General features: G+C 39.7%; 3 protein-coding genes and 1 long non-coding RNA gene across 6 annotated transcripts in view; 3 read left to right on the forward strand and 1 right to left on the reverse strand.

Annotated features, from left to right (window-relative positions):
* Positions 1-1,005: 1,005 nt before the first annotated feature.
* On the forward strand, positions 1,006-4,608 carry LOC139156368 (uncharacterized). The gene is made up of 2 exons (XR_011557305.1): positions 1,006-1,589; positions 3,855-4,608. It is a non-coding gene; the product is annotated as an uncharacterized lncRNA (long non-coding RNA).
* A 7,469-nt stretch (positions 4,609-12,077) lies between these two features.
* ITGAV (integrin subunit alpha V) lies at positions 12,078-91,544 on the forward strand. 2 transcript variants are annotated; one of them, XM_070731901.1, is made up of 30 exons: positions 12,078-12,633; positions 28,164-28,291; positions 50,128-50,219; positions 51,318-51,432; positions 53,929-53,990; positions 55,453-55,498; positions 57,080-57,205; positions 62,588-62,632; positions 64,649-64,692; positions 64,799-64,855; positions 68,847-68,899; positions 70,207-70,415; positions 72,087-72,278; positions 72,657-72,702; positions 73,386-73,487; positions 74,445-74,503; positions 76,312-76,466; positions 77,275-77,412; positions 77,817-77,884; positions 80,331-80,478; positions 81,378-81,470; positions 81,659-81,738; positions 82,149-82,229; positions 82,327-82,432; positions 84,918-85,076; positions 85,887-86,000; positions 87,134-87,247; positions 87,338-87,448; positions 88,355-88,477; positions 90,671-91,544. In XM_070731901.1, the coding sequence occupies exons 1-30, from the start codon at positions 12,482-12,484 to the stop codon at positions 90,764-90,766; spliced, it is 3,114 nt and encodes a 1,037-aa protein (XP_070588002.1). In that variant the 5' UTR covers positions 12,078-12,481; the 3' UTR covers positions 90,767-91,544. The 2 variants fall into 2 exon arrangements, with proteins under 2 accessions (XP_070588002.1, XP_070588001.1); XM_070731900.1 differs by having other exon boundaries at positions 12,099-12,633; positions 81,351-81,470.
* A 9,917-nt stretch (positions 91,545-101,461) lies between these two features.
* FAM171B (family with sequence similarity 171 member B) lies at positions 101,462-132,676 on the forward strand. The gene is made up of 8 exons (XM_070731902.1): positions 101,462-101,821; positions 117,221-117,454; positions 119,224-119,316; positions 120,802-120,960; positions 123,083-123,253; positions 127,318-127,434; positions 128,901-129,006; positions 129,443-132,676. Exons 1-8 carry the CDS (start codon positions 101,629-101,631, stop codon positions 130,764-130,766), a joined length of 2,397 nt encoding a protein of 798 aa, XP_070588003.1. The 5' UTR covers positions 101,462-101,628; the 3' UTR covers positions 130,767-132,676.
* Positions 132,677-142,053: 9,377 nt separating this feature from the next.
* ZSWIM2 (zinc finger SWIM-type containing 2) overlaps positions 142,054-144,179 on the reverse strand; it is a 17,181-nt gene continuing 15,055 nt past the window's right edge. For both annotated transcript variants that reach the window (XM_070731904.1, XM_070731903.1), the window contains exon 9: positions 142,054-143,412. In XM_070731904.1, the coding sequence (XP_070588005.1) occupies positions 142,933-143,412 (480 nt within the window). In that variant the 3' untranslated portion in view covers positions 142,054-142,932. The remainder of the gene's footprint in view (positions 143,413-144,179) is intronic.

A 144,179-nucleotide genomic window follows, 5' to 3' on the forward strand; every position in this document is an offset into this window, starting at 1 on the left:
AGAGTACTATTCAGAGTCATACAGCCTGAAACAGAATATAACTGAAAGAAGCTATAGTTTTAGAAGGCTCCAAGTGATTCATCCAAATCATTTTTGAATCGTGCACAGCCCTCCAAATACTTCTGGTGCACTCAGAGAATCTTGATTTGCATGTAGTTTGTTGACTTGTTTCTAATTAATTTTTGTGGCATTTCCATGTGATTTCAAAAGAGATTTCCAAGTACCTTTTAAGGTCAACACAGAATTGGAATTCTATTCACAAAACTTTGTAAAGCAACCTTCAGTTTCTATAAAATTATGTGGATTTGATGTTTCACCAGGATTGGATTATGGAAATATAGGAAACAGATGGAGAGGGGTTAAATTGAAAAAAAATATTGAAAAGTTCTTCAAAAGTCAATTTTTTTTGGTAAAGATTAGTGCATAGACCCTTTATACATTTTGTATGATGTCAGGATTGTAAATAATGTATTGCCTAATATAGAATGCTAGAAGAAATACTAATAAGTTCATGGTTATTATTCATGATAACTGAAAATGTGTCCCTATTGTTATGAACCTTACATTCTTAGACATATACATTTTTAAAAAATATAGTAAGACTTATTTATGACCAAAGAAGTATAGGTTTATGGTGTAGGCATCAGAAACAAATACAATTATGAAGAACCAGTAAACATAGTAAATATATAGAATTTTTATGTCAGGAAACAATGTACATTTTTGTTCTGAAACAAAAAACAAACATTCCATTGAAATATTTACCTTTTATGTTATTTTTTCATGTCTGATTTACATCCATTCTCTGATTCTTTGTCTTTGCTATTGGCAATTGTTGACACATGTGTATAGTTGTGTACACTCATGTATTTACTTTGGTGACAGTAATATTAATATAAAATATTACGTAACTATAATATTGAAAAGTAACTTTTAGTAGAAAATGAAATGTTATTTTCTAATATAAAATATTAATATTAGTAAATAACATTTCCTTTTATACATTTTAATACTTCTAAAAGTTACTTTAAAAACATGTAATCTATCCTAATACAAATTTAAATGCGTAATTAATCAACATTCCTATGTACTCAAGGATTCAGTCCTCACTGCAACACTAGCATGGAGAGTATCAACTTTAATTGATTGAAATCTCAATCCTGATTAGTCTCTTCACATTTAAAATGTACATTTTGGTCATAAATTGGCACAAATTGTTTTCTTTTTTGGGGGGGGGGTATAAATTAGTTATTATTTTTCACACCTTACAGAGATTCCAATTTACATACCTGAAATTAAAATATAATACAATACAATAGCAAATGCCAAATTCTTAGTCAAATTAATCAATTTTTTCTAATTATTTATCCAATTATTTCTGGTATATATCATTCATCCTGTACTACCTCCTTTCCAAATGCTATCAAATGCACAGATTGTTTTCAATGTAATATGTTTACTTTAAATTACAGTATTAACATATGTTTGTAGTTTCAGGAGACGTATACAGTACATATGTGTGCGTATGGTATTGACTAAGTGGATTTTGTGGCACTAGTGAAAACAATCATGAGAAATTATTGTGAAAAGTTAGCTAAAACTCATCTCATTTTTACCTGAACAGCTTTCCCTATGTTAATATTGACTTATAGAGCATTTCTTTTCAAAGCCATGGTGTATATGTAAACTAGTTCAGATACTTTACCATGTAAAGTATCATACAGGATAAGGCAAATAGAGTTTTCTGACTCTAGTATGATGTTCATAACATTGGCTCGTGTCTCCCAGAAATTTCTATCCCCTAAGGTAGCGCAGTCTCTGGATCTGTCTATAATGCATACTGTATTTGCAACAAAGAAAAATGCTTTTAATAAAATATAGTAAACAATGCTACATTTTTCATATTTTCTAAAAGCTTTTTCTGTAACCAGTACAGAATCTGTGCAGAAAAATAAGAACATGATCCATTACTTTTCTCTTGCTGATTTTACCCCAATTGCCATTTTAATAGCATGCACACTGTTGTACAAAACATCTCCTTCACTTTAATTATTGCTTATTAGTCATTACACTGGCATCTAAGAAATCTAAGTCTGAGGATTAATCCCATAGACATTTTTAATTGTTGTAACAAAGGTAAATAATTAATGAGATACTGGAGAATGTGGCTTTGGATGTTGAATACCTCCATGTTGTTTAAAAAATTTAGAAGGAGGAAATTTAGTGTTGCTGTTTTGCAGGGTTTTTCATTCCCAATTACTAGCTTGCAAAATCTGCACATGCTAATTGGTATCTTAAAAAAAGAAAGCAAGCAATAAGATTCATGCTCAATGAAAGATCTTAATATATGCCTGTACGCCTATTACTGTCTACAAGGAAGCAATGTTTTGCTTCCTTGCCCCCCAAATACTACTTGGTGATCGGTAGGTCTTTTGTTAAAACAATTCAGAACAGCTGCAAATATTTCACGAGGGACCTCTAATTATTATGGGCATTCCATTATGTAAATCTAACAGTATTTCAGATATGTTTGTGGTTTTTTATGTATAAAGATGTATAAAATTCAGGTCAATTGTAGCTTTCAGATTATTAGCTTCACTTTCACAGAGAACTACTGTATATTCTTCGGGATTGGGCAACATAGAAGTCAAATAAATAAATATTGAACAAAATTTTGCTATAAAAATAATGTTTCAGAGGGGAGTTCTGAATTCATAGGAACCTGACTTATATCAAATCAGACCATAATTCAATTTTGTTTAATATAGGCTACCTAATTACCAGCAACCCTCCGGGTATATTTCTTATCAGTGTCATGGAAGGCATTATTTAAAGCTGTTTTAATTATTATTATTTTTTAGAAAATGGATTCACAATAGGTGCCAATAAATTCATCATAATACATTATTTGAATATAGCAAACAGGGATTGAACCAAGGATTCTAACATACAATCCATCATCTGCTTAAAAAGGGCTTTATTTTATACACTACTGTATTACCAAACTTGTATGCTTTAATTGTGGGAGGGAGAATAAAGAAGAAACAAAATAGTGAAGTTCATATATGCTACTATGTATGCAAATTAAATTTAAAACATGTCACATTCGATAATTTCTAAAGTATTGATTCCACTGATGTAGCTTGTTCAGTGTCTAGATGGTTTATTGATCATTTTGGATGTAAACATAGAATTGATTTTAACAGGGATATTATAGTTTGAATAAGTATTTTCTGCTGTGCTTTATGCAATATATTTATTTTGATGCCTTTTTGTATGAGAACATATAGAAAAAGAAGTCTTAATCTATTAAAATGACTGGTAATTGAGTATTTGCAAATCTGAATATGCATTATATCTGCTGCTATAAATGTCTCACTATATTCTTCCGGTATCAAAAAGCCAAAAACTTGTTTTCTCTGTTAGATAAACTATTATGTAGGAATACAATAAGCCACACTTATTGTATTGATAATTCTCTTAATAAAACAGTATTAATGATGCAAATACTGCCTATGGGATATTGTTAGGCATATTAGGCAGCTTTGTGACAGAAAATTAGAAATCTATTTCAGGTTAAAAGTGACACCAACCCACATATTTTCCATTCATGTGAAAGTCCACATTTGGACTTGATCTCAGAGTTATCTATACTTTTCATATTGATTATATTAAATGCTTGGTTCAGTAAACGGGAGAGACTTTTAATCTAGGTTCATTACTGAATCATAACATAGAAATTAATTTTTTCTGTATATAATCCAATGTTCTGTATAGCAAATATGTCAAGCATCTGTCAGTGTTTTCCCCTCCTAACATGTTGACTTAATTTATATTTTACATACTATTTTTAGACAATTACAGGAAAACACCTATATATATCTTGTGGACATTTGGACATTTCCTGAGGGAAAATAAGCTTAAGGGTCATGAGTTCTGATACCGATTTAACAGCAGAGTCACTGTTCCATTTAGAAGACGATGGAATTGCATGTGAGTCTGATTTCTGATTCCTGTTTTCGGTGAAGTTTTGATGAATCATTTATTCCTGGAATTAGAACAAGGAAAGAAAGCAGGCAATACACAATTGTTTCTTCTCAGTCCCGTGAATGAATGGGTATCACAATGCAAGATAGCACAGAAATGTCTGGCACTTACATTTATGGTTACGGAGGGAGCTATATTTGAATGATTTGGCAGAAAATACTATCCTCTTTTCCTGTACTGTTCAGAAATGCCACAATTCATCTATACTATATGGGACTTTTCATTCTTGTGCCTAATCATAGCACGAACACTCCCAGATGACCTGTTTTTTTCTGCCACATCTTCATTCTTTTGCCTTTACCTTGTTTGTTCTCAATATATATCTGAAATAGCAGACTGAGAAAGTAAGTATAGGAAATCTGGACAAACAACAGATGGCAGAGTTTGTTAGGTGCTTTTCCAATAAGTAGAAGCTGAATTCAGGTTGCTGGAAATTTAAGACAAATTCTAAACTTTCAAATAGAGTCTAAATGAACTTGATAATAAAATAGATAAACTACTGTACATTTTCCAAAATTTGATATGTTTCCAATTCTTACATTAAACATTTTAAAATCAAAATCTCTGTGGTTTTTGCTTCTTTGGGTCCTTAAGAGATTCCTGGAGAAGAGATAATTGGGAACAGTTTGATCTGTTGGACCATAGAAAGTAGACGGGATCCTCAAGAGTATAAGCATGTTCAACTATGATTTAGATCCATGACCCTCCTGGTTAGTCAAGACCAGTTGGTTAGGTCTTAATGATTAATTCAACCTTCAGGTGGGATATTCCCAACACCATTTAAAGAGATTGTGGTGCACCCTCTCAAGCCATTTCTAGACCTTTCCATCCTGTCTACCATTTTTAAGGAAGGTGATTGAAAAGGTGGCTGCACTGCAGCTTTGAAGGATACTTCATAAGGTTTATCTGGACCCTTTCCAGATAGGTTTAAGGCCCAGATAAGGGACAGAAAACGCATCATCATGCTTTTGGATATTACCTCTGGTGGCCTTTGTTAATTGGGAAACAAAACAAATATAAATATCTAAGCACATTTTATTTATTGTCAGGAAGTTGGAACCTTTAGTTCCAACCCTATTGCTGCCTTATTTTGTAGCCATGCTCAGCCACAGGGCAAATTACACTAGAAATGTGATTTTTATAACTACTTTTCTGCAATATAAAATTGACTGCTCACAAGAGCTGTCCTTAACCACAAATTGTTTTTGTCTGTCCAGACTGAACCAGGTATTATTAATATTTTGTTAGTCACTTATCTGTCAGATTTAGATAATCACTTCCCAAATCCACGCAACATGACAAACATTAATTTAGACACAGGAGCAAAGGACTAGTAAATTGTTACCCTGTTTGTCTAGACAGGCATGTGCAATTTCCTTCAATTTGAGGGATGCACTAGTTTGCATGATATGGCAGGGGCTTCTGTTCCACTACCAAAACTCAGTAAAGGCAATAATATACTGAAGTCAAAAATCACTGAGGGTTCTTTTGGAATAGAAAGAGAGGTTGGTGAGCTGCATAAACTGCAACAAATCCCGAATTTTTCCACTCCAGGCTTGGGATCATTCTTGGTTAGACACCAAGTCTCAGCAGTGGCAAAAATAAAGGAATTTCTAGCCCCAATAAGGTAGTTCAGGTAGCTACCAATTTCTTTGCCCCAAAACCAATTCAACATTTACTTTTTTAGAAACATAACTTCAGTTAGATTTTGTCCTTTAGGACAGTGCTTCTCAATTTGTTTCTGTTACCGCCCCCTCCAAGAAGTAAACATTTTGCACGCCCTCCCCAATCTGGGCCTCAATGGAATTTTAATGTTAATATTTCTTATTTTACTTATTATAAGCTGCAAGCATACTATTGGCTGGGGAAGGCTGCTCTACCCACTTACCTGGGAGTAAGTCTCACTGAACTCGGTGGAGTCTCTTTTCGGTTAGGCAGGCATAGGCTACTATGGTTAGGGCCCTCTTCTGACATAGGGCCAGGCCAGCTTAATCAAACCAATGTTTTGGGGTTGCTGGCCTGGCCTAGAAGCGCCGCCTCTGCCGGGCAGTCACAGCGAATGGTGTAGTAGGAGGCTTTAGGATGCTGTTTGAAACTTTCACCCAGCTGCAGTGGATGCTTCTTGTCCAATAGCAGGTTCGCCATTTCGTTCATGGTTACTGGGGCACCTGCCAAGGACAACAACAACCCATGCAGCCTCCCTGCCCTGCCTGGCTTCTCTTCCGGGCTCAGAGCAGTGTACAACTGGGAAAACACTCCCCGTCTGGAGAAATCGATCGAGAGGGACCAAGCATATTCTCAAATAGTGAAGTGCACCCCGCGGCATCACTCTGCACCACCCCAGGGGGTGCACCCAACTATTTGAGAAGGACTCCTTTAGGATATACTGGCAGGGTTTGCCATATTTAAATGTTGTAACTTTTAAGACTGATTCAAACAATTGACTAAGCTATTATGGCTAGAAGTCATTTTTGGTAGTTTCAAATGCAGAAAAAATACCTGATAAAATATTAGGAAAAAATAAACTCTTCTGAGATTTTCAACAGATTTCTTATTACTATGATTTTTTTCACATGATTGTGTTAAGTCAAAATATCTTTACCTGGGTTTTATTTAAAGTATAAACACAACCAAATGTAATTTGTTCAATAAAAACATGATTTAAGCAAGTCATTGCTTAACATGATCAGGGAATATAGACTAACAATTTTAAAATATTAGGTTGGGCAGACATACCCACACAGGAATGGCTGGCTCAAACCCAAACAGACTGCTAGAATATTTTAAATAAGTGTACGGAGTCCATACAGTAAATTCTAATTTTTTTCCAGGACAATGGTGACTAAATTGGGTGGGAAATGAGTGGGAAGTGGCTTCTCTGACTCAGCAAACAACTGCCCTAATGAAATCAGCTGCTTGTGACAAGTGTCAGAAGATAAGTAACACAGGAAAAATAATGTTTAGAAAGAAAACCCAGTAAGAAAATATAATAGTAAACTTCTCTGGGAGAGTTGAAGACTAATCTTCAGTACTTAAAATGTTTTCTAATCTAGCATGTTCAGAAGAGATATGGTGCTGAACAAATTGTACAAATAAGCAGCTGCTTGACAAAGAACTACAGTTCAAACTGAAAGTAAATTCCTCAAAACAGCCTACTCACAAAGTTTGATGCAGATTTAAACAGATGCAATACCATTCAACAACACTGGGCCACAGACTTTTCTTTTGGGCTTAATGGGAACAAATATATGGAAATATTATATGGAACTTTGCCTTTTATGTATAATAAAAGTGAGACTTTTGTGTGTACAAAGATGAAAGGACCTACAAATACCTAAAGAATGGATAATGAAGTTGACAGTGTTAATAAAGAAAAAAGTCTTGAATAATTTTTGATCCAAAATTTATCCATTTTTGGATTTATGAGTATATGGGAAATAATATAAATAAATGTTAATCTTAGGATATGTCTAATGTATATTTTTATTCATATCTATAGCTAAGAAGAGTCATTTTTTTTCTTTCCTTTTTTCTTTCTGTATCTCTATTTTATTTCTTTGTTGATCTTTTTTCTTTCATAAACATTTTCTTTCTTGTCAGTTTACATTTTACACTTTACATTTTAACCTTCTGTTTTTGAAGATAAAAAAGTTTAAAGATCACTGTGGCGCAGTTCTCAACTCACGTTTATAAATATTTTATTTTTCATTCTGTTGCAAGCAACGTAATTCATCCTTTTCTAGATTTACTGTAATCTGGGACTCATTTTCCTGAAGCCACTGAACATGCTCCGCTGTGCATATATATAACCTAATTTCCTTAAATAAAAGAACTCCTAACATTCAATGCTTCAGAGATTGCCTAGCATTGAATCTGCTGCAAGGATAACAACATTTGCTTTTTACTCAAATTCCTAATACTGTATCACCACTAGAGTTGCAAAACTTTGTTCAACTGCCATTGTTTTGCACAGAAAAACCTACTCTTCATTTAAGGTTTTCTAAGTATACAGTGATCCCCCAGGTATCGCGATCCCGATCATTTCGAACGGCTATATGGCGATTTTTCAACCCGGAAGTCAAAACACCATCTGCGCATGCGCGGCCTTTTTTTCTATGGCCACCCATGCGTAGATGGTGCCGGGCAGATCAGCTGCTGGGCGGCTTCCCTGGGTCTTCCCCCTCTTGCTGGCGGGAGAGCGAGCGGCGGGCATCAGCGAGGAGTTTCCCCACCGCCCACGCAAACTCCTCGCTGCTGCCGCACCCGCCGCTTGTCTTGTCCGCCCGCCGCTTGTCCGCCGCCTGCCTGCCCACGCGCCCGCCCGCCCTTCGCCCGCCCACGCCGTTTGCTCGCGCCGCTTCCCAGCTGAGTCCTGAAGCCAGAAGGCAAAGGCGAACTTCCGCGTTTGGCTTCGGGACTCAGCTGGGAAGCGGCGCGAGCGAACGGCATGGGCGGGCAAAGGGCGGGCGAGCGGCAGCGAGGAGTTTGCGTGGGCGGTGGGGAAACCCCAGCGCCGCTTCCCAGCTGAGTCCCGAAGCCAAACGCGGAAGTTCGCCTTTGCCTTCTGGCTTCAGGACTCAGCTGGGAAGCGGTGCGAGCGAACGGCGTGGGCGGGCGAAGGGCGGGCGAGCGGGCAGGCAGGCGGCGGACAAGCGGCGGGCGGACAAGACAAGCGGCGGGCGCGGCAGCAGCGAGGAGTTTGCGTGGGCGGCGGGGAAACCCCAATCTTCGGCTCCTCGCTGCTGCGGCGGAAGTAAAAACACCATCTGCGCATGCGCAGATGGTGTTTTTACTTCCGCACCGCTACTTCGCGAAAAACCGATCATTGCGAGGGGTCCTGGAACGGAACCCTCGCATTAATCAGGGGACCACTGTATAACTTTTTCTTATATATATTAACACAAACAATATACATACACACCTCAGTAGTCCAGTGATTTGGTCTCCTACCTCCTATTTTTCCCAAAACAACCTCTCCGTAAGGTGAATTAGGATGAGGGATAGTGACTGACCCAAAATCACTCAGCTGGCTTTCATGATGCTAGGCATAGGGCTATCTAGCCATTGTTGGTAGAGATCTAGCAAAAGAAGCCTACCACTTCTCTTAGTAATTGGGTTCCAACAATAAATTGCACTGATTTCTAGGAAATAGGAATCAACACCTGGAATTCAAATTCATTATTCTTTATTCTGAACTCTGAAATGAGAGACAGAATGAATTTGATCATTTTCGCTGTGACAATTACACTAAGTGATTTGAAGAATGCTGTTTTATGTCGCCAACCTCGATCCATGGACTGGCATTGGTCCACGACATGCCAGTAGTAACCAGTCTGCGCAAACAAGCGAAGTCCCATTCGCAGGATTCAGGTAGCATGCAAAACCACGTCTCCTCCGATCTGTAGAAAAACCTCTTTCCGTGGAATCGGGCCCTGATGCCCAAAAGGTTGGGGGCAAGTGCCCTAAGTCATATTTTTCCAGGCTAAACATGCTCATCTTCTGTCTTTCTTCACATGATTTACTGTCTAGTTTTCTAATCACTCTTGTTGCCCACATGAACCTTTCCAATTTCTCTGAATCTTCTTTTAGTGCACAATACTTCAGATGGAGTGTATCCAAAGGATGAAATGATTTGTAAAACATACTTCTGTTGATACTCAAGTGCTGAAAAGCACCAATAATTTCATTTGCTTTGCTATTCTCTTGTTCCGCTGAGCTCACACCTCTTCCCCTTACTTTTATCTTTACCACTGTCCTATAAAACACTGATAGTTGTCATGGTGCTAAAGCAGTTTAATTATAGTTAAGCCAATCAAACCACATTATAATTAGCATGATGTATGAATTAGCCAGTGTCCAATTCAAGGTAAGGTTTCATACTTCAAACCAGTATTGATTCATTTGGAGCAGGGGTGTCAAAGTCACGTCATCACAGCAGTGTCACGTGACATATTGGGACTCCCCCCCATTGCTAATTTGGGGGTGGGCGTGGCCAGTGTGTGATGCATCTGGCCCGCAGGCTGAGAAGTTGATAACCTTGATATAGAGCAGTGTTTCCCAACCTTGGCAACTTGAAGATATTGGGACTTCAACTCCCAGAATTCCCCAGCCAGCGAATGCTGGCTGGGGAATTCTGGGAGTTGAAGTCCAGATATCTTCAAGTTGCCAAGGTTGGGAAACACTGATATAGAGGATGCCAAGTTGGAAAACTGTTTATTTAAATTTAAGGGGTCCTCATTTAAATGACACTTATGGCCCAGTACTAAATAAGTTATTTGGGAGGTGTACAGACCCAGAGGTCAAGGAAAGCACATTCTCAGCAAGTACAAATTCCCTGGAATTTCCAGTTAAAAGAATTTTAGATAATTGATATAAAAAAAGACCTTTGCCTGTTTAATTCAAAGTTGCAGTGTCGAAATAAGCAATACAGTATTGAAAAGGAATGACTGACCTGCGCTAGAAGAGTTTCCCATGTTGAGTGAGAAGTAAATTCTACAGAACTCCATTGCCTTTATTTAGATTAACTCTCAGGAAAGTATGAATAAGAGAATTCCTATGTTCTCACTTATCCCAAAGATAGGGGTAGTTGGGTGGCCTTGGATTGGAGATAGTAGGATGGCCTTTTTGACCCTTGGTACATATTATCACATTTCCTAGCAAACAATGTGTGAAAGGGTGCTTTGGTAATAATTGTATTTTCAGTTTCAACTTTGATTTAAGCAAGTATAAAGAGAACCTCATCAAACTACAAGAGTAATTTTAAGTTGGGTTTTAAATTGTTTTAATTTTTTTTAGATGTCCTAATATAATGTGTCCTAATATGATACTATGTTTCTTTTCTTTTTTTCCCTTTGGTTGTAAGCCACCTAAAGTCCCTAGGAAGTTGGGCGGCATACAAATTCAATAATTAATTACAAAAGGACAACAAGGAGCTCACCAGAATAAAACTAATTAGAAAAAAAGCTCTAAACACCTTGAAAAAGCACCCTTGGAACTCCACAGACATCTAAACAATTTTCTTCTTTTAAAAAAATGATAGCACTTTTGGCCACCCTTTCTGGCTTCTTTAAATATTTAAGCCACCGATGAAGAGTCGTCACTCTTATGACTCACCCTTTCATGTAGACGTTGTGTGTGTGTGGGGGGGGGGGAAGAAGAATCACAGCCCTGAATAATTTACCAAAAGATCTCGATTTAAACCCCACTTGTCGGGTCGCGAAAAGGGACTGACCACAGCGAACAAAAGAAAGGCCGAGGCGACCTTTCTATTACCTTGCGAATTTCGCAATTCGCCTTCCTGCTTTTAATGCCTTTGAGCACGCAAGAGGTCGCCTGAAAGGACGGGGTTGGAGAAATAAGCAACCCCCCCAGTGAGACTCATTGTTTTCCCCACGCGCTTCCAAGGACGGGGAGATGTCCGGGAAACTCTCCTGGTCGGTGAGCGAAGGTGAGGAACAAGGGCTCCCCCTCCACACAAATACACCTCCCATTCCAACAATCCTGGGACTCATTAACAGCCGAACCTATTCAGCATACCCGTTTACCAGACGGGCAAAAGCCGTCCATCTAGTCGCCCCGCGCATGCCTAGATGGCGCTCAGAATCTTGCCTCTTCCAATTCCAGTGTCCGTCCACAAGCACGCCGAATTATTATGTATTCTATTAATAGCATTGTTTTAAAAAGCGCGCAGCTCCCGGCCCAGCCATCCTAGAGACTTCCCCGCATCCTCCTAACGTCAAAGCCCAGCCCAGGATTGCCTATTCCCAGAGTGTATAATAGTTTATTATTATTATTATTATTATTATTATTATTATTATTATTATTATTATTATTATTATTATTATTAATTTTTTTAAAGCACTTCAGAGTGACCCCCAGCAGGCTCTCCCCTCCCCCCCACCTCCAGCCCTCAGGCACCAGCGTCCGCCCGTCCCCTTTCGGCGGCCGCAGAGCCCGCGACGCGACGCCTTTCATTCCTTCGCTTTCTTTTCGGCCTCCTCCTCTTTGGAGGAGGGGAAAAAAAACCGAAAGGGGCGGATCGACCTCGCTAAGGGCTGGCGGCGGCGGCGGCGGCGGTTGCTGATTTCTCCGCCCACGGCCTCCTACCCGTCCGGGAGGGGGGAAAAAAACAGGGAAGAAAACAAAAAAGGAAGTGCTTGAGCCCGGCTGGCTGGCAGTATTTTGCAGTCCATCAGAGGACGTCGGGTGGTTGGTTTAGGATTTATTTTTTATTCCCCCCCCCCCTCCCACCGCCGCCTCTGACTCGGCGTTGCCACGGCCGCTTTCTCCTCCGCTGCTGGGCATCGGATAGACGGAGGGGGCGGCGGGCATTCAGAAATCCGGGAAGATCCGCCTCTCTCTCTCTCTCATTCTGTCACACACAGAGACACACACACACTCCCAGGGGCATCAGCTGGGCATTTCTGGGCTCGCTATGATCGCGCTCTATCTGTTATTCTTTGCCGGTCGCCTGATAGCGCCGGGGTACGCCTTCAATCTGGACGCGGAGAGCCCAAGTATATACGCGGGCTCCGACGGCAGTTACTTCGGCTTCGCGGTGGATTTCTTCGCCCCCGACCGTTCTTCGTAAGTCTCTTTCTTGTCAGGCGCGTCCTTCCAAAGCCCTTCCCTTTTTTAAAAAATAAAATAAAATATTATAATAGAGTGGTTGGGCGCCAGAAAAGTTTTGGGCGAAATCCCAGAAAAGTTCTTTTTAAGGGAATAGAACTGGGTTCGCTTCGGTCCCACTTTTGAGCGCGGCTGCGCTTGGATACGATCCACCTTGGAAAGGAATTTTGACTGGCGACTTCGGTTGGTTAGCAAGGGTCTAACCGGCAAGTGGGATTTAGCTTTTTTTTTTTTTTTTTTTACCATTTGCCCTTACAGTTCTCAACTTAGGAAACCCACCCCCTTCCAAATTTATGTCGTTAGGTGGGAAATTGGTTAAAGTGGATTTGCTCCATGTTGCCACTTTTCTCGCCACCTTTGCTAAGTGAATCACTGCAGTTCTTAACATTAATCGCCAAGGTCGTTAAGTGAATCGGGCTTTCCCGTGGACTTTTCTTTTCAGAAGGGTGCAGAAGAGGATAACATGACTCTGGGACGCTGCAAATGGTCATAAATGGGAGTTAGTTGTCAAGCATCTGAATGTAAAATCACAAGACCATGGGGATGCTGTGATGGTCCTCGGAGAAGGGCGGTCCTTGGAGAAGGGCAGCATACAAGTCTAATAAATGATGATGATGATGATGATGATGATGATGATGATGATGATGATAATAATAATAATAATAATAATAATAATAATAATAATAATAATAATAATGGTCATAAGTGTAAAAAGTGCTCACAAGTCACTTTTTTCCCCAGTGCTATTGCAACTTGGAATGTTTGTAAGTCAAGGACGACCTGTATTCCCCTGAGACCAAGCACCCTACTTTTCCAACCAGATTAACCTTTAGTTACATTTCATTAAGATCCTTGCCTACATTTTGAGCAGAACTTATTTCAGCCTTTAATGATAAGCACTGCTCTGTTTGGAGGGGAAGGTAAAGTACTGTAATACTACTGATTTCAATGGAGTTTGCTCCCAGGTATGGGGATACAGGCTTCCCTTCCCCTTACCAAAGAAGCACAAATAAGAGGATTTGATAAAATCCATTCTTTGTAAATTGAAGTCTTCTTATCCAGTCCGTAGAACAAATAGTCTTTGTAGTTGGAAAAGATAGTTGTGTTTAGGTGAAGAGTGATTGGATGCTGTAAAACATGTAGAGGAAACGTAGAGTAGCTGATGTTTTGTTCCACCACCTTTTGGACTTACATTCAAAAGCACCTTTTCTTCCTAATAATTTGCAATTTACTGTATGCTCTGAGATGTGACAATGAACACTAAAAGTACCAGATACAGTACTTAGTTTTGAAAAAGAAAACAAGAATGTGTGTATCTGAGGCTAGGTCAGTATTGCAATTACTGTGGATTGAATGATTCATCTACTTTACATTGATTTGATGAAATAATAATACATCTTGTGCTTCTATGTAAGGGGGGGGGGCATAAGTTCCTAAACAAGGAAAAATAAAGGCCTTTGAAAATAAAAATACTACTCTATGTGTAGAACTGTTTCTCAGCAATGCTTCTTTGAACATCTGAACCTTAGACAGGAATCTTGTAAACTCTGTACAGATATATAAAAAACCTCTTTCAGTTTATAAAGCTGGGGTGTCACTGATCATTGTTTTCACTAAAAGCACTCTCATCTAGTGAATTCTAATTTATTTGACAGTGCTCCACTTTGAGCACTGTTCTAAGCCCCTATTCCCAATGTGGGGCCCACAGGGGGGCAATTTGATTTTTAATAGGGGCAATTGGAACCTTGTTTAAACCAAGTTAATGTCCTTTTTAGGCTTCCTCCACATGAGTAGGGGTTCACTTTTTGAACAGTAAGACTTATATGTCACGGGTGTGTGTGTGTGTGTGAGGATTTTAGAGATGCTTAGGTGGGGCATGGGCAAATAAAGGTTGGGAACCACTGTTCTAAGTGATGGGGAAGTGGGGAAGAAGATGAGATATTTACTTTAGGCTTCTGTTTCCATAATTACTGCTAACTTCTTATGCCCATTGGGGTGTTCTTTTAATTTGAATAGAACTACCTTTCTAGTTCAGTGTTTGAAGAGGATACTTTAATATTTTGATTATGTTTTTGTGTGCAGTGACTGCATTTGCTGATGTGGTCATATAATACAATTTGCTGTCCAATATCCCCCTGTCAAAGTATTATAAGAGTAACTTTTAGCCTAGAACTGCATTTCTAAGAGTTTTTCCTAGTTGCTGAGTCCAAGTACAGTCTGTACACCAGCAGCAACCCAAAAATGATTGTTTCCATTGCTGAGTCCTATCCTGCCTCTGCTTCAAATCATGCAGTCATCTAACGTCTTTCCAAGGCAATAAGTGACAAAGCCTATACCAGTGATAGCAAACCTTTACTCCCTTCGGGTGCCGAAAGCACGTGTGCACACACTATTGTGCCTGTGCGAGTGCCCACACCCATAATTCAATGCCTGGGGAGGGCAAAAATGGTCTCCTCTTCCCTCCCAGAGGCCCTAGGGAGGCCAGAAACAGCCCATTGCCTGACTTCTGGTGGGCCTGGTATGCGCGTTTTGTACACTCCCCAGGCTCCAGAGGCCTTCCCTATCTCCCCAGAAGCCCCCCGGAATCTGCAAATGCCCTCCCAGAGCCTTCACGTTAGCTGAAATTCAGCTGGCCGGTGCGCACATGTGAGCTGGAGCTAAGCTAGGGTAACGGCTCACGTGCTGGCAGATATGGCTCCGTGTGCTACCTGTGGTACCCATGCCATAGTTTTGCTATCACTGGCCTTTACCTTAAAGTTTCCCTAGAACCTTGACAGAATACCAAGAAGCTACTATTTATACAGCTGAAGAGCTTACTCATGGGTTGGGAATGGGATGTAGGCATCCTCATAGAGATAGGGCATAAAAAATATTACCAGTCGTGTTTCTGGCATTACTAGATGAAAGTGAAGAAAAGTCCTAAGTGAAAGATTATATTTAAATCCTGATCCTTTGGGATTTATGTTTGTTTTATATATTTTTTGAAAAATGAAAACACTGAGATACATGAACCGTAAATGTAATCCCTGTCTAGGGAGACCCTCAATCATCAAAGCCATCGTTGTCCCAAAGTTGTTTTTTCCCAAAAGGCAATTGGACTTTCTTGGAGTATTCTTTAATACTAGATAAAATCAAAATTTTATCAACTCCCAATAACTGGGCTCTGTCCAAACATACATTGATACCAGAAATAAGTACTAAATTCACACATATTAAGTTGTGATTCACAGTATCAAGCAAAATTAGTCTGGCTTATCTAGCACTAAGCCATAAACAGTTGGTTGATAAATCAAAATTCTAGATTCAGGCAACCCACTGAACTACTATGTAGCTGGTCTTTTATTAAGTGTTGAATTTATGTTTTACTGACAAAGAAATAAAAGGAGACTAGTGTAGATCTATTTGAAGCTATTTAACTGTCATCATTTAGCCCAGTACTTCTCAATCATTTTCTATGCTCCCCCCCTCCCCCGCTTTAGGAAGAAGTAAACATTTTGCTTGGCCCCAACTCTCCGCCGGGATGATTGTTTGCAATTTTTGACACACTTTCATTGAAAAAAACTCAAGTGGCTTATTAGCGTGATTGGGGTGTAATGTGTTTAAGTGACACCTTAATTTATTTGGCTTCATGTTGTCTGCTGCCAACATTTTTAGACAAAGTAACCATACTGGTCATTCCTCGTCTCCCACCATAGTAATAGTGAAGCCAAGAGCTACATAGGTTTTGTCATATTTCCTTGTCTTAGCTTTTGGGAGACTTACGTTTGTCTCATTGTCTCTCTCCTCCTTTCTTTTCATCCCTGTTAAATATTTTTCCATGGTGTCTCTTAAGGATTTGTTATCTGCACTTAATATCTCCTGCTCTGTGCTGTGTGCTATTGTTTGGTGCAAAAAAACCCTACTCCCTGCGGCAAAAAAAGCAGGTACCCCTAAGCATTACTCTAGCCCCACACCCAGGGGGCCCACCCCACTTTTTTGAGAAGCACTGAGTTAGCCCTACACTTCTGGGATTCAAACCCGCGCTACTTACATACTAGGTAGATGTATTAACCTCTAAGCCATGAGCTCTCCTCCCTTTGTCAGCTATACCAGATGAAGTGGTTTTTTTGGATAGGGCAACTTGGTCTACCCAATTATGGGATGGAACATACTGCTTCCATTTTATTTTTATCTTTTATTAAGTATTATTATATCTTTATTCTGGTAACATACCAACAGTAGTAAATGTATCAAGGAATTAAGCTCAATCCACCAAAAAACCCTTTCCCCAGGTTGTTTTAAATTAGCCTATCACCACCTGTCATATTGCCAATCTTTAATGTTCATCTCATAAACAGAGCAGAACACTGAGCCAAAATATTCTGCTGCCTAAGATATAGGAAAGCATGGTTCCCATTTAGATAATCTAAAAGATCTGGAGGGTAACTCTTGGGTGGTGATCAAACCCCCCCCCCCAACCTTTATGCCTGGATAAATAGTAAGTACACTAATAGTAACCCACCCCACACCCACCCCGATTGAGAAATAGTAGCTAGCTACATTTATGTGGCAATCTTACTGAGTCTACTGATGAGATGATTTGTCACAGATCCAGTTGGTTTATTTATGTGAAGTGGCGTCAAAGGAAGGGATCAGCTTTTTCCTCCAGAAGCAGAAAATGTCTGGCCCTGCTCTTGTTTCTGGTAGAAATATAATTATAAAATAAGTAATTAACCAGTGGCTTCACTGGTAGTTCAGAGGTGCTCTGAGATGAGCTGTCCAATCAATTTCACTGGTCATGTTGGAATGTCTTTGCTTCTTTCTCAATCCCAATGCAAGTTGAAAAGCTTGCATGCTCTTTGGGACCTTTTGGCTTGTTCTAACAAAGGCATGCCTAAGTTTTTTGTTTTTGTTTTTTTTTAAAGAATTCGGTAGGTTTTGTTGTTTCATTACAGGATAACATTTTTGCTTTTTCATTTTTATTTTGTTTAATATTGGCAGCCAGATTAACTGAGGTAATATGATCAACATTTTCTTCCTAACTTTTGACATGATACCTTTAAACATAGGGACCCCATAGTGATTATTGTAAAAACACTGTATTATGAAAAGGTTTAAAACAAGCCAAAAAGCACCAACCCTTTGGTAAATGCTATAAAAACCAGCATTCCCATTATGAGGATATGGGGCCACATCTATATATTGTATATCGCCCAGACTCACATTTATATGAGATGGGCAGCATATAAACTAGCAAAATATGAATGTACTTTGTTTGGCATCAGAAATTGTGTTTCCAAATCAAAATAGCAGAATTCCTTACTATAGCGGTAGCTAAACTTTTTGGCACCGAGTGCTGAAACAGGAGCGAGCACTGGAGCACTGAAACATGGAAGAAAGCAGCTGGACACGGGCGCACGTGTGCTGTCACCAACTGCACTTCCGGGTTCCATCACGTGCATGCGCAAAGACCATTTTGTGCACATGCCCACACAGAGGGCTCTGCGTGCCACCTGTGGCACGCTTGCCATAGGTTCGTCATCATGGCCTTATTATTTGCATCAGGAAAATGGAAAAAGAGAAGTGTGTAAATGGCCACATAAGTTAGCCAAACCTTCAAAGACCTTTAAAAAAATCATTGAAATCCATAGAACTATAGAAAACAATAGCTGGAAATTTCTGCCTCCATCCAGTAGTGAGGTGAGATCATGTTGGTTGCTATAGCATTTGGCCTCCTAAACATTGAGTACAGTACTGTAGTTTGTCTCCTGTCTATTAAATAGCTAACTGCTTCTGCTCTATTCTGATTGTTTCTTGTTATATTTATCAAACTAGTTTTACTGCTGACTAACAAGAACTTCTGGCAGCATGACTACAATATATGTAAAAAAATTAGAAATATGAGTATCTGATGATCTCAAATGTTATATAATTAAATAAGTGTTTATTTATAGTTATATGAAAATCCTTGTTTCATTTTACTGAAACATTTATTTGAAATGGCTTACAAAGCATCACAGTGCATTATTGAATTATTTAAAATACAACTGTATAATAAACCTATGGAGAGCATTATTGCGGTATAATATATCACTGTAAAATCAATTAAGGCTTTATTCCTCTTTGGGGTGAATCTCAATTACTATATTCAAGATTATAAATCAGTAATGGATTCTACCCTATTCTGAACAGTATTAAATACAATGGGTTTCTGTTTTCAGTAGATTTTCATTGGTTTACATTGTAAAATTATGTATACAGGTAGTTCTCTACATGTAACACTTTGTATCGCGACAGTTCGAAGTTACAACGGCATTGAAAAAAATGACTTATGACCATTTTTTACATGAGCGTTGCAACATCCCCATGATCATTTGTTCAAAATTGAGATCTTTGGCAACTCTTTCATGTTTATGATGACTGCAGTGTCCCAAGATCATATAACCAACTTTCTGATAAGCAAAGTCAATGAAAAAGTCAATAAAGTCAATAAAAAATTAATGTAACAACTCCTTTTATCTTTAAATACGAAAATGTAAGTAGTAACTGTTAAAAGAAAGAAATAGAGCTGGCCCAATAAAGTTTTTTAGTAAAATTTTAAAAAATGATATATTTGGTAACTAATTTAAATACAATTGACATTAATAGTCTTCCTTTAATAATGGAGGCAACCTGCTAGCATAAAACTGAAGATCTCAATAGTGTATATTTTAAAATATACCATAAAACTTTTTCTTTCTTTCCTTCTTCCTTCCTTCCTTCCTTCCTTCCTTCCTTCCTTCCTTCCTTCCTTCTTTCTTTTCTTTTCTTTGTTTAATTTCTTTTCTTTTTATTCTTGGTGACTGCTCATGGTCATAACCCTGCAATTTTGGGGGGAAGATTCCAGAAGCGGTTTGCCCTTTCCTCTTTCTAGGGCTAAAAGAGAGCAACTGGCCCAAAGAAACCCAGTTGGCTGATGTTTAAGACAGGACTAGAACTTACAGCTTTCTGGTTTCTAGCCTGAAGCCTTAACCACTACACCATACTTAATCAAGCTATAAAGTATACATGAACATATTGTAAAATGATCCAACAAATGTAAAATAATTTGTACCATAACAGCTCTGAGCAAATCCCATGAAACAATTTTCCAGGGCCTAATAGTAAAAGGAATCTAATAGAATTCCACAAAATCTTAGTTGTTTCGATATTAACTTCTCCTGGAACCCTCATCCTGTATTAGCATAGACCTGAGGTACATAAAAGCCATTTGCAAACACAAAGAATCTTTTTCTGGAAATTTCATGTGTGGGAAGTGCTTATTTGGAGCTATCTCGTGATGTGCACTTGTGATTTAATGTTGTTCAAACAGTATTTCATTTACATTAGAATTCCTTTTGGGTTTTAGTCCTGTAAAGTGTCCGAGTTCTGTGTAATAAATTTAATCCTACTTGCAGCTTGTTTATATAGTTATAGGACTGCTAACACTGCAATTTTACATGTTATCTAATAATTTTGATTTGAACTGAGCTTTAGTTGCATGAAATAGAATATACTAGGAACTTATGGTATGTAAATAATTGCTAAAGCATTCTCACTTTGTTTACTATCTTTGAAAAATCCTGGGAAATATGTGAAATCTTCACAACCACAAAAGAAGGGGAGGAAATGCAGGAAAATTAAGTCTTAAAATGTACTGATGAATAAATGCTAGCATAAATTTATCAAAAATAAATAGTGCTATATTAAAATATTTTTAAAATGTATTTATGGATTATGGTAATTCTGTAACGTAATTTATTTAGTGAAAGGTGAAACCTGTGTTACATTTTGGACAACAAATTTATGATTAATGGCTGGATCAGCTTTTATGTGAGTTTTTATGGTTAACAATAGCTTTTCTGCTATATTAAGAAAGAGTTGCCTGATGGACTAATTTTAGAGTTAAAATTTCTTTAGGATTTTGTGTAAAGCCACTTCCTCAAAATCAGATTGATTATTTATTTATTTATTTATTTATTTATTTATTCAATTTTTAGGTCACATTTCTCTTGAGACTTAGGGCAGCTTACAATATATTAATACATAGCAATGGAAGAAATAAAAATTGAGTAAAACAATACTATAAAACATCACTATTAAAAAACCCTTAACTTAAAACATGTCACAGACAGGCCACCTCATACAACTCTGTCATATCTCCAACAGTTAGACAATAATAAAATTCAGCAGCCCTATGCCTGCCGGCATAGATGTGTTTTTAAGTCTTCTGGAAGGCCGGGAGAGGGGGCATTGTACGGATCTCCGGGGGGGGGAGTTAATTCCAGAGGGCAGGTGCAACCAAAGAGAAGGCCCTTCCCCTAGGACCCGCCAGCTAGCATTGTTTGGCTCATGGAACCTGGAGAAAGCTGACCCTGTGGGCCCTAACCGGTTGATGGGATACATGAGGCAAGAGACGTTCATATGTTCAATGAAGGTTTTTTACCCCCTGAAAATACAAGTCCACTGGAAAGGAGCAGTACCGGTTTCTACATCTTGCAGTGGAGTTTTAAAATTTGATATAATGGTGCTTGATAGCATGTCGAAAAGCTTTTCATTTTCTTGATTTTGACTCACTTCTGCATAGATGTTGGGAGAGAGCTTCAGTTTAGCAGACCTTATGTTGGTGGACATATGACAAACCATTGTTTACTAAGCCTCAGTAGGCTGGGTTGCATATATAATGCTATGCCTTAAATAATGGGTTATAAAATAACAGCAACCAGATTGAGATATAAACCAATGAAATCTCCTTATATAACAGTACATGATTTATTTGTATGGTCCTAGTTTCACCAGGGTTTGGATAAAAGTTCTTCTTTTTCTGATCTCATGGTGTTGTTTTATCTTTTATCCTGAACATGTATAAGATGAACTTGGCTCATCAGCATGGTTTAATAATATATAAACAAGGGCTTGTGAGAATTTTTGTTGTTTTCATTTTGCACTTGAGACAGCAAAGCCAGGGGAGTGGCCAATACCTGGCAGACTATTGTGGAATATTTTTGGCTTGCCAGATTGCAAATTATGTTGGCTTAGTTCGAATCAATATACATAACCATATTTTTAGTAATTCTGTCCTGTACCTTTGCTATATTAGTGACCCATTTTTATTGAAATTTGATGAACCATTCACAGTTTTTTGGAAGACCACTTCCAAATTTTGCATAATTGTTTCAGTCTGCTTTCTGGATTGTATTGCTCCCCTGTATCATTAGAAGATCTCATTTTAACTATATTGCTTAGATTAATTGTGTTCCAGGCATATTGAATACATATTTTTAGAATGATTTTTTCTATAATTACTTTCACAGTAAAAATATCCTTTTAGATATATTCTTCCCAGATCCTGAGGCCAGGAAGGAAAGACTTGTTCAAACAACTGAAAGCCATTTGTAAAGGCTAGGATCTATTAAAACATAGGACAGTTTTAACATGCCCACGTCAAGCAACTTATACTGGCAAAAAGAGTTTTTGAAAGATGGCCAGAGAGTAATACTGGATAAGTTGAGAATTCAGTAGGTGAACCATTTATTCATGTTTAACATCTGGAGTTGAAATTTCAAAGAGCAGGGTAGGCATTGGATCGTGCAGAACGCGGCCGTGAGAGTCATCGTGGGGCTTCCCAGATTCGCCCACATATCTACAACACTCCGTGGGCTGCATTGGCTGCCAATCAGTTTCCGGTCACAATTCAAAGTATTGGTTATGACCTTTAAAGCCCTACATGGCATTGGACCGAGTACCTCTGGAACCGCCTGCTACCGCACGAATCCCAGTGATCGATAAGGTCCCACAGAGTTGGCCTTCTCCAGGTCCTGTCAACTAAACAATGTCGTCTGGCGGGCCCCAGGGGAAGAGCCTTCTCTGTGGCGGCCCCGGCCCTCTGGAATCAACTCCCCCAGGAGATTAGAACTCCTCCCACCCTCCTTATCTTCCGTAAACTACTCAAGACCCACCTATACCACCAGGCATGGGGGATTTGAGACATCTTTCCTCCAGGCTCCTTATAATTTATGTTTGGTATGTATGTGTTGTCTGGTTTTAATATGATAGGGTTTTAGTTATTTCTTTTAATATTAGATTTGTGCCACTATAATATTGTTTTTTATCATTGTTGTGAGCCGCTCCGAGTCTTTATTATTATTATTATTATTATTATTATTATTATTATTATTATTACTGAGAGTAGTTATACTGTTATATTTTTACATATTTTTTTCGTTCTCTTCAACACAGCGGAATTGACTGGTGATTCAATCAAGACATTTTAAAAAATGCAATAATCTAGATTTAAGATAAGGCAGCAATCCAAAGAAGCAAGATGCACATATGGCTGAAATTCTTTTGGTGTTAGCACACATAGAAGCCAAATTTTCAGTTTTTTATATTCAGCATTTTTTAGGACACTGATTCTTAAAGTATGGTCCTATGACTTTAGAGATCTCCCAAGACTCTCTCGGTATTCCTCAAAATCAAAATTATTTTGCAATCAATGTTGAGAAACAATGCAATATTAAAAGCTTATCAAGCAATAGTGAGAAATGGTAGCAGCATTAGTTTTAACTTACAATATGAAAAATATAATGCATAAGCTCTTTGGATTTCTCCCTAATTTTTAACAATAGACAGTAGTCTTGAGAGAAAAACATTTAAGAAACACTAATTTAGATATCATTATTCCACGTTCACAGAAGAAGCACCTTAGATTTTCAAAAACTCTTTAAAAATTATTGTAAGATATTGAGAAATAAAAATATATTTAAAACATGCTCTGTGTTTTTAAGGGATGGATAAACAAGTCTTAAAGTAAAATATAGTAAAAGGAAAAAATAATAGTAATGAGCATTTGGTAGCAGCACAGATGTGGATACCATTTTCAAAAACAGCAGCAGAAATGATATCAGTGAAATATCATTCTTCCTCAGATTCTCAAGAAAAGGAAAGGAAAAAGAACCTTATTCTTGTTGGATATATGGCCCTCTTATATTAATGTATGCCATAGTCTCTCTTAATTTATCTTGGAGCATCATCATGCAGCTGTCACAAGATTGATGGTATTTTATTTTGTATATGTGATTGGAGTGAAAAATAATTTTAAAAAACCCGTTGCCAGCATGCAGCTGTCCAATCTATACATCAAGAGTCCTTTAGTCTGGCAAGATTCCTGTTTGTGGGCAAGCCGCAATAAAGAAACTCATTTGAGAAAATGACCCTGTCATTCTTGGTTCCTTAAGCCTGACGGACACTATGGATTTTGGTCTTACCTTAGACCAGTGGTTCCCAACACGGGGGCCATGCTCCACAGGGGGGCAATTTGATTTTTAATGGGGGAATTGGAACCTTGCTTAAGCCAAATTAATGGCCTTTTAGACTTCCTCCGCATGAGTAGGAATTCACTTTTTGAATAGTAAGAATTATAATGGGTGTGCGTGTGTGTGTCAGGATTTTAGACATGCTTAGGTTGGGTAGGGTCAAAAAAGTTTGGGAACCACTGCCTTAGACGCTGTGTAACTTTGGGCCAGTTATTCTCTCTCACCCTTAATAAGAAGGAATGTGTCCAGGCAGTCGCCAGGCGTCATAATTGATTTGAAGACACACATTTCCTTTTTTTCTCTTCTATTATAATCTGGTCCCAAACAAAATATTAGAAACAAAATATTAAAATTATATACGAATTAATGGCTGGAATATTTATGTGGAATATTGTGGACAATAGCATTGTGAATTAAAGAAATATACTTAATATTTTACAATATTTGAGAGGGGAAACACTAAATAAGCTTTACTTCATCATAAAGAGCATGATTTAAGCTAATAGTTGCCAGTATTTTATTTTTGTTTGAGTTTAAATGTAATTTTCTGGGTGAAGAGGCTAGACAACTTTAATATGCCAAATTCAATAAAATTTAGTTCTCATGAGACTACAAAACTGCTTAAGATAATACCAGTTGCTTACTCAGATATGACTCATGGAAATACTTTGTTTTTCCAAATGACCTAACAATCAGGTAAAATTCTCCTTGATGTCTCTTTTCTTTTCTTGTAGTTCAATTTTATTAAATTGCTGTCTTCAGGAACATGGAGCCAATTTCAACTGCTAATATTTTCTAGCTAGCCTGGCTGGTACTAGGACTTCTGGGAATTAATTTCTTTGGAAGGCATAAAAGGACTGAATAAGTCACAACTGAGCCAAATGTTACATTAGAAAGATAAATCACTGAGAGATTTTAAGATGTCATGTAAGAGGAAGAGGGGCTTTATACTTTTCCTGTTTATTCAATTCAATTCAATTTATTAGATTTGTATATCGCCCCTCTCTGAAGACTCGACGGGCCCCGGAGAAGGCCAACTCTGTGGGACCTTATCGGCTGCTGGGATTCGTGCGGTAGAAGGTGGTTCCGGAGGTATTCAGTGTTCCCTCAATTTTTGCAGGGGATGCATTCCGAGACCACCCATGAAGTCAAATTTCCGCGAAGTAGAGATGCGGAAGTAAATACACTATTTTTGGCTATGAACAGTATCATAAGCCTTCCCTTAACTTTAAACCCCTAAATTACAATTTCCCATTCCCTTAGCAACCATTTAGATTATTACTCACCATGTTTATTAAAGTTTATTTATTTAAAGGCGGATGAAAGTTTGGCGATGACATATGACGTCATCGGGCGGGAAAAACCATGGTATAGGGGAAAAACTGCGAAGTATTTTTTAATTAATATTTTTGAAAAATAGACTTTTCGCGAAGTTCGAACCTGCGAAAATCGAGGGAATACTGTACTTACATCTCAACATTTAGCATGAGGTCAATACACAAAGCAGTTAGTTACACAAACCTCCTAGATCCTTACTTACTATGTGTTGTGGTTGGCTCTGGCCCAGCTTCTGCCCCAGGGAATGTGGAGGTGGATGCAGGGGAAACTTCAACAGGTCACAGGCCTGTGTTATTGCCGACAGAGTTAGTTCAGAGTTTAGTTTCCTCGGACGAAGAAGAAGGTGGGAGTGACTCGGCAGAGGGGGGCTTGACACACAGCCCAGACAGTCATTCCATTGATTCAGATGAAGACATTTTGGACCCACGCAAGCGCAGAATTATGCATAGAAGAGACCAAGTAAGGACATATTACAGGAGATAAGAGCGGCCACCTGTGTTTGGGTGGGGCTCCAGTCATTAGGGCTGCTGCTATAAATAGCAGCGTGTGGGTTTGGCCGTTGTGGAAGAATATCTGTTGCAGTTCCTCAGGAATCCTTTGTTGCTGGTTTCTGGACTTTGTTCATTTTTCACGCCTTTGAACGTGTGTGTGTGTGTCTCTCGCTTCGTTGGAAGAAGAAGGGGTGTGAAGTTTCTTCACAGCTGCTAGCTAAGTACTTAATGACTGCTTAAGGTTAATTGTACAGACAACCTGGTTGTTTTGGGACGAGTGCCCTTTGCAATACAAAAAGAGTGCTTAGTTTATTTTGAATTTTGGGATAAAGAACATTGTTTTGAATTTTCAAACGTGTGTGTGTCTGAAATTTGTACCCTTGAATTTTCGGGAGGCTCCTACTAGAGAGCCCGGCAGAACACTATGGTATCAAGGTCAGCTGCACTCATTAGGTATTCTAGCATTCCAGTTTAAAGGGTGTAAACTACATGTTTGTTTTTGTCTTTTGTTTTTTTAATTTGCATGTTGCATCAGAAATGCTTGACAAGTATTCTTTGTCATATGCATTGGGGATTTAAAACCATACAGTTCTTTTCTGGTTTTCTTTTAGGGGAGGGGGCGATGTATTTCACAGTTTGGGGAAGGCAAAGTATAAATGGTGAGCTTATGTTTTCCAACAACTACTAATTCCTGCTTCTTGATATCATATTTATGGTGGCATAGAAAGTCTTTTGGGATAAAAATGCTGTTCTGGTATTCCAAAATTCTCAGGAAAGAATTGAAGTATAAAAAGAAAAGCAGAAGGCTAAAAAGTGATTGGAGCCTCCTTTTCTGGCCCTGAAGGTCACAATCAAATAAGTATCACAAGTCTTTCCACAAGAAAATCAAGGAAAATAGTGGTATGTAATTTATTTGGGCATCTAGTTCAAGGGCCTTCAAAGTTGGCAACTTTAAGGCTTGTGGACTTCAATTCCCAGAATTCTCCAGCCAGCTATAGAGTTGAAGTCCACAAGTCTTAAAGTTGCCAACTTTGAAAACCTCTGATCTAATTTAATAGTGGTCATGCAGCAAAACAAGATACAGTGATCCCTCGAGTTTCGCGATCTCGATCTTCGCGAAACGCTATATCGCGATTTTTCCACCGATGACGTCACTCTCTTCCTTTCTCATCTTTCTTTCTCTCTCTCTTTCTCTATCTTGCTTCTTCCTCTCTCACACTCTCTTCCTCCCTCTCTCATCTCTTTCTTTCCTTCTCTCTCTTTCTCTATCTCTCCCCCTCTTGCTGGCGGGCGGCGGGCGGGCGAGCGGGGGCATCAGCAAGGAGCCGGGGTTTCCCCTTTGCGTGGGCGGCTGGGAAACTCCGATCTTCGTCTGCTCGCTGCTGCTGCGCCGAGCAGATCAGCTGCTGGGCGGCCAAAGGAACCTTCCCTGGGTCTTCCCCCTCTTGCTGGCAGGCGGGCGAGCGGCGGGCATCAGCGAGGAGCCGGGGTTTCCCCTTTGCGTGGGCGGCCAGGAAGACCCAGGGAAGGTTCCTTCGGCCGCCCAGCAGCTGATCTGCTCGGTAGCGCAGCAGCAGCGAGGAGCCGAATCGGGGTTTCCCCGCACGCAAAGGGGAAACCCCGATTGGGCTCCTCGCTGCTGCTGCGCTACCGAGCAGATCAGCTGCTGGGCGGCCGAAGGAACCTTCCCTGGGTCTTCCCGGCCGCCCACGCAAAGGGGAAACCCCGGCTCCTCGCTGATGCCCGCCGCTCGCCCGCCCGCCAGCAAGAGGGGGAGGACCCAGGGAAGGTTCCTTCGGCCGCCCAGCAGCTGATCTGCTCGGTAGCGCAGCAGCAGCGAGGAGCCCAATCGGGTTTCCCCTTTGCGTGGGCGGCGGGGAACGCAAACTCCACCATCTACGCATGCGTGGCCATAGAAAAAAAGGGCGCACATGTGCAGATGGTGTTTTTACTTCCGCAACCCTACATCACGAAAAATCGATTATCGCGAGGGGTCTTGGAACGGAACCCTCGCGATAATAGAGGGATCACTGTACTTAATAAATCTCTATTGGGCTGGGTTTTCAGATGCAGCTGGTGAATTACAATGACGTACTAGAACTAGATCAACTGGAGGCGAAGTCATGCAGGCAGCAGATCTGCTTGAATGGAGGAAAATAGGCAGTCAGAAATGCTAAGTCGTTCTTTATTTCCTCTTATAAAATAGCCTTTAGTATTTTCATCACGTTTGCTTTCTTCCTCTTTTTATTGTTAATATTGCATTTACACGAGGTAGCTACCAGGTCATACGTCAGATTAGCCTTCTTCAAGTTAGTTCAGATTTCTCACTCACTATTTCTCCCTGCAGGATGTTTCTCCTTGTGGGTGCTCCAAAGGCCAACACTACTCAGCCTGGGATTGTAGAAGGAGGCCAGGTGCTCAAGTGTAACTGGAATTCCAATCAAAACTGTCAGCCAATCATATTTGATGCTAGAGGTACTTTTTAATCTTTTAAGATATGTTTTTATCCATTCAGATCTAACTAAATTGCAAAGATGAAAGCAATGTACCACTCGTTAAACACTTTAAACAAGATTCCTTGTTATTACCATTTTATGATATTGACATCAAATAATGGCACTTTCACTGGCTAGAGGCTTTTACAGTATGAGTCATTTTGAAACTGACGAACCTTATGGCATATTTTGTTTAAAAACAAACACATTAGATTTATTTATTTATTGGATTTGTATGCCACCCCTCTTCAAGGACTCTGTTGGGCGGCATCTTGACCAGGTCTGACCATTTGTGCATTCCTCTGATCTAGGGTGTTTTATGGCAGTCATTAAAGTATCCTGTAATCCCAGGAGAAATAAAGGGAATTTGTGTTATGTAAAGAAACAAGTTTAGGCCTGTGATAAAAAATTATACTGTATTTAAGCCAAGTTAAAAGAGATCTCCAAGCCCAACTACTTATTATAACCCATATGAATTGATGTTGCCTGTCTGCTTGGACTGAAGTTTCTGACAATAAATACATAACATGTATAAGCAATGTTCACTAATTGTGCCTTTAATATTTAAAGACATGTATAAGATGTTCACATTCCTTCTGCCTATATGGGAAATACCAATATAACCTAGTGCATTTAATTGCCACTATCTTATTTATGATAGATTATCCTTTGGTTTGCATTACAGTAATTTTCATGTGGTTTACAAAAATTAAATATGGATATTCAGAATAAAAAGAAAGAGTAATAAACAGAAACAGAGCTAAGACGAAATAACTGTGCTTACAATGTCCAAGAGGAGGAGGAAAGGGATTTAGCCTAATTTAAAAACGAAGGATACTAGTACTAGGTGTTCCCCCTGACTGTTCAAACTCAGTAATTGGAAGGACCGGTCAGATCACCACATCCAACACTTTGCTCAAGGCAGCAATCAGAAAAAAGATCCTTAAAAGAGGGCTGTGTAGGTTTTATTTGGATACAGCCAATTTATGGTGATGATCCCTCTGAATTATTGGTTCCACTTTTCTTGCTAATAAGATTTTCCTATCCGTCAATCAGAATCTGAGTTCTTGAAATTATTCCATAATACATATATAATGAAATCTCCAAATTCTCTCAATCTTTCCTCCTTACCTTATGTTAGGGAGTTTTCAGAGTCCCCTACAACATAGGAATGGATATGGATAGAGAAAGACTCATGTAGAGTTCAGGAAAAGGTACACACATATTTCTGCTTCTCCTTAAAGAATCTAAGCCAGACTTCCGCCACCCACCCCCTAAAAATAAAAATCTGTTTTTACTTGTTTTTGTTCAAAGGATTGCTCTGTTTTGGATACAGTATTTTCCAAGCCTTCCAACCAAAATATTTGCAACTGGAAAAGGAAGAATTCCTCACCCCCCTAGTTACTGAGTCAGAGAGATTAATGTTTGTAATGCTCAAATCCTTCATGAGTAGAAAAGGGGAGGGTGAGAATGTACTTTTCCTCCATTTCTAGTGCTGATGTTGCTTGTTTGAAAATTAGCAGCAGAAATTTGGAGCAAAATGACCTATTGGAAATGGTTACCAATCAATATCATGTTTCCCTGACTATAAGACATGTCCCAATAATAAGTCCAACAGAGCTTTTCAGAGCATGCGCTGAAATAAGCCCCCTCCCCAAAATAAGCCCCCCCCACTACTTAAAAGCATGTGTAGCTGGTCCCCTCCGTTTCCATTGGTGTATGCCACACGCACCCCACATGCCCTTACAATATCTACCGGTAGGGCTTATGGCCGCAGAAAAAGAGCAGCAGGCGAACAATGCGCTTCGCGACCTTCTCCTTGCAGTGACAAAATAAGTCCAGCAACCCGCCTCACAGGATCACGAGGTATGTCGCTGTGCTGCCGCTCATTTTGCCATGGCTGAGTTAATTGTAGGCTAATTGAATTGCAGCGGCCAACTTTCACACTGGATCTTTCAAGAGCCAGGCTGCTGTTGCCATTGGGTCAGGGTGGGACATGTTGGTCCACAAGACGTATGTCCCGCGGCCTAACCCACCCCATCGCCTGCCTGACTTTCCACCCCCAAATTGCGTCCCACTGCGAGACTCCCGTCTTACTGGAGTCTGGCAACTTTGCCATGGCTGAGTTAATTGTAGGCTAATTGAATTGCAGCGGTCAACTTTGTCGCATTGGCCGGTCTGTTTGGGGTAACACCTTGCACAATATGAAAACTCTTTTCCCTGCAAGAAGTTGTTAATTGCTTGTCCTTGTGAGAAGAGTTTCTATACTGTGCAAGGTATTTCCCTAAACAAACCAGCTGAGAGACGCCATGGAGCTGCCAGACTCTAGTAAAATGTGTGTCTCGTGGCCTGGCCTGCCTCCTGCACCCTGAAAATAATAAGACCTCCTTGATAATAAGGCCAAGGCCATATTTTGAGGGTCAAAAAATATAAGACAGGGTCTTATTTTCAGGAAAACCTGGTAGCATTTTTGGGAAGGGATCAACAAAAAGGTGGGCGTGATATCACAATCAAGCCCAGTCTTCTTCTTTTTTTTTGTATACTTCAACAACACTACCACACTGTTGCAGATTTTGACACACACATACGCACACACACAAAACTTGTGAGACCCATGTTATAAAGATATATAACATTACATTTCATTCCTGGTTGGAAATGAGTATAGGTGTAGCATGATTATAGGATGCTGTAGAAATTGGATTTTAGAAAGCAAATGATTAGAATCCTTGTGATTTTAAAATAGTTTTTTCTCTGCTTATTGGTTGTATTAAGCTGGTTTTATAATCTATTCAGTTTAGTCTGATGCTGCACACATTGTATTTATTTATCAAATTTATATAACACACCATCTCACAAGCACAATTCCAAGCACATACTCTAAAACTGGCTTCAATGGGCTAATATAGCTCAGGATTTAGGAAGCACAACTTAACTTTGAGAGCATTCTGTAGTTTACACTAAACCAAACAGCAAGGTCAGAGCAAAAAACTAACTATGCTTAGCATTAATTTTAAAATAAATAAATACAAGAAATAACAAAAGTATGACTGCTCCCCGTGTATAGAATAAAGCTCTCTTCCTTCATAAAACAGAACAATTCTAGGTGGCCTGCACCCTGGGGATCTTTGGTTCTGAAGCTCTTCTTTTATGGATTCCTACATTCAGTCCATCCTCATATTTTCTTCCACCTTTTCCAAATCTGTATCTGTCCACATATTTTGGGATTGACTATGAGGATGGTACCTGGTTGAACAAGGCTGCATTAGTTCAGGATCAGGAAACATTTGAGGGGCCATGTCCCTCAATTCAACTTTCAGGTAAAGCAGCGATAATAGTAGAAGGATGGTAATAATGTTTTTGGGCTTTGGGGGTAGGTTAATATTCTTGGGCGGTAAGCTGCCTTCCATATAAATCCTCCCAAATTCGGCATCATGTTCTTGAATTACTCTGCTGCAGTTCTGGACCTGGATGTGATTGAAATAATTTTATCCCATTTCCATTCTTGTTCACCCCACCCCCCCACCCCCCCAAAAAACCCCAGGTTGCTGAAAGTTGATCATTTTGCCACTGAATTTCAATATCATAATATTTGATGCTGTGTAGCCATAAATAGAGTGTTAGAAGTACAGGACAGTACTTGCTACCTGTATTGTAGCCTACAGGAAAGCTTCTCCTACTGTGTTTATTCTATGTGGTATTATTCTGTTGAATACAATTTCTGCCCTTCACACTTGTAATGATGGACTTGTTTGTGCTGCTTGAAGCCCAACTCTGGCAGCTCATTTTAAGCCAGCATGTGGACTGGCCTTTACAGATCATGTGGTGATGATTAGTAAGATTGTTTATGAGGACAGCCCTTTGTTTTATTTCATTTTGCTTTAAGCTGTTGTGACGTGATGCAGGTATTTTTAATTGTTGACTGGATTTCCTATGGCTTGTTTAGCTAATATGTCTAATCTGAGGACTTAGGCTATTTTTAAATGGACTTTCTGGTTAGAGCACAGTTGTATGATGCAGTTGTATTGTTGTTCTCATATACCAGCACCTGATATAAGGATAAGGATAATATGCTGTTAAAAGGAATAAAATCTCTCCTTATTTTAATATCCCTTCCTTAGGTTTTTGGATTATCCATCTTCTACTTCATGCCTATGGCTGGGTCTTTGGCTGAAGCAATTAATGCCAGCCTCCTCCCACACTCTGAAAAATGTGCATTTATTTTTGAACCCAGGCTCTCCTCTCATCTCATGGCATAAAAACAGGTCCAGCAGGCATTTCATCCAGTCTCACAGAGTTGTCAGACAGTGAGTAATATCCTGACTAGTCAAGCTGTAGCTTGCTTTATAGGTGAATGGGAAGAAATTGGTTAAGGCTAGGAATGATATGATAGCAGTGTTCCAATACCTCAGGAGTTGCCACACAGAAGAGGGGGCTCAGGTGAACCTATTTTCCAAAGCACCTGAAGGCTGGACAAGAAACAATGGATGGAAACTAATCAAAGAAAGAAACAATTTAGAACTAAGGAGAACTTTCCTTACAGTTGGAACAATTAATCAGTGGAGCAACTTTCTTCCAGAACTTGTGGATGCTCTAACACTGGAGGTTTTTAAGAAGAGATTGAACAACCATTTGTTTAAAATGGTATAGGGTTTCTGGTTGAACAGGGATTTGGACTAAAAGACCTCCAAGGTACATTCTAATTCTGTTATTCTGTTCTGTTTTATTACACTACCGTGGAGATCAGTAAAAGGAGTGGCTTTCATGTTTCTTGAGCAGTCTTAGGTGGCTAACACTTTCTTGCCTCCGGAAGACAGAAATGCTTAAGCACGCATTCAGATTTCATATGGGCCTCCAACTTGTACTAATGCATATATATTTTATCAAATCTTGCTTACCTTCCTAACAGTGCATCTCTAAATGGTGCCAGCACCACATTTTGTAAACCAGATGGCTATTTTGGGAAGTATTTTTGTTTTTTCCACTTTTACAAAAAATGTGGCCAGTACGGGATACTTTAAGCTTTTTCAAGGTGAAGTATCTATTTTACCCATTAACATCTATCTTCTCCTAACCTGGATGAATCCCAGATGCTGTTGATAATGACTCAGCGATGTCATCACATCATCAGACATATTCTCAGAGCAGGGGAAGGGCGGGGAATTAAAGTAACTCTTCTTCATTTTGTAAAAGTCAGTAAATAAATATCCCCAATTTAGAATATTTGTAGTGTTTCCATAGTCATTTTTTCTAATAAATGTTGCAGTTGAAAATTTGTCCTTTATATTCATAGTTATTTATTATGTGGGTTAAGCAAAGAAACAACAACCTTTTATTGTCTTCCAAATGAATATGCAGAAATGCCGAATACATTCCACCTTACCTTCCTCTTTTAACTGCATAACATAAAGCCATGTCACCTGGCAGGAAAATGTATTTTTCCAAAACAATTGGTTAAGTTCACATGTTGTTATAAACTAGTTTAACATAGTTGGCTGGTTTGGGGATTATATGTCACATGAACCCGGGCCAGTTTAAGGAAATTGCAGTGTCCAGTGCTGTACCATGTTTCAAGGACTATCTGATATACTAATACAGTGGTACATCTACCTACAGACGCCTCTATTTACGAACTTTTCTAGATAAGGACCGGGCGTTCAAGATTTTTTTGCCTCTTCTCAAGAACCAATTTCCACTTACAAACCCAAGCCTCCGAAACTGTAACCAGAAAAGGCATGGAGAAGCCTCCGTGGGGCTTCTCTAGGAATCTCCTGGGAGGAAATGGGGCCAGAAAAGGCGAGGGGAAGCCTTTGTGGGGCCTCTCTAGGAATCTGCGGAGAGGGGCGGCATACAAATCTAATAAATAAATAAATCTCCTGGGAGGAAACAGGGTCGGAAAAAGCGGAGAGAAACCTCCATGGGGCCTCTCTAGGAATCTCCACCTTCCCTGTGGTTTCCCCAATTGCACGCATTATTTGCTTTTACATTGATTCCTATGGGGAAAATTGCTTCTTCTTACAAACTTTTCTACTTAAAAACCTGGTCACGGAACGAATTAAGTTCGTAAGTAGAGGTACCACTGTACATAGTCCTAGATTAACACTACAGGATATACTAATGCTATGATAGCAGTACCAACAATAATAGCACTTAGACTTTACTGCTTCATAGTGCTTTACAAACCTCTCTAAGTGGTTTGCACAGTATAGAATATTGCCCCCAACAATCTGGCTCCTCATTTTACAGACCTTGGAAGGATGGAAGGCAGAGTCAGTCTTGAGCCCATCAGGATCAAAGTCCTTTCAGTGAGCAGAGTTTGCCTGCATTCTAATCAATATGCCACCATGGTATTATATATATTTATACATGAAATAGAATATTTATATAGCTTAGCTAAAAGGTACCTAGAGAAGGAATCAAAATCTAAATATGGATTACTTTTTTATTTTTTTAAAGAAATGAAATTATTCTTTTTTAAAAAAAGGGAGACAGACATTCCCTTGGCAGAAAGCGAGTGAGAGGAACTACTATTGTTTTAAATAAATACTATGTTTGTTCCTTTCTGTCCTCCACACTTCTACAAAACAGCTGTAACTGTTCCTGTATCTCAGTCATAGAGTCCACTCTGCCTATGTAGCCCCACTGCAGCCTAAGGCTGGGGGTGGTGACCAAATGTCTAGAATTATGTCACATAATATCTGAAGCTTTTATGCTTTTCCACCATCAGCATCAATGCCCTGCTCTTCCTTTCTTGCCCGCTTGTTTTTGCTCATTCAGCCAGGAAAGCAGTCAGAAGCATTTCCAGGAACAGTAAATGTCATAGGCACAGAAAGTTGGTGGGAGCAACAGAGAGACCACAAGGAAAAAGATATGCAGGGAATGATGAGACAGCCTGTTTTTAGAAGGCCCCATATTTCTGGGGCCCAATGAAGATGCATCCTATAATTCCCATACATTAATTCTAACACGAACCCAATTTTTATAATTTGTACAATTGTTTATTTTCCCATTTATTTCTTAGAACCCTGTTTATTTCTTAAAATCATAGTATCAGAAGAGCTGTTTAAACTATTGTGTAAAACTCCTTAATGCTGTGCCCAGCCCCCTAAAACTATACCTAACTACACTAAGGCTGAGTGTATTATTTGAATCATGTCATTAAGTCAGTGCTTCTCAATTATTTTCTGTTCCCCCCCCCCCCCCAGGAAGTAGTAAACATTTCATGTCCCCCGCCAACTCTCCGATCTGGGCCCCAATGGGATTTTAGTGTTAATATTTATTATTTTACTTATTATAAGCTACAAGTAAACTATAGGCTGGGGAAGGCTGCACTACCCACTTACCTGGGAGTAAGTCTCGCAGAACTCAATGGAGTCTGTTTTTGGTTAGGGGAATCAATTGAGAGGGACCAGGCATATCCTGACACCACTCCACACACACACACACCCTGGGGGGCCCACCCCACTATTTGAGAAGCACTGCATTAAGCGGACAGAGTTTGAGTAGAACAAACAACCCTACTGCTCAGATTCCTATTTAACATGTGTGTAATAAGCTTTTAAAATAAGAATTTCTTTTATGGGGCAACACAGCTCAGTTTTCACTGAACTGTGGAGAGCACTGTTGATCACAGTGACACAATGCTGACAATAGACAGCTTTGTCGGAGAGATGACACCATCAGACAAGCTTAGATATTTATGTGACCCATTTAGTGGGCGGTAAATTTTAAAGGGATACCATTTTTTCAACTGTCTCCCTCTCAAGAATTGTGCTGATGCTTTTAAGAAATCATGCAGAAAATGTGAGCCAGAGGTCTGGGGAAGGGGAAATTGGTGAAGAGTTACTTCTCCCTTCCTCCATCATGGTAGTAGATTAAGTTGACAGAAATGTGGTTGAACTAATGTGGAGTGAGTGGTTTGGTCTGGTTTAATACTGTTTTGGGAGCAGAGGGAAAAGGCAGTCACAGGAACAATTTTTTCAAGTTCATCCTAAAAAATATTTTCCTACCAACATGATCCTCATATCATTCTTGTGGGGATAATCAGCAAATTAAAATGGAAAATATAACGACTCAGCAAAGACATTTATAACATCAAAACCACAAAAGGATTCAATCTTTTATTTATTTTTAAATATGACTGTGTCTGTCATGTGTATTGTTTTTAAACTTTTTTTGGGGTGCTGTACCTTGCCCAAGGCCACTTCTTGTGAGATGGATAACCATATAAATTAAAAGATTACACTGGTTTAGACAGTTTTGCTAAACTATTATTAGGAATAGCTGATTCAACTGAAAATCTTCCTCTATAGATCTATCTATTTATTTCTGGCCTTCCCCAAAGCTCCCACTGAACTAGACAAACTTCTCCAGATTGTATATTCACTCTGGAGAAGAGAAGGCTTAAACTATCCAGAATTCTCAATTTTGCTCTCTTCAACTTGAAAGTTGATACTACTCAAAATAGAATAGAATAGTGTGTGAAAGCCTAGAGCAGTGGTTTTCAACCTGGGGGTCAGGACCCCTTTGGGGTGGAACAACCGTTTCACAGGGATTACCTAAGACCTTGGGAAAAGACAAATTTCCCATTGTGTTAGGAACTAAAGTTTGTATTCTGGCCTTGGAACATGTTTTTACAATCCAACCAATCAGTGGGAGTGTCTCTCTAACCTTTCTGCTAATCAGCTTAAAACTCTGTTGGGAGAATTGGTGCTAGACTTATAGTTGGGGGTCACCACAACATGAGGAACTGTATTAAGGAATCACGGCATTAGAAAGGTTGAGAACCACTGGCTTAGATGGATCAGAATTCAACTAATAGAAAGAGGACAGCATGGCACACTTCAGAAACAGCTTAGCCCCCTCACCTTTTAAATTAAAAGAAGAACTGGGGCAATCAGAAAATTTTCAATTCTCCCTGGATTAAATTTTTGTTAATTTATGTGTTCATTAAAAAAAACACAATTTGTATAGCCTGCTCATTCAAGAAGGGGTTCCTAAAATTTTAATGCCCTGACACTTTCAAATGATAAGTTAACTTCTGTCAATCTCTCCTCAAATAAAATTTTGTTATTGAGCAAGAAATGATTGCAACACATTTAAAAATCACTTTAATTTCAATTGTCCAACACGACAATGGTAGAACCTTGCATGTTTATAAAATAAAACTTTTTCATTGGAAATAACTTAATAAAATCATACAATTTTAAGCCATGGCTTTTAACAGTAAGATGAACTTGCTTCATTATCTGTAATTCCTGAGTTTCCCCTTTGAAACAGCTGCTCAGAAATCCAGCCAGCGTGGGTGGGAAGTCCAGTTAACAATGCAGCTTGCCAGGTGTAAGCCCTGAGACTTGCAAGGGCAAAACTGGAGCCCTGTCATACATACTATGCTTGGAAGTTTTGTCTCTTCTTTGCTTAGACAAGCTGACAGCCGGCTTGTCCAGGCAGAGTAGGAACAAGTTCTGAGAACCATCCTGGTGTTTATGTGCAAACCCCTCAAATTTGCAACCCTTTCATGTTTGCTGATGCCTCCTAGGAGGTCACAATATATCTGTGAACTCCTCATGCAATCATAAGAACCAAGGTGGCACAGTGGTTAGAGTGTAGCACTGCAGGCTACTTCAGCTGACTGATACCTGCAGTTTGGCAGTTCAGATCTCACCAGCTGAAGATTGATTCAGCCTTCCATCCTTCCGAGATGGGTAAAATGAACACCCAGATTGTTGGGGGCAATATGCTGACTGTGTAAACCGCTTAGAGAGGGCTGTAAAAGCACTATGAAGCAGTATATAAGTCTAAGTGTTATATGCATGGGTTTTCAGAAACTATTTGTTCTTCATTCTCATGATGTCTTCACTTCTAAACTACTTTCTTGACTTGTGTTTGATGTTGTCAGCTTATTTATTTTATTTATTATTTATTATTTAGATTTGTATGCCGCCCCTCTCCGCAGACTCGGGGCGGCTCACAGCAGGATACAACAATTCATGACAAATTTAAATATAATTTAAAATATTTTTTAAAAAACCATTTACTAAGCAAACATACACAGCTTGAAGGATGCCCAGGTATTTGTAGCTACAGTCTTCATCCAAACGCTTGTTATTTCTAAGGATATCTTGATTCCTTCAGTTTTCACTATTTGTCCCCTATTGATAGTGTGGGTGCCACATTTGTATAATCCAATAACCATTGCATTATCTTGCATGTATATACAGTGTTGTGTATTAAGTTTATTTCATATGGAGTTTTTCCATACAGCTTCAGAATATCCATGTAAAGGAGGCAGAAAAGTATGGCAAATGTTTGATAGCCATAGCCTGATTGTTTAGTATTGTTGATACAGTAATCTATGATGATGGTGGTAGTGGTGATGGTGACAATGATTATTGTTATTGTTGTTATTTACTTCATTAAACATGAAACTCAGTCAACTGAACATTCAAAAATGCAACACGAATAATATTAACTGATACTAATGGTTGATACAGGTTGCTGCCTGCATCCTAGGTATCAAATACCATCATCATCACCATCACCATCATCATGATCATTTACAGTGGTACCTCTACCTAAGAACACCTCTACTTAAGAACTTTTCTAGATAAGAACCAGGTGTTCAAGATTTTTTGCCTCTTATAAAGAACCATTTTCTACTTAAGAACCCAACCCCAGGAAAATTTCCCAGGAAATTTGAGAGCGGCACGAAGGCTCGGCCAGTTTCCTGCCATTCCCCCTTAATCTCGGCCATCTCAGGCTTTTCTGGGCTGCCAAAGGAGCCTTTCGGGGGCGGTTAAGGAGGCTTTCGCAGTCCAGAGCGAACAAAGCATTTTCCTTTCTCCAGGCGCTTGGAGAAGGAATAAACCTCTGCCGGCGGCCAGAAAAAAGAAATGCTCCCTTTACTCTGGGCAGCCCCTTTTTTTTTTTTAAGTTTTTTTTAAGTTTTGGATTTTTTTTGATTCCCCCCACCTCACCTTCTTCCTTTGGCAGCAACTGTCCTCCTCTTCTTCCTCCTCTTCCTCCCACCCAAATTTGAAGCTTTTATTTCTTTCCTAATGGGTTTGCACACATTATTTGCTTTTACATTGATTCCTATGGGAAAAATTGCTTCTACTTACAAACTTTTCTACTTAAGAACCTGGTCACAGAACGAATTAAGTTCGTAAGTAGAGGTACCACTGTACTTCATTAAACATGAAACTCAGTCAATTGAGCATTCAAAAATGCATCACAAATGCCATTGATTGTGTTCTGTCTGGGTGCCCCCAGACTTCAACACCAACTGGAAAAAACATCCAGACACACTGGTAAAAGCAAAGGCACTTTATAGTTTGAAAAATAAACACAGAGAAAAACCTGTTCTTCCCAACAGGCAGGCTATGAGGCTTCACAGCAGAGTCCTGACGGCCAGACAATACAGCAGACTTCTTGCTGGCACCCACACCACTGTAGAGAATAAGACCCACGCCTTTCCCCTCAGCCTTCAAGGCCACAAGCCAGAATCAGAGACGCCAAAGATCACAGCCAGGTCCCAGGACTCCCAAAGATAATACTCCACAATACAGGAAGGGTGGGTCTGCCTTTTCAGCCTTTCCGGGGGGGAACCACACCCAAACCCAGCTGTTGCCTATTTAGGGCTGGAAATACCTGGCTAATTGTCCCCTTCTTTGGGCTGCTCTTCTCTGCCTGAGATCGGTGATGGCTTGTGCATTTTCATCTAAGGACTCCAGGCTGCTTGCTGGGGAGAGCTCCACCCCGGGGGACTCCGGCTGTTCTCCCTCTCCCTCGGCCTGATATTCCTCCTCCCCGTCTGCCTGGGCCTCCTCCTCCTCCTCCTGTTCCTCATCCTCCCCCTCTGAGCATGGAGCCGGCAGAGGTTCAGCCGTTCCCTGAGGAGCCTCAGACGGAATCACAACAGATTGGTGCTAATGGTTGATACGGATTGCTGCCAGCATCTTAGGTATCAACCAAGTACCATTATCTTTATCATCATCATTATCATTATATTAATTAATTAATTAATTAAAATTAAATAGCAACCCATCTCACCAAAGAGGATTCTGAAAACTGACAAGAGCAGGATATCCAGCTCACTAGCAAGACCAGGCCCAAGGCAATCACAGATACAAACTAGGCCACTGTCTGATCTATTGATTTTTCCAGACCATTCTGACAGATAACCACTACCTTAATTTTTGAGGACAGAAACAAAGAATCTGCAACTGGTTGGCCAGGATTCCAATGGACATTCTTAAAAGCCATTTATTTTTCCATTTACTTATTTAAACCTTGACATGATCATTAAGGGGGGGAAATAAAATAAAAGGGTTAATTTATTGTTTGAAATATATCTCTCCTTCCCTTCCACTCTTCCAATAAGATTTATGAATTAGTCTAAAATTGGATAAAACAAGAGTTCCTCATAGTAAAAACAAGCAGGAAACATAAGCAAAATAAAATGAATAGGCATAACTACATGCCAGGAAGTACATCAAGGTGTAATCTTCCAGATGTGACTAAACTACAGTTTCTAGCATTCTATCATTATTTGCCATGTTACTTGTAGTTTCTGGGAATTGTAAGTTAGCAACCCATTGAGAGACAAGGTTGCCTATTTCAAATGTTGCAAAGCCAAATAACAACTAAATACTGTGGTAAAAAGGCAAAATAAACATTCTTATGTAGGGTATTTCACAGTTTGGCAAATACTGTATTCTTATAGTGTTTGTTTGTCTATCTACCCATTCTCTCTTTTTGGACTAGAGATAGCTATATTGAAATGGTTGCTAAATTTTTGCTGGCTCTTCCACCTAAAGTATGTTTTTATCCTAATTGTACTTCTATTATTAAATCCTACCTAGGAAAATTAAGTTCTTAGTATTGTATAAAAATCAGTGTTTTTAATTTTTTCATGAAGCTCTTTTTGCTTTCAGGTGCATTCAGTTCTTTTTTTATATTTGATTAGACTTGTCTCATATTTAAAAATGCAGGACTACTGTACCAAATGTCATTTGATCCTAAGTGGTCAAGCTAACTTATTTTGTATACCTTATAATAATGCTGTTGCTAAACAATGTCCTCTGGAAATGTTCATGCTGGAAGCATTTTAAATACGGTGCTTCTGTTCATTCCCTTTTACAGAAGTGTAGATTTCTGCAAATAAACAGTCTGCATTTGCGATAGGACTTCTTTTTGATTATTCAGTATTCCTCTTTGATTTTCTATTCAAGTTGAACGTTCGATTTTTATTGTTCCAGTCTCATGCTTCTCAGTAGTAGTGTCAAAACACTATGGCTTTGTAAACACAAGTTGTTTTTCTCATATGCATATTCATTAGCTATTGCTTTGAACTGCATTTAATATATACTGCTCAAAAAATAATAATAAAGGGAACACTTAAACAACAGAATGTAACTCCAAGTAAATCAAACTTCTGTGAAATCAAACTGTCCACTTAGGAAGCAACACTGATTGATAATCAATTTCATATGTTTGATTGATAATCAATTTCACATGTTGTCAACACATTCAACTTTGTACAGAACAAAGTATTCAATGAGAATATTTCATTCATTCAGATCTAGGATGTGTTCTTTGAGTGTTTCCTTTATTTTTTTGAGCAGTGTATTTGGAAATGGATGAGACCTTAAACATATTCATAAATAAGTTCTATTTATAATTTACCATAACTGATTTACATTAATCTTTTCCTCTATGTATATTTCCTTGATTATGCCTTGTGTAACAGTTGGCAAATGTGGTAGCATATAAATTGTGAAATGACAAGAAAGAATAGAATTTTACTCTGCTAAAATACAAATAGAAATGTTTTGCATGTGAATCTCCAACTTCAAAGCATATTTATTTTAGATATGTTGGATTGTCTTATTTTAAGTAATATTTCAACAACTCTGAGGAAGTTGCTGTGGCAATATAACATTCATGCATGTTATTCTTTGTCACTGCAACAGATGAAATGTATAGGTCCGTGATAGTGAACCTATGGCACATCTGCCACATCTGGCATACAGAGCCCTCTCTGCGGGCATGCGAGCCATCAGCCAGGTCAGCTCTACCATGCATCTCCTGCCGGCCATCTGATTTTCAGGATGCATGGGGCACACGTGGGAGACATGCATGCATGGGGGTCATGTACGCATACACGATGTGCAGGTCATGTGCGCATGCATGGGGGGAGTGCAAGGGGTGTGTAGCAGCCCCCAAGTGGTCCATTTTTGGTCCCAGGAGGCTTCAGGGAGGCCTGCTAGGCCCAAAACATGGCGATGGAGATGTGGCACGGTCTTCTCACAGCCTATTTTTGGTCCTGGGAGGCCTGCTAGGCCCAAAACAGGACGTGGTGGGGTGCACCCCCCCCCCATGGCCTGTTTTCGTTCCAGGAGGCTTCAGGGAGGCCTGCTAGGCCAAAAACGGGTTATAGTGGGTGCAGCAACCCCTCCACGGCCCATTTTTGGTCCCATCAGGCTGCAGAGAGCAGTGCTAGGCCCAAAACGGGGGGTGGGGGGGAATCAGGGAGGTCTCATGCAAAATCTAAATTTTGTTCATATGGCCATGGAATGCTTCAAGGGTTGTGCAAAATGATTATAAGTCACTTTTTTCCAGTGCCATTTTCCAGTGCAATAGTCACTAAGTCATATTGTAAGTCGAGGATATCTGTATTGCAATAACTGATTTCTAAACCTGATGCATGCAGACTACTTCCATCTACTTGAAATATAGTTATTGCTGTTGATTATCTTTTTGAGAGGGCTTCCCATAGACATCCAGTTACCCACTCTCTTACCCACTGAGGTGCTGGAATATAGTAGCTCACAGGTGTCAAACTCGTACCGTCACATTGCCATCATGTGAATTTCGCGACAGTTTTTCCCTTCATTAAACTGGAGTGGGCGTAGCTTGTGCATGATGCATCTGGCCATAGGCCACCAGTTTGACAACCTTGCTGTAAATAAACATCTGGTCTGAAATAGTAGGACTGTTCTTACAGTATCCTTAACATTTGTCCTAGTACAGGATTAGGCAAACTTTGCTGCCTTAAATATTTCTGAGTTGCAATTCCCAGAGTCCCTTGAAAACTTAACTGATGGTGAGGAAGACTGGGTATTTTAATTCAGCAGCAACATTGGGAATATAGTACAACCCTTGCCCTAAATTTTGAAAAGCACTTCCTGAAGCTATACATTTTAAATATTACTATAATAGACAGTTTCCTTCAACTTTAGTTTATTGTAAGGTATTCAGCTGTGACCCTGATCAACTGCAGCCTTTCTGTATTAAGAAATCTTAGGGCAGCGATGGCAAACCTTTTTTGGTTCGTGTACCAAAAGGGGGAAGCGCGCCCACACCCATAATTCCATGAGGGGGAGCTCTGCGCATATGTGTGTGATCACCCCCTCCCAGCACACAATAGCATGCCCGGTTTTTGCTCTCTCCAGGCTTCAGAGCCCTTCTAGGAGCCTGGGGGTATGGTCAAATGGCCTTCCCCACTCCCCTAGAGGCTGGAAACGTTCCAGTTTATTTATTGGATTTGTATGCGTAAACTTGGGGTGGTTGAAGTGGAAATTCTGGTTTCTCTCTCTCTTCAAGATTCAGAGCCTTTCTAGGAGCCTGAGGGAGGGCAAAAAACAGCCTCCCCACCCCGGAAGACTCTGGAGGTCAGAAATGGCCCGTTTCCCAATTTGAAGAGAGCAAAAAACGGGCCTTCCCCATCCTCTCCAGCGGCTGAAAACAACCTGTTTTCCAACTCCTAATGGACCCAGAAGGCCCGAAAATCAGCTGGCTGGCACATGAATGTGCCTGCGCGCCAGACCTGAGCTTTTTTGCCCACCGATATGGTTCCACCTGCCACTTGTGGCACACTTGCCATCGATTCTTAGGTTGTATATTTATGTTTGGGTTTCAAAACCAGACTTTTATGGTAACCCATAATAAGAATGCAATTGTGTTTCTTCCCAGGAATTTTTCACAATTGACAGTGTAATAAGATAAGTGGTAGAATTTCAACTGTCCTATACTACATGAATATAAAATACTTTTAAAACAGCTGTTACTTGTTTTGGCTCCTGGCAGAAACAGCCTTTTCTTTGGGTTTTCCCCAACAGGAAGCAATAATACGCCTAAAGAGGCAGAGATTTCCTTACAAGGTGGATAGCATACAAAGAAGTTTAGATTCATTGCCAGCAGTCTACCAAGTTAACAGAGGAGCTGCTGACTCACAGGAGAGAGGACCTTTAATCATTACCATCTATGCTTAATGTGAGCATTGTTTAGCTGTGCTGGTATAATCTTTGGAGGTTATCTGAGTTGCTTTCCAATGGAAGTTAATGGATAGATAATGTAAAACTTGGGGATATTTCAGTGAACTCATTGGACCATAGAGATGAGTGAGCAAAGCTTGAATCATGCACTATTAAGAAAATTTACCATTTTTAGTAACGATTGGGTGGTGATGTCTCTGAGCAACCTTGAATGACGTTGACTATTTTAATCAGTTTCCTGATGCGTAACTTTCAGACAGAGGCTTTAGTGATTGCCCTGGTGATCTCCTTCTGACTTGTTTCTGATTGGATGATTATGAAATGGCTAAAGGTTCCATCTTGGGCTTTCTTGCCTTTTTGCATCAATATGAATCCATAGAAGACACTCTTACAATTGGGGCTACATAGTTTGATATATATTTTTCATTATCACAGAGAGCGAATGGAAATGCTTAGTAGATTCTTGAAGCAGTTTGGAAATGGATGAGTGGACGCAAATTGAAGATTGATTAATCCTTACCATATAGAAATATGGGTTGAACACATGCCTTAATCAGCAGCAATGCATGTATATGATAATGGGAAATATGAGTGCCTTTCACCAGCATAATTAAAGAATAAACCAGTTTATGTATAAGAAGCAGTCACTAGCTCAATTATATAAGTTCTGGTTATATCAAAACAAGATATTCAAAATGTATAGTGCTGAAAGGACATCCATTTTACTAGCTTTCAGATTGTTTCCAGTAATTTAAAGTGGCCTTTTTACTCTTTAGAAAAGTATAAAGAATTTCTCTATAGAAGTGGATTTCTGTAGTGCCTAAGTTTTGCTTCCCCTCTTGCTATCAGGCTTCATTAGACTGGTAGACAAAGAGTTTCTGTCGTGTAGACTTCATGCATTATGGCATCTGTATAGCTTTATATGGATTTCTTGTTCCAGTCTGCATTTTTGAAGTGTTATAAATATATAATTATTTGAAGGGTTTTAAAAATAGTTTGGCCTGCATAAGCTTGCACAGACTTCAGGAATGACTGATAAATTCACTGTCTAAAAGTAACAAGGGTTCAGTTTGAGAAATCTTGTTTATTCTAGATCAGTTGCTGAATTATTCCAAGTCACTATTTGCCGCGATGTGTACTAACATCTAGCTTTTTGCCTCTTCTTTGTTTACTATTACTCCCAAACTAATTCAATTTGGACCAGGAACCTTTTCACATTTTTGACCTTACTAATATTTGTCATATAAACTCCATTTTCACCTTTCATACTTTCTGTCTTCATCTTTTGTATGATTATGTCATTCATGCAGCATCATTGTGGCTTGCACTGAGCACTTATGCTGAAGAAATTAGTTGAATTATCGGGAAAATAGCTTGTGCTACCTCAGAGAACATTTGTCTACAATTATTTACAGATTATATCCAGTGGGCGCTGGTGCACATAATAGAACCTACCTGATGATCTATAAGGACAAAGGTGATCTGATACTATCCTGCTCTTAAATAGTTTACAGCTTTATATGTCTTAACCAAAACCTTGAGCTGGGCTCAGTAGCTAATTGGCAACAAGAATTGACTTCAGGGTTACCAGCACCTGAGGAACAGTAGTTAGGAAAGACTGTGTGTAATGTTATACCATCTGAAAATTGCAATAGGAGCTCCTAATCACACTAGTGATTTGGGTTTCCAAGGGCAATGAGAAATCAAGAATTAACCCCAAACTATGCTGCCTCCCCCATTGCTTCATTTACAATGAAATCACAGTGAAAATATTATTGATAGGAAACTCAAGGGCTTGGACAATTAAACTCTCTTTTTGCTGATATGTTTCTAACAGTTAACAATTGGGTTCCTATTCTTGCTCTGCTGTCATTTTAAACTTAGAAATAAATGTTTCAAGTTCTTAATTGTAGTTTTGGCTTTAGGGTCATGAATAAATACTTCATTATTGTCATTGTATGTATATACTTAGTATACACATACAACTAAATTCACATAATGCCTAAAGAGAAGACTCAACACACATAACTACGTCTGCAGAGTCTACGGAGAGGGGCGGCATACAAATCTAATAAATAAAATAAATAACAATCTCCCCAAAATGTCCCATCCGCCACAAATTCCCCATCCTGAAACACCTTACTAGTAGTAAGGACCAGTATGTATCTTCTTGTATGTTAGATATGCAGTTCTTTGGTTATCTTTATTATTATTTTTAATTATATTCCCCCTCAGGGTTTTATCACATGGTTTCACTCTCATTGTATTGGTTGTTACCAGCACCGAGTTACTTATTTAAGTGGGTTTAACTACCTAAATTTTCTGAACCTTTATTTTTAAAAATTCAGAATTGGTGATACATATCTCCAAGGTCCTTAATGATAACCCCAGTGATTCTATGTGGTTATTAAATAACACTGAAGGCAGAACATTGCCTTGTGGCACCCTTCAGTATACCTTCCAAGATATGGAAACAAGGTTCAAGATAGAAAGTCAGCTGGCATCAGGGAAATCAATACAGCAATCCCTTCTACTTCCTAGACATCGATTTTAGAGTATCATATCTGGTGATTTGCAGAACATCACCTCAGAAAACCACAATTGTCCTACCACTGGGGCCACAGGATACCATATATAATTGGATACCATATACAGTATAATATATTAAAAATATATTAAAAACTGTCCAATATTTGGTATGAATACCAGCTATTCATACTATTGTTGCATAGATTTTCTAAGGTATCTTTTTTCTAAGTCAAGTGACAATAAACAAGAGCCTGTAGGCCTTCCCAGTTTAATGATTAATATTAAATTATAGCTTCGGGCATGTTTTTTACGTGCAATTGATAAATAGGCTGCCAAATTATGAGTTCAACAAAGATTTTGTTTGTTATTATTTTATTCTAGACATTTTAATTAGATACCCTTTGAGTAGCTTTAATTGTACTGATCTTTGAAAGTAAAAATAAATAAATATTTGAAATAAACAAAAGCCCTTACATGACAATTGCAGAATTGATTCCTTTATTCATTTGTGAAATTTACACCTTACTTAGCAATCCTCAATGGTTGAAAGCAGTGGTGAAATGTAATTTTTTGGTCACTTGTTCTATGGGTGTGGCTTGGTGGGCATGGCTTGGTGAGTCATGTGACTGAATGGGCGTTGTCAATTAAAAAAATAAGCATTTTTAACTAATTTTGTTTTTAAAGTTACGATGATCAGCTGTTGTTTCCCTAGGTTAGGGGCTAGCAGCCTCACAGGAAGGTAAACCCCCACAAGCCTTGCAGATGGGTGCAGCCCCGCAGAGGAACCCACTGGGCCTCTCCGGTTCTTCAGTTGGCAGTCTCCCAGGCTCCACCCTGTTCTTTTTCTCTCATCCACTGTGTCCTGTAAAGAAACGTCCGACGTAAAAGCAGCATTGGCAAGTCCAATGTGCATCTGATCTGCAGAAAAGAGTCTCTCGAGCACAAGGACTTAGCCATGGGGTCTCAGAGCAAGGTGCCACTGTCGCCAACATTGCTGCTTCCTCCGAGCCCACCATGGGTGGGTGAGCAGCTTGAATTATATCACCAGACCCTTTCATCGCATCTGAGGAGGGAGAAGCAGGTTTCATTTTCAGGATGGTCCTTCAGCCCGGACGCGCATTGAACTTGCCCAAAAGGCAATAGAGGTTCATCATGCCTCTGCAAAGTGGCTCCTTGGATGAGTGCAGTGGGTCTTCCTCCCCCCTCCAACACCAGCATCAGTCTTACGTTCTGCTGCTGCTGCTATGGGGCTGAGAGAGGCAGCGGTCACATTGGACCACTGCCGTTCCAGCATAACATCAGGCTGGCCGGGATATGGCCAGAGTGCAGGCGCCACAGACTGGGGATAGAGGTGAGCAGGTGACAGGCAGCATCTGGGAGCAGCAATAGCAACAGGCGGCAGAGCGCAATACACTCGCTCCAGCATCTTCCGCTGCCCACTTCCGGTGGGACTCACATTTTGCCTGTCAAGCGCAGTGATTCTAATGTAGAATGTCAGAGCCTCCCTTTGGCGAGGGCAAGGGAGCACTAGGGTCGCCAAGACAGCGTGCCAAGGAAAAATAGGGATATAATGAAGTCTGCATACCACATGTGCAGCCTCAGGACATCTTCTTGCAGGGCGAGCAAGCGGCAACTGGAGGACTAGTTCGGGAGCATGGCCAACCAGCCATCACTACTGGTTCAGTGAACCATCAATGCCCACAACTACCGGTACACCTGAAATGGTCCGAACTGGTAGGATTTCGCTCCTGGTTGAGAATGCACTGAAATGTAGATTACCCATTCACAGTTAAATATCTTAAATTTTATGTCATACTGGCCTATTTTTTTAAATTAAATATGTGGATTCTCTGTAGTTGGAAGGCCTGGTTTTTCTATCCTGGCATTCCTTTACTAATACACTGCTCAAAAAATGGATGCCAAGCATATAGATGGTTATTGAAACCGCTGTCCAAGTGCTGCCTCTATGTTGATTGAGGCAGGCAGGATTCCCTTGAGTACCACTTGTTGGGGGTCAAGGGAAAGGGAGGGTCTTGCCTTCTCTTTCTGCTCAAAATCCCCATGGACAATTGGTGGGCCACTGTGTGACACAGAATGCTGGACTCGATGGGCTTTGGCCTGATTCAGCATGGCTCTTCTTATATTCTTATGTTCTAAAATAAACAGAACACTAAAAGAACACATCCTAGATCTGAATGAATGAAATATTCTCATTGAATACTTTGTTCTGTACAAAGTTGAATGTGCTGGCAACATGTGAAATTGATTGTCAATCAGTGTTGCTTCCTAAGTGGACAGTTTGATTTCACAGAAGTCTAATTTATTTGGAGTTATATTGTGCTGTTTAAATGTTCCCTTTATTTTTTTGAGCAGTATATTTTGTTGTATTGTCTTAAAAAAACAGTTATGTTTTTATGTACCAGACCTTTCCTTGTAATTTAAATATTAGTCGTCTGTTTGCACAATTTTTCCATTAGAAGGGAGGGAGGGAGGGAAAGAAGGAATGGAGGGAGGGAGGGAGAGAGGAAGAAATTCCATTTCAGATTCTTGACATAGTGAACATATTACATAGGTCACATTCTTTTAAATTTATGAGAATATTTGTACTTCAGACATTTTCTAATGGACCTCGGCCCTTATCAACTCTCAGAGAAATGTATCTCAGAGTCTGTGATAAAACAGTGTTCAGGCTTTTGCAGGCTGGCAGAATGATAATGGTTAATATTGCTTTTGAAGAATATGTGTTCTTTGCGCAGTAATAATTTCAGATTGGTCTCTTCAGATACAACCTTTGCAACGTCACATTAACTCAGTTGCAGGATCTTTCCGTGGCATCAGTTCATAAGCTCAGCTTTGAAGTTATAAACTTGTTAAGTGATGAAAACACTAGTGACATTTTGGTGTACTTTTGTTATCACTTCGAAGAATTTGATATTCATTAAAAAGTTAGGATGTTGCTATATTCCAAGCTCATGTTCACAGAATTGTGTCTAAATATTTTGTCTTCTAGGCAACAGAGAATTTGCTGTAGATGATCTTTTGGAATTCAAATCACATCAATGGTTTGGGGCGTCTGTAAGATCTAAAGAAAATAAAATTTTGGTAAGTCTTCATTTTAAGGCTTTTCACATACCACTATCATGACTGCATAACACGAGGCATAAAATACAAGCAATAAAAAGCTTTTTGGAACAGGAATATATGTTTTAAAGGCTAAAACATATGATGAAATAAATGCAAATCTAGCAGCAAAAAACCCCACAGCCCATTACATAAAAAAGAACCACAACAAAATAAACCAGTGTCTAATCTAAAAGTACTACTTAAGGGACTAAATAAATATTCAGAATCACTTTACAATATCCCAAATATAATTTTTGAAAAGGATATGAAAAGTTCTTTCTTACAGGTCACTTATTTGATCAGAGCATAGATGGCTTTAACATGCAGTAGATAAATATAGCTTTGTCAATTAATTAACCAGCATTTTAAATTGGATTCAGGGAAGGATTGGCAGTCATTGGAGGTAGAAAAACTCTTAGTTCACTGAAACCGTAGCAATCATATTTAGGACTTTGAAAACAGAAAATGAAATTTCTGAATCAGTGTTTCTCAGCTTCAGCAGTTTTAAGATTTGGGACTTCAACTCCCAGAATTTTTCAGTCAGTGTGCGTAAAGGGTTGGCTTGGTTTGTGTTGAAATCTTAATTCTGTCAACTGTAATTCAATTATGTGGGCTCAAGAGAAAGTGACACCTCATGGAGATTCTCTCAGGTTCATTGCACATCAGCATAAAATTGATATACAAACTCTTCCCCCTGAATTTTCTTGACTCATTCGAAAACATGCATAAAGCCTCTACTTAACTGAATTGTAAAATAGATCACATTGACTTCTCCTACTTAATAGTTTAGCAATATCAACAAACTCATAGTAGAGCTCGTTGAAAATTTAATGTGGGGGGTTTTTTGGGTGGGGGGGAATCTTCAGCCCAGTTCTTTTGTCATACTTGAAAAGTTCATCCAGCAGGTAAACAATATTCAGTTTTGAATAGACTTATCATCAGTACATTGGTGTTTTTCTTTGTTTTCCTTAGCTGTTTGTTCAGAGACTGCTTAATGCTCATAACCATTCTTTTCCCTTTGTTTTCTCCCATGGCCATTGCCCTTTTTAAAGAGCTTTCTAAATACTTCATCTGCAGGCATGTGCTCCTTTATATCACTGGAGAACTGAACAGAAAGCTCAGAGGGAACCTGTGGGAACTTGTTATCTTCACGATGGGTCTAAAGCTGTTGAATATGCTCCTTGCAGGTCAAGTATGTAGAGAATGTCTTGTTACAATTACTGCGTAAATTCTGTACCATCTTATTGTACCGTCATATTGCATATTGCATATTGCATGAATTGTATGAAGGAATGTTAAAAAACCCATATTTCCCATATTCTTCCTTCATCTCTCTACAGTCATTTGGGGGGATCCTTAACAGGGGAAACAATTGAAAGAAGGCAAATCTATCTTTTAGTCTAGAGTTGGCTTTCATAGAAAACACTATGAAGATTTGAATCTGGAAATGAATGGAAGAGGGTAATTGGAGTATGATGACTTGGATTTGCTTGTTCTGCTCCCTCCCCTTCCCCGCCACAATCTTTATGATTTCACAGACCCGTATCTAACCAGGATGATACCAAAAATGATAAAAACACAGATTGTGGCCTCAAAATGTGAGCTTTATCCTTTCTTTTTTGGGGGTGATTTTTTTTTCCTTCTCCAATCACGCGTACAGAAAAAAATATACCATTAATTTCAAATTATATTTCATACTTGCTCCTAAATTGATCCATTTTTCCAACTGAGCAGGAATAAGCTAATCTGTTAGGAGATTTGGGGAAAAAAATGCGCAAATCCAAATTATATATGAACTGGAGCATTTATGGCACGTTCTGACTAGAATTCAAAAGAACAATTTTGAAGTTGGCTTAACCTCTTTTCCAGCCATTTATCTATTTAAAGCACAATACTAAAAAGAAAGGCCAAGATCAGAAGAGCATACAAATGAAAAAATTGTTAGCATTTATTTTCTGAAGCTCTATAGTCAGAGGATTAACCATATCATACAAAGCTTCTTGGACTCTCTCTTAGCCTTCAAGGGATCTGCAGAGGAATGCCTTTTCCTGTTTTAATGCAATCTGCTTACGTCTGGCCATAACTGCATTGTAAATATAGAAGTAAAGAGTGACATGTCATTTTAGAGCATGCTTATCTTTTATATTTATATTTTGAAACAGACAATATTTTAATCCAATGTTGTTTGTAATAATTCAGAACATACCCTCTCTCAGCAGTAGGTAGTTCAGTATGTCGGTAGATCATATCTGCACAATGTAGGATTGACAAAGCCCTATGAAGTCCTGTCAACTAATGTCCAAAGGATAGTTGTTAACAATTTTGCTTCCAATGCCTGAGTTCAGCCTCAGAAATGTGTCTTTCAAGCAGAACAGAATACATGGTTGACTGTGCTTCTAACAGGTTGCCAACTATGTAGTTTTGTCTGAGCTGTAGGAAGTGCAAGGTAACTTGTCACTGAAAAAATCCATTCTCAAAAGCAGCTGGTGAGGTGATCACCTTGTAACTGGCCTCCCATCAGAGCAAATACTGACTCTCATCATTTTTTTCTCCCCCCCTTAAGAAGTACTTGTGGATTAAAAAAAAATAGGGAGGAGGTAAGAATGAATGAATTATGAGCTATTCACAGTGATGTGGGGAAATAAAATGGAAAAACAAAGAGGTTCCTAGGAAGGTAAGAGTAAGAAGACTTAACACCATTTAATATGAGGCTATCCAGAAAAGCCACAGCCTCTCAGAGATATTTCCTATAAGAACTAAGAAGCACAATGTTATTTTGAAAGAAAGGAAAAGATTAGAGTTAGGTCATTCCCTCTGTTCATCTCCTCTTCTGAAGATGGCATTGGACTAGATTACCTCCAGAACCGCCTGCTACCGTACGAATCCCAGCGACCGATAAGGTCCCACAGAGTTGGCCTTCTCCAGGTCCCGTCGACCAAACAATGTTGTTTGGCGGGCCCCAGGGGAAGAGCCTTCTCTGTGGCGGCCCCAGCCCTCTGGAACCAACTCCCACCGGAGATTAGAACTGCCCCCACCCTCCCTGTCTTTCGTAAACTACTCAAGACTCACTTATACCGCCAGGCATGGGGGAGTTGAGATATTCCTTCCCCCTAGGCCATTACAATTTATGCATGGTATGTTTGTGTGTATGTTTGGTTTTATAATAAGGGTTTTTAGTTGTTTTAGTATTGGATTGTTACATGCTGTTTTTATCATTGTTGTTAGCCGCCCCGAGTCTATGGAGAGGGGCGGCATACAAATCCAGTAAGTAAGTAAGTAAGTAAGTAAGTAAGTAAGTAAGTAAGTAAGTAAGTAATAAATAAATAAAATTTTGAGATTCCATAAGGCAGGGGTATCAAATTGATAGCCCACAGGCTAAATGTGTCATACGCCAGCCACACCCACCTCAGCTCCGTGAAGAGGAGAAATATATCATGTGATGGCAATGTGATATGGCGAATTTGACACCCGGGCCATAAGGGATCCAGATTGCAGAATACTGATTACTTCCTTCATGTTTCCCCCCTTCAAGCTATCCTTCCCAGATGTAAAACCCTTTTTGCCTTATCCTTGCCCTCAAAACAATTCTCATAGACTCTTCAGATTGCACACCAGCTTTCCTTATGTTGCGTAGAAATTTTGTATTACACAACTTTACAATCATTTCCATTGTTCCTTATTGCCATAGCAAGCACTGACGCTGAAGGACAGGGCTTTTGTCAAGGTGGATTCAGCATTGATTTTACCCAGGTATGAAAGTTATTTCTGTGTGTTTCCTTCTATCTCAAACCTCCACAGCTGAGGGCAAAGTATCTGTAAAACCCAAATCTGGGCAGGGAAATTGGCCAGAGGAACTTTATAAGCAACATCTTATTGTTTCAGTCCTTTGACATTTTTTGTACCTGTATTGATATTGCACACATGTGTAAAAGGTGGGGCTTTAATGGCACAGCCATACCTCCATCTTGCCTTTTTAAATGAAATTGTCCTAGCTGAAATTGTTCAACTTGCCGTATGTATGCAGATTCATTATTGTCTCGAATGAGTCCAATCACTGTTGTATCATCTGCAAACTTCAGTAGTTTAACAGATGGATCTATTGAGATGCAGTCATTAGTGTATAGAGAGAAAAGAAGTGGTGAGATGTGATTTTTCCTAGCTTCACCTGCTGCTTCCTGTCTGTTGGGAAGCTTGTGATCCACTTATAAGTGTGTTCAGGTACCGCTAGCTGATTCAGTTTGGTTAAGAGAATGTCTGGTATGTTGGTATTGAATGCTGAACTGAAGTCTACAAAAATGTAGGTTATTGGAGATTCAAGATATTGAAGGATGAAGTGTAGACCATATTAACAGCATCATCTGTTGATCTATTTTCTCGGTATGCAAATTGTAGGGGGTCTAACAGTGGATTCGTGGTGTTTTTCAAGTGGAACATCACTAGCCTTTCAAAGGTTTTCATAACTACATATGTTAGAGCAACTGGTCTGTAGTCATTCAGTTCCTTGATGGAGGGCTTCTTCGGCACTGGGATGATAGTCGAGTGTTTGAAGCAGGAAGGAGCATAGCACAACTCTAGTGATTTGTTGAAGATTTGGGTGAAGATGGGGGCCAATTGGTCAGCACAGACTTTTAAGCAAGAGGGAGTTATCTTGTCTGAGCCTGGTGCTTTTCTAGGCTTCTGTCTGTGAAATAGATCTTTCACTTCCTTTTCTGTGGTCACTAGGAGTTGTAAACCCAATGGCATGAGTTCAGTTGTAGAAGATTTAGCTGTTGTTGGTGTGTCTGGGATGGAGGTTGTGCAGATAAGTGGTTGTGGGTTTTTTTCAAACCTGCAGAAGAACACATTCAGGTCATCTGCCAATTGCTGATCTCCTTCAGCTTGGGAAGGTGGTTTGCTATAACCGGTGATGTTTTTGAGAGTTTTCCACATGCTGGTTCATTTGTTGAGAATTGATTGATATGAATGCACTTAAAAATATGGTGGGAAATAATAAACAAAAATACTAGTATTACACTGGCCAGGGAAGGGACTGTGAAGGGAATTATATGCCGTTAGATACATGTCTAAAAAAGCAAAAAAAACAAAATAAAACCAGACACAGTGGAGCAATGTTTAGTCACTAAATGTTGTAACAAGTTCAGCTCAGTCTGAGTATTTATTTTTATATATTGCAATAAAGAAATCTCTTTTTCTCTCTGTCTTTCCTGTCTAGAGAGACAGAGTTCTACTCGGAGGACCTGGAAGTTTTTATTGGCAAGGTAAAACAAATGATTTGGTGGAATAAATGATAGTTACATAATTTACTCTTGGCCTTATGTAAAACAAAAATGGTTTTGGGTTTTTTTTATTCTGTGAGTTGGAAGTAGCTGGAATAGACATGTTACATGGGAATGCTTAGTCTTTTTCCTATTGACCTTTCTTAGCTGTTTTTCTCCTATGAGTTGTCTGATTCTCATAAGGCTATAAACAGCTTTAGGAAGGAAAAATGCATTAACTTTAGTGGATTCCCTGTTGTAAAGCAGAAATATTTTTTAGGGCACCTGAATATTACAGAAATCCCAATATTAAATTGCCCTGCCAGGTGACAGGCAGAGGCCTAACCATAGAATATGTAAACAGTGATTATATTGTTTACACATTCCTGAAATAGCTCAATTTTCAAATAATAATGACCACTTACATTTAATAAAATTATATTTTTATATATGAAATTATTTACTTCCATTAAATTTATTTATTTATTTATTTATTATTTGGATTTGTATGCCGCCCCTCTCCGAAGACTCGGGGCGGCTAGTCATCTGGTTTTTTGCAATCCAGAGGTTTTTTGGGGTTGGTTTTTTTTTTTTGTCCATAGTTAACTATTTGCGATGCTGCGATTTCGTTGAGGCTTCCCTCGCTGGGAAACCCCACCTCCGGACTTCCATTGCCAGCTGAAGCGCCCGTTTTTGCGCTGGTGGGATTCCCCTGCTGGGGAATTGCAAAATTCGGAGATGGGGTTTCCCATGGAGGGGAGCCTCAGGGGAATCCCACCAGCGTGAAAACACGCACTTCGGCTGGCAAAAGGGGTAAATTTTGGGCTTGCACGCATTAACCACTTTTACATTGATTCCTATGGGAAACATTGTTTCGTCTTACGAACTTTTCACCTTACGAACCTCGTCCTGGAACCAATTAAGTTCGTAAGACAAGGTATCACTGTATAGTTATTCTCTGCTATTTAAAAGAAGATACAATAGCATTGGGCCTCTTCAGACCAAGCATTTATTTTAAAAAGCTTCTTCATTTTGTTAAGTGGTCTAGAACAATAATAAAGTAGTCTTTAAAAATAAGTCTAATAATTTGAACCTTCTATAGACATTTATAGTTACTGACTTACCTCCTTGCAGTTTCAGTGGTACAACATTGCCAGCAGCCCACTTCACAGCAGTTTGACTCCTTGCAGCTAGTTTCACTTTCAGTTCTAGCAGGCTGCATGTCAGGAGGCTGATACTCAATTTCTTTTGCTAATCAGGCTCTGTGCTGCTTGCTGCAAGGAGGTAAATTGCTTGGAGGCAGAGTCCAAAGGGTGGGCATGGCTGGGTGTGACTACATTTGGTGTATAAGATGCTCCCATGTTTTCACCTTGTATTTTGGGATAATACTCCCAAAAATACGGTATATACCACTTCACGGGGTATTACAGCTTATCTAAGCTTTTTACAAACTCAGCATATTGCCGCCGACAATAGGATTAGTTTCCAAGCTGACATTATATAGAATTGCATTTTACGACAAGACAACAAATATCTGCTCAGAACTGTATTATTTCAAGGTATTTCCCTTTTGTTTTTTTCCAGGCCAGCTAATCTCTGACCAAGTGGCTGAGATTGTCTCAAAATACAGCGCTAAAGTCTACACAACCAAATACAATCACCAGTTAGCAACGCGGCCAGCTAGTGCTTCTTTCGATGACAGTTATTTGGGTGGGTACTTGACTCTGAAACAGGAAATATTGTAAATTTGTGATAAAACCAATCTTGATATTCTTATCCTAATACTCAACTGGGATGAAGTTTCCCAATAAGATCAATGAAAAAATAAAATAGAATAGAACAAAACAGAACATAATTTTTTTTTATTGGCCAAGTGTGATTAGACATGCAAGGAATTTGTCTTTGGTGCATATGCTGTCAGTGTACGTAAAAAAAGAGATACATTTGTCAAGAATCACGAGGTACAACACTTAATGATAGTCTGGGTGTTTGTTTTTGATGTTTCCAAAAGAACTGTCCTATATATAGCCGATTCTTTTTTAAAAATGTGACTGGCACATATTTACTGGAGAGTTTTCAGTTTCCCTCTCCAAATAATTACAGTGATCCCTCGATTATCGCGAGGGTTCCGTTCCAAGACCCCTCGCGATAATCGATTTCTCGCGATGTAGCGGTGCGGAAGTAAAAACACCATCTGCGCATGCGCGTCCTGTTTTCCATGGCCGCGCATGCACAGATGGTGGGGCGACGGCAGTTCGGAGGCTGGCAATGGGTTTTTTTCAAGCCGGCCACCCCCCCCCCAGCGTCTCCGGGCTCCTCGCCGCTACCCCCCGCCCGCCCGATTCGCCCCTCCCATCCCTCCCTCCTTAGAACGTGGATTTTTTGCCCTCTCAAGTTGCTAGTTCTGAGTGAGAACACTTCTGTCACTTCTGATTTTCAAGTCCAATTTGAACCTGGATGGTTTGCCCTCTCAAGTTGCTAGTTCTTAGTGAGAACACCTCCCCCACTTCTGATTTTCATGTCCAATTTGAACCTGGATGTTTTGCCCTCTCAAGTTGCTAGTTCTTAGTGAAAACACTTCTGTCACTTCTGATTTTCAAGTCCAATGTGAACCTGGATGTTTTGCCCTCTCAAGTTGCTAGTTCTTAGTGAGAACACTTCTGTCACTTCTGATTTTCATGTCCAATTTGAACCTGGATGGTTTGCCCTCTCAAGTTGCTAGTTCTTAGTGATAACACCTCCCCCACTTCTGATTTTCAAGTCCAATTTGAACCTGGATGGTTTGCCCTCTCAAGTTGCTAGTTCTTAGTGAGAACACCTCCCCCACTTCTGATTTTCAAGTCCAATTTGAACCTGGATGTTTTGCCCTCTCAAGTTGCTAGTTCTTAGTGAGAACACTTCTGATTTTCATGTCCAATTTGAACCTGGATGGTTTGCCCTCTCAAGTTGCTAGTTCTTAGTGAGAACACCTCCCCCACTTCTGATTTTCAAGTCCAATTTGAACCTGGATGTTTTGCCCTCTCAAGTTGCTAGTTCTTAGTGAGAACACCTCCCCCACTTCTGATTTTTATGTCCAATTTGAACCTGGATGGTTTGCCCTCTCAAGTTGCTAGTTCTTAGTGAGAACACCTCCCCCACTTCTGATTTTCATGTCCAATTTGAACCTGGATGTTTTGCCCTCATGTCCTCCTTCCATCCCTCCCTCCTTCCATCCCTTCTCTCCCTCCCTCCTTCTCTCCCTCCCTCCTTCCACCCCTCCTTCCTTCCTTTCGTAAAAAGCACTTAAACAATGACAGAATAAAAACCCCCAGCCCTCACCTGTGTTTGAATTTCATTCACTCAGTCATTCATTCATTCTTCTGTATGCCACTCAGTCCCAACACTTTCAACCCACAAATTACCATTTCCCATTCCCTTAATGTACTGTACTGTACCTCTACCTGTACCTGTACTGTACACATTGAATAACACACTTAGTCATCCTGATAGAAACATTAACAATATTTATTTACATTTTTACATTTTTTTGGGGGGGGTTAGCATAACTAGGATAAATCGGGATCTTCTTCTATCACCATGTCTACAATGGACGCTGCAGGTGATGGTGTGACAGACCTCGTGGTTTTTGTGACAAACATAGTTATGGGCAGTTGTTGGCGATTTTTCTTTTTCTTGGCTAACATGGCTCTGTATGGTGCAATGGTGTTGTCAAGGGAGGCCTTAAAGTGTATAGAGCGAGTCATGTTGGGATCCCAAAGTTCCACCATGCGTTGGAGATGTGCAGCAGTTCTGTTCAGTTCTGCAAGCCGCTCAAGCGTTAGGCCAACATCTTCTTCTTCCTCAGCTTGTTCAGCTTCCGCTTCCTCCTCCTCTTCTTCACTCGCTGACTTGGTCAGCTCCTCCAGATCTTTGTCTGTCAGCGGTAGGCCATGCTCATCAAGCAAACCATTGACTTCCTCTGGTGTCATGTCAACGAAGCCTTCTCCACCCAGTGCCTGTGCCAGCTTCACAGAGTTCTGGACTGCAGCATCTTGAATTTCTTCGGGAGCAAATCCCCTGTAATCATGCACCACTTCTGGCCACAATTTCCTCCAGCAGGCATTCATTGTCTGTGACTTCATATCCATTAAGGCATTCTGAATGTTCTTCAGACAAGATGCAATTGTGTACTGATGCCAGTAGGCCCTCAATGTGAAGTTTTCATCAGCATCCATTGCTTCCACGATGCTTCCAAGAGAATTGCGCGTGTACAGTGCCTTAAATGCGTGGATAACACCTTGATCCATCGGCTGGATAAGCGATGTGGTGTTTGGTGGCAAGAATTCGACTTGTACCCCATCATGTTCATGTGCCAGGTGATCATGGCCGCCAGCATTGTCCATTAGGAGAAGCACTTTGAAATCCAGTCCTTTGCGAGCCAAATACACCTCCACCTGTGGGATGAAGCAGTGATGAAACCAGTCCCGCGTGAGGGGTTTTGTAATCCATGCTTTAGCATTATGCATCCAGTACACTGGCAATGCATTCTTATTTCTGTTCTTGAGGGCTCTTGGATTTTGTGACTTATAAATTAGCCCTGGCTTCAGCAAAAAGCCTGCTGCATTCCCACACATGATCAAAGTCACTCTATCTTTCATGGCCTTAAAGCCAGGGGCTTTGGCTTCATCTTGCATCAAGAAAGTCCGTGAAGGCATCCTCTTCCAGAACAGGCCTGTTTCGTCCATGTTGAACACCTGTTCTGGAAGGTAGCCCCCTTCTGCAATTAGATCTTTAAACGTGCGCTGGACAAAGTTTTCAGTTGCACCTGTATCTGCTGAGGCAGCTTCTCCATGCAATGACACACTCTTCAGGCCATAGCGCCGTTGAAATTTGTCAAACCACCCTTTGCTTGCTGTGAATGTGGCTGGGGCTGAAGAAGCAGAAGATGTTGATGGCTGGGGGTCTTCAGAGTCACCAGCATCTTCATCTACAGAGAATGACAGGAAAGGGAGAGAGAAGTGACTTGAATGAAAGCATACAGTCCTTCCATCCCTCCCTCCTTCCATCCCTCCCTCCTTTCATCCCTCCCTCCTCTCCCTCCCTCCTTCCATCCATCCCTCCCTCCTTCCATCCCTCCTTCCATCCCTCCCTCCTTCCATCCCTCCTTCCTTCCCTCCCTCCTTCCATCCCTCCCTCCTTCCTTCCTTCCTTCCATCCCTCCCTCCCTCCTTCCTTCCCTCCTTCCATCCCTCCCTCCTTCCATCCCTCCCTCCCTCCTCTCCCTCCCTCCTTCCATCCCTCCTTCCCTCCCTCCTTCCATCCCTCCTTCCCTCCCTCCTTCCTTCCTTCCTTCCTTCCATCCCTCCCTCCCTCCTTCCATCCCTCCCTCCCTCCTTCCTTCCTTCCTTCCATCCCTCCCTCCATCCCTCCCTCCCTCCCTCCCTCCCTCCTTAAAAAACACTTAAATGTACAGTAATGACAGAATAAAAAACCCCAGCCCTCACCTGCGTTTCCCTCATCTGCATCACCTCCTTCTGTGTCTTCAAGATGGTTGTACAATTGCTGCGCCTTGGTTCGTATAGTGTTCGTATCCAAAGCAATGCTCTTTTTGCGGCAGTCTTGTACCCACACAGACAAAGCAGCTTCCATCTTCATAAGGCGTTTGTTTCTAGGCGTCACCATTCTTTTTGCAGCCTTGTTGAATGTTATCTGAGAAGTTTGCCTTATCTTCTTTTCGTCTTTCCGAATGTATCGCACAGTCGATTCGTTGATCCCATAATGCCGACCAACATCTACATTAGAACGTCCCGCTTTCAGCATGTCCAAAAGTTCAATTTTCTCCTTGATTGTCAGCATCTTCCTGCTCTTTTTAGCGTCGCCGCCTCCACCCCGCATGCAACGTTTAGGTGCCATCTTCCAAGAAGTCTTCACAAACAGCTCCAAGAAAGAGATCGAAGAAACAGATCCAAGAAAGAGATCGAAGAAACAGATCCAAGTAACAGATCCAAGTAACAGATCCAAGAAACAGATCCAAGTAACAGCTCCGACCAACAGCTCCGACCAACAGCTACGACCAACAGCTCAAAAAGTTCCAAAAGTTTCAAAGCAAAGCACGCTGAGCAAACAACACTGATTGGCCGAGATTTCTGTCCATCAGCATTGACAACGCTGATTGGCTGAAATTTTGCTGTATCACCATTGCCGGGCAAACTTATTACAATGGCAAAGCTGATTGGCCGAGATTTCGGCCAACCAGCAATGGTAGACGTCAGTTTGGTGATGACGCGTGACATCATCGGGCGGGGAAAACCGCGCACGTATTTTTAATTTATTTATTTTTTAAAATTCGCGATATAGCGTTTCGCGAAGATTGAGATGGTATCATTTGCTGAAAAATCGCGATATAGCGTTTCGCGAAGATTGAGATCACGAAACTCGGGGGATCACTGTATTTTTAAAAATGCAGTCTGTACTTAAACTGTATTGGATAGTGAATTCTAATTCTGCGGTTGTGTACAGGTAGTCCTCGATTTACAACAGTTCGTTTAATGACTGTTCCAAGTTGCAACGGCACTGAAAAAAGTGACTTGCGAGTGTCTTCCACAGTTACGACCTTTGCAGTTCCCCCATGGCTATGTGATCAAAATTCAGACACTTGGCAACTGACTCATATTTATGACAGTCGCCATCTCCCGTGGTCATGTGATCCCTTTTCTGTCCTTATGACAAACTAATCAGTGGTGAGGCCATATTCACTTAACAACTGTGTTGCCAACTTAACAACTGCAATGATTCATTTAACAACTGAGAAAAAGAAGATTGTAAAATGGAGCAAATGTCTCTTAATAAATTTCTCACTTAACAACAGAAATTTTAGGCTCAGTTATGGTTGTAAGTCAAGGATTACCTATATTCAGTTTTTTTCCAATTTTGAAAGAGAAATAGCACCCCCTATCAGTAAGAATGATTTCAGCAGCTCCACGAACAGGTTTATTTTAAAATAGATGTCTAAAAATGTTTTTGGGTGCATCTCAGAATAGAGTATTACCATGAATTATTGAATTATTAATATTAATTCTTGAGATCTCATTTTCTCGTTTTCATGCTTGACAGGTTATTCAGTTGCTGTAGGGGATTTCAATGGTGATGGCATAGAAGGTATGTCTTGTTCATATTTGCATAAACTGTCTAGAAACTAATGAATTTTGAATACCAGGCGATTGTGGGGGGGGGATTGAAGAAGTGCAGGAAATAAATAATCCAGATGACCTGTTGAAATCTGTATTAAATTTTGCATGTCTGAGTCTATTTATTTCAGCCACTATATTTTCCCTTGGGGCTGTAAAAGAATAAAGAGCAGAGAAAATTCTTTCTGCTTTCATTGCAGATGTACTAAGAGGAAAATAGAAGATTGCTGTTGACTGTTAGTGTCATTTCAATCTATTGTGCCTCTCAGAAGTATCCTCAGTGGTGAAAAAAATGTAACCTCACAATGTAATCCCCTTTTCTGTGTTTTCATTCCAATCCATGCAAGTACCTGAAGGACAGAATTTGTATTGCAGTGAAAACACATTTTATCACTTTTATCATTCCCCTCCGTCCTTTCCCCATGGATGCACATAATTTTAAGAGCCGTGGTAATGGAGGGGTTAGAATGTAGTACTGTAGGCTAACTCTGCCGACTGTGTGCAGCTTGATTGTAACCAGGTCAAAGACTGACTTAACCTTACATCCTTCCGAGATCAGTAAAATGAAGACCCAGATTGTTGGGGGCAATACGCTGACTCTGTAAACCACTCAGAGAGTGTGATAAAGCACTGTGAAACGATATATAAGTTTAAATGTTATTCTATTACTATTAAGGAAGCACCATTGGTGCTTACCTTTGAAAGCTTCCTGGAGCCCTGCAGGAGAATGATGCCAAAATAAGATAATTTCCCCCATGATGTAATAGCAATAGCACTTAGACTTACAGTACTGTATATACTATTTCATAGTTCTTTACAGTTCCCTTTAAGTGGTTTACAGAGTCAGTATATTGCCCCCGATAATATGTGTCTTCATTTTACCGACCTCGGAAGGATGGAAGGCTGAGTCAACCTTGAGCACTTCGGAATCAAACTCCTGGAATGAGCAGTGACTTACCCTCCAATACTACATTCTGACCACTGTGGCACCACAGCTCTACAATTCTACAGTTCAACTTGGTTTGAGCAAAATGGAACTGAGTCACTCCAAAAAGGTAGTTGTATCCCTGAATGAATTTGAGTGAATTGGACCTGCGGAAATACGCATCCGACCCTCCATCTGTTCCTCCATCTGTGAAATGGGTATCATGGATGAAGTTGACTTGCAGCCTTTTCCCCACTCTTCATACCTCTCTAAAAGACTTCAAACTCCTCTTGCAGACGGGGAACTTTCCAGAAGAAAAAAGAGTAGATCTCAGGAGTGAAAAAGAAATAGGGTACCTATCCAGAAATTACCTATGCTATGCCATTGGCTCAAAACCTCTGAGGAAAAAAAATAAAAGGAAAAAGAAACATTTTAAAAAGGAATCTCTGTGTAAGGAGAATTGGTTATATATCTTGTTCCCACAGTCTTATATGATTCTCCTACTCTTATTACCAATACCTATTGCCAGTATATCATATATTTTGTCTTTATTGTTTTCTATGTTTGCCATTCTATAAGTACTTAGGGGATTTGTTTATTCTAGTTAAAATAGTTCTTTTATACTGTAGCTAATGGATAGAGACTTAGTTTGGTGTAGTGGTTAAAATACCAGCCTAAAAACCAGGAGACCGTGAGTTCTAGCACCATCTTAGGCACAAAGCCAGCTACGTGGTCTTGAGCCGGTCACACTCTCTCAGCCCTAGGAAGGAGACAAACCACTTCCAAAACCTCTGCCAAGAATACTCTAAATTTTGGTCAAACATATTCTGAGAATCAGATATAATTGAACAGATGGAAAAAGCTAATGAATAAACTGAGATAAGTCTTTGTGAAAATAAGATTAATATTATGAACCAGATGGGAAAACTTTTTGAAGTTTTCCCATCTGAGAGAAGGTCCTTTTTCTAGTTATTTTGACTAAGCTGATGGAAGATGCCTTCCCAGTTCAATGTTCTGATTTTACCTAAACAGTTGATGGAAAATTCTTTTTTATGTTTTCAGATTTTGTGTCGGGTGTCCCAAGAGCAGCAAAAACATTGGGCATGGTAAGCAATTTAAATAAGGCACTATTAAATAATTGATTCATTCTTTTTAGCAGCCATTCAAATATGCAATGGTACAGACCTTTATTTATTTATATATATATTTCAGGTATCCATTTACAATGGGGAAACCATGGCATCCATGTATAACTTCACTGGAGAACAGGTAGGGCCTGGTTTCTGTAAGAAAAAAAATATTTTTATATTTATGTTTATCTTTTACCAGGATAGGAATATCAGTGTTATAACACACAAATTTAGTGAGGAAAAAATAAGAAAGAAAAATATTTTAGAAAGAAAATGTGGTCATAAGCCAGCTGTAATAATCAAATTCATACATCATGACTTCTGTGTATTACAATTCTGAGAGAACTTTTTCTAGTTATTTTGGCTAAGCTGATGGAAGATGCCTTCCCAGTTAAATGTTCCCTCTGATTCTAGCAAGTGAAATACCTGATGGAAGAAGAACCGATTCGTAATTAGTCTGAATAGGCCAATAGCAAAAGTAGTTTTTAAAACCTCTTACAGATTTCAAAGTAAATGCCATCTGAGGTAATCTGATTAGATCAGGGGCCCCCAACCTGTGGGCCGTGAGGGATTTGCAACTGGGCCAGAGAAATAGCTGGTGAGCATGTGCCTACACATCCTCACTTGTGCAAGTAGCAGGTTAGTGTGTGCATGCTCAATTTAAGTGAGCAGTAGACGTACATGTGCACTATGCATGTAACTGGATGCATGCTTTATAGCCCCTCAACTGGAACCACCTCCTCTTCCCCCCCACCCCCGGACGGTCGGCAAAGCTGGAAATTTTGTGGAACTCTGGATTAAATTGTTCTTCCTGCAAAAGAGAACCCATTGTCTTCTAAAACTGTCTGTTCCATGGTTGGCAATTTCTTACATCTGAATTTTACCCTAAAGCTTAGCCAAAATCTGCAGATTTCCAATTTTAAGCCATTTGTTCTGATCCTTCTCTTCAGTCTTTTGCTCTTTTAAGAAAGCCATTATGTCTCACAGTCTATTCATCTCCAGGCTTTGGGGTTTTTGAATTCTGGATTATGATGCCCTGGGCAGCTGAGAACAAATGATGCAGGAGGGAGAGAACAGTATATAAATTCAAAGGTGGATCTTTGTCAGTACTTATTCCTATTCTATCTAATCAAAATGATAATAAAGTCAAGATTTTCCGTAGTTGCTACTATAAAGAAAATGACCCATCTAAGTTAAACGTGGAACAAGTAATAAGAATAGTGTCTCAGAAATAAAACTCAGACTTTGAGAATTACATTAAAAGGTCATCCTTTCCATTAGAAATATGATTTTAAATTTTATTTAACTTTTATTTGTAATTCCCAATAAAAATGTTTTATTTTTTAAAAAGCTGCAAAGTTGTTTGTTTTTATTAAAAATTAATTATTGAAACAATACCCTATTTCCTATCTACCTCTAGCCTCTGTTAAATTGTTATCCAAGGAGAGGATGGAATCACAACCATTCATATATCATTTTAGGAGGTCACAACCACCGTTCCCTGTAGGCTGCGCGCATGAGCGCGCGCGCACCCCAAAATACCGCCCCGCGCACCCTTTTCCATGGGCGCGCAGTCCCCATCCACCTGCCAGCCCGTGGGGAGGCAGGGGCGGGGAGGTGCCGGCAGTAGAAGGCGCTGCCCCCGCCCGCCCGATCCGCTCCCTCTCCTCCTCTTCCGCCGAAAGAAATGCGCGGAAGCTGCCTACTTGAGCCTCGTGTTGCTCCACCCCGCTTCGTCCTGCTTGTCATCCTCCGTTGTGTTTTCGGGGGAGAGCGGCAGGAAAGCCCTATGCCGGCAGGAAAGCCGGGTTTGCTTTCCGTGAAAGCAGCGCACCTTTTAAACACGCTGCTTTCCTGTACCTCTTTCCTGGGGAGAGTGGCCTCCTTCCCCCCCCCCCACCCAGGAAAGAGTTGCAAGAAAGCAGCGTGTTTAAAAGGCGTGCTGCTTTCACGGAAAGCAAACCCGGCTTTCCTGCCGGCACAGGGCTTTCCTGCCGCTCTCCTCCGAAAACACAATGGAGGTCCAGGATGATAGGCGAAGCGGGGTGGAGCAACGCGAGGCTCATGCTGGTGGCAGAAGACCTCCGTTGTGTTTTCGGCTGGGGGGGGGACAGGAAGACCTTCCTGGCTTTCCCGGGCAGCTGGCTTGAGCCTTGTGCCAGTCAGCAAAGCCGGAGACGTGGAGAGAAAGGAAAGAGAGGGAGGGAAAGAGGAGAGGACAGAAGGAGGGAGGGAAGGAAGGGAGAGAAAAGTGAATGAGAGGGAGAGAGAAAGGGAGGAAGAGAGGAAGGAAGGGAGAGAGGGAGAAATATAAATATAAAGGGAGAGAGGGAGAAAGAGAGGGAGGGGAAGAGGGGAATATAAATATAAAGGGAGAGAGGGAGAAAGAGAGGGAGGGGAAGAGGGGAAGGAAGGAAAAGAGAGAGACAAAGAGAAAAAAGTGGAAGGAAGAGAGAAGAAAAGAAAGGAAGGGAGAGAGAGAAGATAGGAAGGAAGAAAGAAAGAGTGAGAGAGCAAGAAAGAAAGAGGGAAAGAGGGAGAAACGCAGTGTGTGTGGTGTGCGCGTGTGTGTGTGCCGCCGATGGTCCGGGAGCTGCAGCGTGTGCGTGGAGAGATGAAGGGAAAGAGGGAGAAACTCGGGGAGAAACGCAGCGTGTGTGGGGTGTGTGCGCGTGTGTGTGTGCCGCCAATGGTCCGGGAGCTGCAGCGTGTGCGTGGAGAGATGAAGGGAAAGAGGGAGAAACGCGGGGAGAAACGCAGCATGTGTGGTGTGTGTGTGTGTGTGTGTGTGCCGCCGATGGTCCGGGAGCTGCAGCGTGTGTGTGTGTGTATGGGGGGGGGGGGCGCCGATGCTAAGGCAGTCCGTCCGTGGTGGGGCTGCAGGGCAGGCACAGCAGCACAGGGAGAAAGAGGGAATTGAGATAAAGAGAGAGGGAGAGATGAAGGGAAAGAGGGAGAAAGGAAGGGACAGAAAGATAGAAAGGAAAGAGGGAGAAAGGAAAGAGGGAGGATGAGATAGACAGGAGGGAGAGGGGGGAAATAGGATAGAGAGAGGGAAAAGGAAGGGAGAGAAAGAGGGAGAAAGGCAGGGAGAGAAAGATAGAAAGTCTGGATGTACCAATAGGTATGGTTAATTTATTATATTTGATTTGTTCTAGCACCCACTTAAGCACTGCAAACTACCTAAGATTAGCCTCTTACAACAGCTATTGCAAATTATAAATCTTTCCCTCTAGAAATACCAAGATGTATTTGAGAATGGACAAAGACAAAGATGGAATGGTCATCATCAATGTGAGAGACAGATGTGAGAAACTGTAAAGCGAGCCAGACTTTTTTGACTTATTAAATACATTTATGAATATATTGGATATTGATAATGTTTTTAATCTGAGACTGACAGACTAAACCTAAAGTTCTCAAATACATCTTGGTATTTCTAGAGGGAAAGATTTATAATTTGCAATGGCTGTTGTGAGAGGCTAATCTTAGTTTGGAGTGTTGAATGATTACTGTGTATTTGAAAATAAACTATTAAAAATATAGAATTATGGCTGCAAGAACTCGCTCATGTGTGATAGCGCACACCCACACTTACTTTATTTGTTTATTTATTTATTTATTTATACTTTTATGCCGCCCAGTCCCAAAGGGACTGCCGCTCAGACACTATACTTTTCCGCCCACCCCGAAAAAAAATTAGAGGGAACACTGGTCACAACCCCACAGAGTTGAGAAACCCTGCTTGAAGGCATCCATGTTCACCTTCAGTTCCACTGGAGCAACCTTGCCATTTATAAATGTTCCTTATTCCTATTAAAATTGAAATTCTATGAGTAGTTATATGGGTGGAGAATATCCAGTGAAGTGCTTCCTTTCATATTACTATTAATAAAATAAAAAGGGTAAAATGTGATCCATATGCTTTCTATAACAAGGGAAAACATTCTATTTTCTGTTATGACGGTAAAGTAATAAAAATGCAGAAATAACAAGGAGGGAAAAAAGTTACACTTCTTGCCTTTGAAATATCCATGGCAAGAAAGTTTTTAGCAGGTGTAAAATACCTCTCTAACTCCTAGTTATTTCTGTTTAATGCAGCATTTCTTTTGTTCAACTTTGTTACCCAGATAGCTGCTTATTTTGGATATTCTGTAGCTGCCACAGATATCAATGGAGATCAGTAAGTTAAGCTTTTGTTTCATATTTCTTGAAAAGGAAAAAAAACCTATTTCTGTAAAATCTTGCCTAAGTTAAAAATAAAGTGTTTGAAAGAACAATGGAAATCTGTTAACATGTATATTTAACTCTCTTCCCCTCCCCCTTTTGAGAGTTTCTTCTGTTAAGATTGATTGATGTAGTTCTCTAAACATTTCACAAATAACATATTTAATCACAAATAAGCTTGTCCACAACCCTCAAAATTTCCGCCAGAAATACCATGAAAAAAATGCATCTCTTGCAAATAAGCTGACACTTGAATTTTTAACTGCAGCAATAAGTGAAAAACTGCAAATTGTTACGTTGTCATTTGTAAAAATCACATGATTTTAAGCCCACGATAAATAGATCCTAATTTTTCGGGTTTATTTTGAATCTAACATTTTCAGCTTAGTTACAAGTACATACAGTATATTGTCTTTTTGAATCCTCCCTGGTAGAGCTTCAAATCCATTTAGCAACTGGTGATTGGTGACCATTCATAGTTATGATGCTCTAGTGAGTTCTAAAACTCTTTACTAACATTCCATGTGCACCACACTTCTGTGCATACGCAGAAGGGACCCAGGGGAATGGGCAGAGTCTCCCACTGCTTGCGCTACCGGTTCTTAGAACTGGACCGAACTGGGAGCAACCCACCACTATTATGATGGTGATGAAAAAGAGTAACTTTATAATCAACCCTTGCATTAATGACTTTTGCAGCTTTGTAAAGCAAAGGAAAACTGAAGAAAGATCATAAGCGTAGCCACAGTTTCACTTAGCAACCGCTTAATAACCAAGTTGTTGATCCCAGTTGTGGTAGTTAAATGACACAACTTGTATTCTATCCGGCACTACTCCTTTCTTTAGTTCTCCTAGTCCTCAACTTCCTTTTCTTTCCCCACTCACTCCTGGCTGCTGCATTTTATGACTAAACCATATCTATGGAAGTTTTATTTTTTATCCTAATGAATTATACTCCTAATGCAATCCTAAATATATTAAGCCTTAGGCATAAATGTCAACTGATGGGACTGATTACCTAATCAGCCTGTTACGGTTGTGACCTTGTCTGTTTTATAATTATTTTGGCCATAAGAGATACGACCTGGGATTCAATTCTAGTCACACGCAGCTCCTTGCATTCCTGGGCTCTCCATCCTCTCTTCTTTCCCCCAATTGTTGTGTACTCCATGAAGCATAATGGGCTACAATTGATGCCTATAACAGAGACAATGTTTGTACTGAATGAACTCCGTCTCTCTCTGCCTCTGCCCTCAACTTTAGATATACAGATTTGCTTGTAGGTGCCCCACTGTTTATGGATCGTGGTTCAGATGGCAAGCTTCTGGAAGTGGGCCAGGTGTCGCTATACCTTCAACAAGCTTCTGGGGGGTTTCAGAGTTCCGCCATGAAGTTGAATGGCTTTGAAGTCTTTGCAAGATTCAGCAGTTCAATTGCCCCTCTAGGAGACCTTGATCAGGATGGCTTCAATGGTAATGCATTCAGTCACAATTAATGTTGTTGCTATTGAGTTGATTAATAATAATAATAATAATAATAATAATAATAATAGTAGTAGTAGTAGTAGTAGTAGTAGTAATAGTAATAATTTATTAGATTGGTATGCCGCCCCTCTCCGAGGACTCGGAACGGCTCACAACAATACACAGTATACAAATCCAATGTTTAAAAAACAATTTAAAAACCCTTATTATAAAAACAATCACACAACCCTAACAAACCATACATAAATTCATAGTAGCTAAGGGGTATATCAGTTTCCTCATGCCTGGCGACATAGGTGGGTTTTCAAGAGCTTGCGAAAGGCGAGGAGAGTGGGGGCAGTTGATTCCAGAGTGCCGGGGCCGCCACAGAGAAGGCTCTTCCCCTGGGTCCTGCCAGGCGGCATTGTTTAGTCAACAGGACCCGGAGAAGGCCAACTCTGGGACCTAATTGGTCGCTGGGATTCGTGCGGCAGAAGGCGGTCCTGAAGATATTCTGGTCCGATGCCATGTAGGGCTTTATAGGTCATAACCAACACTTTGAATTGTGACCAGAAACCGATCGGCAGCCAGTGCAAGCCGATTAAATTGTGGGGCGAAAATTAAACATTTTCGCCCCACAAGTATTTTAAATTTTGTAATTATAACTTGATTAAACCTTATGGTTTGGTTCAAAATGGTTTTGTTTGGATTATTTTATCTATATTTTTAATGCTTTGATAGGCCTTGCTCTAATCTAGCAATCAAATGTTGTTTGAGTTAATGCATTTTTTAAAAATATGAAACTTTGAAAAAAATACTGCACAAATAAAGAGACACATTTTAACTGTGGAATGGCCTGCACTTCTGTATCAAGTACCACGTTACATAAAATTATCTCTAATTAATAGGATTAGTGCTAAATTATTTACACTTTTAATTGGAAAATACTGTATATCTTTAAACTAGGTAGTTCTTAACTTACAATTGGAACTAGAAATTCTGTTGCTAAGTAATGTGGTTGTAAAGCATGACAATAGTGCTTAGTGACATCAATCTCTACAGTCCCAGTTGCTGCAGGTAACTAAATCCTACTGTTGTTAGGCAAGGCACCTTCCTGCTGCTTTCCCATAAATAAAGCCATTGGGAAGCCAGCTGGAAGTTTCAAGAACTAGGCTGATAGGCAGATAAGTGTCTGCCACCAGCTGAGAAAGGGAGTGAGAGGATGTGCAGATTGAGGAGATGCAAGGTGTGTATGAGAAGTGTAGGTCAGGAAGAGTGTGATGGAGTGTGTGAGGGGTGCTTGAGGATGCACAAGTGGGATATGCAGATCGAGGAGATTTACTCCAGCAACTTTTCCTGCCAGCTTCCCCATTGATTTTCTGGAGAAGCCAGTAGAAAATGTCACAAATGCAGTCAACATTTTTTCAGTGCTGCCATAACTTCAAGCAGTGACTGAACAAATGAGCACCCCTTTACACTATTATTTTGAAAATATATCTATCAGATTGAATTGGCTGTAATCCATGTTTAAGAGGAAGTCCACTCTTGATTTAAATGGGTTATGGCAGAACCCCTTGAAATGTATATTGGCTTAGTCCAACTTAATCCATGGCCCTTTATTTCATAACCCTGTGCTTGTTCCTATTTAGAGATGCTAAACATTTTTCACTTTGCTTGCAGACATAGCAGTTGCAGCACCTTATGGTGGAGAAAACAAGAAAGGACTAGTTTATATCTACAATGGGAGAGCCACAGGATTGAATGGAATGCCATCTCAAGTCCTTGAAGGACAATGGGCCTCTGAAACAATGCCACCAAGTTTTGGATATGCCCTGAAAGGAGCTATTGATGTGGACAAAAATGGCTACCCAGGTGACGTTTCTATAGTGATAAAGGCTTATGTTCAGTGGATTGCAAATATATTAGCATTTATGTGGTGTATCTTTCTCTACTTTCTATTCCCAACTCACCCTCTTGTATACACACACACACCAATCTTCTCTAGAATGTTCTCTGCTGTGTAGAACAAAGTTGAGGAATATATAGACTCTATTTTGCATTCCATTGTAGCTAGTGGACACAACTGAATATAATACAATGCAAGATTGTATGGATTAAAGAAGCATTTAACTTAGGGAAAGCCCTATTTTAATTTATTTAGTTTTAAAATATTACTTATCATGGTGATAAGTTTTCAACGGTAGGCAAATATCCAATCTAAAAATCTGCATATCTTTTTTCTACTTTCAGACTTGATTGTAGGAGCTTTTGGTGTTGACCGAGTTGCATTATACAGGTATGTTTTTAGTAGAATATTAGTAGAAAAATCCAATTCATGTCAGCAGCTAGAAAAAAAAAAAGATAACTCTTATTAAACAGGCCTTAGTCACAAGTGCTTGTCTCTGGAGAGTTCACAAGTAGAGTGTGAGGGTATTAATATCTTCTGATATGAAATTATTTAGCAATCTTTATTGAAAAACATGCTGTCTCTGATTTAGAAGCTATTGTGAGTTGAAAAATTATCTGTCATGATTTTGATTCTTTCTCTTTAAAACCATCCAAGTTGCTAGCTATTCCTGTATCTTATTGGAATGAATTCACCAATTCTGACTATGTGCTGGGAAGAAAATACTAATTTCCCTAGAATCTCTCCCCTTTCAACTTCATTAGCTGATTTTAAGTTCGTGTACTATGAAATTTCTCTTCATTCTCTTTTGTATGTCCATGCTTAATTTTCTACAGCTTTGTGGATACCTAAACAAAAAAATCCCACCCAATTCTCAAAAGCAGTATTGTCCAGGTCCATTGATTAGGTTGGTTGCTATTTCTGTTTAGAATTGTCCAAAATATTTTCCCTCCTGCTATTTTCTACTGTCTTCATCAAATTCTTTGAATATACAACTTCACCTTTCATTATCTAATGATTCATTTTCTAGTGAAAGGTGCCCCTTTCAAATTTTTCTTCCTTTCTTTTTAAAGGGCCCGGCCAGTCATTACTGTAAATGCTGGATTAGAAGTTACCCCAACAATTTTAAATCCAGAGAACAAAATCTGTGAAGAAAATGGTCAAAAGGTTTCTTGGTAAGTTCAATTGATTCCCCATTAACAGTTTGTAGCTAACATTGTCAGCCAAATTAAGGAACCAGGAACATCTGTAGCTGATGAAAGTAAATAATGCAAGGGCAAGCGTCTTTCCTTTCACCATGCCTCATTAGTTGTATCTATCTATCTATCTATCTATCTATCTATCTATCTATCTATCTATCTATCTATCTATCATCTATCTATCTATCTATCTATCTATCTATCTATCTATCTATCTATCTATCTATCTATTGTTAGAGTTGAAAGGGACCATGAAAAGGATTCAAATGCATTATGCTAATTACAGAAGGTTGCTTCCTTATATCTGATTCTGTGTTTCCCTTCCTCAAAAGCAGTGAACTATGCTGAAATCCTCCTTCATGTTTATAATGCTATAAAAGATTGCTCCAAATGGGAAAGAAATTTGATTCATTGTATAGGATGTAAAGCCTCATTTAAATTCCATGAGTCTGAATTCTAAGCTTTTTCTTTAATGATTAACAACAGAACTGAGGGCTAACACAACCCACAAAAGTAGTACTCTTGTTGAATGGTGTAAAGTTGCCCATGCCTTTATTTAATAATTCCCAACCATTTTGATTAGACTTACAACTATGTGAAAAGCTTCTTGAGCTTCCTCTTTCTAGCTCAGATATATAACACATCTTGCACTTATCAAAGTTGATTGAAATTAAATATCTAAAATTGCTTGGTACATGCTGAACTAATTAGTTAATCTAGTACTAATATATATTTAATAATTACAAATTGAAAAAGTGATAAAGAATTATTTTAAAACTAAATTTAATAATTCTTGGGACCAAGAGTCTTGCACTGGAGTTGAATCCTAGTCCCAATTCTGAAATTCTGATCTGAGAGCACATGAGAATCTACACCCTTTCAATAACATAAAAAGTGTTGTTGTTTTTAATTTTTCTTTAATTCTCTCACTAGCTTTAAAGTAAAGTTCTGTTTAAAAGCTGACGGCAAAGGCAATCTCCCCGCGGAACTCAGTAAGTTCTATACATTTGTTTTATTGCACTTGTAAAACTAATAGTTTAACATATTGTATTGTGTGTTCATACTATAAACAGACAAGTCTTTAAACTTTGGGAGATGGTCCAACCTCCACCAGTATTAAGACATAAATAAATCTACTCAGTACTACCTAGAATGTGGGTGATGGATTTGTGCTGATTGCTGACCAGAATCAGATTTAATTTAGAAGCAGTTTGAGCTTTCTGGCAGGCAACATCCATATACCCTCAACATCCATTGAAAGCTCAGAATTAATTATTTACAGACCATGAACATAGGGATTGAGGGCACACAAAATAGCTCAGTGGTTTGGTCATTCACAATTGCTGCAAATATCTGCCAAGAGTGATTGCATTTGTATATAAATCGTGAATGTTCCAACATTGGAAGTTTTAAAGGAACGATTAGCCAACCATTTGCCAAAAGGTATATGGTTTCCTACCTGAGCAGGGGGTTGGACTAGAAGACTTCCAAGCAGGGGTGGGCTACTGCCCGGATGGGGGGACGACAACACAGTGGGGTAGCAAAAATGGAATTCCACCCCAGAACACCCAATTTGCACTGAAAGGTGCAGAAGCCACGCCCACAGTGTGGTAGTAAAGACTTTGGTAGCCCTTCACTGCTCCAAGGTACCTTCCAACTATGTTATTCTGTTACAGCATGTGTTTGTTTGCTTACTCTGAGAGGCTCATTCTTAGCCCTTTCATCCAAGGTCTTTCTATGGGAGGAGTTAAGCACATGGGTAAGATCACAAATCTGAAGGCAAGCAAGTACTGCCCACTTCTTCTTCAGTCAAATTTTACCAGCCCAGCTAGGAAATGACACAAGGGCATAATAGGTGAGGAAGTATCTGGAAGGTCAAGCAAGATGCACAGCATCAACAGCTGCCAATTCAAATAGTCTATTTAAGGCTACCATAATGTTGCTTAACTGCTATACCTCATCTTTAGCTAGAACTGCTATGGATGGTGGAAATAGTGATTCAGCATCTTCCAACAGGCTATATATAATAGAGAAAACTGGAGTGATTGAAAATACAGTGTTCCCTTGCTTTTCGCGGGGGTTGCGTTCCGAGATCGCCAACGAAAGTTGAATTTCCGCGAAGTAGAGATGCGGAAGTAAATACACTATTTTTGGCTATGAACAGTATCACAAGCCATCCCTTAACACTTTAAACCCCTAAATTGCAATTTTCCATTCCCTTAGCAACCATTCAGATTATTACTCACCATGTTTATTTATTAAAGTTTATTTTAAAAAATATTTATTAAAGGCAGACGAAAGTTTGGTGATGACATATGATGTCATCGGGTGGAAAAAACCGTGGTATAGGGAAAAAACCCGCAAAGTATTTTTTAATTAATATTTTTGAAAAACCGTGGTATAGACTTTCCGCGAAGTTTGAACCCGCGAAAATCGAGGGAACACTGTAATAGCTTTTGTATAAATGAATGAAAAATCGGTTGCAGCCTTTAGGCTAATGAACCAGTCCTCATAATAATTTGAGATCTCTGCACTAGAGCGCACACCTCCTATTTCATTTTGAGAACAAGGTGTCAAAGTAGACAACTAAAAAAAGTCCTCTAAGATACCTAGTATAAAGGGCAAGAATCATTGCCAACATATTTGTTTTCTGCAACCCCTATTAAATGGTGCTGGATCTCCCTTGAATGCTTCCTCAGCCTTTCCAACTGCTGAGAAAAACACCTTACCAATGGTTGCTGCAGAGAACACGCAAATCTAAAGGCTGTATTACTAAAATGTTTTTTGTCTTTGGTGATAGCTTTCCATGTGGAGCTTCTATTGGACAAACTTAAACAAAAAGGTGCCATAAGGCGAGCTCTGTTTCTCCACAACAGACAACCGGGTCACTCAAAGAACATGACAGTCTCCAAAGGAGGTCGAAAGAGTTGTGAAGAACTTGATGCTTTTTTAAGGGTAAAAATACTTTGCCCTGATTTGCTTTTTATTTTGTATGGTATGGTTTATCTTAGCAGCTTCCAGTATCAATGGCCAACATAATGATTTGTACATTATCTAGTTTTATCATAGATATTTTTTCCATATATATTTTAATGAAATGACTATGTCCATGCAACATGTCCAAGTGTGTCCAGCTGTAAATAAAATGGAACATGAACCATGTGGATGGTTCTATTTCTTGATCCGGGATTTGGAGTCAAACAGTTTCTTTGGAATTGCCTCATTCCCACACAAAGATGGAGAAAAGTAAACATAAAGAAACAAAAGACATTTTACCCATTGCTCTCACTGGTGATTTGGCTCATTAATCTCTCTGGAACTTGCCAGAGTTTTATAGCTGATGATTTTTCTCTTTACCCCTAGGCTAGTGCAGTACTTATAGATGATTGTAAATATTTGTATGAGACTCTTGTAGAGAACAATAGAAATGACTGTGGAGAAACTAGACAGAAACAACATCTGCAAAAACATGCTTTCAGCATGGGAAACAGAAAGTGTGACAAGGAAATAGATGTCCTCTCTAATTTGCTAGAGTATAAGAGGGAGATAGGGAGGAGGAGGAAGAAAAATCAATCAGGCTTCAGGATTCTATGACTGGATTTTATATCCATAAAGTAGAGTTCAGTCAGACTTGTGACATCTGTTTCCTGACTGGTTCTCTCTCAAAGGGCAGACAACATTTGATAGAAGTCATATTCACCTAATTCTGCAGTTCTGATTTTTGTTTTATTTTAAAACATAACCCTCATTTTGTCCTTTCTAGGATGAATCTGAATTTCGAGATAAACTTACTCCAATTACTATATTCATGGAATATCAGCTGGATTACAAAACTGCTTTGGATTCTACTGGTTTACAACCCATCCTCAACCAATTCACTCCTGCAAATATTAGCAGACAGGTATAAAGCTGGGGAGTGTAATATACATTTTTTGCAATAGAAAGGGTTTTTTTTAATGCTAAAGATATTTTTAAGGAATTGTATTAGAGAAAGAAAGGATATTAACCCCCCCCCAATTGGTTTTTCTGATCAATTGTAAAGTTTTCTCTTTTTTAAAAAAAAGTTCTTTAATGTAATTTGTCTGAGTTGAACAAAAACACTGTTTCTTGAAACAAGCGAGTATTTTGCTATTCCTCACTATTATAAATTATAAAATTTATTCCCACAAGAAACGTTTTCATATTATTACTTGGCTTAGCACCAAAGTAAGATGAAGGTGAGTTACATCAGTCTTTAGTAATCTGACAAAACAAGATTAAAGAGTCAAATATTTGGGATTTAATTTTATTTTTCTTCAAATCTAGGCTCATATTCTTTTGGATTGTGGGGAAGATAATATCTGCCGTCCAGATTTAAAAGTGACTGTTGACAGGTAAGTTCTGATTGATTTTTTATTCTAAAGGTACATAAATATAATTAACAAAGGAGTAAATAAGCACAAATGTGAAGGTGATAGCATAAAAAATGAAATTGGCAAGGCAGAGTATCTATTAATTTGGAAGCATGAAAGGAGGAAACTCAGATAATAGATTCTAAGGTCCCAGACTTGAGTAGTGGGCAGTCAGTTACACTGAAATGCTTCATTCTTGTCTGCAATATTTATTTTGATCTAGCTAAATCATGTCTGCCAAGCTAGCTGAATGCTGAATGAATAGTGAAATGTTTGGAGTTCTGTGATTTTATGCCGATCTTGATTTGCTAATGTTCACTCACTTAAACATATTATATCTTACTTTTTAAAGTAAGAAATACTCTTTTTAGCCCATGCACACATCCCTTTCACTTTTGTTGGAAGATAGGAAACATTTATTTCAATCTGATTGTTTTGTTCACGCTGAGAAACTCTGCTGACTGCCTTGCTCATTGCCTTGTTAACAAACAAGACATTTATATCATTTTCAGAACAATTATGATGTTAAATCAAAGATTACTTGTTAACTATGGTTTTGTGCTTTAGCTATCCTGGAAACAGGACACTGTGGCTCAGTGGCTAAGACACTGAGCTTGTTGATTGAAAGTTTGGCAGTTCAATGGTTCGAATCCCTAGTGCCGCATAATGGGTTGAGCTCCCATTACTTGTCCCAGCTTCTGCCAACCTAGCAGTTTGAAAGCACGTAAATGCAAGTAGGAAAATAGGGACCACCTTTGGTGGGAAGGTAACAGCGTTCGGCGCGCCTTTGGTGTTTAGTCATGCCAGCCACATAACCACAGAGATGTCTTCGGCTTTGAAATGGAGATGAGCACTGCCCCCTAGAGTCGTAAAAAATTAGCACATACTGAATGTGTAAGGGGAACGTTTACCTTTACCTATCCTGGAAACTGTGATTAGAGTGGTTTAAATTATACTAAAAGAAATCATATTAAAAGAAATTAAAAGAATTTAAATGTATTTGTGTATTAGTCTTTTTTAAAACAGAGTTCCGTGCTCCAAATGTGCAACTGATGTTTTTAAACTATACCTGTTGGGACAAAAAGATCAAATCACTTTCAGTTAGAGACTGAACAAGCAACAAAATACATTCTCCCATTCTAAGGAAAAATCAATTTGCCAGAGGAGGGGAAATGAGCAACCGAGAGACGTTCTATTGGAACTTTCTTTTTTTTACTTTATGTGACCTGTCATGTAGCTTTTACTGTGCCTATATAAAATTATAAGTTTATCACCACAGACAGAAATCTTGAATCCACAGGAAGAAGATACAAAGAAGAGGCTATATTTTAAATATGATAAGCACTTTTAATCTCTATCTTCCTCCTGTCTAATTTATATTCATTTATCCCAGATTGAAGGGCAAAATGTATTGGGACTCAAGCATATATGATATGTGTGATATAAAAGCAGTTCTCATAACTCCATTAATTGCTCCTAAGCATAAAGATAAAGCCCAGGATAGTATTGGAAGACCTTGGATAAGATATTCAGATGCTGTCAAGATTGTACACCTAAAACAATTAAAATAGTGCAAGCAATAGTAGTCCCCGTGAGACTGGATGGAAGTGAAGAATTTGGACCTGAAGAAGTCAGACAGAAAAAAACAAAACATGGACAACTTGAAGTTTGGTGTTTGAGAAGATTCCTGGGAATACTGTGGGCAGCTAAGAAAACAAACAAATAGATCATTGAACAAACCAATGCATACTTCTCACTCAAGGCCCACATGGCCAGGTACCAATTATCCTACTTCAGATACATTGTGCAAAGAACTAGCTTTCTAAAGACAGCTCTAAAGCTGGGAAAGGTGGAAAGAAAGCGAAGAGGGCAACCTGAAAAGATGGACGGACTTAATTACCATGGTGATGGAAGCACCATTGAAGTATTCAAAAGACCGGTTAGGTACAGATCTTCATGGAGAATCTATGTTTTTCACTAAGAGTTGAAACTGGACAATCAATCAATCATGCCTAGGATCATAAACATTATTAAAACTTAGGATGACTAAAGGCAGCAGAATTCAGGGGGTTCAGATTCCTTCTTTTATAGCAAAAAATAGTTGTACTTTTACTTCTTTGGGAACTTTCAGAAAATCATAATTGCCATAATGGTAATAGAAATATATATAGAGAGAAAAAAAATAAAAACATCTTTATCTTCTCTCATTGCTACTGTTACCCAAAGTATGGGAATCTACTATATACTGCCCATAATTTTTGCATTTGTATTTGATGACAATCTAATCTGCTTCTGGGCTTCAGTATGCTTCTGAAAAGAACTCTATGGAGGTAGAAATAGCAGTTTCCCAACATTGGATTACAGGTCTTACTTGGAAAAATATTTTGATCAAGAGGGATCACTTTCATTTTGTCTTGGTCTTTTGCAGTGATCAGAAACAAATCTACATTGGAGATGACAACCCATTAACCCTAATTGTCAACACCCAGAACTTAGGCGAGGGAGCCTATGAAGCTGAACTCTTTGTAACCATCCCACCACAAGCAGACTTCATTGGTATAGTTCGCAACAATGAGGTAAGTCTTGTGAATCTGCATGAATGATCTTATTATTGCTACACATTGGAGTAATAGCTCAAAGCTTCAGTTTATGCTCTCACTGCAGAAAGTCTCTGGATCAATTTCCGATCCAGCTATTCTTCTGTATCTTGTATGAGAGCTGGTAACAGATCAGTCCATCACTCAAATACAAATGGAAACCAGGCCTGCTTTCCCAAAGAGGGGATCGTGCAGCCTGTCACATTGTGACATGGAGAAGAAAGATACGTCTTTTAATCTTTATTTCCACTAAACATTAGTCTCACGATTGATATACCACTGTTGCTAGAATTGTTGTGTAATGGCTTCTTAACAAAAACATATTTATTTCAGCTTTTCTGCCTCTGAAAAGCTGTTATTGGGTTTTGGTTAGTTTGATTTACTATAGTTTTATATTGTCAATGAAGTAAAGTATAACTTATTGGAATTTTTGTGATCTTTTAATATTAGAAGTCTGAATACCCTCAAAAAGAATGTAATGCAGCAAAACCTAAATATATTGTGGGATGTTTAGGGGACGAGGTACCTGTTACTTCTGAATGTCTGTTAAATCCAAATTTATGACATGGCATATATTTACAGAATTTTGCATCATGTGCCTAATTATGTAATTATAATTATGACTGAAGCTGTTTGAAAAAAATAAATAAATATAAGTGAATAATTTAGACTATGGACTTAATTCACTCTTCCAGGAGAAAATCCAGATGCACAATTTTTTTCCGGTTGCATTTGATGACCAGTAAATTAAGCAATTTATTATTTTATGTATCATGATTATTTTAAGACATATATAAGCACTTTATCTGGTATGCCAAATGAGCTATTGTATCTTGGCTATTTAATTTTAGGGGAAAAAACATTTGCATTCATTGCAGGCTCTCGCAAGACTTTCATGTGCATTTAAAACTGAGAACCAAACTCGGTTGGTTGTCTGTGATCTTGGAAATCCTATGAAAGCTGGAACAAAGGTAAGAATGAGTTCAAATATTTGTCTACTCTCTTTGGATAAAAGAAGGGGGAACCCATCCATAGAACAGGGCTTGCTAGAATGGGATAGAGAGACAACATCACACTTTGATTCAGAGCTAGTACCCAAGCTGTAGTCTCTTTCTGGATGTTGCCTATTAAAATCTGTATATTTTCTCTTGTGTTAAAGCTCTCAGCTGGTCTTCATTTTAGTGTTCATCAACAATCTGAGATGGATACTTCTGTCAAGTTTGATCTACAGATCCGTAGGTAAGGAACACTTACAGCATGTATTTTGTTATTATTAAATATGATTATTAATAATTATTGTTATTTTAAATATTTTAAAATATGGATAGCCCTGTGGTAAGAGATTAAAATATAGGAGCATCATATTTTAACCTTAAACATGTGTGTATTCCAATTTCATCTCATTAAGTTTCATTTCTAGCTTTTTGGGTCATTAGTATCAGAACTGGAATATTTCAGAGTGCCCTTTTATTTGATAGTTTTGGTGGTCTTTGAATTTAAAGAGTTGGTTATTGACTTTGTTCTAAATCTTTTTTTAATATGAATGCCCCTGAATAGTATTCTGTGCTACATATCTGTTATAGCCTAATTTCTGAATGTGATGACATACCATAACTTGAATATTACTATATAACTGCATTATTTTACAGCTCCAATTTGTTTAACAATCTAAGCCCTGTGAGCTCTTATCAAGTGGACCTGGCCATTTCAGCTGCTGTAGAAATCAGAGGGTGAGTCCTGATCTCTTCACAACCTTCTGTCTTAATTTGAGGGTTCTGATCCATGTACTGTATTCATTCAACTCTGTTTGCTCCTCACTCAATTTAGGGTCTCTTCTCCTGATCATATTTTCCTTCCAATTCCCAACTGGCAACCAAAAGAAAATCCAGAAACAGAGGATGACATAGGACCTTTAGTTCAACACATCTATGAGGTATGTGGATGCTCAGAATGATAAATAATAATCATAGATCTGAAGATGCAAATCGCCTTTCCCCCCTCTTTTATCCCTTATTGTACCAGTAAGCAATGTTCCCTCTAATTTTTTTCTCTGTGTTCAGAAAAATATAGTGTTTGAGCGGCACATTTTCATGCCTGAACACCTGAATTTTTTTCACATATGTCACCCAAGACAACAACGAAATAAGTTTTCGTTTTGATCATCATTATTTAATTTTGGATGAAGTGACAACATGATGGGATTTGAGACAAGAGCCTTTTCTATCAGCATACCAACATTTTGAAATATTATTCCCCAAGTTGATTACCATTTGAAAGCTTGTTCATTTTAAAATTGTTTTCTAAGTATATGTCTAACTGTGATGGTGTTGATTTTGGTACTCTTATTGGAGTGATCACATATTTTCTCCAGGATGATGTTCTCAACCTATTCCTTTTTTTCCTCCTACTGTGTCAAAAATATTTAATTTGAGCCTGTCTAAGTAATGTTTAATTGCAGGGGGTAAAGTTATAAAGTAGATGAAATATAATGATGAAAGTTATAAAGTAGATGAAAGAACTCTGCTTGCGGGTTGAAACTAAAAGTAACCTTGACAACTTTAAGACATGTGGACTTCAACTCCCAGAAATCTGGCAGTTGAAGTCCACAAGTCTTAAAGTTGCAAGGTTGGAGACCCCTGGTCTAAGGAGTTTCATGTCACTTTAATAATGAATTGGAACTCTCCATTCAAACATCCCCTTCTCTGACTGACTGCCAATCCATGGCCACTTCTTCTCTCATAACTCTCCAATGGAAGCCTCCACCAAGGTAACATTGTAGGGATGTCGCTTCAGGAGAGACCAAAGTTAAGGGACAGAGTAGGCTGACCAATGGAGTCCAGAGGGGCGGAGCTTCCATTCCCCTCTGAATCAATGGGGTAAAGAGTCTTTACCCTCTGGGAGTACTGGATTTCAACTCCAGCATGCTCAAATCATCATGGCCAGTTCAATACATATGTGAAATATTTCAGACTTCTGTAACTGTTTACCATTATCAAGGTCATATTTCTGACTTTCTATATCCCAAGCCTAATTTTGGTACTGTTAAGCTAAGTGCAACCCAAACATTGCCATATACTATAGCAGTGTTTCCCAACCTTGGGAATTTGAAGATAATTTGACTTCAACTCCCAGAATTCCCCAGCCAGCAAATGCTGGCTGGGGAATTCTGAGAGTTGAAGTCCAAATATCTTCAAGTTCCCAAGGTTGGGAAACACTGTACTATAGGTTGATATGCATTATCAACCATGTACATGTGGCACTTATTATTTCTTTGTGGGAAGGAATGTGTCATGTCGTCTTCAATCGACATTCAGTCTAGTAGGGTGCAACCTTCACTTATTGTTTTATACTACGAGTTGATTATTTATTTATTTGTCAGATTACTAAAGCTGGCCAACTCCATAGCAACACCATGATCGGTGGTAATTATTTTGCACTGACACAAATAGTGTAATCCAGTTCTTTTGCATTTCATTTCAAAGAAGGGAAATAAAATTTTGTTATGTGGTTTCTCTTCTTTGTATCAAGAACCTTCTGTCTCTCCTGTCACTGGTTACTGCCCTGTACAATTATTTTATCCCAAGCTTGTCAGCTTCCTTCTGAAAAATCCTCCCCCTCTGTTTGATTGTTTTCCCTTCATTTCCCCATTGGACCATCAAGCTATTTTTCTGTGACCGTTTCTCTCTCTTACTTCTGCTCTGTTCAGCCACCTGGTCACAATGTGATTAAATGGTTAGAAAAAGAGCCAAACCAGAGGGAAAGAGGTGGGCAGAATATGAAATCCTGCAGTATTTTTTTAACAAGTTCATTGGTCAAATAATAAAAGACTGGGCTTTAAAAAAATACTGATAAGAAAGTAAAACATACAATGTGTTAACTAAATAAAATTGACAAGAGTTTTCCCACAAATTGTAAACATGATAAAATATTGATATTTATTTTGCCAGCCCACTGGTAGATGCATCAAACTGTCAAGTACATGAGGGAATCAACAGAGATGGGCTCATGCAAAAGGTTTATCGATCAAAACCACATGTTCTGAAAAATTGGTGCCTGTTTTTATGATACGGGTGGAAGGGATCAAAAGCAAGTCAATCTGCCAATCAGAGCCATGCTAATTTTGCCTGGCAATCACCCTGGCAAACAAGGATGAAAGGATTGAAATCCTGAAAGGGTTTCTTAAGTTAGTTCTGTTTATAGCCAGTTTATGCACTTCTAAGCAGCATAGAAAAGTCTTCAGATTTGCTTGTTGTTTACTGGCTTCAAGTAGTTAAAAAGAAACATTTCATCCAATTACACGCAGAGACTATTTGCTTTTTACTAACTGGGTCACAATCTGTACAATCCTGCTTTGGAAACTGACTCATTCATTGAACGTGGTTTCTATTGAATTGATTTGTTTTCTACTTCTTTGTTAGCTCAGAAACAACGGTCCAAGTACCTTCAGCAAGCTGATGCTCAATCTTCAGTGGCCATATAAATACAACAATAATACTCTTTTATATATTATCAAATATGAAATTGAAGGACCCATGAACTGTACATCTGATATGGAGATTAACCCACTAAAAATCAAGGTAAAAGAAAAGTCTGTTTAGATTGTCTGAATATCAAACTGCCCATCTGTCTGTGTGTTAAACTATCGGGGTTATTGTACCAATAAAGGATGTTTGGCATCAACAGAGGAAATAAAATAAACAATTTTAATGAGATAGCAGAGCCACCTGTACCAAGTTGAAAAATAGAGGTGATCACATTGGTATGATCTATGAAAATGTCTGGAAGAAGCTTCAACCCATGGTTAAAAAACTGTGGCAACTCTCTGTTTCCATAAGGACATCTGGAACCAGTTGGTTTTCATATTGTGGGGTTAATGCATGAAATATTATGTATCTTCATAGGTGTTCCCCAGCATTTTCTATGTTGTTTATCATTTTGGGGTGAATAGCAATAGTAATAGCACTTAGACTTATATACCGCTTCACAGTGCTTAGAGCCCTAAGCAGTTTACAAAGTCAGCAGATTGCCCTCAACAATCTGGGTCCTAATTTTTACCCATCTTAGAAGGATGGAAGGCTGAGTCAACCTTGAGCCTGGTGAGACTTGAACTGTCAAATTGCAGGCAGCCAGCAGGCAGCAGAATTAGTCTGCAGTATTGCACTCTAACCACTGCGCCACCATATGAATTGATTTTATTCATCCTAGTGTTTCTTCTGGCTTACTCATTGACATTGAATCTTTGATATTGTACATGGGTAGGAGAACAAGGCACACAGCATGTTCCAGTGGATCACACATTGTTATATCCACAAATAAATGTGGATTAACAGCATTGGGAGTTTGTTCCGGAAATGTGCTAGTAATCAAAGCTATTCTTGATGATACAGGTATCAACTTCTCAGCAAGATGAAAGGAACGAAACACTTAGTGGAGAAGATATCCGCAATCATCAAATCCACCGGAGAGATCTAAGTGTTCCAGAGGAAGATGTACAAACTTTGGTAAAGTCTTTGTGCTAACTGCTTTATAAACAGTCCTTTGTCAATATTTCAGAAGGACCAGATGTTATTGCTGGAATCAATTTATTGCCTTAGCAAATCAGTGTATGGGCTATGGATAAAAGTAAGAGAAAAAACAAGGACTACTTGCTGAGCTAGTTGAATTACAGAAGTTCAGGAGCTGCAGTTGTAAGCTTTCTTAATATGTGACTTTTGGTGAAAAAAGAGTGGTTTGAAGAAACTTCTTTTTCTGTTGCGTCCAGCTCATCTTTTCTCCTTATGGTATATTCTCCAACAGGGGCAAGTTGAAGTATAGCCTGCATATGGCGAAGTTCTTATTGCAATACCCCAGTCTCTGCAGGATCAAAAAAGTTGGATCTCAATGGTCCTTAGTAGGGATGATTTAATGCAGTCTCCTCACTGTACTTCATGCTGCTTTGATGTGTGATGTGCAAGCTGCTGCAACTGATTTGCCAGCTGAATAATTTTTTTATCTAAAAATTATTTTTACAGACATTCCTGGGAACACTGGTGTTCTTAAAAAAATGTATTAACGACTTCTTTACAGTTGGCTATTTCAAGGGTGATGGCATCAAATTTTTAAAAAGTGCTTCATTATAAAGGTGTGATGAAAGGAAGAGCAGTGAAAAGAGACAGTTTTGTTTCCTTTTACTTAATTTTGCTTGAAGTCATATATGCATAAGATCACATCATATGGATCTCAACTAAAAAATGTAAAGCATAATTTTTGGTATTACAGTCCTGACTTACAAATAAATAATCAGAGGTGCAGAAGCCAGAAAAGCCTATTTAAAATTCGGATATTTTCTTTCAATTGTATCTCCATCTTTTTTCCTTCAGTAAATTATTTAAAAGAAGGAAATGGCACACCAGCTGTACAATATAATTTTATGAGTATTATCAGAGCATCAATTGGTAAAAAAAGTCGTGATAGCAACCAGACCCATGCAATTGAAATTCTGCCCCTTTTCTGCATGGAACATTGTGCGACTGTGTGGTTGTAGCATAAACTCTTGGGCTGGAAAATAATATGTACATTAAATCTAACAAGTAGCTGAGTAACTAAATAAAACCAACCTGTTTTTCCTCCCATCCTCCTCTTTTTTAAATGCCAGGGTTGTGGAAACGCAGATTGCTTAAAAATATTTTGCCAAGTTGGTCGCCTAGAGAGGGGGAAAACTGCAATTCTCTATTTGAAATCTCGCCTTTGGGCTCAGACTTTCATGACTGTAAGTATCTAGCATTATTTCATTCTGCTCCTGAGTTCAGATAATAGCTGATTCTAATAAAACCTTTCTCTGTCATTATTCCCATGACAGAAAGAAAACCAGAACCACTCCTATTCTCTCAAGTCATCAGCTTCTTTCAATGTCATTGAGTTCCCCTACAAAAATCTTTCTTTTCCTGAAGATGTTCACAATTCTACAATAGTAAGCTGTTTGATAATCAAAAGTAGTTTTAATGTTGTTGGTGTAATTAATATGAAATGAAACAATAATCTGATCAGCTTCTGCTGTTTTTGCTAGGCAATATTACACAATTGCTACTCAAATTTGTACCATCTGATTACATGCTGCTTAAGTATTTATTAAATTTGAGTCTTTTAAAAAGCTTTGGACATGATCTAAAGTCTGCTGTCCAATTTGGACTCATTTATTGGGGGTGGAGGAGCAGCTGTTTACATGTGCAATAATATTTGCTTATGTTTTCTATTTATATTTTAAGAAACTAGTTGTGACTAGGCAGCTTTATTTGATAGTGCAGTTTAGAATGGTCTTCACTTGGAAACATGAACTACATTTAATTTAGTTCCATAAAAGCCAATAAATTGAGCCAGAAAGCATTGTGCTTCAAAGGCCTTCTGTTTTGACATTTATAATACCATGCACAAACTTTCTAAGATACAGTATCTATGTGCATTTGATTTTCAGCTAGGTGGAGAATCTCAAGCAGAAGACAGAATATAAGTAGCCCCAAGGCTCTGTGTCCATCCCTTTGTTCAAGTTGTGTCACCCTACCTTTTGAATTCCAATTCCTTAGTCTTTCAAACATATCCTTGTCATCTTAAGGGCTGGAAACATGCACTTTTCGCTCCTATAAAATGTTTTAGAAAGCTTGAGTCTGCAGATTCTGTTGCAGCACAGAGAACATCCATAGGTCTTCAATCATAAGTCAATTAAATTTTCTCATGTGATCTTCATTGTGGAATATGTTGTTCAGCCTATTGGATGGTGGTGAAAATATTGTGCCATGTTATGAAATTCCTATTTATATCGTTGACCCAGTTTATCTGACCCATTTTTCAGTAAATATGTTGGCATTTCTTTCCTTTTTAGGTTACCACAAACATCTTGTGGGGTATTCAGCCAGCACCAATAACAGTACAAGTATGGGTAATCATACTGGCTGTCTTAGCAGGATTATTACTTTTGGCCCTTCTTGTTTTTATAATGCACAAGGTAAGTGAGTATTTAATGAAATTCTCTCCATTTTTGTTAAAAATAAAATAAATGTTTGAAATAATTTCCAGTTTTAATCCAGTGTGAAAACCTGAAAGTTTCGTAACTGAACTTGCTTTGTTAGATTGAAATAAATAGATAGGTTCTTCTTGTGATTGAGAAAATTCATTTTTTTGAAAGCCCCCCCCGCCCCCAAAAAAGGTAGGTGAAGTTCAAGATTCTTTCTATTACATATAAAGACATTCATAGCATAAAGCCTGGTTATTGAGGGGCAGCCTTTCTCTGATTTTTTGGCCCTTTGGGAAGTATCAAGGACAGTCGAGGTACCCCAGTTCTATTCAATTACACCATAGAACCATGCTTTTTCCATATCTGCTCCTGCTCTCTATAATACCTTCTCTCCAGTTCCAGTACGACCCCATCTTTCTAGTTTTCCAAAAGGCTTGAGAGATCTGGCTCTTCCCCCAAGTTATGGGCTATACCGGCCCGCCTGCTGTCTGTGACTGTGGAGGTCGGGTCCACTCCAGTGTGAGGATGAAAGAGCTCACCGCATCTGCTGGGACTCCTCCGATTCCTGCTTGCCTGATGAATCATGAGGAAAGCAGGAACCGGAGGAGTCCTGGCAGGCGTGGTGAGCTATTTCATCCTCGCACTGGACCGGACCCCGACCTCCTACCAAGAGCGGCCGAGCACAGAAACCATGCAAACACTCCAGTGCAGTGACTGTGCTGCACCGTGTTGCCGCAAAGCAAACAATTAGGGCTCTGTAGAGTGGGTCTTGGTGTTTAGATCAGGCCAGGGTCCGACCCTCTAAATCCATCCAAATTTCTCATGCGACCCCATGGCAAAATTAATTGCCCACCCCTGGGCTAAGTTGTAACTGGAGCCCAGTAAAGGTGAATGTTCAGATTTGAGGGATTCATATTTGAGAGCACCTAAAGTTATTTTCATGCTGATTGTATGGTTCTTTTGTTGTGTTTTTGTGAGCCACTCAGTGTTATTATATGTAAGATGGGTAGTCATATAAGATGTTTAAAATAAATAAATGTGGCACTCTTTTCCTTTCCACAGTTTAAAAAGAAACAGAAATAGAGGGTGGGAGACTGAGGTAGGGTATAACAGAATGTGTCTTCATCTCTATTTTTATCCTGCCAACAAGCAGAGTAGATCACTGGTTCTAAAGTTGGAGCATTTCAACTTGCAAACAAGATTGACCTGTTCAAATATTGTCCATGGCCATTTGCCACAGTTTTTCCTGGGAAGAAGACAAAGCTGAAAACCAAATTGAAAAACTGTTGCTCGCTTGGCTGAGACTATTGCTTGAAAGTTCTCTGTGGAAATGATAGAAATTGGCATGCCTAAATTAATACAAATATGCATGTTCTGTGTGAGAGGATCATATACTAGTATTGTATATCCGATCTTTCCAACTTACCTGATACAATACCATTACTCAATACACGTACTAGCCTCAAGGTTTATGTGTAAAGAAAGGTTTGCTAATAATTGCTTACCTGTGGTGGAATCATCAACTAAAGGAGAGGAAGGAGTAAGAAGATGTCCCAGCACAGTGCTAAGCTTCATGGAAGAAAATGGCAGAGGCAAGACTTATAGAAACATAGAAACATAGAAGACTGACGGCAGAAAAAGACCTCATGGTCCATCTAGTCTGCCCTTATATTATTTCCTGTATTTTATCTTACAATGGATATATGTTTATCCCAGGCATGTTTAAATTCAGTTACTGTGGATTTACCAACCACGCCTGCTGGAAGTTTGTTCCAAGGATCTACTACTCTTTCAGTGAAATAATATTTTCTCACATTGCTTTTGATCTTTCCCCCAACTAACTTCAGATTGTGTCCCCTTGTTCTTGTGTTCACTTTCCTATTAAAAACACTTCCCTCCTGAACCTTATTTAACCCTTTAACATATTTAAATGTTTCGATCATGTCCCCCCTTTTCCTTCTGTCCTCCAGACTATAAAAACTTATTAAAGCTTTTATCTATAGCTTCTCAAGAGAATGCAGTCAGTCTGGTGAGATTCTTATAAATAGGTTTTATATGTATCGACAACAAAGGCTCTTTATCAACAATAAAGAAATTTCTTTGGTCTATTCCTGGAGTTATTCTGGTTGCTTGCACCTCTTGTTATCGTGCTTCCTGCTATATAATGTCTTCTCTACATTACAGGTGGGCTTCTTCAAACGTGTGCGACCACCTCAGGAAGAACAAGAAAGAGAACAACTGCAACCTCATGAAAATGGAGAAGGGACCTCAGAAGCTTAAGCAGTATTTTAACTGCGTCTTTTACCAAAACATTTAGAATGATTGACAACTTCCTTTAGAAATATGCATTTTGATCCTTGAGGATTGCATAGCAAATGCCTTTTTTGCTATTGGCAAAATTAACTGGGAACTGAAAGTGACACATGCTTGTTTCCCTGATATTAATCATGTCCACATTTGTGACTAATACAAGTGCACTGACTAATGTATTTTAGTGCTACAATTTTGCTTATTATGTCCAAAAGGCAAAATGAGGAGGTGAGGGGAGTTTGTTTGTTTTTATTTTATTTTTTATTGGTACAACTTGAGCTCCTCCACTACTTGCAAACTTATAACAACTACATCTGTCTAGAGAACATGAACATAAAGTGAAGACTTGCTCTTGAACTTCTTAACTGGACTTTCCCAAGGTACTCACCAGTTTCTGAAGATTTTCTTTCACCTTTTCTAAGTTGGAGATATGAACAGAATGAAGCATTGACTGAAATACTGACAGATCTACTTCAGTTGACTATTTAGGGGTAACTTCTGTATGGAAGAGGACCTTGCTATTGCCATGAGGTGGTTCCCATTTAAGGAATTGCTCTCCATTTTATGGAATCTTTCATTTGGAAAGATGTACTTTGGTTGTATGGAAGATTATAGATTCCCATTTACCAGTTCCCATATCCAGTTTTATGTAGCATCATGAAATTGACTGATTCATGAAATCGTTTTCTGATACCCTTTTAAAATTTTATGTGGGTTTTTTTTAACATTAAAAAAAAAGAAATCAAAACTTTTGCCAAGTAGTCCAAATTCTACATTTATGATAAATACTACTATTCCTGTAGAGCTTCCTCAGATATACATTGCAGATTTCAACTCTATTTTTCACATAGAAATTTAAAAATCTAATTTAAGCTTATTAATAGTTTTAATAATAAGTTTAAAGGAACTATCATCCTCATCCCAGAAAGTAAAATCATAATCGATTTTGGTTCCTATGTTCATAGTTATTTTGAATGGCTAAGTAAATTATAGATGGGCAATTTGAGACCTCTAGCTTACAGTCAATCTTTGAGCCCCCTTTTTCAAACCTCTTTGAGAAATGTTTGCTGGATGCTGACTAGTTTCCTACCATTCTGGGATGGGAGCCCATATAAACTCTAGTTTAAACCCTCAAAAAGAACTTTGTATTGGACACGGACAAGAGAGCTGGGTATTAATGGGTCACTTTTATTATGATACAAATAATTTAGACCTGTAGAGGTAAAACCTAAATGGGGTGAAATTCCCTATCACATAATATTTCTAAGCAACTATGGGCAAAGCTCCTTGCTAAGCAAGGGGAGGGTTCAATGGCCCTTCCCTTGCTCTCCACCACACCACATGGCATGTGGGAAGGCTCAAACCCCCCCCCCCCCCCCAGATCCCCTTCCAAAGACCTGAATAGATGAGCCCCAAGAGCACTCCCTCTCCATCATTCAGGCTCTACATGCCTGGAGCTTCTGAGGAGGGACAGCCCAAAAGGTGCCCTAAAGGAGAACACGCAGCTGCTGCTAACACCCATTTCCACCCCTACCTGCCACCCCAGTGACCGAGAGGAATTAAGCCAAATGGAAGCCGGATAAAGCTAAAGGTAGCTGGAAAAACCACCCCCTAACCGAACCTGTCCCCGAATCTCAGTGTGGAGTAGGTGAAAAAACAGCTGCACAATAAAATGCTGCAGCCACAAAAAATTCCTACTCAGCCCCAACCAGCGACCATCAGTCACATTGACACAAGGGGAGGGTGGGTGGGTGCCAGTGATGAACATCTGAAAAGGAATAGGCTGGAGGAGAGCAGGTCCTTTTATTTAGGCCTGGGCCCCCCTCCTGGCCTGCATGGAGCATGCGTGGGTGGCCGTGCTGCATTCTGGGCGATCCCAGTGTGCCCTGGGATTGCCCAGCCATGTGGAGCAGAGAGCCACTCCTTCCGGCCCTCACCGCAAATGCCGGCCGGCATCCAAACCGCCGACCAATAAATCTGGTTTAAACCCTCAAAAAGGACTATCACAATGAAAAAATAAAAGTAATACCCCCAACGTTCTCTCAAGATCTTCTGTTACACGTGAGATAAGACCCCAATGATCAATGGCCTTCAGATCCCCTCCCTCAAATATTAAATGCAAACTTGGCCAACAAACGTTCTTGTGTTCCCAAACTAAGTACACTCCCATCTATAAACCTAATAATAAATGTTAGGTTATTTATTGTTTTAGTGGTCAAGCAGTAATGGTGCTGGAGAACAATGTGGTTTTTAATAGGGCGCACCTAGCTTTTTCCCAATTTTAATGCCCAGACTTTGTATCCATTCCACAGTTTTTGCACTTGATTTGCTACATTCCAGCCAGCAACATCGGAGTGTGGCATCAAACAAAATTGCTTGAATTTCAGGGTACAATTTTTTTAAAAGAAACTCAAAACTGAAAGCATGGAATACTGGGAGAAAAATGTTTGTTCTAAGTAAAGTGCAAGAAACATGCTGATCATTGGGAGCCACCCATAATTGATTATAAGAGGACAGCTATATAAATGCTATAAATAAACATGTTGATGTTGGATAAGAAAACACTGCAGCCCAGCATCTTGAATTAGCCGCAATCCTACTAAAATGACAAACTGTATAGTGCAGAGTGCATCATTCTGGCATCACAAAATTACACATTAATACATAAGTAATTGAGTTTTTGTCGTATATGTCAAGCCGAAGCCATTTTAGTAGGGTTCTTTGGCCTGCCCCACTTTATGCTATTTTAAAATGCATTCTTTGCTGTGGGAATTTGGGAGGAGTAATTGTATGAGGGAGGTCTGCATGTAGCCATAGACATACGATTGTCAAGGTCATCCTTTGTCTTTGCACTCCTGCATGGAAGGAGGTGGGATTTTCTGCCGAGTTGACAGATGAAGATTGGCCAATGTGATGGATTTGGGGGGGTGGGGACAAGGGCTTAAACTTTCAACAGGGTGGAGAAACCCCAGGAATTTCAGATTTGGGTTTCCCTCAGATGGGCCAACATGGCTCTTAATAAATTGGAACTTTGAGGAATACTTTGCCTTGGACTCTGATTTAGTTTTAGATGCAATTTGGAACCCTCACACTAACCCAAATCTCTCTTAAAACTCAACCAGTTACCCTGAATCCTTGGGGTGCTCAGGGTCCTGAGCCCCTACGCCAACCCAGCAACGGGTGGTGTGAAGACTCACAGAAGATGGAGGAAGAGAAGCAAGACACGGGGGAGCAAGTAGAGAACGGATCATGTGTTCACATTGAGACCCTCTGCTTTTCTTCCAAAGCCATTGTGGAAGCCAAAGAGGCCATGGAGGGGGAACACCGGTTGGAAGCTTGGAACAACCAACCAGCCCTGAAAGCAAGGTGCAAATGGAGGGTTGAGCTCACCCATGGACGACTGTGGGAGCCACATCAGGGCAAGGGATCAGCCTCAGGCCATGAGTGGAGACAGGAGAAACTTATGCTGACTGAGTGCTCCAAAGTTGAGAAATCCCAGCCACTGTTACGCAAATCGCTGATGGAACTCCCTGACCAGTTTGGATGACTAAGTGTAAGTTGGACCAACCCCGTTTGGGACCCGAGGCGCCTAGATGAAACTTGGCCCAGCCAACGTTCTATTTCCCAGAGAGGAATCCATTGGCCAATTTGAGTGGAGACTCGACCTCGTTTCACACTTCAATGAGCAGGGGCCCTGCAAGTCTTCCCACTGGGACAAAGCCTACATAAGCAACCTTCTGCCCCAAAGCGCAAATGTTCCAATGGAAACATGTTCCATCTTTTGCAGAGGTGATATACAGCAATGCTGTTCATAACAGCACTGGACTAACTCCTTTTCATAATACCAGTGGCATGGAATTTGTTCCCATGCCTGAGCTACCTACAGAGGCCCCCACTTCGATGTCCCTGACTGAGTGGATGGAGATGCTGAAAAATGGATGGGAGAACACCAAGAAAGCACTAGCTGAAGTGGAGGAACTCTATAGAGTCTCTTTTTAAGCAAAGAGACAATCACCAATCACTCCAGCCCCTCTTTCGAGTGGGGGATAAAGTTTTCTTGTCCACCAAATACATCCAACTGAGAATACCCAGCAAAAAGCTAGGGCCAAAATTTTGGGGTCGATTCCCAATAGCTAAAATTATTAACCTAGTCACTGTGCAGCTTGCTTGCCTAGAATATTGGGGAAAATTCACCTGGTATTTCATTGCAGCTTATTAAAACCAGTGATTGGGTCAAATATAAGACCATAAACCCAACCACCACTTCCCCCTATAGTGTGTCAAGGAGAGACACACTATTAGGTGAAGAAAATTCTAGACTCCAGAATGTTTAGGGGTCAATTACAATATCTAATCCATTGGAAGGTGTACTCTGTCTAAAGCTACTTGGGTGAAAATTTGGAATATAAAAGCTGACAAGCTAGATAAACAATTCCACAAGAAATACCAAAAGACAAACCAAAGCCCCCCCCCCCCCGGGGGAGGGGGGTTGCTTAAAGATGCTGTATTAATCCCCTATGTTCGTCTCTTTCTTTTCTTGTAGGACATAGTATTTTCTTGAGGAGAGGCCACCTGTCAGGCCAAAGCCATTTTTGTAGGGGTCTTTGGACTGCCATCATTTATGCTATTTTAGAATGCATTCTTTGCTGTGGGAATTTGGAAGTAGTAATTGCATGAGGAATGTCTGCATGTAGCCACAGACATACAGCTTAGATTGTCAAGGTCATTCTTTGTCTTTCCACTTCTGCATCTGCATAGAAGAAGATGGGAGTTTCTGGACTTGGGGTTGTGGGGACAAGGGCTTGAACTTTCAACTGGGTGGAAAAACCCCTGGGGCTTCAGATTCATGTTTCTCTTGGATGTGCAACATGGCTCTTAATACATTGGAACTTTGCGGAATACTTTGCCTCAGAATCTGATTTAGTTTTGGATGCTGTTTGGAACCCTGACAACTTACTTTGTTCCTTGTCTCCTCATCTACCCATTCCTTTCAAATACACATGAGCTTTAAAGATCTCTCTTAAGACCACTGGAGTGAATTAATCTTCTTTTTGAGATTTCTGGGATCCTGGCAGGGATTTTCAGTACAAGGTAAGTATATACTGTACCTCAGCTGAAAATGTTGGTTTAAAAAAATGAAAGGGCTCATATAAAGAGTGTGTTTACTGAGATCACTGAAACAAAAAATAAATAAAGACAATTTAAAACAAAAGTCTAAGGCTTGATTTTAGGCATTGTCTTTTCTTGTCTTTTTGGGGGAAATGTAAAGGTATTATTTAGTTGAGAAATAAAAGAAAGCTTTATTTCTTTTCTTAGTATACTATATTGTACCATTACTATGATTTCTTTGGTTACTGTAAAGACAAATGGGTCCCACATATAAGAGCTTTCAATGTCTGAGAAATGTTATTACTAGTTTTATTTTTGTTCAGTTTTGCTGAATAGCAAAATCTTCGAGTCTTCAGAGAGGGGCGGCATACAAATCCAAATAATAAATAAATAAATAAATAAATAAATAAATAAATAGGCTGAACTGCAATGTTTGATATATGGTCTGGTTCGTATTTATTTATTTATTTATTACTTAGATTTGTATGCCGCCCCTCTCCGAAGATGTATATACTGTACATGTATATTATTTATTTATTTATTTATATATAGCATATATATATAATTGGATTTGTATGCCGCCCCTCTGAAAGGACTTGGGGCAGCTCACAGCATTTACAAAAACAGAACAATAATATGAATCCAATCAATAATACATTAAAACAACCATTAAATTCAATTAAAAGAAAACTTATCAAACCAGTCATTCAACAATCATACTGAAAACATTCATTGGTCAGGGGGAAGATCTAAAACCCCCAAGCCTGGCGGTAAAGATGAGTTTTTAAACTCTTTAGGAAGGCAAGGAGAGTGGGGGCAATGCAAATCTCTGGGGTGAGCTGATTCCAGAGGGCCAGGGCCTCCACATAGAAGGCTCTTCCCCTAGGTCCCGCCAGCTGACATTGTTTGTTTGATGGGAACCTAAGGAGACCAACTCTGTGGGACCTCACCGGATACTGGGATTCGTGTGGCAGAAGGTGGTCTCGGAGATAGTCTGGTCCCATATTATTTTTTTTAATATTGATTATTTTATTCTTTGCTGACCAGCAGTGGCATTTATGTACTAGTGAAAAACAGTGAGTGTGAAGCAATATGAGAAAAGACATCTTATAAAAATGGAAGGTGTGTGTGTGTGTGTGTGTTACTTGTAAAGTGGCTTGTATTATTGAATGAACACTTATCTGAATAAAGTTTTGAATGAAGAAACTGCAAAGCATATCAACCACCTTTCATTCATATTCTGTATGTACAAAATTTTATTCACTTGATCATCAACTTTGGCTGCTTTACAGAATAACAGGGTTGGAAAGGACTTCGAGGTCTTCTAGTCAAACCCTCTGCTCAAGCAGGAAACCCTATACCGTTTCAGACAAATGTTTGCCCAATCTCTTTGTAATCTATGTAGTCTTTTTTTCATAAAAAGATGTCTTGGGCCATTTAAAGGACCAACAAAGGTATTGTGGCATATGAAGATTTATATATGTGAATGGGAAATAATACTCAAGATTAGATAAAACACTGAAGCTAACAAGCTATAGTGAGTTTCCTCAGCAACATTGAATGTCCTTGTACATATTCACATAATCTCCAAGAGAGCTATTTTATATCCAGCAACAACAACACAGTCATTTTTGCTAAATAATCTCAATGGAATATCTTTTGTGCTTTCTTGGAAACAAAAATCAAATGCGTACTATAGGCGATAAAATATACTAAGCACTGGTTTTAAATTAATAGGAAATCTCTTCGGCAAATAAACGATCAGGTTCCCCCCCCCCCACACACATACACATTGGCTTATGTGAAGGTGAGAGATTTATTTTTTAAAGTTGTGCTCTAATGCTTTCAGCAAAGCCAGCTTGCAACAGCAGCAGCAGCTGATGATGATTAGATTAGTAAAAGCCTGCTTGAGTTTGCTAGTGGGGGATCAGCCTGCTGTCCCATTAACCTAATGAATTATAAGAGAGTGTAAATTCCTCATGGTGTGCACTTCAGACCATGACAAAAGCAATCTTCCTCAACTGTTTACTTTCTGGAAGTACTGGCTTTCTACCAGAAAAAAAAGCAGGCCCGTATGAAAAATGGTTATTACACATGTCATTAAGATTGTAAGGTTGCACAGAGCCCTATTTTTTACTATCATTAATGCACATAATTTGTTTCAAAATGCTCCTAAGCTGAAGGACATTCCAACTGCAATGTGGGTCATATTGCATTTTGTGGAAGTGACCTAATCTTGCAAAGGGCTGTAACGTGGCATAATGGTTTTAATCCAGCATGTCATTTAAATGAATAGTCCAATTGAAGGAATTCAGCAAGTTTACAAACATGGCATAGAAGAGTGATGGCAAATCTTTTTTTTTTTGCTCGGGTGCCAAAAAGGCAGGTGTTCCCGTGATAGCACGCACACGTGTGCCCACACCCATAATGCAATGCCTTCCCCTTACGCATGCATGCACAACTTGCTTGCACTCCCCTCCCCCCCATGCATGCATGCAGATCTCATTGAAGTCTCCAGAGCATATGGATGGCAAAAAACGGGCCTACCGGGCCTACTGGAAGTTTGTTTCTGAACATTTGATAGGTGTTGTGCTATTTTTCAGCTTCCCCATGCTTCAGGAGGCTTTCCTGAAGCCTGGAGAAGGCAAAAATGACTTCCCCCCACCCTCCAGAAGGCTGAAAATCAGCCGGCCAATGTGAAATTGTGTGCTGGAGCTGACATAGGACAACATCTCGTGTGTCCTCAAATATGGCTCCAGGTGCCATAGGTCACAGGCATAGAACAATGGTGGACTGATGGAGATTGATGGAGCGGCAGTGGGGAGAGGGGATGGTTTTGCACATGTGCACATGCTTACTCACCAGTTCCACGGCCTGGTTCTGAACAGCTGCAGTCCAGACCATGGAGCAGGAGTTGGGAACTCCTGGAGTAGAAAACCCTCTTCCGCATATCACTAGCTGGCCTGTGATTCATGCTAGAGCTAATAGCCATCCAAACAGTGATTCTTCTTATGTTTGTCTGGTCCAGAACTGCTGACCTAGCCACATCTGATGGCAGATTTCACAGCTTAACAGTACATTGTGTAAAATATATTCTTTTACTGCTTTAGAATTGCTTGCATTGGTTTTTAATAAATGAGTAAGAGTTCTAATATTAAGAGGGCAGGAGGCATCTATTATCTACATTTTCTGTAATGTCTGATATACATCTACATGTCTACTGTTTCTCCTTTTGCTCCAAGCTAAAAACAACCATTCACACAGCTTCAAGTGTTCTGTTAGGATTTCATTGTAATTCTTATTTTATTTACTATCCAGGGCAATATGGATTAGTTAGCAAATATACCCAATTCATTGCTCACTCTTTACTGTAGCACTTTTACAAATATATTTTCAAAAAGTCATCCCTCCTGCAAACCAACTCTTGCAGAATACCTCTTCAATTTAAAACTGTTAATTTATCCCTGTCTTCTACTTCCAAGTTTGGGGACTTGTCTTTTTATTCCAAGGCTGCTATATATATTCAGTAGCCTCTGAAGAATTATTTTACCTTTTTAAAAAAGTTTATATACACAATGTTGATAAAATGTTGTGCCCAAGTATACAGTGTTGATTTTTAAAAAAAACTGGATTCGTATGGCAAGAAAAGCTAAAATAGTCCCTTCTCTGCGAAGCTTGTTTTCCCATCAGTATTATTTTATTTTTAGTAATACTTTCTATCATTTTACCTGTTGGGCTTATGCCTCCAAATTTTCTGTACCCTCACCATCCGTTTAAAAAATTGAAGTGATGCTGATTATTTTTCAATCCTTGGGGGCAAATGCTAACCTTAAAAGAAGCTGTAATTTTTAGATCAGCACTTTTACTTTTTAATTAAGAATCCTCAGATGACTGTCACAGTAGAATATGTCATTCTATAATTGGTTATTTTTTTCATGTTTAATCTTTATTTGTTTTGGTGCATCTTTTTTCCCCCTTGAAATCTCGACATTGTTTCCAATTCAATAACTGGACAAGATCAATCTACATGTAATCATAATTGCAAAAGCTTTTTTGTGTCTTTGTAATGCTAAAAATTTAGATCTGGGGCAGGGATTTAACATTTAAAGCTTACAGTGGGTAGGCATGGTGGGTGCTGGGAGATGTGGCAGACAGAAGTGAATAATAATAATAATAATAATAATAATTATTATTATTATTATTATTATTATTATTATTATTATTATTTATTAGATTTGTATGCTGCCCCTCTCTGAGGACTCGGAGCAGCTCACAACAGTAAAACATCATATACAAATCCAATGTTAAAACAGTCTTTAAAAACCCCTTATTAAAAACAGTCATACAGCCCAAACACACCATCCATAAAATCAAAAGCAGCTAAGGATATATCAATTCCTCCATGCCTGGTGACATAGATGAGTTTTCAAAAGTTTGTGAAAGGCAAGGAGGGTGAGGGCAGTCCTAATCTCCAGGGGGAGCTGATTCCAGAGGGCCGGGGCTGCCACAGAGAAGGCTCTTCCCCTGGGATTCGTGCAGCAGCAGGCAGTCCCGGAGGTATTCTGGTCCGATGCCATGTAGGGCTTTATAGGTCATAACCAACACTTTGAATTTACCCATGATAGCATAAAAAGATATATGAATTGTCAGATCTGTACTTCTCATGGCTAGTTGTTGCCAAAATTTGTGATCTGTGTTTTCAGAGATGTCAGGCGAATCCAATCCACATTTTATGCCACACCAATGTCAAAAAATGCTAGCTGCAAGCTATCTGGAACTAGATGTAATTTTTTGTGAGTCACAGCATATTTGAATCTTCAGGGTTGTGTCATAATGATGTCATCAACTGTTGGTGTTGTGGTGATTCATTTTTTTGCAAATGCCGCCTTTCATGTGAATGTGTTAACAGGATCTATACTTGGACCTGGTTTTGCATCAGAGTTAGCTCCAATAGCTAGGATAAAACACATATGGGCAAACATAATCTATTGCTTGATTATAGTTCCAATGGAATTCCATCTTAAAATGTTATGAAACCAGTATATGTTCCATGCCTGAGTTTGATGCCCCCCAAACCTTACTCGCTTGAAGCATGTATGCATCTTGGCAAGGGAGGGATACCTAGGTACCATTTTTTATTTATTATTTATTTCCATTTATTCATTTGTCCAATACACAAATACGTAGGAAGAAAAATAGACATGTGATAATATAAATGGGGGTGAGAGTGGACTTAGAGGAGAGGATATATGAAAGGAAGAGAATATATAAGATAGGAAGAAAAAAAAGACAATTGGACACAAGATACTCGGTAAGAAAAATAACAGCAGGCTGCCTCAAATCAGACCCCAAATCTAAGTGGAGCTTTCCAGACACTACAATTTCCAGGTTCAGGTGTCGCCTTGAACTATATACTGGTTGTTGACTTGGAAACCATCTGGAAGGCAGCATGCGGCCTCCAGGACCGGGGCACCTCCCCAAATATAACGACGAACAGGTGACGGTCGATGAAAACAATCCCCTCAGGGATCCCTCTCGCCGCCTCCCTCCGTGTCACGTGGTTGCAGGAGAGCCGCCTCCTGCCCCCGGCGCGGGGTGAAAGAGTCGGGAGCTGCTTCCTTCGCGTCGCGGGCGGCTCAGCTGCGGCCGGGCGGCTACGCTCCCGCCGTTCGGCCGCTCTTTCTCGCCCGCAATATGCCTCCGCTGCCCTCCGGCTGGCCGCCATGCCTGGGATTCGCGGGCGCCCGCCGACCTCCTCGCTGCTGGGATTGGCCGCCGCGGCGACGTTTTGTTGCCTCCTCTTGCTGCTGAAGAGCCGGCCGGGAACCGCGGCCGCCACGGACGCCGCCGGCTTAACCAGGCATCCTCAGCAGCGAACCGGCTTGTCGACCCCGTCTTCTTCCATGGCTGCTCCAGGTAGGGGTCCCTCTTTTCGGCCCTGGCCGGTTGGCAAAGGTTTTCTTCCCCTGCCACTCAAACGCCGCCAGCATTTGGCTTTGGTTTGAATGGCATTCTCGGCGTCCCATTGAATCTCTCGGCGCTCGGGGCACCTGGGAATGATGCTTCTCCTCTCCCTGCTTCCAGCCATTCTTCCTTTCAATCTGCTTCGGTCCTTCCCTCTTCTCTTCATTATATTTCTCAGCAAAGAGCAGTTCGCGCTCCTTTTTTCACCCTGTAAGGACTTGGCTTTCCTCTTTCGGATGGCGGACGGCTGCCTGGCGGTTGGAAGGCTGGGTGGAGGCGCGGGGCTCGCAGAGGAGTAGAGAAAGAGAGCATCTACTCGTTCCCGGGGCCCTCCGGGCCGAAAATACTCTGCCTCCTTCCCCTCTCCCGCAATGGTGTAAAAGTGCCCTCCTTGTTTTCTGATGGGATTTTTGGCGGCCATCTCGGCCCCATTTTTCCCCTCGTCTTCAGGTAGACTGGTAATGGCCAGGACCTAGAATTCTTTTTTTTTTTCAGTTAAAAAGAAAAGACAAGAGGAGGGGAAAATGAAGGGGCCATCTTCATCAAAAGATTATGCGATTTTTAGAAGAAGAAACTCCCCATCCCTAGAGAAATGAGGTTCCTGTGGGGAAGATTGTAATGGTGGTGTAGCATAAAACCACCTCTGGTCCCAAAATGCTCCCTGTCTGGAGAATGTTATCTGCCTCTTTTTTAAAAAAATATCTGCCACCTTACTTTTATCTCTTCTCTGGTAACCCCCCCTCCCTTTAGCTTGCTTCCATCCCCCCTTCAATTTGTGGCTGCAGACAGCTTTTCCCCAGGTAGTAGGTAGGTGCCTTCCCTTTGATGCCTCAGCTTTTCCTTTAAGTCTGGCAGCCTCCTCTATTCTCAGGGGGATTACATTGGACCACATGTGTCACTTGTTATTTATGGATACGGTTGCTGGGGAAGGGTCTTCACCACTGTGTGCCTAATGAAGCATCTTCCTTGCCTCTTGGGAGGTGTGAATTAGCCCTCCAGTTGCTCTTCCTTTCCCAATGGGAGGGGAGTTTTAATAGCTCCAGAAGAGTTCTACTTTAAAGTGAATATGAAAGCAGCTCCCTTTGACATATGGCGGCTTGATTGTCTTTCACAATTCCCCTGTAACCACAGAAAGGAAAATACTGTATTCTTATGTATACAAGATGTGACAGATTGGTAGGATGGGGTCCATCATTTAAGCAAAAGAGGGTTTTGAATTTTTTTTTTGCATATTAAAATTGTGTTTTGTTTTTCCATATGTGCACATGCAGTATGTATTCAGTATATATCTAAACATTTACAATTCTACATTAGTCCAAGTGCTAGAATTTGAATATTGAGCAACTCCATTTTCTGCTTTATTTGGTTCAAATAATGCCATGTATGACACATCCAGCCATGAGTGTAGCCAATGTGGGATTCATTTTTTTTTACTACTGGTTCTCTCTGTGTGGCTTGGTGGGCGTGGTATGAGAAAGACATTATAAAATCTCCATTCCCACCCCACTCCAGGGGAGGGATACTGCAAAATCCCCATTTCCTCCTGATGAGCTGGGACTTGGGAGGCAGGAAATAGATGGGGATAGAGCCAGTCAGAGGTAGTATTTACAGGTTCTCCAAAATGCTGAAAATTTATCCAGAACTGATCAGAACCTGCCGAATCCCATCCAGTGATCTGTGACTGCATTTTTCATGGTTTAATTTATGGTTTAATTTACAAAAGAAGTATTAGTTTGTGACATTGCCTATAATTTTTAATGATACAAAAAGGTTTTTTCTCTCTTCCTAAGCAGAGTGTCCTTTGCTGGCTCCTTTTTTCTTAAGTCTTCAAATATTATATCATTTCGTGTTATCCTTTTAAGGATAAGTGGTGGCTTTGCAATATATTCTGTATGCCATTTGAAAGTGTTCTTTAGTTTGTAAGGTAATTGTGCCTTAAAAGTAAGTATATCTTGGATCTAATTTATGTCTTCAAGCATCATCATATTAATTCAGTGTAGCTTGAATGTCTCCCTGATGAGAGAGTACAAAATACATTTCTTCTTTGTGGAAATGTGACTCTAGTTAAACAGTATCCATTTGAAAAATATAGTGATATGATTAATTGGTATGATGGTATATTTAGGCCAACCACCTGGATAGTTTGGGAAAGCTGATATAAGAATTAAATACTTCCTACATTTTAATTGCATGGACTTTGAGCAGGATTTCTTGATTATGTGGAGTTATTCCGTAGTAATTGGTTATTGTGTTAAAATAATAAATATCAGTATATTTCTCTTAATTATAATTTGAGATTTTTGAAAGTAATGACTTTCTCTTAAATTCTTTTGTAAGAAAATTGAATCTGTAAGTATTGTATAAGATTGATGCTTAGTTCACTGTGTTCTTTGTCCTCATATTTGCTTTTCTGTGAAAAATTCAGTGAACAAAGTTGGAAAAAAACATTTTCTACAAATTAGTTTGCCTTCATGTAAATATCAACTTTGCTCTCTAAATATTTTATCACATATACATTATTTATTAAAATGGACTTAGCTTTTAAGTTTCATGAGTAGTGCCTGAATTAATTCACCAGCAGGTGTTTGGTACATTATCTTTAAGCAGAAAAAAAAAGTCAATTCTTGGATTCTGTAGTTATCTCTGATTATAAATAGTAATTCTAAGATGGTGTCCCTACCCCAATTTAAGAGATTACAGGGTCATAAAAAGGGATTTTTTAAAAAACAAGTTGTGTATTTAGTATAGGCTAGTTCAATGTTGGTGAACCTTTTTGGCGCAGAGTGCCAAAATGGGAGCATGTGTGTGCAGGGAAGATTATCTTCCAGTTTCTAGTGCATGCATGTGCACTGGCCACTAGAAAGCAGAAGACCATGGAGCTTATATATTTTGTGTTTATTTACTTGCTTGCTGTATGGTTGGGGATCACCTCAACATGAGGAACTGTATTAAGGGATAACAGCATTAGAAAAGTTGAGAACCACAGCTCTAGATCAAAAGAAATACAGTGGAACCTCGACATACGAGCAGCTCTACTTACGAGCTACTCGAGATAAGAGCTGGGAGGGGAGCAACATTTTTGTTCGCCTCCCGAGCTCACATTCGGGATACGAGCGCCAAGGAGCTGTCTCCTGAAGCCGAACGCTAACGTCTCCTGAAGCCGAACGCGGAAGTTAGCGTTCGGCTTCAGGAGACAGCTGCGAAGCGGCACGCGTGTTTTAAAACGTGGCAGCCGGCCTGGGGGGCTCAGGGGGAAGCCCCCGAACCCCCCAGGCCGGCTGCGACGTTTTAAAACACCCGCGCCGCTTCGCAGCTGTCTCCAGAAGCCGAACGCTAACTTCCGCGTTCGGCGGCAGCGGTTTTTTTTTGTTGTTGCACGGATTAATTGACTTTACATTGTTTCCTATGGGAAACAATGTTTCGTCATACGAGTGTTCCGACTTACGAGCCTCCTTCCGGAACCAATTAGTCTCGTAAGTCGGGGTTCTACTGTATATTATTTCATTTTTTTTGGAGTCACTTGCCATTCCTCTTGCTTGCAGTTGTCCAGGCTGTGGCTCTCCCTCGTTTTCCACACCAAGGAATTATAGACGCTAGACCAGGGGTGTCAAACTCATTTTTTTTTTTTGCAGATATAATTAATACTGTGTAAGATATGGAATATCGATAGGAAGAGTGTTCTTTGAAAGGTTTATGAATTTTGATAAGTTAACACCAGTAGTGAGTTCTACTTACCTTTGCTACCAATTCGGGAATGGCAGCGTGCGGGCACTTTGCATATACACAGAGTGTTTTTGATGTCCAGGTGAGTGGGTGGAGCCTCCTGCCACTGCCACTACTGGTTCACCGCAACCAGTGCAAGCCAATAGCAACCCACCACTGGTTAGCACTAACAACAGTGTCCATGGTATTGTGCAGCTCATAAGCCATCAAAGTGGGGAGGAAGACTGAGAAATCAGCAAGCTTGCACTTTATATCAAGACTATAAGTTCAACTGAGTTTTAGAATTTGGAACAAACCTGGTCTTATTTCTCAGAATTCTGAATTTGGAATGTGATTATTTGGGAGGATGGAGGGGGAAATGGCCTTGTATCAGCTTTGACATGGAAACAACCATTTCATGAGATGGCATGTATATGTTTTGTGTATTTTTTATCACTTCAACTTTAAGTGATTTTTTAAAAAAATGTGTATTTGTACTTAATTACAGCATATAACTGTAGGAAATAATTATAGTCCCAGCCATGTTTGTTTCCTAGCTATTTTATATACTCAGATCTTGCTTTTTGCAAACATTTTGCAGTGTGGATTGGGAAATTCTGGGAATTTATTTATTTATTTATTTATTTATTTATTTATTTATTATTTAGATTTGTATGCCGCCCCTCTCCGAAGACTCTGGGCGGCTCACAACAAGATAGAACAAATCATAAATAATCCAGATAACTTTAAAATTTATACAAGATTTAAAAGAACCCCATATACTAACAGACGCACACACAAACATACCATGCATAAATTAAACATGCCCGGGGAAGGTGTTTCAATTCCCCCATGCCTGACGGCAGAGGTGGGTTTTAAGGAGTTTACGGAAGGCAGGGAGAGTAGGGGCAGTTCTAATCTCTGTGGGGAGTTGGTTCCAGAGAGTCGGTGCCGCCACAGAGAAGGCTCTTCCCCTGGGGCCCGCCAACCGACATTGTTTAGTTGACGGGACCCGGAGAAGGCCCACTCTGTGGGACCTAATCGGTCGCTGGGATTCGTGAGGCAGGAGGCGGTCTCGGAGATATTCTGGTCCAGTGCCATGAAGGGCTTTAAAGGTCATAACCAACACTTTGAATTGTGACCGGAAATTGATCGGCAGCCAATGCAGACTGCGGAGTGATGGTGAAACATGGGCATACCTAGGTAAACCCATGACTGCTCTCGCAGCTACATTCTACACGATCTGAAGTTTCCGAACACTTTTCAAAGGTAGCCCCATGTAGAGAGCATTACAGTAGTCGAACCTCGAGGTGATGAGGGCATGAGTGACTGTGAGCAATGAGTCCCGGTCCAGATAGGGCCGCAACTGGTGCACCAGGCGAACCTGGGCAAACGCCCCCCTCGCCACAGCTGAAAGATGGTTCTCTAATGTGAGCTGTGGATCGAGGAGGACGCCCAAGTTGCGGACCCTCTCCGAGGGGGTCAATAATCCCCCCCCCCAAGGTAATGGACGGACAGATGGAATTGTCCTTGGGAGGCAAAACCCACAGCCACTCCGTCTTATCCGGGTTGAGTTTGAGTCTGTTGACACCCATCCAGGCCCCAACAGCCTCCAGGCACCGGCACATCACTTCCACTGCTTCGTTGACTGGGCATGGGGTGGAGATGTAAAGCTGGGTATCATCAGCGTACTGATGATACCTCACCCCATGTCCTTGGATGAGTTGAAGTCCACAAGTTTAAAGCTGTTAAGGTTGACTGACATTGATGTAAACAAAGAGCATATGGCCGTAATACAATCCAATTTATTGAAATTTGCTTTCAGCATAATGCTCAGAAGCTTCTGTTGTTTCATCACATTTGTCCCTTATACAGATGGTCCCCAACTAGCATATGAATCTTACTAATAGTGATGGGCGAACCCAACGGTGTTCGAGTTTGGATGAACTTTACGCAAAGTTTGTCCGAACCTGAACGGTCCATGGCATCAAAGCTCTGCTCCCGGAATCCCATCGTTTTTTATTTTAACGGATTTTTTATTTTTTTATTTATATTTTTACAAAAAAGGACGCTGCAGCGGCGCCGCAAGCAAAGGGAGGTCCTTTCACATAAAAATATAACTGGTTCACTGCCCAATTGAAATTAAAAAAATATATTTTTATGTGAAAGGACCTCCCTTTGCTTGCGCCGCCGCTGCGGCGTCCTTTTTCGTAAAAATAAAAATAAATAAAAATTAAAAATCCGTTAAAATAAAAAACGTTGGGATTCCGGGGCCGGAGCTTTGACGTCACGTATACCGGCAGGTTGCTAAGGACGCCAAGTTGATCACTTCCTGGATTCCATCCTCTCTCCATTATTTTAGTGCCGCCCCCAGAATCCAGGAAGTGATCACCTTGGCGTCCTTAGCAACCTGCCGGTATACGTGACGTCAAAGCTCCAGCCCCGGAATCCCAACATTTTTTATTTTAACGGATTTTTTATTTTTATTTATTTTTATTTTTATGAAAAAGGACGCCGCAGCGGCGGCGCAAGCAAAGGGAGGTCCTTTCACATAAATTTTTTTTTTAAATTTTTACGTGAAGGGACCTCCCTTTGCTTGCGCCGCCGCTGCGGTGTCCTTTTTCGTAAAAATAAATAAAAATAAAAAATCCGTTAAAATAAAAAACGTTGGGATTTGACATCACGTATACCGGCAGGTTGCTAAGGACGCCAAGGTGATCACTTCCTGGATTCTGGGGGCGGCACTAGAATAATGGAAGGAGGATGGAATCCAGGAAGTGATCACCTTCGTGTCCTTAGCAACCTGCCGGTATACATGATGTCAAAGCTCCGCCCTTGGAATCTCTTCATGGGATCCCCCAGTTCCTTTTGTGCCTCCCGGCCAGCCGACAGCTCCCCGGTGTTCTCCTTCTTCCGCTGCCACCGGCGCCCAGCTCCTCCTCCTCTTCTCAGCAGAGGACAGCCGGGCGGTGGCTTTCGCAGTGTTTGGCACGAATGCCAAACCGAAGCACACATTTTTTAAAAAATTCGGGTTCGTGTCTGGCATGCTGAACACCACAAAATTCGGTACGGACCCGAATTGTGCAGGTTCGGTTCGCCCAACACTACTTTACTAATCCAAGAGATATGTTCAGACTTGAATTGAACTGGAATAGGTTTATTTGCTGCTGCTTCGACAGATAAAACTATTTGTTTTAGCCACAGCTAAAATGGATATCACTAGATAGATGCACTTGAAGAAGATGATGATGATCATATCCATTCATTATGTCTGAAGCTTGACTATTCTGTGGGGCATGTCTAGGGGTGGGATTCAGCTGGTTTGGACCAGTTTAAATGAACAGGATGTTAATTTTAATCTGGTTCGCCAAACTGGTTGTTCCAAGCACAGGCTGACTCCGCCCACCCCTCCCCTCCCAGGAGTCTCTATGCAGCCCATTTTGGATGCCAGGTAAGTGCAGGCTCTGGGAAGTTGGAAAACAGGTCTATGGGAAGTCTGGAAATGAGCTTATTCCCAGCCTCAGGAGCTCCTCCGGTGGTTGGGAGAGGCCGCTTTCACCCTCCTGGAGGGTCGAGGAAAGCCCCTGGAGCCTGGGGAGGGTGAAAACACTCCCTCACCATGGTGCAGGAAGCCAAGTAGGCCACACCCCCTTGGCCATGCCCATCCAGCAATCGGGCAGTGAACCGGTTGCTAATTTTTTTCAATCCCATCACTGGGCTTGTCTCTCTACATCTTCCAATCTTTCATTACTTTGAGTTGCTCTATGTTCTGGCTGGTGTCAGCTTTGATGGTGGCCAGCTACTGTGTTGTTTGATGGATGACTTTTTAATACTAATTCTTCCAAACATAATTGATTTCTGCAGTGAATTCCCCTGCATGACATGGTCAAAATAAGCGAGACGCTGTTTTATGATTTTGCCTTCCAGTGACACGTATGCTGTTATATTTTCCAGTACTTGCTGGTTAAATCATCTCTATTGTCCAATAAATACGCAGCTTAGATGAGTCAGTTTTCTTCCTGTCACATCTACAAATGCATAAAAATCATGATTTTATGCATCTTGATAATGCTGTATATGCTCTATGTTCGGGGAAAATGTGCTTGTATGTTAAAAATACGGTTTTCAGTACTTTAGTTAGAATAGTATTAAGGAACAGGCATGTGGAAATGCACTTATCTGCAAACCTAATAGACATGGGTCCAGTTGTCAGGATGGTCTGTACCATTTTAGGAGGCAGATTGGAAGTGAGGTCTAAAGGAAAAGGTTTGTAGCAGAATTATTCAATATACTTCCAACAGAGGTCTGGAAGGAGGTAAATGCTGTTCTTTTGATATGGAATTTGAATGCATTAGATGAACTAAAAAATAAAGTTGGATCAATATTATTTACTATAATCCCGAATAACAAGGCTAAAGATTGCCCTCTGTGTCTTTTGTAAGCTTCCATACAATTCAATAAATAATGAAAATTAATAGTCACCAGTTGTTGTTCATCATGGAGAAATTTTGATGTTAAACAATTCAGATAGAATAAAAATATGAGACTTTCTATTTTTATAGTGTACTGTATTGTATAATTTTAGCCCAAAGTAGGTTTTTTTAAATTATTATTATTATTATTATTATTATTATTATTATTATTATTATTATTATTATTATTATTAACTTCTGTCTGCCACATCTCTGCCACATTTATTAGATTTGTATGCCTCTCCTCTCCGTAGACTCGGTTGCTATTGACTTGGTTGATACAAAGCATTGTACTTTACCACTATACTAATTATAATTTATTTAGAAGGCCAGCATTATGTGGAATAGAAAAGAGTATTTGTAGCTGAAGTTTGAACTGTGGAGTCCTTAATACTCTCCGAGTTTGGTTATTTTCATGCAGCTGCTTCATTAGCCAACCAGGTGACACCATTAGTGCTAAAAGGGAGTAGCCTTAATTTTTGGAATCCATCAAAAAGGCAAAGCCTTTTATTCATAATATGACTTGCTCATGGCCGTTTCCAGTAATACATAGGTAAAAACAATCCTATTAATTTAAAATAGGATTCATGCACTGAAAAGTTAAAACAGACCCACTTAACTAAGTTTTGGAATTAATATTTGAATGTAAATGGTAATCAGTTTAGATGTCCTCTTTCTTGAAGTAGTCATTATGAATTTAAAAATGCACAGAACATGCATAGTACACTTAAATACAAATGACAGTTCTTCCCACAGTTAACTGTGTTGTTTTTTAAAGACTATATTGCATGGGTGTCAAACTCAATTGCATTAAATGATGTATCGTGACGTTTTTTGCCTTTGCCCAGCCAGGGTAGGTACGGCCTGTATATGATGCATCCTGTCCATGGGCCGCCAGTTTGACACGCCTGCAGTAGTGGCAGCACATTAGCCATTCTTTCTCCTACAGCAACATTTTCCCAAGAGAAACAGAGCTCCTACTCCCATCTTCTACTTACAATCTGTACTTATGTGCCTGGCCCATCTCCAGACCTGTGACAGACTCACACAGAGAGGCACAGCTTCTCTCTGAGTTGTCCTACCTGGGTGAGCTATTTTTATTGTTGGCCTTCTGTGATACTGTGCATGCTGAATTAATGTAGTGAGAAGACTGGTATCTTTGACATAACAGATTTCTTCTTTATAGGTCAGCGCACCTCTCCTATCCCTAATAGGTCTGAGCAGGAAATAGCATGAGTGAGACATGGAAAATGATTGTGTTCATTCAGCTATGACAAGTAAATCACCCTGCATATGGGGGCTCCGAGATCCTTAGCAACTAAGATGGAAATGCATATTGGAGATAACTTCTGGTAAAATCTGAAGGATACAGCACATCAGAAATTTTTGAAATAAGGCAAAGTGAAAAGGCAGTAAAAAAAATTCTGGACTAATTGAGTACCGAGGAAGAGAATCTCCATACACCTTTGATGCAGATATGTTCTTACATACACACACACACACGTACACACACGTACACACACAAACAAACACGGCTGCTTATGCCATAGGTTAGCATTTTCAAATTGAGAAATTTAGATTATGGTTCAGGATTAGGATTAGGGTTCAGGAAACTATAGCTCATGCGACAAATACTGTACTTATTTTTATAGGGGTTGTAATATAAGAATGGACTGCAGGCTGACCACAGAGTTCCAGGCCTGAGCCTCAGCCTTTTTGAGGTCAGAGGTGGGGCATCTTAGGTGACTTTTTCACAGTGATGAACTTTGCAGCATCCTTATGATCACATGATCAAAATTCAGACACTTGATAACTGGTTCATATTTATGACTGTTGCCACGTCCCAAGGTCATGCCATCCATTTTTGTGATCTTTTGGCAAGAAATGTCAGTGGGGAAGTCAGATTCACTTAACAATCGCATTACTAACTAATCAACTGCAGTGATTCACTTAACAACTGTGGCAAGAAAGATCATAAAATGGGGCATAACTCACTTAACAAATGTCTCACTTTACTTACATTTTGGGCTCAATTGTGGTCATAAGTTGAGAACTACCTGTATCTCCTGATCGAAATGATGCAGAAAGACGGTCTATGATAGGACTTAATGTGATCTAAAACAGTAGTCTCCAACCTTGGCAATTTGTGGATTTCAGCTGCCAGAATTCCTCAGCCAGTTTTGCGGGCTGAAGAACTCTGGGAGTTAAAGTTGCCAAGGTTGGAGACCACTGATCTAAAATACTGTGCCTTTTTTGTTTTTGTCAGTCTGATATGTTAGAGATCAAAAGAATTGCTTCTTTGAGGTATTTGGATTTAGCAGTTTAATCTTATTTCAGAGGTATGGCAGGGCTATTGACAGTCCGACTACAATAGTTGTATTATGACAAAAGATCTTAAGAGCACAATGACTGTACCAGGTGGAGGAGACTGGACTTGGCAAATGAGAAACCCCTCATGGGGATGCTGCAAAGGAGACACGGGCTTTCCTCCCTATGCTAGCCCGTTCCGTGCCATTGAGTGGCAGATTCTCATCAGCCTGTCAAACAGTGGAAACAAGGCCTTGTTAAGACACACTTCTAGTCCTCAGCCCTGCCAGCTCTAATGACATTCTGTTGTGCTTATCAGTCCTCTTTATTTCCAGCAATCTGAACGGCAGTCCGTAGCAACTGCCATTTTTGACAGCTCATGAAGTTGATTTATTTTGCTTATCATTGCAGCTTGCCTTCCAGAGCCTCACATAGCTTTCCACCACCTTGCGCTTCTCTTTGTCTCCCCATCCATTCCCCCCCCCCCCGATTTCCAGGGGCAGGTATCATGGTATGTAATTACTTTTATCAACTAATGATATAGGAGCGCCAAATGCTGCAAAGGAGACACGGGCTTTCCTCCATATGCTCCAAATGTCTCTTTTCACCACTCTCACTCCTTCCTGACCACAAATGACTCTAGCAAAGGTTTCAAACTTATTGAGGCCCCAGAATCTGCATTTTAAGTCCTGCTTAAGAGGTGAAGGTCTGGTGATAGAAAAATTGGCTGTTTGAAATGGTTTTTGTCCTTAGACTCTCAAGTAAATTTATCAAGTTTGGCGATGGGCGGCAATCCCCACAGCCTGGAACAGCTGATAGGCAGTATTCTAGAAGGCCAATCCAACCTCAGCTGCTCCGACTAAATCAAGCTGTGCTGAAGCTGACCAGACTGTTTGCTGCAGGGAGGCAAATTGCTGGGAGGCAGGGGCCGAAAGGTATGGGCTGGCGGGTGGGGCTTTGGCAATATTAACTCTATAAGATGCACATACATTTCCATCCACTTTTTGGGATGGGGGAGTGCATTTTATATACTGAAAAATATGGTGATTTTAAAGGAAGGATTGTGTATTATTTTCAAATTCGTGTATTTCCTAGACCAAAGAAAGATTAATTTAACTTACTTTTGGAAATTACTGGCAAATAAGAATTTAGGAAAAGGGTATTCAAAATGCATATAGTGAAAAATGGACCAATTCAAATATAAAATTCAAGAGTCTATTTGTATTTAGGAAGTAATCTTGAGAAGAAAAAACAGACTTTGAAAAATGTAAGCATTCCTTTTTTGTTTTTGTATTTGAAAACCAAAACATAAGCATTTTATATCCCAAACATGTATATTTAATTGATAGTAATTCCTTTACAGTTTAGTCCTTGTCATTAAGCATATATCTATGTAACTGAAGCTTTTATGTGATAGCCATATAGTCCTATATTTGAGAATATTGAGCAAAACTAGGTCACTAAACAGCTGTGAAGAGGATGATATCCAGTTATTAGGACCTGAGGAAGTGAGATTTCTAAATAAGCACTGTTTCATACAAAGAAGCATGAATGGGTTGTTACAGGAGAGACTGCCTTCACGTGTATTAAAGGAATTCAGAATCTTGAACTTGTTTATAAGCAAAACTAAAGTTATTGCTATAAGTACTCTGTCTTTGCATTAGCTGTAGAAAACATACGAGCCAGCCTTCATTGACAGGAATTCAAATGGTAATCAATCATATCTGAAGGCATAGCATCCAGAAATCCATTGCTGTCTCCACTGAGGAACCTTGAAACATATATATCCTTTTAATATGCATTCACCCATTATTGATTACATTAATAAGTAGCACTAATAAATAAGCAAAAAGCACTTAGTTTGTTTCTGAAGAGAACTGAGTGCTTGCTAGTATAGAGATAAAATGGAAGCTGCTTTGCACAATAATGTGTGCTAGTGAACTTCAAAGTCTTGAATAGATTAATTATTTATTGCATTTGTGTTCTGTATTTCTTCTTGAAACTCAAGGTAGAGAAGTAGAATATCCTTTTATTTTATGGCCCCATCAGCAAATCTGTGAGGGAATCAGGATGAGAAGAGACTGTCCTAAAGACTTCCATTAAGCTCTGTAGTGAACTGGGAAACATAAGTGCAAGTTTTCTTAGTTCTACAACAAATAATCAGTACAATACCTGGACTCGGCTGCTTTTCCAAGAAGGGCCACTCTTTATCAAGTGGACCAGATGAAATTGAAGCCTCATTTGAAAAGAAACCATCACAAAAACAACACACATGATAGAAAAAAGTGCTCTTTCTAATGAAATAAAAATGAAGATGACTGAAGATGAGAAAACAGAGAGCGATAGGAAAAAAGTACTCTTTCTAATGAAGATGATTGAAGGTGATGAAACAGAAATGTCTGTTTTCTCACCTTCAATCATCTTCATTTTTATTTCATTAGAAAGAGCAGGTTTTTTCTATCATTTATGTTGTTTTTGTGATGGTTTCTTTTCAAATAAAGCTGCAAAAATCAGGTCCACTTGGTTCACTGGACAAAGAATGACCAAGAAGGATTATCTTCCAATGCTTGAAAATGTCCATTGAAAGTAACAGCTGTGTTTCCCCTTCCATGCATCTTTCTACCCTCATTATTGGAAATGTGACTAGATGGCATGCAAGGGGCCCAGCACTACAGCATGAAACCCCACCCATTGTGGCCCAGCAGCACAATGCAAAGCCCCAATTTACTTCATTGCCCTGTACGCCAAGGCATCTTAGCTTTGTCCTTCCTTACTTCATCAACATATCAGATCTTGTCCATCTTCTGGTGTTCACTGCTACTTAGGCATACCTACTATGGTCCTTCATGAGGCAATCTGTTAGCCACATATAATTCTGTAATATTATGAGGAAATAGCCCTGAGTCTCCGGAGAAGGGCAGCATACAAATAATAATAATAATAATAATAATAATAATAATAATGATGATGATGATGATGATGATGATGATGATGTCATTTTGGGAGAAGACCTTATGAAGTCAGTAGTTGCTTGTGAAGAGCCAGTCTGTATATGCTTGATCAGCGAGAACAAAAAGACAGCAAAGGCACAAAGCAGCAGAGTGCAGGGCAACAGAGACTATGAAATCTGGGGGACCAAAAGAGCAGAGATGTGGAGATAGTTGTAGCAACCAATAAGTGAGGGCAAGCTGCCAAATGCCCAAATTTCGATCACATTACCTCACTGTAGCAGCTGTAACTTTGGGGATTGGACATAAGGTATTATTTGTTTACCTTTGCTTTAATTTGAAACAGACAATGAAAAACCAGTTGTAATTGGGAGGCTATCAGTACAGTCCACCCCAAGAATCTCATATCCATTACCAAGGGTATACAGCAGTGGTGGGTTGCTCTCGGGCTGGACCAGTTCTTAGAACCAGTAGTGCTGGCAATTTAAGGCTCCGCCCACCCGCCTGGGATGCTTCTGTGCACGCTTGCTTGCAAGCGTGCATGAACCAGTGGTAAAAAATTTTGCAACCCACCACTGATATACAGTATTTTGTAAAGGGGGGGCCAGTACCATGGTGACACAGAGTCGCTGGCACAATTGGAGCTGAGTCAGAACCATCCTGGAGGGTTGGGGGAGAAGAGAGACACCTGCTGGAGGGGTGGCCACACGCCCAGGGAGCTGGCACAGACCTCTTGGCGATGAAGGATGATGTTATCATCCTAGCTGCGGTAGCCACAAATGGCTGGATTGTTTTTTTGAAGATTGGAGTCACCTGGGACGGAAGATACCAGACTACATGTAGAGAGAGAGAAAGAGAGAAGAAGTTGGTGACAGAAAGATTTAAAAGAACCTTTTTTAAATTTAAAAGGGGAACAAAAGGACAGGAAATTCAGAAAGTGGCTATTTAGTCAACAGAAGATCTGTTGCCATTCTTGCATGGTGAAATGTATTTATTCTATTCCCTCCACTATGTACCTCGTATAATTATGCAGAGGATCTTTGTAGTGGTTTTATGCCATAGCTCATTCTCACTTTCCCCTCTTCTATCTTTCTGTTCACTTTTTCACTTGGTGGGAATATGCATGAGTCATCCTTATGGATCTTCAAAATCAGTGCACATTTTATGGGATATAAGTAAGAAAATGCAAATACAGCGGTATCTACTTAAGAGCTTAATTCGTTCCGTGACCAGGTTCTTAAGTAGAAAAGTTTGTAAGTAGAAGCAATTTTTCCCATAGGAATCAATGTAAAAGAAAATAATGCGTGCAAACCCATTAGGAAAGAAATAAAAGCTCGGAATTTGGGTGGGAGGAGGAGGAGGAAGAAGAAGAGGAGGACAGTCGCTCCCGAAGGAAGAAGGTGAGGCGAGGGGAATAAAAAAAATCCAAAACTTTAAGGGTTAAAAATAAAGAAGTGGAGAAAAGGAGCACGCGCCTCCCATACCTCCAGCGTGAGGCTGCCTCCCATACACTGCGCCAGAGAGAGAAACCCAGGGCGAATGGCAGGAAACTGGCCAGGCCTTTGTGCCGCTCTCAAATTTCCTAGAAAATTTTTCCAGGCTCAGGTTCTTAAGTAGAAAATGGTTCGTAAGAAGAGGCAAAAAAATCTTGAACACCCGGTTCTTATCTAGAAAAGTTATTAAATAGAGGCGTTCTTAGGTAGAGGTAGCACTGTATCTATTTCTCTGTAGACCTCTTAGCAATCCAGTTACTATGGATCATGTTTTGCTTTCTTTCAAGTCATAAAACCTGCAAATAGTTTCCTAGATGTTCAAAAATGCATCTCCAAGAAATCAAAGACTCACTCTTTTTAAAAAAAAAAAAAAATGCTGGAATTTAACTAAAATAATTGAGATTGCTCTTTTCTTTTCTTTTCTTATAGTACCTATGTTTACCCTGAAAGTTCAAGTTAATGATATAATCAGTCACCAGTACCTACAACAAGCTGTTGTGGACATCTTTGTCAACTATACTAAAGCAAATTCTACTCTAACTGAAAAGAATGGAGCAGTATTGATACAGGTTCCCTATCAACTAGGCCTGAGTTTAACCATTGTGTCTTATAAAGATGGTTACATGTTGACACCTTTACCTTGGAAAACTGACAGAATGCCAAGTAAGTAAGCAAGTTTAAGAACATTTTTTTAAAAAATATTTTCTTTAAAACCAATTTTTTAAAAGATAATTTATGTAGTTCTTTTAGATGGGCTATGCTTTTCATCTAGCCTTCTCCATTTTCCCGTTTCTACCCATTTACTTTCTTTTAAAAAAAATTGTTCTGTGATTCAGTTTTTATTTTCATTGAGCAAATCACTTGATTCATTTATTTTATACTGGTCACTTATTTTTCTTTTTTTCTATATTCATCTCCCTTTCAATCTTCACCCAATCTCCTTTATTTTTTATACATGCCACTTAAATAGTCTATTCTGACTGCATTAAATTTACCTTGGTTCCTCCTAACATACCAAATCTCACTTCCATATAATAAAATGAGTAGACACACAAATATTTGTTGTTTTAATAAACATTTATCTCTCACAGCACATGTGATACACTATCTTTCTCCTAGACTTTGCACAATCAAATTTTGTCAATCTATTTTTTACCATCTTTACTAAACGTTTTATCATAGTACATAATTTCATGTATTTGCTCCTTTTTTTTTGCCATTTTTTGTATAATTTGCATTCATTGGCTAATGCTTTCCCCATCGAACCCAGTTTTTCAGATCTCTATTTCTTGTTGTATTATCTGGTCAAATCTTTGTTGACAATAATATGGGAGATTACGCATGATAAATGGACATATATACTCCCCCCCCCAAAAAAAATAACACGTTTAGCAGATGAAATGTAAAATTAAAATTACAATCCCTATTATGTTTTTCTGTATATACGGAGGGGAAATGAAGGTATCAAGAAGTTTCTATATGTATTGATGCCTCAATTTCTTTTTATTAAGATATATATGAATAAAAAAACTTAAATATATTCTTCACCCAAAAGGTAAAGAGCATGTCTAGCAAAATTACAAAGAATTATGCTCAAAATGACATAAATCATCTATTTCCTTCTCCCCAAGGCAAGAAGAAAGGAAAACAAATCCTATCCTGATGTCCGTAAAAATCAGATTTCTACTAGTACTCCTAAATTTTAGTTGACATTACTTTTATTTTTAGTTAATGTCATTCATAAAAGCTTCTATACCGTCAAATGTGTTAGGCTTCTATAACAAAACTCTATACATTTATATTATTTTTAAAGCAAAAATGTGTCAAGTGTATGAGTAATATATTGGAAAATATAAAAATGTGTTGAGATTTAGGACTTGGTTCATACAATAATAACAATAGCAACAGCCCTTAGGCTTATATACCGCTTTACAGTGTTTTATGGCCCTCTGTAAGCGGTTTACAGAGTCAGGATATTGACCCCAACAATTTGGATCCTCATTTTACCACCTCCGAAGGATATTGAGTCAACCTTGAGTTGGTGAGGATCAAATTGCTGGTAGTCAGCAGAATTAGCCTGCAATAATACATTCTAGCCACTGTACCACTACGACTCTTAAGATCATCCTAGAAAAAATCATTATGGGAAAAACTGATTTAGTAGAGCCCCCGAGCAAAGTAGCTCTTGCCTGATCCTTCTTTACCAACTAACGAGCATCCTTTGTTTGGAAATCTTATTCAAAATGAAAGGTGATCCCTTGTATCTGAAATCTGCTAAATAGATGTACATGGAATTGAGCCTTATTTAATCAAAGTCAATATAATCATTATGTTTTTCAAATAATATTCCATCCAAGTTTTACTACTCTTCAGGGCAACAGTGTTATAATACATACTTAAATAATAATAAATTATTATTTTATCTCCCACAGTATATTCATCTGTAACACTTTCATTGTATCCCCAAAGCCAAGCAAATATATGGCTGTTTGATGATACAGTTTTAATCACTGGGAAATTATCTGGTAAGTAAGAACAGAACATACCCAGGTTTGCAAACCATGTTCTCCTAGGATATAACCACATAGTGAAGTCACATTGTGTTTTTAAGTAGGTCCTGCAAACAATAGATGCAAAGAATTAGAGCCATTTTAATTATTTTAGTAAAACAGCAAATGCAGACTGCTTAATTTGTATTAGTGGATTTATTGGCTGGTCAGAAGATTTTATCCTCTTAGCAGCTCAATAATGGAGGTTAAGTTGAGAGGTAATGACTATTTCAAACACAAAAAAGATGACTACCATCTGAGACCCTAGTCCCATACTCTTCTATCTTTTTCATACTCATTTTAATATAATCCTAGAATTGGTTCTCTTCAGCACACACACACATAAAATGGGTTGTATTGTTTCAGTTCAGTGGTAACCCACAATGAATAGCTTATAGAACTGCTGGAGTTTATGCCCCTGTTTTGCCCCACATATTTGTGTTGAAGATGGACATAGTCTTCTTGAAGGATCTCTCTGTGCTACCTGTGTCAAGAGAAGGAAAAGCTGACTGAAAGCTGCCTTCTCACATTTTTATCAACATCTCTTCCTTTCCATTCCTGTATCTAATGAGGTATGTTAATGGGTCACTGCATATAAATTTAACTAATCCGGCGTCTGCAGGTTTGCTGTCTAAAATGCAAGATACAAAATAAAAAGATACTGAGGGAAAAGAATGAAAGACTATTGTTGTTTTTACAGCTGAAAATCCAGCTGATATCCTCTCATCTATGTTTTGTTTGTTAAATAAAGGTGACCTAACTATTGCTATTTTTTCTATTTCTTCATTTCCCTTTTTTTAGAATAATGGGGGTATTTTTAGTATTTATGCCATATCTCAAGAGAAAAGAAAATGGGCATTGGATAGTGAGCAAAACAAGATCTTGCACTTGTTATCTTCTCTAACTCAAATTATACGTCCTTTGAGTGCAGTACTTAAATGCATATTATTTGTTACTTTGGAAGAACAAGCATTTCTATTTTGTTTAATATTGCAAATCTGTCTCTTTGATTAAATATTAATAAATAGATTTTTGGGTGTGTGAGAGAGTTGAGCTGTTTAATATTGTCTCTTAATTTTCCTGTCAAAATTTGTTTCAGATTAGAATTAAAGTACAAAATGATAATGGAGCATTCTGAACTAGGATTAAATATGACAAAAACAGAATAAGAATGTTTTCCTTAGGAAGGAGTATCCAAATGAAACTCATCCCCCCCACCAAGTTTGGTTATATTTTTAGAAAACGTTGTTTGTATTGCCTTAGTAATTGGGTACTGCATACATCATTGCTTTGTCTTTTTCTAATGTTTGCTTTCACATAGCGCTTTTCCAGAATAGTTGCAAGTACCGTATATGTAATTCTTGGAAAGAGTTTTTTTTAAAAGTATTTCTTATTTGGTCATATGATTATTTAAACAGAGCATTATGAAATTCCTGGTTTAAAATTTTAACTATTTTTCAGAGGCGAAATCTCAGCCAAGTATTCAGTTCCCAAAATACTTAATTAAACTTCCTGTGAACCACCATATTACCAATGTAACAGCGTATCTTACAGTGCCGCAACAGTTTTTAAAAGTGGAGCATTTCTTCTATACAGCAGGAGTTCTTTTAAATAAATCAGGTAAGTGAGATTGATAATTAATTCTTGAGGGTTTATTATTTTTAACCTCATTTTTAAAAGCTTTGTGCCAATATTCACCCCCTTATTGTGGGCCTTGCATGTAATCTTCTAGATAAATAATGGTTGTCTGATATACTAAGGAGACATAAGGACATAAGGAGCCATTATCCTTGAGACTATAAATTGATAAAAAACATAATGATGATATACTCAACGTTACAGATTGCTACAGTTCCAAAGCCAAAACTTCCAGCAATATCCCTATTTGAAATTTTATGCTATTTTTAATTTTAATGAAATACAGATGAAACTGAAAAAATTAGAATATCATGTAAAAATTCATTTATTTCAGTAATGCAACTTAAAAGGTGAAACCTAATATATGAGAGAGATTCATTACCTACAAGGCAAGATAGTTCAAGCTGTGATTTGTCATAATTATGATGTACAGCTCATGAAAACCCCAAATCCACAATCTCAGAAAATTAGAATATTACATGCAATCAATAAAAGAAGGATTGTACATAGAACAATATCGGACCTCTGAAAAGTATAAGCATGAATATGTACTCAATACTTGGTTAACGTGGCATGGCATGGAAGCTATCAGCCTGTGGCACTGCTGAGGTGTTATGGAAGACCAGGATGCTTCAATATTGGTCTTCAGCTCTTCTGCCTTGTTTGGTCTCATGTCTCTCATCTTTGTCTTGGCAATGCCCCATAGATTCCCTTTGGGGTTCAGGTCAGGTGAGTTTGCTGGCCCATCAAGCACAGTAAACCCACGGTCATTGAACCAGGTGTTGGTGCTTTTGGCAATGTGGGCTAAGTCCTGCTGGAAAATTGAAGTCAACATCCCCACAAAGCTCGGCTGCGGAAGGAAGCATAGAGTGCTCCAAAATATCCTGGTAGACAGCTGCACTGACCCTGGACTTAATGAAGACCCTTAGCCAACACCAGCAGATGACATGGCTCCCCAAATCAACGCAGACTGTGGAAACCTCACACTGGACTTCAAGCATCTTGCAGTGTGTGCCTCCATTCTTCCTCCATACGCTGGATCCTTGGTTTCCAAATGAGATGCAAAAGTTTACAGAGGGAGACATTATTTGATACAATATTAAATGACATCCCCTATATAAGTCACTGTTACTAATATCCTTAGGTTAAGACATTTGACTTGAAAGGAGTATCAGATCAATTATTTCAATCAAGGTTAGCTAATTTACATTAGCTGCTTGTTTGGCTTTTGAATTTCTGCAGAGATAAAACTCTCTACAAATCACAACTGGTGGTTGGTCCCTTTTGCTATTTTAATGCATTGGCAAGTATTCACATGCCAATATTCCTTGGAAAGTACTTTAGTACGAATTATTCATTTGCCAATTCTTTCCTGGGTGGTGAATGTGATCTGTCACTTCTTAATCTCTCTCTTGGTTTGGGTGTTTTCTAAAACATGGTTCCATATTTAATTATGAATTGTTGGAAATGTAAGCACTTTTCTGGTTTTAATCTCCATCTGGTGGTTAAGCTCAATATTGCCCACATTTTTAAACTTAGTGAAATGAAGCTCATGAGAGCATATGTTATCAGACTTCTTTTTACTTAGTGGGATAGTTTTACCTACAATTTAATTTGATAATCAGATAATTTGAAAAATACAAGTGAAAGGAAAAGTGGGTTTAGAAAATAGTATAGGGGAGAAAGACCATCTGCTTCTTTCAAGAAAGGTACTAAAATCTTGACAGTACTGTATTTAAATTCACATATGTTTGCTTTAATCAACTACTATGGTAAATGTCACCTTTTTTTACAGACAATCTATGCCTGGAATGTAATAAAATATTAAATAAAACAAAGCTGTTTCCAGTAATTATCCAGTAATGATGCAGAAGCACTTTTGCCTCTGCTCCACAAGTGGAATATTTCCAGATTCACAATAAATAGCTATAATAGTAGTTTAACAGGAGCCCATAGAAGATGGAGCCCTATGTACGACTTGCAAATAGCACTCATTTTATGAAACTGCTTCAAAACTATGATATGTTCCCATTATCAGAAAAAGTACATCAACACTTTTAAATTAATTAAAAGTGCATTAAAAGTAAATGTTCTGTATGTTTAGGTTTCAGAAGTATTGAACTGACTCCACTTGCTGCAATTTGTGTAAACATATTTTCGAGTGGGAAAGAACTGCAGGTGAATGGCTCCATTCAGATCACCTTACCACTTCTGCCTACAAGTGCGGTAAAAGCAGGAGATCCTATCTCTGCCTGGTCTTTTGATATGAAAATGGGTGAGTGCTTTCTAATAGCCAAATGGTTATGATTGTAAGAAAGCTTAGCCTTTGTCAGCTTCCTTTATTTGTTAAAAAATCCCAACAACACCTGAGATGATGATGATTTATTAGATTTGTATGCCACCCTTCTCCGGAAACTCATATCCTAAATACGTTTTCTTAGATGCCAATCCAGCTGATCCAGAATCCTTATTTCCAATTTTTTGAGCATAGATTGCAGTCTACAGATAGACCTCAGTTTAAGCCTATTAGTTCAGTGTTTATTCAAGGCGATGGCAGAGTTGAAAAAATAAACTTATGACCTTTTAAAAAAGTTGTCGCTGTTGCAGCACCGTATAGTCGTGTTATTCTAATCTAGGCACTCTGGTACCCAGCTCACAATTATGATATTGTCGTGAGGCATATCACCTGATTGGCATTTGTGACCTTCCTGAGCAGCTTCTCACAAGCAAAGTCAGTGAGGAAGCCAGCAGGAATGGTTACAGAATGCCCCACAAAATAACTCTCCCCCTCTCCCCCCCCCTTTTTTTAGGAGTCCACTATGGAGTACCAGATCCCAGGGATCATAGTGTGTAGCATCCCCTGCCCAAATACTGCACTATCCTGCCTGAAGACCTTTCCTGTCCTCCCACAACCTCTACCAATCTACTCGAGGCCCCCTAAGACCTGTCCAAGCTCCCTAGCAGCTATCTGTAGTACTCCCCACTCACCCGCAGCAACCATACCGACGCCCGACATGCCTTATCTTGGATGCCTGCGTCTTTCCACTTTAAAACCTCACATATCCCAGGTTTCCAGGATTGTTGCCACTAAGCAATGTGGCCACATGACACCAATCTGGATTTACATGCAAAATAAAGAAGGTTCTGTCATTAGAATTGGGGTGATCTATAGGCCTCCAGGGCAATCCGAGGAATATGACAACAAGATGGTGGATGAAATTACCCAAATGGCAGTAAAGGGAGATATTGTGGTTATGGGTGATTTCAACATGCCTGATGTTGACTGGAATATCCCCAGTGCCCTTACATGCAAAAGTAAGAATATAGTAGAGGCCTTTACAGGAGCAGCTCTGGCACAGCTGGTTAAGACACCAACTAGAGGGGAGAATATTCTAGATTTAGTTTTTACGAATGGGAATTGGGTTTCAGATGTCAAGGTGGGAGAAAATTTAGGTTGCAGTGACCATCTATGTTTGTGGTTTGATGTAAAAACTCATTGTGAGCAATCCTATAATGCAACCAAAGTATTGGATTTCAGAAAAACAAATTTTAATGCAATGGGAGAATATTTAGATAATGAATTAAAGGGGAGGGATAAAATGGCAGGAGCGAGCATCCAGTGGACTGTATTAAAAAAGGCCATCTTAAAAGCCACTGGACTGTATGTAAGACAAATAACTAAAGGTAAAAGGAAGAAGAAACCGCTATGGTTTAGCAATGATGTAAGGGCTATAGTCAATGAAAAAAAGGCTGCCTATAGGAGGTATAAAGAGTCTGGAAGTATAGCTGATAGGGAGGTATATAAAATGAGACAGAAGGAGGCGAAACAGATAATATATGCTGCTAAAGCCTCAAAAGAGGAAGAAATTGCCAAATCTGTAAAGAAGGGGGATAAAACCTTCTTCAGATATATTAATGATAAGAAGAAGAAAAACTGCGGCATCACGAAGCTTAGTACCGGGAATAATACATTCATTAATGGGAATAAGGAGATCGCTGACCATTTCAATAGCTACTTCTGTTCAGTTTTCTCAAAAGACACCTTACAAAATAATACTATAGAGGGATATAGCATTGCTTCCAGCTGTACGGATTCAGCTCCAGTGATCTTAGAAGCTGATGTCTTAGAAGAACTTGAACAATTAAAGATAAATAAGGCAATGGGTCCAGATGGCATCCACCCCAGAGTTCTTAAAGAACTCAGATCTGTCATTACTACCCCCCTGACTGATTTGTTTAACCAATCCTTGTTAACAGGAGAAGTTCCTGAGGATTGGAGAATGGCCAGTGTTGTGCCTATTCACAAGAAGGGCAGTAGAGAAGAAGCTGGTAACTACAGGCCAGTTAGCTTGACATCAGTTGTAGTTAAAATGATGGAGACTCTACTCAAAAAGAGGATAAATCAGCACCTAAAAAACAATAACTTATTGGACCCAAATCAGCATGGCTTTACTGAAGGCAAATCATGTCAGACTAATCTCATTGATTTCTTTGACTATGTTACAAAGGTATTGGATGAAGGTGGTGCCGTGGATATTGCCTACCTGGACTTCAGCAAAGCCTTTGATACGGTTCCACATAAAGAGCTGATAGATAAATTAGTGAAGATTGGACTTAATCCCTGGATAGTTCAATGGATTTGCAGCTGGCTGAAGCGTAGACATCAGAGAGTTATTGTTAATGGCGAGTATTCTGAGCAGAGTCAGGTTACAAGTGGTGTGCCACAAGGGTCTGTTCTGGGTCCTATTCTTTTTAATATATTTGTGAGTGACATAGGGGAAGGTTTGGTAGGGAAGGTTTGCCTATTTGCCGATGACTCTAAAGTGTGCAATAGGGTTGATATTCCTGGAGGCGTCTGTAATATGGTAAATGATTTAGCTTTACTAGATAAATGGTCTAAGCAATGGAAACTGCAGTTTAATGTTTCCAAATGTAAAATAATGCACTTGGGGAAAAGGAATCCTCAATCTGAGTATTGTATTGGCAGTTCAGTGTTGGCAAATACTTCAAAAGAAAAGGATTTAGGGGTAGTGATTTCTGACAGTCTCAAAATGGGTGAACAGTGCAGTCAGGCGGTAGGGAAAGCAAGTAGGATGCTTGGCTGCATAGCTAGAGGTATAACAAGCAGGAAGAGGGAGATTATGATCCCACTATATAGAATGCTGGTGAGACCACATTTGGAATACTGTGTTCAGTTCTGGAGACCTCACCTACAAAAAGATATTGACAAAATTGAACGGGTCCAAAGACGGGCTACAAGAATGGTGGAAGGTCTTAAGCATAAAACGTATCAGGAAAGACTTAATGAACTCAATCTGTATAGTCTGGAGGACAGAAGGAAAAGGGGGGACATGATCGAAACATTTAAATATATTAAAGGGTTAAATAAGGTCCAGGAGGGAAGTGTTTTTAATAGGAAAGTGAACACAAGAACAAGGGGACACAATCTGAAGTTAGTTGGGGGAAAGATCAAAAGCAACATGAGAAAATATTATTTTACTGAAAGAGTAGTAGATCCTTGGAACAAACTTCCAGCAGACGTGGTAGATAAATCCACAGTAACTGAATTTAAACATGCCTGGGATAAACATATATCCATCCTAAGATAAAATACAGAAAATAGTATAAGGGCAGACTAGATGGACCATGAGGTCTTTTTCTGCCGTCAGACTTCTATGTTTCTATGTTTCTATATGACACCTATCTAGCCAGAAGCAATTTTCCAGCCCTTTTTATGATGGTGGTTAATAGCAATAGCACTTAGACTTATATAAAGCCCTCTCTAAACAGTTTACAGAGTCAGCCTATTGCCCCCAACAAATTGGGTCCTCATTTTAACAACCTCGGAAGGATGGAAGGCTGAATCAATTTTGATCAGCACAGAATCAGACTTCTGGAGTAAGCAGTGAATTAGCCTTACAGTAGGGCCTTCTAACTACTTTGCCACCACAGCTCTGTAAGCAGATACTAGTCATAAAACAAATCTGTTCATTTGAAACCATCAAGAGCAGTCACATGACTATGTAACACTGTAATAGGTCATAAAACTGGCCCACCTGACATACAATTATGTGATCCCCTGCGGTACTTTATGTGGTTATCCTAACTTTGCACAATTGTTAAATGAAGAATACCTGTTCTAGGTATCAAAGATAGAGCACTACATCATTAATTACTTTTAGAAAAACAATGCTGGAGTAGATGGAACTGTCTCTAATATATTTATTATGAGTATAACATTATGAGTATAAAAGAATTGCCTACAGTTTTTGATTCATCCGTTTTTAATTGAAAGTCTGAAAGAAAGCATCTTACTTTAGTTTATTTTTGTCTTACCAGGTGCTTGGATTAATTATGGTCCAGGAATGGTAAAGAACGTCAATGATCATTTAGTATGGACGTATACTGCTCCACGTCTGGGATATTGGATAGCAGCTCCATTGTCTGGAACCAGAGGTAAAACTGGGGAAATGGATATTATTTTATGTTTGTCTTAATTTTTATTACTTTCATAAAGTCAGGACACAAGAAAAAGAAGTCTAATTTTTCCCAAATTTGTTTGAGATGATTAGATTTATCTCTTGTTTATGTTGAAGGTGAAGTTTCCTTAGGCTTATGATATATGACTTTGGGCCATAATACATTGTAATATTCCAGATGATGCCAAAGTTAATGCAATTAGGTACTACAGTATATGCACAGATTTTATATTAGTAAATACCTAGCACACATGGTAATTCAGCTCCTAACAAGAACCAAGGAAAGATTTCCTAGAGTGAAGCAATGTCCTGTTTAGAGCACGTGTTGCAAAATCTAATAGGCATGAGGGTCAGGATCACTAGTTTCACTCACATATCCAGTCTACTCAGATTGTACATTAAATTTTTGCTTGAACATGAATTCAAATTCTCAGCAGGAAGGACAAGTGCATGTGATTGTAGGATGCCTTACTTGTGCAATATGACCCAGATCTATGTATCTTGTTGGATTAATGCTCTATATACCAATATTGCAGCATCCCCATGGTCACATGATTGTGGTCCAGGTGCCCAGTGCCTGGCTTGCAATTATGATATTGCAGGGTGCCCCATAGTCACATGATCATGGTTTCTGACATTTCCTGCTGTTTTTCCCACAAGCAAAAATCAATGGGAAAGCCAGCAGGTCTCAAATCATTCTTGCTCCTGCTGCTTTTCCCCAGCTTGCTCTCTATAATACCCATGGCACCTCCCATCAATTCTGGCACCCATAACTCCATGTGTGCTTTGTAACACCCATCTGTAGCATCCACCCATATGCAGGCCTAGGTGTTTATTCCATAGTACCTCCCTGAAGTATCCCCCATTGCACCTGCCTCCCTTCCCTAGCACTTGCCTGTGATAGCTCTCTCCTGCAGCTCTTATCCACTAGCTTCTTTGCCTGGAACTCCCTTCTCTTCCTGCTTAACAACCTATGCTGTCTTAAGGGTGCAACAGCAGCCTAGATGTTGAGGTTGCTATTGCTTAACCATGAAGTTTGTGTGATGCCACACTTTATGACCACACCGCTAAGCAACTCAAATTGTTATCCGAATAGCTGGTGTAACCCATGAACTATTTGCAGGCATATTGCTTGAATGATTTTGACCCAGATAAAATCCCATCAGTATTGAGACAATGAATTAAACTGATCTCAGTGCCTCTTGCATACCATTAAACTGCTTCTTTAATAAATATGTGTACTTCATGCTCTCTGATGTGAACCTTTCTATTCTATTGTGATGGGAGTCTTGCAGCTGTGTCTCCTTGTTTTCTGAAAGATCTAGTGTCGGGATGTAAAGGAAGGACCCTTGCTTGAAAAATATAGGAATGCTGAGTCTATGCTAGTACAAAACCAGTAACCTTTATTCTCCTCTCTCCATCTCCCCCTGCATTTCCTTTCAGTTACTAGAGATTTCACTGCTTACCACACAGTATTCCTCACAGCGATATTAGGAGGCACTATCACCATCATTGCTGGGTTCTTTGCACTTCTGTTTTGCTATTGTAGGTAAGTCAGAATATGATGGTAACACATTTTTTGCCATAATCATTTACAGTTTGCACTGTTTGAAAACATAGGATCAGTGCTCGGGTTGTTTTTACTTTCGATGCCCATCTTCTATACCTAAAGGAAACACTATTTTTGCCCTACATGTTCTTTAATGCTCTTCTTTTATACCATTTTTGAAGAATCTTGATGAATGTACAATTAAAAAAAGATATAGATTTAGTCTTGGGAATAGTCTGCTTCAAATATAGGCAGGTAGGTCCATATGATTTGGTAAAATCCAAAATTAAGTCAATGTTTTCTTCCTTTACAAGAAAGATAAGCTTTTAAATTACATAAATAAATAGGCCTGGTGGTGTTAGACTATTATTAATTGCACTGATATGTATTAAAGTAAAGTTTTAATATTTCTTTTTTATTTTGCTTCTTTTTTTAGGGATAAATGTGGTCATCCAAAAAAGAGAAAGAAAAATCCAACTAAACAAGACATTTTAAAAAAAGACCAAACAACTTCAACAACTCACATACATCATATTGGTGCAGCCGGAGGATCTTTGAAGCCAGAGGACAAATCTAGATTGTATTCACCCAGAGCAGCATTTTATAGCCCCCAGAGACGAGTTTCAGCTGAAGGTGAGGAGAGGAAAGTCCAGGACAGTTTTAAAGTTTGCACAGAAGGTGCTCTGTATCAATTCTCTGGTAAAAATCTCCAGTGTAGGAGCCTGGAAGCCAAAACAGAATTGAGACATCTTCCCCCAGTTAAACATCTCAATGGAAACCTTCCTCCTTCCCAAAATGTACAAGGACAGAATCAGTATCTCCCAATGACTGAGGAAATCTATGGACTCTCTTCCCTCCCAGAACAATTAATGCATCTCTATAGTCAGCCTGGTGCTATGCTTCAAACATCTGAGCTATTTCACTCCCAAGAGCAATTGAATGCTGCAAGGTCAGCTACTTTACCAAGAAAAGGACAGTTAGTCTACACCCCTGTGGTAGAGAGTATGAGTCACGAAAATTACACCCAGACATTGCCCAAAATGCCAATGTATGCTCACTTGCAGGAACCAACTTCCAGAGATGAAACTGTGACTATAGATAGGCAACAAGGCTTATCTCCTCAGACTGCCAACTGGGGCCGCTACACTAGTAGCTTGCTGGAGTCGGTTTCTGTCCCAGGTACCTTAAATGAAGCAGTGGTGATGACACCATTTTCATCAGAACTTCAGGGCATTTCGGAGCAAACCTTACTGGAGCTTTCGAAAGGAAAACAGTGTCAACATCCAAGAGCATGGTTTGTGTCACTGGATGGCAAACCAATAGCTCAAGTGAGGCATTCCTTCATTGATCTCAAGAAGGGCAGGAAGACTGAGAGCAATGATACTAGCTTAGACTCAGGCGTGGATATGAATGAGCATAATCCAAGTCGAAAGCTGGAGAGGGAGAAAACCTTTATTAAAAGCACACAGCATTCTAAGATACTTTGCCTAGAAGACTTGGATCTGAGTACCAGTGAATGTGGGACCATGCTTTCAACCCCGGAGGATCAAGCTGTGAAGTACATGCCAGAAGGAAGTAATGACCCTATCATAGAGGAAGAGCTCCTGGAAGAGATGCCTAGAAGAAAAAACATGGCAAAAAACCAGGAAGCCAGCCCTCCCCCTGGGAAGAAACAGGGAAGACCACATCTAACTAAGACAGAAGGCAAAACAAACATCTGGAAAAAGAGAGATGAGAGACCACTCATTCCAAAAAATTAACATTACAGCGATGTTTATCTTCTGATTGTTTCATGTCCTGTAGACTTTACCTCCTCTCTTATCATTTTATTTGTAAATTTGCACTGGTCATTTTCATTGGGGCAGTCAGATTTACATTGCTTTTCTAAGACACAGAGCAGATTAGTCATAAAGAGTATTATTTTCTGAAAACCAGCTCATCTTTCTTTCAACAGTTGTTATAATTTCAAGATGTTTGTAAAACTATTTGTGAATTATTTTTGGTGTATCTGCAAGGACATATGTGCATTCTCTTGAAGACACCAATATGGAATCTCTTTTACTTGCTTTGAAGTTAGACAACCGGCAAGGAAGTTTTGTTGATACCAAATTGCATTGGTTTAGAAATAAGTGTTCGTTATTTTTGCATCTGGTGGCTGATAATGGACATTGTCATAATATGGTTTGATATTGTGTAGTATGGTATTTTTCATCAAAATGCTGATTGGAGATCTTGTATTTCGTATCTAATAGAACATCCTGCCTCAGTATAATATAGCTTTTTCTGGTGGGGGAGGAAAAATTAAGGACTTGTTATTCAGAAGGTATTTCTAGTGTGAAGACTTCTGCCATTCCAATTTGTATTGAGCCAAATTGTGCTCCATTTTTAGGATAGCTGGGTTTATATTATTGAAATAAAGGCAGAGTTTGGCCCTTTATGCCCACAATGTGTGCCATTCTAAACATAGTCAAAAAGATGCCTTTTTTGATATTTCCACCAGAAACAGCATTCTATACTGGCTTTAAAAAGACAAAAGAGAAGCAGTATTAAGCAATTTGATAATACGCCTCCATTTTTAACTAGCTTTATCATAAGTCATGAAAGACAATTGTTGCTTATGAGCTGTTTTAAATATATTGGAGTTAAATTTAGCCATAACTATAATTTGCTAATGAAAAAATTGGGATGGTGGGACCACTTTGTTATACCAAATTTTTTTAATCTGATAAATCTCTAAGGCAGACAAAATGAAGTGGATGGGACACCATAGTTTGATAATATGCAAATGGAAGATTTTAGAAAAATCCCTGGGTAAGGATCCAATGTGTATAGATAAGCTTTTCTTGATGAAAGTTATGGATTTTGGAATCTACATGGAAATAAACACATTACAGTCCTAAATGTACTTACTCGGAAATAGATTCTGTTGATTTCAGTGGAACTTGTTTCACATAAAAGCATCCACAATTAATGGTAAAAATACATACATCTCTACCTGAAATTACAAGACAACCTATTATTTTGCCCTGAACAACTTTCACCATCACCTTTTCAGTGGAGGCCGCAATTAAAATGTTAATAAGGTTGTATTATACCTTTCCTAATATTTTTAATACAAAATGGAAATATCCATCCATTTATGTTTAACATTTAAAAGTGTTATGAGACACTTAAGTAGAAGAATTGAGGTCAAAGTGAGAGACAAACATTTTTTTGGGATAGAAGGAGAACTTGATAAATAGGCATTAAGGTGGCCAAATGCTAAATGCCACTAGCCATTTCCGCAAATAGGGCAAAAGTAAAATTTCATGTCAGATAATAATACATGATGTCTTTGTATCAAACATGGCAAGTGTACTTTGTCATCTGATTTACCATTCACTAAAAGTAGCTGTGTCCTAACTGGATTGTGCATTATAAACATGTTCAGGGACTCTTAATTGGTGTGTGTGTATACATACATTGAATGGAAAGTGGGATTTGGCCTATAGGACAACAGCCATCCTTAGTTTATATAATTCATTAAGGAGTTAAAACACCAGTGATTATATGAAGAACTGATTGTAAGAGTTATAAAAGAAGAAACTATAGAAGAAAGAAATGTTTACAAATGTATGTTTGTTCTTTGAATAATAAATTTGTTTCTGATAATTTTTGGCTAAGAGAAAAATAGATATCCGTAAGTGAATTATTGCTAGAGAATCCTGTTAACAAAAGGGTTTTTTTCCAGAATTTCGATTTTTGCAGCTAGAAAAATCTAATGATATTTTATTATCAGAAAGTTCCTAAAGACAAAGGAAAATAAAACTTATGCAGACTAAAGGCTTTTCATATTCGCTTTTCCATTTGTCATCTCATAAACATTTGAGGACTGGCTTATTTCTATTGCATTAAGGCCGTAGCCTGAAATTATTGTTGAAGCATTAACCACCCAGTTTTTTCCAGTTCAAAACTCATTTGTCTCATTTATATTGAAATAAATAGAAAACTGGATACCAGCACTGTAGGTAGCACAGAAATCCTGCTCCAACTTATAGCAAGGCAACAGTCCTTTTGAGAGTGATCACAAAATATCCTACCTTGCTAAAAATCTAACATTAAATGTTAGAAACTTGAGATTTATTAATGGATAGAGAATCACTTTTAATTATATACCATCAGAAAATAACTCTATTAAAATTTTTGAGTTATCCTTTTAATACTTTCACAGGGCTCTCAATAATAAAAAGGCCTTCACAAATTTGTTACTATGGATAGAAGGATAGTAACATTTTAATCAAAATCAAAGATTTGTCAGAGCAAAAATAGAGTAGTTCTGATTGACACAACTTTTATTAAAAGGTTATGCTGTGGAACTACGTTTTTTCTTAAACGTGAAGGAAAAAATGGAACTTCAAAAGGCACAATGATACAGAAATCATAGATTTTGAGTAAAATATTCTAGTTGGTTTATCTCAATTTATGATATTTAAATTTCTATTAATTTGCAAGCCATTGTGTATGAGCTGATGGGAAAGAGATAAATAAATCCCCTGAGGATTTTGGTTACTTTTACTGGACTAGTGTTAATATGCATACTGTAGTTTACAATAGTGGGTTTTTTATAAAAATGTATCTGCTTACAGAATATATCTGAGACAAGATGGACATTTTCTTCAGTTTGGATATGAATGTAGCCAATAATAATTGGCTGCATAGAGATGATAAACTCATTTGTTATCCTGTTCTTACATTGAATCCTACAATGGTAGTACATCCAAAGGCTTTTTTAAAAATACAATTTACATTTTACATTCACATGTTTTACTTTGTTTGCAGTTTGGTAAGCAGGGCATGTCAAATTTTTAAACTTTTATTTCCAAACATTAGGGGTGCTCAAAAGTTGTGACATACTTTGGGGATTGTAAAGATATGTTGGTTACTTTAATATAATTTAGAAGTAACTACATAAGTATCATAACTTTTTAACATTTTCTTTCGACCAGAAAAATCTTTACCTCTTTAATTGTTCACATTATTCTTACCAGAGTGTGCATGAAAGGGTAAAACTATTTCAAATTTAATCTAAGCACAAATGCCTCTCTGAGTATGTGGGGTATATGTATAAATGACTTAAATATAATGTATATTAAAATATTTTTTGAAGTCACTTTCAGAAAAAAATGCTTTCCCCTTCATATGTGAGACATGCACTGAAATTGAAAATTTTAAGCATTTTGGAATATTAAATAATTTTCAAACAAAAAATGTTTTTGCTATTTTATATTTAAGCAGGGCTGATAGAATTATGCCTAGTAAACTTTTGATGGTGGTAATCCTCTTAATGCCTATTCAATATTTCTAAAATAATTCATTGTTGAGCATTTTGTATCAATTAGTTGTATTGGCTGAAATTTAATCTAATTTTGAAAATAACAAAGAATTTTCAAATAATTATACATTTCCCAATTACAATACACTGTTCTTTAAAATATACTGGTGTATAATTCTTCAGCATATATAGAATATTTGTGGGTTTTTAAAAATGTGTTTCTATGTCACATTGGTTCAGTTTTACTGTATTGCATGCATATTAACAGAGCAGTTCTATGCATGTTTATTCAGAAGGAAGTTCTTTACAATTCAATGGAATTTTCTGCTAAATAAGTACACATGCTACATATGCTTGCAGTCTTAAAGAGTATAGTTTGTATTGGAAATCCAATTTTGTGAGCAACAATGGCTGGAACAGAATCTGAAATAGACATGGAAACAGTTACCACTGGGGAAAAAGTCCCTTTAAGACACACATTATTAAAAGTTGAGGTGTTCTCTAATAGACAAACTGCTGAATATTCAGCAACAATTCCAACCCCGCATGCTCTATGTTGTTTAGATGACTATTTACAAAAATGGCGATTAAGATTACAAAGATTACATTTAGGTCAGTCTTGCTGCATTGGGGCCCACCTGTTCAGTTTGCCTCTCTCTACTATTCAGTAGTTATCATTTTTATCTACCACCAAAACAGACAGCCCATTTTCCATAGTTGCTGTTTAAGAGACTAGCTTGATACTTTCTCACACATATGCTATGCCACATTCATATTGCTGTAGTGCTTTGTTAAGGAAAAGCAATACAGAGTGTTTTATTTCCAAAGAAGCTCACAAAACTAATTAAGACTAGTCATTGAATCATGTAAAGGTTGATATTCTCCAATGCACTTGCAAGGAGAGTCCAACATGGGTAATTCTTCAGTCTGATTGGTAGGGACTGAGTTTAATTTAAATATTAGTCAGGCACCGCCCCCTTAGCCCTCCAGTCTAAAAAACTCAGTCGCAGTAATGGGACTTAGAGTTTTTCCTTCTGGATTTCATCTGAGTTGAATGTGGAATAAGTTAAAGTTTAAGCAAGTAAAGTTTACATTTGTTAAGAAATGTTTGAGTACCTTCTGTTAATGGGGTTTTCCCTTTTCCCCCCCTCTCTTTTTCCTTTTCTGCAGGCACAGATGGGGCGGCTCTTCTGTGGGCAGCATAGGGTTCCTACCCTCCGCGGGGCGAACCCTTGAGGCTGCGGCTCCTCTCCTCTGTTTCCCGATCCAGGTGTGAATTGGAGGGAGCCCCTGGGTTGCATACCTCCGCGGTAGTGCCCGGTGACCATTGCAAGCGGCTGACGCCATGGGGGGCCTGCCCCCTGCGGCGGAGACACCGTCAGAAGATCCGGAGCTGGAAGCGCCCCCTCCGATTCTCGCTGGCCATCTTGTGGACTTCTGGAAGGCGGCTCCTCGGCTGAGGTGGCTCGGCTTTTCATGGCGGCGGCCATGTTTGAAGGCAGATCGGGCGGGAAAGGGAAGGAAGCTTCCCGCCCATTTCCATGGTAACGGCGGCCATTAATTGAGCCGGGAACCGTAGCCACTCTGTGTGTGCCTTCGTGGTTGCCATGGCAACCGGGCTGCGGCCTCCTGATAGGCCGGGAAGCAGCGTGAGGTCACGCTGGAAGGCCAGAGTGTGTCAATCCTGCCTGGTGCCACGCAGCCGCACTTGGTGTCAGAGGAATGACAGTTGAGCTTGGCTTTAGCGTGCTGTGCTTCGCGGTCTGTGTATTCGAGCCGGTGATCGTGAGTGTTTAAGTTCAAGCAGAATAAAAACAAAAACAAAAAAACCACAGTATGGCAGAGACACCAGCCCTCCCTGCAGAGGAGTCTTTGCTCTCAAATAAGCCCAGCACCCCCAAGGAGAAGGGCCAGAGGGCTAAAACATCTCAAGGGGCCTCGTTGAGGGAGGCAGAAAAAAGAATCAGAGCCCTTGAGAAGCAATTGGAGGCTTCCCAGAAACAGGCCTCCTTATCAACTTTGCAATTTGGGCCCACTCCCCTGCCAGCCTCCCCCGTGATTACACCAGGGGTTGCAGGCTCGGCCTCAGAGAGGGATTGGTCCCCTGAGCGCACTACACAGCTGGCTCCGGGCTCTACACATGAAGCCTACTCCTATGCAAGACAGCCCGCCTTGTGGCCTGGAGTTTATCCACCTGCTCAAGCCTCTGCTAATTTATCATATGGCCCAGCGCCGTCTGCCACGTTTACACCGGCTGCGGCGGGGCTGCGTGGCCCTCAGAATGCTTGGCAGAGCATGCCTCCGGCCCTTCAGGACTTGATTACTCAGGTATACTCCCAGGGCCTGGCAATGGGGGCGCACCAGAAACAACCTGCGGGGCCACCACCGTTGAGGCTCCGCGATCCTTGGATAGCCCCAGCCACTCAGTCCTTGGCTGATTCTATGGAGGAGGAGGATTCCGCCAGGGAGACCTTCAGTGACCAAGGGGATGACCTGTCAGGCGATGAACAACCGCCGGAGCAGCCCTCCTTCACTGGTCTGTTCAAGTCCTCCCTTTACAAGGTCTTGTTAAACAAGGCCAAGTTGACCATCGATCAAGCTGGTGAGGGGAGACAGACGGAGCCAACAGCTGACACCCCTACCACGGGTGTCCTCTTCGTTTTGCCGAAGCAAGAGGCCGTGAGCATTCCGTCTTCGCAGATGTTCGAGACTATACAACGCCCTTGGGAGAACCCGGCAGCGGCTCAGGGTCCATCGGTCCTCGACCATAAATTTTATTCTTTTGATCAGGCAATGGAGGACCTGTTAATCTTTCCAACTGTGGACAAGCCCATCACAAGCCTGGTTTCTAATGCCCTGGTGCCTTCGGAGTCCCAGGAGGGACTGAAGGCCGAAGATAAACGGGCGGAGAATGTTGTCAGGAAGACTCACCAGATGGCGGCTTGGGCTATTCGGGCCGCCTCTGCAGCCTCGTTTTTTAACAGGGCCACCCTCCTATGGATTAGGGAGATTCAATCGAGGGTGAATCCAGAGGATGGGCGCCTCAGGCAAGATTTAAACAAGCTTCTGGCGGCCACTGAGTTTTTGGCTGACACCACGGCAAACGCGGCCAAGTTCGCGTCCAGGGCCATGGCCTCGTCGGTGGCCTCTCGCCGTCTGATATGGCTCCGCCACTGGCAGGCGGACGTGAAGTCGAAGTGGTCCCTGGCTTCTTCCCCCTTTACGGGCAAAAAGCTTTTTGGTGAAGTCCTTGATGAGGTGTTAATAGAGGACATGGACAAAAAGAAAGTGATGCCCAAGTCAAATAGGAGGCAGGATAGGCGTTTCACACCCTATCAAAGGCGCCAGCCCTTTCGGACAGAGCCCGCCTCCACCTCTACCCAGGCGTCAAGGCCTTATTTCCAGGGCTCCTCCAACCAGGTTTCTTTTTTTAGATCGGACAGGACCTACATGCAGGACTGCAACAGATCCTCACAGGGCCGCCGCCCGTTCAGGGGAGCCAATCGTGGCTTCAAAAGAAATAAGTGACTTTCGGGATTCCTTTCAGTTGGGCGGCAGGTTGGCGCAGTTCGCAAGCCGTTGGCAGTCTACATCAGCAGACACGTGGGCGACATCAACGGTAGCTCAAGGTTTAAAGCTAGAATTTGTTCGCCCCCCACCTCAGCGATTTCTCCCATGTCCTGTTCCTTCGGAGCCCCAGAAAAGGTCCCTCTTGCACCAAGAGGTATGGCATCTTTTGGAGATAGGGGCCATAGAAGAGGTTCCCCCAGAGCAACGGGGCAAGGGATTTTATTCTGTGGTGTTCCTTGTCCCAAAGTCGTCTGGAGGAGTCAGACTGATCTTGAACCTTCGGCAACTGAACCTTTACATCAAGTACCGAAGGTTCAAGATGCATTCGCTCCGGTCGGTCCTTGCTTCGGTTCGGCACAACGATGTGATGACTTCAATCGACCTCAAGGAGGCTTACCTCCATGTTCCTATTTGTCCTTCGTACCGACAGTTTCTGCGATTCAGTCTGGAGGACAATCATTTCCAATACCGGGCTATGCCCTTTGGACTGTCTTCAGCACCGAGAACATTCACGAAGTTGCTGGACGACCTCACGGCCTGGCTGAGACAAAGATCGGTACGCCTGATGGCGTACCTCGATGATATCGTCATTCTGGCAAGGACACGGGAGCAAGCGGACAGACATCTCCGCCTGACCATCAGAACGCTCCAGGCTCACGGTTTTTCAGTGAATTGGGAAAAGAGCCATCTAACAGCTACAACGCGTCTGGCCCATCTGGGGACGACTATAGACTCAACCCTGGGGATGGTTTTCCTGTCCCAGGAAAGACAATCCTCCATTCGGAAGCTGCTGCGGGACCTGGACAAGCAACGGTGTCCTCGCCTTTCCTTCTTGTCCAAGGTCTTAGGGACGCTGGTGTCATGCATAGACATCTTACCATGGGCTCGACACCACTTGCGCCCACTCCAGTGGTTCCTGCTCCCCTTTCAGAGGGAGAAGTGCAGTCATCTTCACAGGAAAGTACTCCTTACCGCCAGAGTGCGCAGGTCCCTTCAATGGTGGGTTTCCCCGGCGTTGGGGAGGGGATCCTCCTTCCTACAGAAGGATCTTCTCACGGTGACGACGGACGCCAGCCTCACTGGGTGGGGGGCTCACACTTCTTCTCAGATGGCCCAGGGCCTTTGGGAGTCAGAGGATTTACGGGACTGCAACATCAATCTGTTGGAGCTGCGGGCGGTCTCGCTAGCCCTCCGGAGATTCGCCCACTTGGTAAGGGGTCAGGACGTTTTGATCATGACAGACAATGTGTCCACACGGTCACACATAAACAGGCAGGGGGGAACACGGTCGCGGAGATTGATGGAAGAGGCCGAGTCCCTGATGTCATGGGCAGAGGCCAATCTAGCCTCTCTCTCTGCAGAGCACATTTCAGGGGTGGAAAATGTGTGTGCGGACTGGTTAAGTCGGGAGACTCTGGACCCAGGGGAATGGAGTCTGGACCCCTCACTGTTCCAGGAGATTGTTGGGAGGTTTGGGAGTCCAGTTATGGATCTTTTCGCCACTTGTTCCAATACTCAGCTCCCCCGCTTCCTCTCACGTTTCCCCTCACCGGGAGCAGAGGGGGTGAATGCGTTACGCCAGAGGTGGCCACCCGGTCTGCTCTACGCCTTTCCACCGGTCATCATAATACCAAAGGTGATCCGGAAGATTCTACAGGAGAGGGCGGAGGTGCTGCTGGTGGCTCCCTTTTGGCCTCGACGCAGTTGGTTTGCTGATCTCGCAGAGCTCTCAGTGTCGCCCCACTGGAGGATTCCCAACCATCGGATTTCCCTTCCACCAAGGGACAATGGTTCACCCGGAGCCCCAGTGGTGGCAACTAACCGTTTGGCACTTGAGCGGTTCCATCTAAAAAATCAGCTCGTGCCTGACAATGTTATAGACACAATGCTAGCTGCCCATAGGCCTTCTACTAGGAGGATCTATCAAGCCACCTGGGGGGCCTTCTGTACCTTTTGCGAGCATCAACAGTTAGACCCACAGGGAGCGTTGGTTTTAGTGGTCTTGTCCTTCCTGCAGTCAGGTCTAGACAAGGGCCTTGCACCCAATACACTTAGGCGCCATGTGGCGGCGTTATCGACAATTCTGGGTAAAGATCACTACAGGCCCCTTGCGAGACACCCTTGGGTCAGGGATTTCCTGAGGGGGGTAGCCAACGTTAGACCTCCCGTCGTTCATCGTTTTCCATCGTGGGATCTGCCCCTGGTTCTGGACGCCCTTACAGGCCCTCCCTTTGAACCTATTCGCCAGATCTCTTTAAGGTTCTTGACCATCAAGACTGCCTTCTTGGTAGCCATTACGTCGGCCAGGAGGGTGTCTGAGATCTCGGCATTATCAACTAGACACGATCTTTGTCAATTTTATCTCAATAAAGTGGTACTGAGATTGGACCCGACCTTCATGCCTAAGGTTAATTCCAACTTCCATAGGTCTCAGGACATTGTGGTTCCTGACTTTTGCGCTCGTGGAACTCATCCCTTGGAACTGAAGTGGCACAAGCTGGATGTAAGACGCGCTTTAAAGATCTATGTGTGCAGAACTCAGGCATTTAGGGTTTCGGAAGCCCTGTTTGTGTCTTTTTCAGATAGGACCAAGGGACGTAAGGTATCATCTCAGACTATCAGTAGGTGGCTAAGAGTCTGCATATCGGAGGCATACACGGCCAAGAACACTCCTATCCCACAGGGGATAACAGCGCATTCTACACGTAGTGCGGCCACATCATCGGCCTGGAGGACTCAGGCTCCATTAGAAGACATCTGCAGGGCGGCGACGTGGGCTACCCCGTCCACGTTCATTAAGCACTACAGGATTGACTCCTTTGCTTCTTCGGAGGCTGCGTTTGGGAGGAGGGTTTTACAAGGGGTTTGTTCCTTCTCTACGCCCCTGGTCCAGCCTTCTCCCTCCCTTTAATAGTAACTTGGGTATATCCCATGTTGGACTTTCCTTGCAAGTGCATTGGAGAAGGACCGTTGAACTTACCTGAACGGTCTTCTCGATGCACTGCAAGGAGAGTCCAAACCCACCCGAATTCGGCACCAGGGTCTCTGTTGGTTGAAGTTCTTGTTGGTAGTAGTTGTTGAATTTATTGTTCAATAAATTGTTTGTTTTACATTACTGCTCCTTCGTTTATGTTAGACTGGAGGGCTAAGGGGGCGGTGCCTGACTAATATTTAAATTAAACTTCAGTCCCTACCAATCAGACTGAAGAATTACCCATGTTGGACTCTCCTTGCAGTGCATCGAGAAGACCGTTCAGGTAAGTTCAACGGTCCATCTAATCCACTGCAGAAATTGGAGCCCAGCTGTTGCCAAAATATTAGCCCTTCTTTACTAGATTTGTTGTAAATAACGAGAATAAGGACTCCTTTTTCACAACATATTTTGAATTTGTTTTATGGTTTACTAATGCTGATCCTTTTCATTTATTTTTACATTGTTCTACCAGGAATATTCATGTCTGTGCAATTACTGCAGTGCCAATGGATTGTCTATATTTTATAATTTATAAGACACCGTTAAGTTTTATTTAAAAGAATCTTACCAATAACTTGGTGATTCTTGATTGTTTAAAAAAATACAAATTGATTGTTGCATCTCATGGAGAATGTGTTACAGTCATTCACCGTACAGCTACACAAGTGAATAGTAGTATCAAGAACTATTGAAAGGAAGAGCTCGCAGAAATTGTTAAGGTGCCATGCTTCAAGAAGTGAGTTAGGCAACATTAGATAATGCCTGGAGGTGCTGCTGCTTCAGAATGACAAGCCTAGAAATAATGAATCTATGTTTAAAGGGTTGCGACAGACTTGACAGTCATGCATGGTGAGCTGGAAATATAGTCATTGTTGATCCATACGGATGCTCTAGTATTAATTATAATCTTGGTTAGAAGACATGAAGTGGCATAAATGAATGACTGGTTCAAATCTTCCCATTATTTTATTCCACATTCTGTCATTGTCAATGATCATGGTGACTTTGCAATATGGACTGTATGTACTGTACACCCTAAATGTATATGGTGTTTTCTCCATAAAAGAAAATATCTTTGAATATCGCATTCTTTGCATCACTTCAAATCCAACATTTTTATTTTCATCCATATTCTGAGATTTTTTTTTAACCATCACAAATACTAACTTTAGTAATGATAGCACTTGAGCAATCCAGAAAAATGCTCTTTATTAACATAAACTGAAAGAAGTAACAGGATAATACTTGGGGACTTTTACACAACTTAACTTTAATACATTAATATGGGTGACAGGTTTGTAAAACATTTGTTCCAGTTTGTAGACCACTGAAATTGTACATCCAAATTGTTTGGTCTATAATTTGCTATACTTGGTATTTATTGTTCATATTATAAAAGTAATATTTCCTATTACATTTATTTGCTGGTTCATACTAGATCTACCTTTCATGATTAAATAAAACATTTTTATTACAATGCCATTACAAGAGCAATTTATCTCTTTGTAGGAGACTCCATTTCTGTCAGCAAGAAGGAGCAAATGTTTTTATTTACCATCTCTATCTCCCAAGGGACTTAAACACTGAAGATGCTAATAAGTATAAACTTGGTTTATAATTTAGATTAACATTATTAGTTAGTTGAAACAATAAAACAGTTACCAAATGTAGCAAGAAAAATATTTCCACATAGATATATAGTTTTAGTTTAAGCTGAAATTGGAGTTTAAATCAATTAAACAATTGGGACAAATAGTTGACTGTCAAACGATTGGGTCTTTATCATTTTATATATTCAAAAATGTAATCTAGATTCATCTTTTTCTTTAAGACTAAATAAACTGAATTTACTGGAGCCAAAACACCCTTAGTGACTTTTTTTATGTTGATAAACACTATTTTATGTAAAACACTATTTTATTGAACCTCAAACCAAATAAAAATGATTTTCACATTAAATTTTTAAAAACATTTATATAAAAAACTAAAACACCTGGATCCTTTGTACGTCCAAATAACTACAATAGAATTTATTTTCTTAAAAAATATGTAGCATTACAATTTTAATCTTTCAGTTTGCATATAATCTTAAATCAGTACCGACTACTTTATTGGTACATTTATCAGCATTAGCCTTTGGAATAAGGACTAAACCCTTCATATGTCTAGAAAATTTCAACTGTCTTGGTTTTTGAGTGTTAAGCAAGCTAGAACCAGCATCTCTGGTACAAGGAAAGCTGAAACCATTCAGTGTTAAATTTTGCTCAGTCTCTGCAGAATTTTTTTTCTTGTTACAGTTTCCTTGAAAACTACTTTGAGATGCCTCTGTAACATAGTGAGGCTTTATTTGTTTGGTAGACAATCCTGTGCCTGGTATAAAAAGGTCCAGCCCAGGCTGCTTTGCAAGGAGGTGCTTTGCTTGAGACCCTAATTGGTTTACTTTGTCTTTGCTTGCTGCCGTCTCCCAAGTTAATGGATTATATACAACATGGCCATCAATAGGACATGAATTTTCTTTCTGCAACCAACGGTCAATGCAGTCTCTGTGGAACTAAATAAAATACATAATATATTAAGACTTGGCAATTTTCCGCCAACATTATTTATGTATCCTGCATTAGTCAAATATTACATGTTAAATGAAATAATACATCTGAATTGCAATTCAGTTCTTTGAGGTAGGGAAATACCATGATCGAAGAGACATCTCTGATGTCTGCTTACATCCATATTATCTCTTGTGTCATGCATTTGAAGAGAATTGTTAATTAAGGTTTATTGGAATTGCTAGGAAACAACTAGGAAGTTGCTGACTTGCTTCCTTTGAAGCAATATAAGTTGCCTTTTTATGTATTCAAAAACTCAAAATGATTACCTCGAAATGAGTTCAGGTTACTGATGGATAGTTACTCATTTAGAAGGCTTTGAAATAAAATTAATTCTCACTGAAGGTAATGTTCTATGATGCATTGTGTTAATAGATTCAGTAAAAATACTTCATAAAATATTCCTACAAACTATTTTAAGTATAGGATGAATAATATGCAGTAACTAATTAATACAAGGCTGGAATAAAAATGCTGAAAGAGTGCAAGATATCGTCACATTCCTTAAATATCTGAAATAAATTATGTTAACTTACTCCTGACTATAGCATGAGAGAGCAGATTTAGCTTGGAGGGAGGCAGATCCTGAATGAAAAGCTTCCTAACAGGAACCAGACCCTTCGAGAGGGAAAAGGCTCCCATTCCTTGGATGTGTTCAAGCAGGGGCTAGATTGCCCTCTGTCTGGGCTTCTTGGATTTGGATTCATGCAAA

This window comes from Erythrolamprus reginae, chromosome 1, assembly GCF_031021105.1.
Source record: "Erythrolamprus reginae isolate rEryReg1 chromosome 1, rEryReg1.hap1, whole genome shotgun sequence".
NCBI lineage: Eukaryota > Metazoa > Chordata > Lepidosauria > Squamata > Dipsadidae > Erythrolamprus > Erythrolamprus reginae.

Bases quoted from the DNA above. Each gene is read 5' to 3' on its own strand.
- FAM171B (XM_070731902.1), top strand. From the start codon at position 101,629: ATGCCTGGGATTCGCGGGCGCCCGCCGACCTCCTCGCTGCTGGGATTG. The intron at 120,961-123,082 runs GTAAGTGAGATT...CTGTATGTTTAG, and splicing joins AGTTCTTTTAAATAAATCAG to GTTTCAGAAGTATTGAACTG. The intron at 123,254-127,317 runs GTGAGTGCTTTC...TTGTCTTACCAG, and splicing joins GTCTTTTGATATGAAAATGG to GTGCTTGGATTAATTATGGT.
- ITGAV (XM_070731900.1), top strand. From the start codon at position 12,482: ATGATCGCGCTCTATCTGTTATTCTTTGCCGGTCGCCTGATAGCGCCG. The intron at 64,856-68,846 runs GTAGGGCCTGGT...TTTGTTACCCAG, and splicing joins ATAACTTCACTGGAGAACAG to ATAGCTGCTTATTTTGGATA. The intron at 73,488-74,444 runs GTAAGTTCAATT...TTCTCTCACTAG, and splicing joins AATGGTCAAAAGGTTTCTTG to CTTTAAAGTAAAGTTCTGTT.